This window comes from Hirundo rustica, chromosome 6 (assembly GCF_015227805.2).
Source record: "Hirundo rustica isolate bHirRus1 chromosome 6, bHirRus1.pri.v3, whole genome shotgun sequence".
Classification (NCBI taxonomy): domain Eukaryota; kingdom Metazoa; phylum Chordata; class Aves; order Passeriformes; family Hirundinidae; genus Hirundo; species Hirundo rustica.
The window spans coordinates 11,143,028-11,287,206 of NC_053455.1; the positions used below are offsets into that span (position 1 = coordinate 11,143,028).

The 144,179-nt window shown below is 40.2% G+C and overlaps 2 long non-coding RNA genes across 4 annotated transcripts; one reads left to right on the top strand and one right to left on the bottom strand.

Moving 5' to 3' along the window:
* The first annotated feature begins 8,777 nt into the window (after positions 1 to 8,777).
* LOC120754641 (uncharacterized) lies at positions 8,778 to 15,385 on the top strand. 2 transcript variants are annotated; one of them, XR_005701507.2, is made up of 6 exons: positions 8,778 to 8,918; positions 10,330 to 10,409; positions 11,381 to 11,437; positions 12,235 to 12,291; positions 12,384 to 12,506; positions 15,026 to 15,385. It is a non-coding gene; the product is annotated as an uncharacterized LOC120754641 (long non-coding RNA). The 2 variants fall into 2 exon arrangements; XR_005701506.2 differs by lacking the exon at positions 15,026 to 15,385 and having other exon boundaries at positions 12,384 to 14,799.
* On the bottom strand, positions 11,984 to 54,520 carry LOC120754642 (uncharacterized). 2 transcript variants are annotated; one of them, XR_005701508.1, is made up of 5 exons: positions 54,450 to 54,520; positions 15,637 to 15,804; positions 15,006 to 15,131; positions 14,444 to 14,567; positions 11,984 to 12,479 (listed from the first exon to the last, which is right to left on the bottom strand). It is a non-coding gene; the product is annotated as an uncharacterized LOC120754642 (long non-coding RNA). The 2 variants fall into 2 exon arrangements; XR_005701509.1 differs by lacking the exons at positions 15,006 to 15,131; positions 15,637 to 15,804; positions 54,450 to 54,520 and adding an exon at positions 14,768 to 14,829.
* Positions 54,521 to 144,179: the final 89,659 nt, after the last annotated feature.

A 144,179-nucleotide genomic window follows, 5' to 3' on the forward strand; every position in this document is an offset into this window, starting at 1 on the left:
TATATCTGATACTCATTAGCAGGAAAACAGAAATAAAAGGAGAAACATAAGTTATCACTGCCAATCATTTTGAATTCACTGAGATCAGGATCTGACCTGAAAAGTTTAGGTTAGCTCAACAGCTCAAGTTGATTTGAAGGGTCTCAATGTTTATGCCTAACAGTGTGTCCTCCTATGACTTTTTATTTTTAACTGCTCAACAGCTCTCACTTTCTGTGAATTTTAAAGTTATTCTTAGGCTAAGCAATATAGTCTCTTCACAGGGAAAAACTGTGACAAGCATATCTATGTGATACAGCTCATCATTTCTGAGGGCACATCACATCTACCTGAAGCTCTAGCAGGAAAAAACCAAAGACTAAACAGTTTTAAACTTAGATATGAAACTTTGGATTCCAATTAATTGTTTTCAATGTGTGAATTATTCTATGTACCTGGAACGGTCCACCCTTCCCTGTGGAACTTAATTCAATGACCACAATACTAATCCTTTCCTACTCTGTCTTGAACCCAAATTTGAATTTCTTAGAACAAGAAAATGCTGCATTTTTAGAAAAGTATCAATGACACCTTTTTAAAAATGGGAATCATATACTTACATATGCAAATAAAACAGATCAAAGTGATCTAGGTTCAGTTGTATAAATGGGAAAGATCTCTGAAATGGACATTTATTGCAAACAAACCCTGGATTTGCTAGGTAATGAGGGAATATTTTTTTAAGAACAATTATGTTGTATTTGGAAAACCTGACATTTTCTCTCTTAACTAATTTTAATTGGCATAATGATCCCACTGAGCCAAAAAATTCCCAAAAATCAAGGAAGACAACAGCAAAATATAAATATAAATTAGGAGTAAAGTATCTTAGCTGATGAAATCATAGACCGAAGCCTCTGAAGCCTTTTTACAAATGCCTTCTTCAAAGTGAGGTGATCCTTGAGCAGTTGTGGCCCATGCTTATTCCTTGGCCTCTTCTACAGTTGTTGACATTGCACTGCCAATGAAGCAGCTGTCACTTTTTACCAGCATAATGCCTGCCAGCAGCTGGCTCAGAAGTGCTGCTTTTAATTAAATTTCTGATTTCAATTGGATTTTGCTTTGCTGTTCACAGCTAACAGAGATTTTCAGGATGGGGTCTTATGGGCCATCTGTGGGTGTTTCAGACACCTCTGTGGCACAGAGATGTTTTCAGAAAAATCAAGCATCACCTTAAAATTTGTTACAGTTTTCCTCCATTACTTGTGAGAGCTCTTCCAGGATCTCACTGCTGTAATGGATAGAATTATTCATATTTTCAGCTTAACCGTATCTATGGCATATTTACAGTGCTTGTTGGTGTGCCAACATTGTCTCTTTGCTGAGGCAGTTATCCTGTCTCCCCTTTCTCTGTGAATTGTAGAATCATTAGATTGGAAAAGACCTTTAAAATCATAGAGGGTAGTCCTACCCCCTTGGGCACTGCTCCACTGGGACAAACCAGCCAAACACTTTGGGGTGCATTGACATTGATGGGGGCAGGCAGACCCAGTCTCTCTGCTAACAATCTCAGTGAGCTGGGATATGAATGGAGCCTCTCCCACTGCCTGTAGGGCTATGGCAGTGTAATGCTAAGCCTGAGCTGGTGAGTTCTGCTGGAGACTTCATTAGCACTGATTTAATTCAGGCCATGTGGATTTTGGGACAGTATGAGGCCAACCAAGGCTCACGTTGGTCTGCACCTGTTTGTTCAGATGTGCGCACAGTCTATTCTCATGAGATGGATTTTCCATTTCTCTGATCCTTCTAGAAGCAATTTTCTGCACCTGTTTCATGACAAGTCCATTTTCCTGCATCATATAGGAAGGAATTAATTGGAGAACAAAAGATGGCTCTACCCTCTTCTCCATTTCCTTGCATTAGCAGTGCTTGGCAGAGCATATGGTCACTGGTTCAGCACAATCATTCTCATCAGTCAAGTTGACATCTGGAAGTCACAGACAAACGCAGATGCAGCTTGACAGCTGAACACCTGGGCAAGGAGCGTGGCATGACAGGGACATGCTGGGTGTATCCTACATGTGCTGTGATATTTGAGCACCACTGTGCAATATGGCTTGGACCTACTGGAAACCCAAAGGACAAATTTCCCAAAGGAAAAATTTGGGTATGTTTTGTTCGGAAGCCTCTCTTGTTGTATTAGCCAACACACAGTAGAGTCAACCCATCCTGGTGAGCCTGGTGTGACCGAAGAGGCTCGGGCGGATTGTGCACTCGCTGGCCATCTGCGTTGTTCACGTTTTCCACAGGCTGGGTTTCCTGTCCATGCGGTGCATGGCATGGGATTTCCCAGGCACAAACATGGGAGCCCAGGCACATGCTCGGGGGGGCCGTGTGACAGGGCCATGGCTGTGGAACTTCCCCATATGGACCACAGCTGTGTCTGTCCTTGAAAAGAGTGACCTAAATTTTACACAGTATTCCAGTGACGTATGACCAGCACATCCCTCACTGCTGGAAATACCTCATGTGTTTTTGAATTGTACTTGTTTACCATTGCTGCCTCTCTTTAGGGGCTTATACTAGCTCTGACTTTGATTGAACCATCTAGAGTTTTCTCCTCCACGTGCAGCTGGCAAGTACCCAGTTTATTGTGATATTTTTTGCTGCCAGCTTCATGAATTTGAGTTAGGCAGTTCTGGATTTCATCCTGTTCATACTGCTTCAGTCCTTGAAGTTGTTTAGTTCTTCCAGTGAAATATTCCAGTCCTGCTCTGTATACTCACAGATTTCCTAAGGTTGTTCCCAATTTTTGCAACCCAGTGTTCTATGTCATATATATGGTCTACTGACCATATTCTTGTATTTTAATTTGATCATGATAATAAACAGACAACAGATAACCTTAGCTGATGTAACTGTCACAGCTTTTGCTATCAAAATAGTGCTGGTAGTGTTCCCAGCTAAGGTTCTGCCAGAATGTAATTAGAAATGTACCTTTAAAATGTGATCTTTCTTTAACTACTGTAAACATCTTTTAACAGAATTCCAAAGGCTTTACTTAAAAATAAAACCGTGCTCATGAAACACTTAATTTTATACCAAATTAACACTAAGGATGTAACGTAATATTAAAGGTACTACAATATCAAATGTTTAGATTTCCCTTATGAGGAATATTTGCCCTTGTTTGATTTAGCTGCAATTTTTTTCTATATACAGAATGATTTAGGTAGGAAAAGAACTGCAAGATCATGGAGTCCAACCTTTGACCAACTACCCCCTTGTCAAATAAACCATAGCACTAAGTGACACGTCCAGTCATTTCTTGAACATCTCCACGAATGATGACTCCACCACTTCTCTGGGGAGTCCATTTCAATTCTTGACAACCCTTTTATTCAATGCTTGACAGCCCTTTCAGAGAAGGAATTATTCCTCATGTTCCACCTGAACCTCCCCTGGTTCAGCTTGAGGCCATTTCCTCTTCTTGTCACTGGTTGCTATGAGAAGAGGCTGATTCCCAGCTGGCTACAACCTCCTTTCAGGTAGTTGTAGAGAGCAACTCTAAAGGTTTCCCCTGAGCCTCCCTTTCTCCAGGTTAAACAACGCAGCTCCCTCAGCTACTCCTTACATGACGTACAGCGACCCCAGCCACTGTGACAAGCACACACCTCTTTTTGAGTCAGATGCCAAAGAGATATTGCAACAAGCAGTCCTGTCATCAGTCCCTTCCAACAGTGGTGTTGAAGTTGGCCTTTAAAGCAGTTTTAAGTTCTGTTAACTTAAGAATTGTGCATTATGTTGCTATTTTCTCTATGCCACAAGGGCTGTCTGGTTCCCATCGCCTTTCTCCAGCTTTCTGACTGTGCAGAAAACTGAAGAAATACAAAACAAATGCAGTAGTGCATATGAAAGCAGTCTAGGTAACGACTCCAAGAGACAAGCTAGGCCACATCTCGCATATGTTCAGCACTGAAGATTGAAGTGTTGACATTGTCATGGTGACAATTAAGAAGCAAGAAGGGGAGGATCCTAGATCTGGCTGATTTAATGGGAATATTTTGGGTCTAATGTCTATCTATTGCTAAGAACCACCAAAATTTAGTCCTAGCAGGCTCCATGAATATGAAACTTTTTAGGGGGAACAAAGATGGAAAATTGTGTCCACTGAGAAAACAGGAAGGGGTCCTGTGCTGAGCAGCCCTGTTTTTTGAGAGCAGCTGGTCATCTGGGTAATCAGAAGCTGCTTGGTTGGTGGGTGCCACCATCACTTTGGCCTGTTGGTCTCTGACTGGAGATGATGTAATTTGAGCATGTGGCAATAGGAGGCAGTGACATTGCCTCCAGCATTTAATTAATCACTTTTAAAGGTGTTTGGAACTTTTTCTCATTTCTGGGTTCTAATTAGCCAGAGAAGGATTTAATAAAACATTTATCCTCCATTTAATGCTTAAAAATGATTTACTTTATTTGGTGCTTGATGCATTTTTTTTTTTTCCAATTAAGACATCAAGCCATAATCTGTTAAACACCTGCATGGATGTTTCCCAAAATGACCTGATATGATGAATACAGCTATAGTTGAAGAGGTGCTTATTTTCACAGCTATGGGAACTGTAGAAACAGAAAATAATTTTTCTGAAAAGTTCTAGCGTCAACTTTTTCCTCTTATAGAGAGTTTTTAGTGTAGAATTAAAGTTGCGTAAGTATATTTCCTAGCACTAAACATTCTAAAAATAATACACGATGATAAATAAGGTGACATTTAAATTCAGTACAGTGCTCACTGCCATCAAACTCTGTAACCGCAGCCTTCTTGTATAGCTATTTAATTTAACAATACATCACCTTAGATTCACAGCTCTGAATAGCTGAAAAACCCTCCTGTAATGCTTGCCCCTGACCTGCAATAACTTGCCATTTGTTTGAATGGCATTCAGTGAGTAAGTACTCGAAGCAAGGTACTTCTGCACATGTCAATAATGTTTGTACGAGATTTAATTTAACACTGTATATTATGTCTCGCATTTCTGGGAAAGGTGATGTGAGGAAATTGCTTTACTAAGTAAGGACTGCAAAACTCATTATTTACGGCGTGTTAATTTGATGTATAATTTTTTAATTCTAGATGGATTTTTGTCATTCTGCTGCTGAACAATGTAATTTTGGAGTTCAGCCCAGGTCTTTGTGTCCTGAGGTACGTGAGGATGGCAGTACTAAAGAGGTTGTTAGCAGCTTTCTAATAGTTCAGATATCTTGTGTGTTGGAGATGAAGTCACTCCTTTCCACATAAGACAGCTGTTCAAATGCAGACTTCCTCTCCTCATATGCATTTGAAATGTGGGGTGCAAGTTTTCACTTTCTTTTCTGCTGTAATTGAACTGTATAAAATAGCCCCAGAACTTGGTGTATTTGTAACTGGATAGTATTATAAATGCCCCAAATACAACTCTCCTGGTAAAAACGTATCTGGTAGGTGTGGTGGGTGGCTTTTTTTTTTTTTCTTTTTTTTTTTCCCCCTCCTTATTTTTTTTAGTGGAAAAATGAAGTGCATTAAGTTTTTTCAGCTGGCCTGTTTGATCTTTCCCAGCTTGAACATAAAAATGTCAGAAGAACCTGTGAGTAAGCTGAAACACAAGGTGTGACTAAGGCAAATTTTCAAGGCCTTACTGAAACATACATACTTTGAAAAAAAAACTGCTGGAAGTCCTGGTCCAAGCTGTCATGCCTTAGTTATGGTGGTGTTTTGAATGGTACATCAGAAACTGCAGAGATGAATATAAAGCATTATGTCCCTTTTCATCTCTGTTGCTATGCTTCATTAAAAGGTTAATCAACATCAGTTCTAATTTAGCAGCATCTCAGTCTCCATCTCTGAGGACTGTTACACTTTCTTCCCCGGATTTAATGTCATTTCTCCAAAGTGGCTCTTCTCCAAGCTGTACCACAGTAAGCATGGGTAGATGTACATCTACTCGTGGACCACTGGAGACCAGCCTTCACCCAAATGTAGCTGCTGACCTACTCAAAGACAATGCTAATAACAGCCACAGATCCACAGTACTGAGCGTCTTATGTGCTTGTTCTAGAGGAATTCATGGACCTATCAATGCACTTCACTCAATAACCATAAATTCTTAACGATTTTTTACTATTACTAAAACAGTACAATACAAATGAATGTGTTAACAGTGCTGTTGTTTGGAAGCAGCAGTATTGCTTATGAGACAACAGTTTCTATTTTCCTACCACAATTATCACATACTATTAATTTAATTTGAAATAGAAATGAAAAGTCACTCAGGCTTTGGAATAAGGATGTTTAATATGTCTCCTATACATCTATTTTTTCTTATTTTAACTTATTCACCCTGTGTGTTTTCTTCTCTTACTCTGTACCCATTAACATAATTCAAAAATGATTGGTTTTTTTGAAATATAACTTCAAAAGAGAAATGTGATTTTCTCAGAGTGCTGAAATCTTGGGTGGTACACAGTGTTGTCACTAGCCATATAATTTAAAATTAACACCATTGACAAATGCTGCTTTAAAGCTTCTATTGAAAAATCATAACATGTGAGTGCGGTAGGGCTTTTTTGCTGATCTGGATTTACATTTGTGTAATTTACAGTTAATAACTGGAGAGATCTTGTTATAGCTTGATTATTCTTCTTCAGTATACCCCTTGTTTTGTATCCCATTATTCACTCAAAGAACTTAATTAAATGAATCAGAGTATAAGCTCACATTTGCTGCAACAATCACAATTCCCCATAGATAATTTTCTTTGGCTGGTCTTGCTGGGATTTCCAGGAAAGTTCCCAGAAACTGTTTCACAGAATAGAGGGATTTCTCTTTTTAAAAACCCTTTTTTGGTGGTACACAAATCTAGCCCAGAAGAGTTTAATTTTTGAGAAATAACCATGAATTCTACATGCATGTGTGACTCTATAACAACAAAATCTTCAGAATAAATTGTGTTTAAGTTGAATCTTATTTGATTTTTGTGGTTGGCTTTGGAAACATTTGGTAGTTATTTTCCATTGAAATTCTCATTCTCTTGGGGCAGAAATGTGTTTAAGTTCTTCTCCTGTTATTTCTGCTCTGTAATCTTAATTTTAAAACTTGTTTTCAAAATTTTTTTTTTCTGTTTGCTCTGTGGTGTGTACTTATCTTTCACATAGCAATAAATAATTCTGCATTTGGTATTGGTGGTCTTGGTCTTAGTGTGTATGTATTTGTGTTGAAGGGCTGCAATAAATGCCCAGTAAATAGCATTGTTCTTTATTTTGAGAAAGAGAGAAGGAAGGGTTCTAATTTATATCCATACTGGTGAAATAAAAATGTGGCCTCTCCATTCAAGAATGTGGTTGTAATTTTTCAAAATTACTTATAAGGCTTAGATGACCCATTTATAGCTGGCTAAACTGGGATATTTTTAAGAAATAAATTTTTAGAGAAGAAGGTTCAACACTACAGAAATTTTGACAGGACAAGCTGGTCCCAAAGAACCAGTAACTCTCTCAACTGCTGTCTGTGAGTACAGTGTGGTTCCCTTGGTTTCTGGAATCAAGATGCTTAATTGCTTGATTCTTATTAGACATTAAATAACACTGATTCATGCCTCAGTGTACTGACACTCTGATGACAGGCATTGAAGAGATGAGGCACCATGGCATGAATCAAAAGGGAGAAGCTGTTTTGGGATTTTGGGATTTTAGTTTTGCTTATTAACAATTAATTGATGACATTTCTATGAGAGCAGGTGAAAGCTTCCTCTGAGCACGTAGCAGGCTGACAAGGTACAAGTCAGCTTGAATCCAGAAGCTGTGTCACTGTGTCAGTGTTCCATTGTTTTGCAGGAAATAGTAGCTCGGGCAAAGTCACCCATTCACAGTGCTGCAATGTTTCTGCTAATGCTGGATTGCTTCTTGCCAGCCTAAAGGGGTGAGTGACTCTGACTTCTCACACATTCAAAGATATGCATCCATCTCTCTGAGTATCAAAGGCTTGTTCTGAGGGTCCCTACAGAAGTAGAAGTCCAGTCATCTCTAAGTAGGTTTGTATCATATCTCAAGAGCTCTAACCAGAATTTATTAAGGCTAAGTGTCATATCTATGAGCTCCAAATGGTAAATACAAAGTAAGAAAGTAAGATTCTCTTCCAACACTAGAGCCTGAACTGGGAGGAAACTTGGATGGAAATGATCATCCAGCCCAATCTCTTGCCAAAGCAAGATTACATCCTGTAGGCTGTTTTCTAGCATTTGCCAATCTGGCTATAAAAGCACCAAACAAATAGGCTCCATTACTGGGAAGAGTCTGGGAGACTGTTCCTTTGTTTAAGAAACGTCATGCCAGTTCATTGTTTTCTGAAATTAAATATTTATTTTTTTTCTTATCTTAGTTACATCTTATCCTTGGTTATGTTCTGAGATACCAAATTAAAATCTGACATTATTAAAGGCAATATAGTTCTTGGCTCTTACAATCTACCTTTGTGTCCTCAAACTCAGGGTGTTGATCAACTCAAGGCAAAGGGCTGCCTGCACAGTCATAATTATTCTATGTTACAGGGGCCAGGGCAAATGATGTCTATAAAATGTCTTTTTCTGCCTTTTTGTATCTGACCTCCTCTTACCTAATTAATAGCTTTCTACATCCCATCACAGCTTTTGATGTTCTTCAGTGAGTGTTTGCCAGCAGCTGTATCTACTTTAGTAAGTAATGTGGCCTTGTAAGGGTGTGGGGGGAGGCAAAACAGGACCTATAGAGTAAAATGGTTGGTGCTGAGGGCTTAACGTCCATACCCATGCATGCTTTAAGGTTTTGGAATGGTTCTGGGCTGGTCCCTCACACTGCATATATGAACTGGCTGGAGATCATTATGTGGACTTCCAGAATGGATTTTCTGATGTAGTTTTGTCTGAAAGTCTGTGAGTATGAGTTTGTTTTGTTATGGGAATCAGAGCGTAATATGTGAGGATGAGCTAAAATGCTGGTGGCAGATACAACCCAGATATTTTTGAGTGTGTGTTGTTCAGAGCTGAATGCAACATTATATACCAACAAGAGAGATTTGAGCCAGACATCAGGAAAATGTTTGTAATGATTAGGGCAATGAAACACTATGGAAGTTGAATGAAATCTATGCTGAAATGTTTCTAAGAAAAGGACAAACAGAAAATAATTTGCTATTAAGAAAGATACAGTTGTTCCTACATAGAGAAACAGAAATGGATTTGGTGAGTTTATGGCATTGCTTCAGGCCAAATTTCCCCTGGAGAAAAGGAGGCTTGTGGAGGGGACCTTATTGTTCTCTACAATTACCCAAAAGAACGTTGTAGCAAGGTAGGAGTCAGGCTTTTCCCCCAAGTAACAAGCAGTAGGAAAAATAGTGCCTCAATTTGCACCAGGTAAAATTTAGATTGGGTATTAGGAATTTTTTTTTTCATGGAAAGGGTTGTCAAGCATTGGAAGAGACTGTCCAGGAAAGTGGTGACATCACCTACCCTAGGAGTATTTAAAAGACATGTAGATTTAGCACTCAGGGACATGGTTTAGTGCTGGACCCAATGAGTTTTAAGGCTTTTTCCAACATAAACCATTATATGATTCTATAATGTGTGTCTCTTTTTCTTATGTGTATCAGCTTAATTTTTTCCAGTTTTTTAATTTTATGTCCTTCCTTTATGTCCTTCCTCCTGCTATTCATTATAACATTTTCTTTTCCTTGCCTGTTATTTATAACTTGTGCTAGTTTAGCTACATCATGGAGTCTCATTGAAGGCAATTTACTCTCCCAGATCCCAGAAGTTTTTAACAAAGTTGACTCAAAAATCTTGTCTACTGAATAATATACATCATAGGTGATAATCTACCGTGAGCCAGACTTCAAAACACGTCATGTTCTCTTCAAGTCAGTTGAAATTCAGGTTCTGATGAGAAATAATTACAAATGCTTTACTAAACTGATGGCATATAATTGTTTCCCAACGTTAATTTGTAATTCAGTCAAGCAGAAAACATTGCATTAATAAAATTGCCACCGTTCTCTTCCTCTCTACTGTATAGTTTTGGGATTTATGTTCAATATTGTGTGTATCAATATGCTCAATGTTCAGAAAGAAGTGTCTTGAAAGAGAGCCGCACCCCACAAAATGCACTTTTCAGGGCCAAATACCAAACAAATCCTAATCCTAAGCCTCAGATCCCTCAAAGAGACTCAATAAATTTTGGGTTCTCTACCATTGAATTTAAATAGATATTAAGACCTTAAGTGACTAAAGTTTCTTTTAAATGCCTCCCTTCTGTATAATAATTTTTTGTTTTATTCATTTTCTGCAGTGGCTTGTGAAGATTCTAGTGTCCCAAGAGGATGGGCCTTTTAAGTGAATGATACAGGTCTTCAGTTTCGACATAGAGAAGTAATCTAGACTTGCCTCTTGGGTCTTAATGCAATCCCCAGAAAAAAAGGAAAATGTGGACTTAAACCTACCCTACTAAAATGTCTTTAAAACCAGGTCACTCATTTCCCAATAATTTATTGTAAAGCAGATTTATGCTCTAAAAATAACAAAGATTTAGACTACTTCTTTTGAGCTGACAATATCTTATTTTAAAAAATACATACTTTCCTTTCTCAGGTATTTCCATTTTTCTGGGATAAATAATATTCAAAAATAATTTTTTTTATTTTCTAAAATTATATGTATACCCTCATCCATTTCTGATACTGAATTTAGTAATATTAAAAAAGAACAATGAAGGGGGAAGGTTTTACTGCAAACATCAGTTTTGAAATGAAAACATTTTCATCTATGAGGCTCCATTTGTTCTGCAGTTAGCAAATACTTCAATTGACACTGTTGTCAAACCAAGGACATAAAACTGAGAGTGTGATATGTTATCTGCTGCCAATTACGTAAGTTCGTGATGCATAAGTTATTGCAAAAAATGGGGTCATGACCCTTAAACCAACTCCTTTTGAAGTTGTAGTTCTTCATAAAACCTCCTGCATATTTGTATATTTTAGTTGGTTAACTCTTAACTGATTTTATGCAAGTGCTTATGAGAACGATTATGAGACATTAAAGAAAAAACAGACTCTTATGTCTACAGAAATACCAGTTTGTTGATATGCTTATAGAGAGGTGAATCTGACTAAAACATGGGTTTTAGATTCTAATCAAAGAACTTAATCCAAGTTCCTTGTCAAAGAGATGCTTGAAAATAAATATTTTTGACCATCAAATGTAAGTATTAAAGATATTACAGTATATTATCTAGCAATGAGGTAAGAAGATTAGGATTCTACCTTTCCAGTCCTTGTCTTACCTTTTATATGATCTTTAATGGCAATGTTACACTAATCACTGAATTTTCCTATTGCTTTCAGTTATCTTTCTGTATGACTAAATTTGACAAACTCGTATCCGTCATGTGAAAATAGTGTGTAAGTAATAAACTAAAACCTTCATTTGAAAAATGCCAGCAAAGCTGGGAAGAATGTTAGGTGAATAAATCACTTGAAACTGGAACAGTGAGGTCCTTTTGCATGTCTGGGGCAGAGATTCCAGAAACTTTAAGACTCAAGTTATTGTGATGCTAAAGATACACATCCCCTTCATTCTAATGCAAGGGGTTTGTTAGAGGATCGTTTAGCTAAAGGTTTTTTTTCCTTACTTCAGAAAGGAAAAAAGTATGACTTTTAAATATTAGTTCTTTCCAAAATTTGGTGTAATTATGACCTTTCAGATGATTGGACAAAGCCTCTCCTAGAACAGCTACTGGTCCTTCTTCTTCATTCAGGTCAAGGACTGAAAACCCAGGTGTTTCATACTCTACTAAATGACTTTACCAAGTGGTTTTCTTTTTTTTCCCTTGTGTTTTTGGGACCCCTCAGCTACCTCTGTTGTTCTGCTACTTGCTAACTTCATACAAGCAGTTACCTATACTGACCTGGGGAAAGACCAACGCAATAGTTCAATGGGCAGCCTGAGTTCAAGCCCTTGTTCAATTAGTGGTTATTTATTTATACAAAGTGAAACAGGTCCAACAGGAGAGACAGAATACAAGAATAGCTTGATATTTTGGTGGCCAGAAAGCTTGCCTGGAAATACAGGATTCTGACACCTTGCAGAACAGAAACTTGAAATCTGGACTCCCATGCTACTAGTCGATGTCTTGATCATAGAATGATTGTTTAGGAGGGGTGGAAATTTTCTTACTCTTTGATGTATTTCATCCTAGGCATGAGAATCTTCCCCAGGTGACAACTTCATAAGAACTGATAAGTACCTGCAAAAGGTTTGCTCTCAAAAGAATATAATTTCTCAGTGAAAGAATATATCGCTGTAAACTCCAACGGGGACATGACTTGAATTTCTATGACAATGTAGGTCCAGAGTAGTTTGTCCATTGTGATGATCCATCAATGTCCTGAGTTTGAAGGGGAGGTCAACAAGAAGTGCTGGAAGGCATGAGTCTCAGGAAGCCTGCAGAATGCCAAAGCACATGTCTGTGTAAGTGTCAGACTTGTAAATCAGCTTTGGTACAAAAGTTTAACAATGGGGAAATGGTCACATACAAACATTCGTTTGGGGATTAGGCTTATGAGTCTGGCTGCTTTTAAACACTTCAGCTGACACTGATATGAAACCAGGGCATAAAACCAGGAGCCTGACATTGCCAGTTGCCTTCAAATTACCATGTCTGATGAGAGAAAAAAGAGATGAAGTTAATGGAGAAATGGGACAGGTCATCTGGACTCTGATAATTAATGTTCCCTAGAAAATAAAAGTTTTGAAACTTTCCTGGAAATGAAGTTTTATGATCTGCTACAACAGCCCACAGGGGGAATGCTGCAACCTACACATATTGACAATTGTGGTATTACCAGACAATTAATTTTTATGAGTAATTTCCAGAGCAACCCTCAACCATGCAGTCACGCATACAGTGCAAGAGTGTGCCATGGAATCGAGACTCAGCTAAAGGCCAAAGATTATACAGATTTATTAATATTTGCAAAAAAGTTCCCAACAGTGGAGAGCAAATTGAGCAACAGAATGGGGAAGAAGGAATGGACTTGACAATAAAACGAGTTTTGTAAGGATATGATCCAGAGCATAGTGAACTCAACAGAAAGATTTCCACTGATTTTTTTTTTTTAAGGTCTTGGATAGATCTTGAGAAATGAGACACTCTATCTTATACCTTTCCCCCTACTTTCTCCATCTGAATGGAAAATACATTGTTCACAACTGGCATATACCCTTTAGTGACCAAGAATTACAAGCAAAATGTTGAACCCATTTGAGATGCAGAGCCAAGAATCCCAACCTAAGCAGTCCCAGAAATGGTTCTGCAAGGGCTAAGCAACTGACAAATTCTCTCTAACAGTACCTTCATATTTGTATTAGAATAGTCTTACCTTGTACTTAACTTTGCAAACACATTCTGCTTTCTCACTTAAAACTCAGAGGATAATGGAGTAACTGGATTTATAATTTAATTTCTCTTAAATTCTTCTCCATACACACCTTGCAAAGGTAATGACTTGTTTAGTTTTCCTCTATTCACGTCTAGTCTAAGTGGTAATAGCTGTTACTTTTAAACAGCTTTAAGTACTTCAGTAGTTCTTAAACCATGCAAAGGAATACTTGTGATAAAAGAACAATGAACAGAGATTACTGGAGATGAAGTTGTAGAACTGAATTTGTCTATATATCATTCAGAAAAAAACAATAGCTCTGTCAAAGTCCCTGTTAAATGCTGTTAGACAAAATTATATACTTTGCACTAGGTGAGTCTATGTAGATCACAGATTACGGCCCCAAGTGATAGATCTCCAAGATAAGCTTGGTTACCTGTTTTCAAAATTTTTCCTTCTGTGGGAACAAAAGATTTCTGTCTAATGTAAGTAATATTTGAGAAACTCATCCTGCTGTGATAGCAACTCTTATTTCATCCTACACACTGAAGAACATAATTTATCTTAACACTAGGCATTGAGCAAAGCTAGCTATGGGGAAGTAGTACTAATAGGGTTTCCTTTTACTGCTGAACTCAATTGAAATCTTCAGTCAAGCCAAGCCTGGTTTAAGTACTCTGCTGGTTATTTTCTTTAGCATGGTGTGAAAGACCAAGGCTGCTTTATTGCAAGGGAAGGAGAAGTTACCAACATGCTGAGTTGAGGAGCTGGTGACAACACACAGAAAGAGAAATTGGCATTACTTCCCATCACTTTGGAGATACAAGAATAGACTTCTTTACAGAGAAAATCAAAACATTTTCAGTGGAGAATGCTCAACAGAAAGTGCTGCTGCTGCTGAAGAGAGTGCTGAAGGATTGCAGCCTTCTCAGTATCCAGCAGATCAGGACTAAACGCTTCCAGGTCCCTAAGAACAAGCCCCTCTCCTTGCCCAGGCTGTACATGATTGGAGTGCCTGCTTCTCACCTTCTCATCAGCCTGGATTCCATCTGTATCAGAAAGCCCAAATTCCATGGTCTGAGGAATCACAATCATTGTAGGTGCTGGCTTTCCCTCTGTGGAATCACTCTGTGCTGCTTCCTCCAGGATCCTGTAAGGTAGCATCAGTGGTGACAGTTGTCCTTCACCTGACCTCAACACATACACAAACCCCTTAACAACAGGCATTGGCATCTCCTTCTGCAAGGTGATTCTGACCTAGGCGTCAGAACACCAGCAGTGCCTAAAGCTTTGCAACACAATACAAAATACACGGTAGAATTGGGTTAAAAGATCAGAAATGAAAAAGACCTGCATTTTTTTGCTGTTACAGCACTGGACATAGAGCAGCATTTCCAGTTTAAAGTCTGTCAAATGATGAAGCACAAATAGTGTATTTGGAGTTATCAGTTTAACTTTTGTCCCAGACCTTGCTGAGGACACTGGGAATTCCTCTGTGTTTGATAAGCCACAATAGAGGCTCTTTCCTCAAGGACAGGTAAACACCATAGCCATTAACAGTCAGGTTGTAAAGGATAACTGAGCTTACCCAAGGACTTGTTTTCACAGGTTCATCTGCACTATCAGCTTGAGCACATCTGTGAAGATTGCCTGGGGATCATGCAGGTTGCCCTCTTTGCTTTGTCTTGTTCTCAGGATTTTTTTTACAAGTTCCCTGTCCACAAAGAGGAGTGGCAGAATGATGCTTGAAAACCTGGCTCTGTTTACTCTATCAGTGTCACAGCAAATCTAGTTTTCTACAAAGATGCCCCAATGCTATGGCTAGAAGAATGAGGGTAATACAGACTTTATTTGTAAAAAATGTATTTAAAATCTGGTATGTTGCCACAAATAATGTCAAGATAGAAAACCTTGATTCAAAAATCAGGATTCAAAGGTCAATATGAGTTTGTTGGGCCAAAACAACTATTTAATCCATGTTGTGGAGCAACAAACCCTTTAGTATCCTGATCTTGGTTTTATCTGGAAAGTGATGATAATGGTAAAGATGATATAGTTCTATATCTATGACAAAATTAACAGATTTTTCTCTGGAGCCCATCCAAATACTACTGAAGCCTTGAGAAAACCCCCACACAAAACCACACAAAAACAAAGGGTGCTTTTCTGTGCTTGCATACCAAAGGAGATGTGTATCGGTTTTGCTTTTAAACACAAACCTTAGGATGCATCCAGACCCATCCAGCACATGATTACACAGCTGATGTGTACATTTCTCCTTTTTCCACTCTCATCAAAAGGTTCATCAAAGCTGTGGAGATGTTTGATATTCCTGGTGAGATGAGGTCAGTGCCCCTCTCTTGGAGCCGATTCATATGAAGTGAAGGCTGAAAGGGGACAGAGGGCATGGGAGAGAATAGGTACTATTTTTAGCACAGAGACATTTATCAGTAGCCTTGGCATCACTGGAAATCAGCAAAGAGAAGTCTCTGTTGGGGGTATGATTCATGAAATAATATACAGAAGACATGTGGCTACCTGCAAATAACAGACTTCCCTACGGTCATGCCATTGACACCTGTTGGCATTTGGATTCTATCATACTTGTGTGCCAATATTTCAGACTTATTATTTTTTTCCCTTGGCCTTTTAGGAGTTAGCGCAGATGGCGACTTCTCTTGTGTGTTTTGCCCTTTACACTTGTTTCCAGTGGCCACCTGACTGCCTTCATTGTGGATGTGTTCTTTTCAGAGCGCTATTGATTATATACAGCACTTTGTGGGAATCTGGTATAAAGGGACGGCTTTATAAGACATCATGGGCTCTAGGTATCTATTTTTATCAACCTAAGCAATTGTTGCTTTGAAAAAGAGACCCCTACTTCCCAGGCTGTGTGTTGCTGACCTCGGTTAGTCCGAACTCCTTTGACCTCAGTGCAGCTTAAGCGATGTGACAGCCGAGTCATCCCCTTTAATTCCAGTCTTTGTGAGGCTCATGTGATAATCATGCACTTGCTCTGTCAGAGGAACCGGCAAAGAGCGATTCTGTCTGTACTTGCTCCCTGCAGCAGACCTCCTTCTTGCATTCTCTCTTCCACCAGATTCCTTTCATTTTGTTGGTTCTATTCAGGAACAGAGAGGACTTTGTTGAATTGTCTTTGTGGTTTATTTTCCTGAACCTTGTAAGATAGCAGACTTTTGACACTATTTTATCCAATCCTTTATCACATGCACAATACCCTGAATGCTTAACGGAGGCTAGTGTGTGTTAATCTAACTATCTTCTTTTTTTTTTTTTCTTTTTTTTTTTTTTTTTTTCTTTTCAGGTTGGAGGCCAAGGCTGACTTCTGAATGCCAAGTCAGGAATAATGGCTGGAGTAAAATCTCAGGGAGGGGTATGTCCATGCAGCTGCAATAAAGGATTCAGTCAGAGGAACTGTAGTCATCAGTAGATTTCATCTTGTTTTTCATGTTCTCTGGTCTTGCTAGGCCGCGTGTGTCTATGTAGAAATCTATTCCTTTACAAGTGTAGAACACATCTTCATCAAATCGTCTTTGGGCAAATGTTCAAGAAGAGATAAAAACGCATTGGCTGGCCACTACAGCTGTTAATATTTTGCAGCTTTTATCTGAGCCTGTGAAAGTGTTTTGATGTGTTAAACTACTGTGGTCTGCACAGATACAGAAAGGCAGTTCAGAAGAGTGAGGTGAAGGACTCTAGTTTACAGATTTTACCATAAGTCTTCTCCAAGTCTCGAGACTAGTCAGTAGTGTGGTGAAGTCTAAAAAGAGCAGCTGACTCTAATCCTCTGTCCTGGCTGCTTTTCTCATGACCTGCCTCTCTACCTATTCCCAACACATAGCTGTGAATGTGTTTTCTTTATTTAATGCATCAAAACATGTTTTTTAAACCCATGGAAAATGTAGCCATTACTCAAGGCTGTCCTTGAGTGATAACTTTGTCTGTTTTGTCTATTGCCAGAAGGACGCAGTATGGTCCTGGAGTCTCTGGACAAGGTAATATCTGAGAGTTGCTTCATCAAACCTCTTCCCATGAGGGAAGGGATCTATAACTTTTGTTTTTAGTGGAACAGACTAATATCTCTGAAACTGTAGTAGGCACCAAAATACAGTGCTTCTGGACTTGGTATATAAAAAAAGGTCAGGCAGTGTTTAATCCTGAGAGTGACCTCATGGACCTTGAGAGAATTTCATCAAGGATGTAGTTAGTCTGTATTTTGCAATAATCTGAAGGAAATAGGCTTGACATTTCAGAGATAAAGCTCACAAGCAGCACTATTCCAGTCACCCAATGTTCTTTGTAAATGGGATTTCTGTGCTGTTTATTTCTAAAAAAGTCTCGTGTTCAAAACCTGGAACTTTCAGCCCTTACTTGAGCAAAAATTGCACAGAAACCAGTATGAATAGTGCCTAGAGCAAAGTGAAATAAAAGCTGGAGGATCTGGTGCTGTGTTATTTGGCTCATGCTGCAAAACTTCAGCAAATTTGTCTCTAGCGAGCAAAGTGAGCAGTTTTGACAGCTTTTATTATATTGAATTACAGTGACAAATAGGGGCATTGGTTTGCAGAACATTTGAAAACGTGATAAACACAGTAGTAATGAGAAAGATGTTTCTTTTTATTTGACAGAACACCACTGTTTTTCCTCATGCATGCAATTGCACAAAAAAGAAAAAAAAAGAAAAAAAGAAAAAAAAAAAAAAAAAAAAAAAAAAAAGACCTGGTTATTTGAGGCAAAATTCCTGAAATACTATTCTCTAAATCTCTAGGCTTTCATTTATTACTTTTTATTCACAGAAGTATTTGATGATTATATTGTCCACAAAAATTGTCGCAGTGATAAAATAAAATAAAATAGAATAAAATAGTTCAAACCTAGAGTGCCACAGTGTTTTCCTATGAACTTAAGTATGAATTTAAAATCAAACATGCTTTTCAACATTAAAAATCTTATTGCCCAGAGGATAAATGCTTGCAAGGAGAAAATTGCTCTTATATCCCTCAAGAAATTATAGACTTTGGGTTGTTTAACTCCAGTTTCACCCACCATGGAGCTCTTTGAACTTTGAAGCCTACAGAGAGCAACTTGTACTACAGAAGAAAATAATTTAACATCCACGTGCACACAACAGTTGTAGCAAGCTCACTGGAGTGTAATCTCTTTGGAAAGCGGCTAGTGTTATGAGTGCTGCTAAAAATAGCAATAATAGCGAGATAATTTTGCTTATCCACCAGTAAACACTTGCAAATGAAGGCATTTTGCCGCAGCTGTTAGGGATTCAATCACTTCTAACAAAGGTGCTTAGTCCAAGATGCTGGAATTTTACATGAGTGTAGATTTCACTGAAAACTGTTTAGTGCTGCCGTCTGGTGTGTTCCTAAACTTGCATCCCTCTCCATCTTCTTTAAACATGGAGTTGCTGTCGCCTGTGCAGGTTCATTCTGTTATGCTGGTCCCAGACCCATATATTCCAGCACCTCTTTTATTTTCGGTGTGGCAGTAAAATGGAACCAGGAGGTTGCTGCTGTTCAGACAAATGCTCGCCCGTTTGAGCCCTCCCCACAGGTTCATCTTTGTGTGCATGCCCTTCACACATGCATGTTCCTGCCAGCATATGTGCTTATCTTGCTGGTTTTCTAATTTTCCGAGCAATTTTCAGGAGGCTTAGCTGAGCTGTGTCTCTGCTGGCTGAGTTATTTCCTTACTTCTTCCTTCCTTTTCACTTGCCCGTTCCACTCTCCTCCCTGCAGCCTGCGGAGATGCCGCCGTGAGCCGCCCCGGGCAGGGACGCTTCTCCCGGAGCCTCCTGCCAGCGGGGCCGGCTCTCTGCGAGTTCATCCGCCCCGGAGCTCGCTCTGCGTGTGCTGATGCAGTGGGGTGCGGTACCAGCTGAGAGCAAGCCGCCAAGAAAGCCACAGGAGTACAATGAGGATGGAAATGAAGCAAGATGTGACAAACCTGCCGCTAGGGCAGCCTCAGCTCACCCAGACCGTGCTGAGCAGAGGAACCGCTGAAGGAATTTTTCATGCAGCGTCACATCCTCGAAGGTTGTTTTTCAGAGCACAGAAATGCCTTTTGTTGTCTCAGAAGCCACCTCGTGCACATTTACAACTTTTAAATCAGTCTTACTTGGATTCGGCAGAACTGGGGGTAGGGAAATCCTATTAAGTCTTACTATCATTTGAACTACCAGAGCAGTATTGTTCTATATGTTAATTTGCCAAGCACTCTGTTCCTGTTTAAATAACTCAGTGTAAACATCATGTAATTATTGTCTGTGACTCTTAATACATATTAATATGGTCGAATAATGATTTTTAATATTTCCCCTAGAGTTCAAACACCTTCCTGCCTCTTTTTAAAGATTTAGCCATTCCTGCTCATCCAGAAGGTTATGTTAATTTTGATGAGGCAGTGAAGGAAAGGTGAAACTATACTGACAGCTTATGCCATATGTTCCTTAGTCAAATTGCTTTTGGACTCCCTGTTGCATGAACTGATTCCCTTAAAACAAGATGCAAAAGGAGCATTGTCTCTTGAAACCTCTTCAGAAACACAGTGAGGAAGGAAGTGTCTAGTATAGCTTCTTACACCCAATGCAGATTATTCCCACTGGCTGCTGAAAGTGATGTGTGAAACAGTACATATTCTCCCATGTGCTCCAGCCCCTGGAGAGGCAGGAGAGGTAGGAATAAGCTACCATCACAGGCAGAGAGTGAGTTTATTTGACTGAGATTATTTTAGCCCAATGCACCTACTCCCTGTCCAGCAGTCTTGTCTCTCAGCTCACACCCTTGTATCCCCAGCTTACTGGGAGACACCATTCCCTCTCTCCCTCTTCCAGTCATTCCCATCCAGTCTCACCCTGGCAGCCTCCTTACTCCATGGCTAGGGTTTCTGCAGAGCTGTGTGCTCTGGCCTTGCACGGAGCTCCTCTGGGATCTTGGGGCTGTGGTAAGAGCTGCTGCAGTCCCAGAGCAATGAGGTGGCACCTTCCCTCTGTGCAAGGGTTGCTGCCCTGGCCATGCTGAAACCTTCACCAATGACAGACCTAAAGTAAACAGGTGAGTGCCCAAAAGTAAGGAGACTTCACACCGGGACTTTTGCCTGTAGGAAAAATACTTGAGTCCAGTAAACATGCGGGCCTGATTCATGGAGACATCCAGGTGGAGACCTCTTAATACCAGGAGAGAAGTAAGATGCAGCCCTGGAAATATGTTCCTAGAAGGAAGGCGGACAGCTCTCACTGACACTGCGGTGATACTGCCATGTTGTTAACAGTGTCCCCACCACTCCAGCAAGTTGCCCAGTGAAAAAGGACCTGATGCTGCTGGTTGACAACAGCTGAACATGAGCCAGCATGTGCCTAGGTGGCCAAGAAGGTCAGTGGCATCCTGGCTTCTATCAGGAATAGTGTGGCCAGCAGGACCAGAGCAGGGATCCTCTCCCTGTACTCTGCTCTGGTGAGGCCACACCTTGTGTCCTGTGTCCAGGTCTGGACCCCTCAATTCAGGAAGACCATTGAGGGGCATGTCCAGAGAAGGGCAATGGAGCAGGTGAGGGGTCTGGAACACAAGTCTGCTGAGGAGTGCCTGAGGGATATGGGGGTGTTTAGCCTGGAGAAAAGGAGGCCTGGGAGACCTTATTGCTCTTCACAACTAACTGCCTGCAAGGAGGTTGTGGTGAGATGGGGGTCAGTCTCTTCTTAAGCAAGCAATAGGACGAGGGGAAATGGCCTCAAGTTATACCAGGGGAGGTTTAGATTTGCCCACCAAAAACATTGTCAGACATTAGCAGGGTGTGCCCAGGGGTGAGGTTGAGTCACTACACCTTGAGCTATTTAGAAAACATGTAGCACTCAGGGACGTGCTTTAATGGTGGACTTGGCAGTACTGAATTAATGGTGGGACTTGATGATCTAAAAGTTCTTTTCCAACCTAAACAGTTCTATGATTCTATGATTTTTTCGCTGTAGCTGTTGTGCAACAGCATCAAGCTGGAGAGACACCCACAGGGGGTTGTGAGTTGGACCTCTCTGCAGGGTGGTGGGTCATCAGGTCTCTTTACAGTGGCAGTCAAAAAAAGAGAGGGAGAACATGGAGACACTTCAAAGAAGGACATGAGTAGGCAGAAAAGGAATGAGAGAGCAATAGCTGTGGTGTTGGCTTAGGAATCTGGAGATATACAAGTATATTTGGTAGCCTTAGGGCTACCTCTTTGGTCTGGACAGACACTGAAGCTCCTGGTGGCTGGAACAGAAGTAGAAAGAAATCTCTATACATTCTGTGTGACTGGCAGTGGAGCTGGAAAGGGACACTGTCTCTGAAGGGCATGTGGGGAGGAAAGACAGAGGAGCTAAAGACAGACACTGCCAGAATGATTTCTTGGTGACCTGGCTTATGGGTGGCTTACTGGTGGCCTGGAATGGGTTATGCAAGAGGCTGCAATGACCTGTCCAGCCTGTCGCCCCAGATTTGTCAGGTTGAGGTCAAGTAGCTGATCACATGCTCTGCTGGGAGCTCGTAGGCAGCCAGACCCATACTTGTATTGATACAGTGCCTGAATCTCTGTAGGAGATTGTCAGTAGAGTTTGCCCAGGTGCTGAAAAGTGTTCTGTTGCCAATATCTGAGGTAGGATGAAAGCCTTAGTTCCCATGGCACAGAGCAGTATTTCAAATAGCTGCTCTTTTGCAGGTGGCTGGTGTACTTGCCAGTTGTCCCTGAGCCTTCTGTTTAGGGCTTAGAAAGGGGAAGAGAGGAAAGCTCTTTGCTGAGGTATTTTTGGAGGGTACTAAGGAGTTTTTTTAGTTTGTTTGGATATTTGGAGAGTGCACATAGGCTAAGAACCTGCACCAGCTTTCAATGTATTTTCAGTGGACATGCTGCACGAGCAGACCAAATAGCTAATCTTAGTGACCTCTATCTCAATTGCACCCATGACTGGTAATATTGGTGAGAACTTTGAATGGCAAAACTCTCTAAGGCAACTGCAGAAGATTTCTCTCTCACTACAGGTTTCTAGAAGGGGAACTAGAGGAAGACCTGAAGTTGGTCTGATGAAAACAGAAGTGTTGCCTCCATCAAGTGCAATCCTAGATGCACAGCACAAACTCTTCCAAGGGAGAATGAACATCTCCTGTAAGCACGAAGAGACTGACATGAAGAGAGGATAACATGTCTGCCATCAGTCTGGGTTAGCTGCCCTTATCTTTGGCATCAGGCTTGTCTATGCCTTGGAGGTCCACCTGAACAAGTCTGTCCACCTGACACAAAGGACTGTTTTTAAGAAGGCAGATCTTATGATAGATGGGAAATAGTAGCAAGGGCTGTATGGATGAGCACAAGCAGCTTGTTCCGGAGAAGTGAGGCAAGGGGGAGCAGTGGTGATGCTGCTGCTGCCTGCACATTGGACAATGGTTGTCAGAAAGCCTGGAGCACAGCCCACCTTCAATGTGCTTGCTGTGCTGTGGAACACACAAGGGATGGGTGTGCTGTGTGGGTCAAGCTGGAGCGGTGTGTGGGGTGGTTCAGAGGCTGGGGCTCACTGGTTCCTGCTTGGTGGAACTAACCCTGGCCAGTGAGACATGGGCTCTCTGACACTGGGAGAGGAAGATCTGTCCTGTTACATTAACAGGGAATGGATCTGGACTTCCTAAGTCTCTGCTAGATTCTACTGCGACTCCAGCACTTGAATCTGTTTCTCTTATTGTACATTACTCTCCTCTGGGGAATCCCTCTTTCTCTGTAAAATAAACACAAAGAATAAGGTACAACTGACTTTATTAAGTTATCCAAGAGATGTTGTGCAGGACAGTATCCCTGGAAGTCATCCCCTTGCTCCAAGGAAAGATCACACTTAACTAGATGGTCCCTGAGAGAAATTTCCTGTAACTCCTCCCTGCCACCTCCAGTAATGCAGCATCAACTACACACTGAGGCTTCAAATCTTCACTCCCCTTGCACTTCATTTATTTTTGCTGTCCTGACCTCAGTGTATCTTTGCTGCAAGTCAAGACTAAAATTTCTTGTCCAACTCTTGCTGCATATGGCAACGCTTTCTTTTGGTAACAGCTTTTCCTTCATATTGGACAACTCTTTGGAGGCCTCTTTTCCTCTATCAAGGCCTCTCTTTTCTATAGCACTTAATCTTCTTGTTGTGCTCCTCTGGCCTCTCTCTGGCTGCCCTGCACTGCTCTTCTGGTGTGAGTCTCGTGTCCCTGTCGACCTTGTTAGCAATTTAGGTCTAATATTTGATGCTGAACACAAACCTAGGACTGAGGCAACTTGCTCCAAAGACCAGGATCCTGGCAGAGTTCTAGCATGTGGTGCTCCTAAAGAGTAATAACTCCACAAGGATTTGGTGACCCCTCTGTAAGACCTGAGGAAGAGAGTGCTGGCCAAGGCCTGGGGAGTTCTGTGGCATGTTGGCCCTCCCTGCTCCATCTGCTTTCTATTGCATTTGAAAAGGAAATGAACTGAGCTAAATGATTTCAAAGTGACATTCTCCACACTGCACTCTAATTCCATAATTGCCATCTTCATGCAGCTCCCAGTACTATATGTTTAAAATAACAGCCTTCAAAAAGAGCCAAAGCTTCGAAAGGCCATGCACCACCTCTGCTGGAGCAGTAAAATGATGGCAGAATAATTTCCACATGCAGTGGATAGCTGTTTGGTTATTTGGGGGTTGAGCATAGTTACTTCCTTTGCCAGGAATTTCTCTAAGTCAGGAATCAAAATTACTTTTTTCCTTTGTGAACTCTTTTAAATGCTGTATTGACTGATGTATCAGCCATAGTTTGGCCTACAGTTGATATCTCAAACTTTCTGGTGCATCTCCATATGGAGAGAGGGGTGAGATAAATATTTACTTTCTGCCCTTTGATCTGATTAATTTCTCATGTGCAGTTATGTAAATGCCTCTGTAGCAATGATAGCACTGGCTTGGTTTAGTCTGACATCCATTAACAGCATCTTCAGTGTGATGTAACATCTGGGACAAGAAAGCTAATGCTCAGACAGTTGACAGTGGGCTGCCACCAAAGATATGTTAGCCAGTGGTGGTTTGTACATCGTGGCTCAGGAACTGCAGGCTAAGATACTTCAGCATGCAAGACTAATTGTGATTTTTCCTAACCCATTAGTTGGTTTGTGTTGCATTCTTTTTCTAATCTCCATTTGCTCCACGCACACATTGTGTTTTCTCTTCCCTTGTGTTTTTGGTGAGATTTTTTTTAGTTCTTGAAATCTTCCTCTGAATCAGTTCTGCATTTTTAGATTAATATATCTACCAGCATGATTGACTTTGCTGTGTAGTATTGAGTCCATTCCTGGAATTCATCAAGTTATTGTAAAGACTCTTGTATGTATTCCATTAAGTGAATGTGTATCTTGCCATAGTTTTAAACAACCCTTCTGTTGATTTTGACAGAGAGAATTCAACTTTTTTCTTAAAGTAAAAAACAACCAGAATAAAAATAGCAAGCAATCTTTTCAGCAACGAGCAGTCAGAATTTATGTTCTCATTGGGCACGGCTCTGAAGATGTGATGATTCCATTCAGCTGAGCATCAACAAGATCAAAAGACTTTGTTGAAGTGTAACTGTCACTTTGATCAGAGCCGTACTGGAAACTTAATTAAATGAGTGGCTTTTTTTTGACAGTTGCTTCTTTTGACTATTTCTAGTTGTGGTTTTGATACTATGGGAAAATAACCTGACTCTGTTGACTCCAGACACTGTGGTTGGATTTTGGGTGAGAGATTAGGTCAGGCTTTCCTTTTTTTCTCCAGTAAATACAGTTGTCTTGAATTTCACCTTGAATTTTGGATCCATCCAGCTGATTTCTGAAGTTAGACTTTTTTTTTCTTTTTGCCTTGATTACAAGTTATTGCATTAATTTCAGATTTTCCAACATTCTCAATAATTCTGAAACGGATGCCGTTTCCTATTCTGGGCAGGAGAAATGATCTGATGGCCGATGCCCTGGCCTGAGGCTTGAAAAATTTTGATAGAATTATGTGGAAAAACATGTCCATATTTTGTGTGGGGGTTCAATGACTTGAAGTTTGGTTTTGTTGCACTTCCATTGTGCTTGACTTTGTGAAATCACTGTGAAGGCTAGAGAAGACTGTAGAATGGAGCTGGTTTGGGAGGCTGGTGTCAGGAACGAGCAATGCAGGTCTCTCGACAGGAAGATTTTTGACTGACCCTTCCTTTGCATTCTCTCACTCAGGTGGTGACTGAATTCATCTTTGAAATGATTTACCCCCAGCTAAATATAAATGGCTGGGAACAAATCAACCAGTTATTTCAGCTTAGTTCTGAAGTTATCTATAAAATTCTTGGTTCAGGGTATTCTGCAATTCTTTCTTGGACATGTAGTGATAATAGTTTATCTGGAAAAGCCAATTTTTCTTCTTTTGCAATTGGGTTTTGACTCCTTTGAATACTTCTAAAAGTCTCAAATTTAAAGCTGGGACATCAATTTCTTCAAGTCTTGTCTTTTACCTCGTGGTATAGTAGTTAGAGCACTACCACATTACACACAACCAGATGGTGATTTCAATTTTTAAAAATTATGGACAACCAATGAGTGCCTGCAGATGAGGTACTCTAAAGGCTCTTTTCTCTTTTCCTAACAATCCTCTACAAGCAGCAGCTGTGGTCATGTTCAGAGGTTCAAATGACTAGATTTGGGGCAAATGAACATCCTGAATTTGGATGCTCAGCTCTGAACTTCATGGCATTCAAAATATTTATTGCATGCTAGACTTGAAGCCACAGCTTCCCATCACTGTAATTTTGCTGCTCCTGACAGGAGGACCACTTTCAGAGCTGGTGGTGAAAATGTTACACACTTGTCCTCACTCTTAGAAGACACGGCAGTAGCACTCATCTTCAATTTCTGCTTTTTACATGAGAAATCACCTGGCAATTTTTCTGATATTGACTCTCTGATGATACAGATAAAATGTCTGCTTTGTCCAGAGCTTGGGCTGTCCCGAGGTCCCCTGCAGAACTAGCTTTGTGTGGGAATGTCCATCCATTTTTTCCCCCTAAACTGACACTTTTCAACAAGGGTTGGTTACCAGGTTCCTCAAAAAAATTAATCAGATGGCTAAAGATTACTTGTGGCCTGAGGGCTATGGCCTTTTGAGAGAATCTTGTTAAAAAAAAAACAAACAGGAAAGGCCCAAACAGGAAGAGCAGTTTAGAGCTGTCTTCAGTAAAAGGAGTGCTTGGTAGCAGAACGGCATGACACCTTGTATCCCTCACAATGAATATATCTAAATTCTAATTTCCTGAACTCTGGAGAGGAGTCAAATGTCTGAAGAGAGTTTCTTTGCTCATGGGTCCAAAACTTCTGCATTCAGAGAGCTGGGCAGACAGCTTGTCTCCACTTTTTTTGGAAGTGTGTTGCCAGATCTTGCCTGGCTGCTTCTGACAGCCAGTATTTCCCACTGCAGGGCCGGCTGCTGCCTCCTCCTGTTGTGTCTCAGCTGCCTTTGAAGACCAGCAGACAGCTTGGACCTTGCCATTCACAAGTCACATTCCCAACCCATGTCCAGTGTGTGCCATAATCCCAGCATTTGCTAAACAGGGGAAAATATGGATATTCCTGTATTTCTGCTGAGCAGATGTGCTCCCCACAGTCCTGGTGAGGCAGTGTGACTGCCTGGCCTCCTCTATCACAGCCGTGGGGATAAGCCATGAAATTTCCTTCTGATTCCTAGGTTACTTTATGCTCTGAAGCTTGAAAGCGTAAAGCTTTCCAAAGCACTTGGCTTTATCAAATGCTTGTAATCCTTGTGTATTTTTTATTGCCCATGTGAAGGTTACCAATGTAACTTCATGGATTTCTAGCAGAATAGTCTTGATTTCTAGCCATGTGAGAAGAGGATCATATTCCAGGACTTTTCAGCCTGGGACATATTTTCAATTGGAAGAAACAGCATTTTGTCTGTAGACATTTTCAAACCTAAATTATCCTTCTATTTGTGCTCCACCAATTAATTTCATTGATATTTTGATTTCTTGGCCTGGTTTTGGTTGGAAATGAAAGTTGAAATTCTGCCTTTTGATTAGGTCTTATGCAGCATGGGATTCTTTTATTGCCTAATTTAACATACACACACACACACACACACACACACACACACACACATATATATATATATATATATGCATCTCTCTGTAATGAGCACCTTAGGACCCTAAATAAAAGTTTATTACAATTGAGTGTTACTTGTAACAGCATTTGGCAATTTACTGACAAATGGAAAAATGTCCAATTTTAATCCTGTAGGAATTGTATAGTAACTTCATGGGTAAGTTTCATATTGATCAACTCTCAAAAATATCTTGTAAGGAATGCCATAAATACTCGAGAATAGAACACTCATGTATTTACAAGCTAAACACAGCTTGCAGTGAAGAAAGCAAGAGAAGTAAAACCATGATACTGGGGTCAGCCTTACGTCCCTGAGATTTTTCTGTGTGGGAATTTGGCACAAGCAGATCTACTATGGCAAAATTAGAGTGTTTTGAGCATGCTGAACATCCCTTTTAAGCTCCCCCAGGCAGCTGTTTAACACTCCCCTCTTGTTGCTGCATTCCTCCTCCTCATCTCTGATGTTTGGAGCTGTTGCTCTGCTGACCTTCATCTTTCCAAATCAACTTCTCTGCCTTGCAGACCGTTTTTTCCTTTTTTTTCTTTCTTTTAAACAAAGGTTGACCTGCGTATCTTTAAGCATTTAGTTCAAAACCTTTGTTTCACATTTTACTTTCCTTACTTCTCTTTCCCCCTCTATCCCCAAGCTTTTCAAGACTGGCACTTGCTTTTAGGAGAAGCCCTTGAAGAGAGACAGGGCAAGCAAGGGGGCACCTTCATGGTTAGGAAAACACAGGGGAAAGTATTTTCACTTTGTTTCCCTCCCTCCAGCTAATACCGGAAGCTCTTTGTTGAGACTGGTTGCGTGATAGCTTCAGTGCCCCTCTTCTCTGCGGGTCAGTGGGGACAATGGGCTGTTGAGCACCTCTGAAAATCCTTCTCCTTAGGAAGCCCTGCCTAGAAAGGCTGGGCTAGGTCAGGCTTAGCCCCACATTGCTACAGGTCATTTCTGATTTGGGCCTGGTCTCACCTGACATATGCCAACCCAATGGCTCAGCTAGTCTTTGGCTATTTTTGTCTTTTCTTTAGGGAGACAGCTTGACTGCTTAATGCAGTGCTTAATTCTCAGGTCATGATCTGCAGGTCTTCAGGTCATAGGGGAATTTTGGCTTGCCAAGTGTTAAACCTTCTGTGTTTATAAGCATTAAACCTTAATGTGGTTACTGCTCGCTGCTCTCTGTGTTTTGTTTCAGTCTTGTGAAGACTATGACATTTAGCTTAAGGGCACTGCAGACAGTAACTCAAGCTTTGTTTAAGACATGGCAGATAAAAATTTTTCATGCTACGAACATATTACGGTAATGTGGGACACTTTATGCTGTGTAAATACAAAACTAGCATGTTACAAGGAAGAGGTATTTGATATTTTCTTGCCAAGGAAAATATTTACTTATTTTTATAATATCGATTCGTACATCATTAAAAAACCACCTTATTTAGTTGGCTTTTGTGTGAATTAGGAGACGGAATCTTAAATTTATTTTAAAAATACAAACTCACATCATGGATTCAATTCTACGCAATGTGGGAGTGCTGACCTCTGTAGTCACTTCCAAAGAACATTTCTGGTTGGCTTTTCCAGCCACTGCAGACCTAGCAGCCTGCAGGTGAATAACATGTGGGGAGGACTCACTCTCTTCAGTCTTCCCCCCGTCTTACTTCTCTGATAGCTTTGGATCAGCACAAAGTTCTTTTCCCACTGAACATCTGCTGACCTCAGTGATCTGCTGAAGTCAGTCAGCCTCTGCTGACCTCAGTGATTTCCCTAAGAGCTGTAGTGTACATGGAGGCTTTCCTGACCTCAAGACCCATACGTTAAGGGCCTGTCTCAAACCTCTCTGAGTGGAAGGCAAACCTTTAACCAGCCTAAATAGTCTCTAAATTGAGCCTTATTCCAGAATTTACTAGTGAAATACAATAGGGATTCTGTGTCCTGGCATGTTTTAAGCAAGAGTGCTTTTCTGCTTCTGGACAAAGAGGGTAAAGCTTTATTTGTATGGGATGGGATCAGTTCCTGATGTGGATCCAGGGGCTTGTGTGTAAAAGGCCATGAACAACTCCTTTGAAAGCACTGAGGATTGTTTAAAAGACCACTTGGCAGTTTTTAGTCTTGCTACAAAAATGTGTGCAAATCTTATTTCAAGGTAAGTGGAAAAACCCCAAATACTGAGCTATTAAATTTAATCTCTTATCCAGAACACTGTAATAAACAAAGAAGGATGAAAATACCTATATACCAAAGAACCATGCAAACATACAAGAGCTTTTAAATTCTTGTTTGCCAGGACTCCAAATAATGCCTGGTTGTACACTATATATTTGTAGATGGTATTTCTGTTTGATTTCATTCAGACCTCCAAAGCTGTCTCTTCTCCAGGTGGAAATGTGTGGAGGCATTACTTTACTTAGCTATATGAGAGGGTCTTACACAAGTGCTTGGATGAAGTCTAGCTATAAAAAGCAGTGATTATTTTGTCTAGTATGTACTGTTAAGGGAAAAGACCTATACAACAAGGTACTTCGCTCTTTTCCACGTTATGGAGGAATTGCTGGCATGGTACAATGTGTTATTGGAAGCCAAATTCTGACCTCATTTGTAAATGTACAGATTTTATAGAATATGAGAGGCTTGGATGTGTGTAAATGAGATCAGGAGTTTACTTCAGTTTTTAGAAATTTAAAGGGAAATACAACCATAGAAAAAAAGAGGTGAAATGGTCCTCAAAAGAACCTCCATCATCTGTGTGTAACAAAATAGGACCAATTATACCTGGGTCATTCCTGTCAGCTGTTCATTTAACTTGTACTAGAAAATAACACATTACAGGAAAATCAAGATGGTCTATTCCAATGCCCAGATGATATATTCCAATGATTCACAGTTGTGTTTTTCTTAAGTCAAATCTGAACCTTCCCTACTGCAATCTTAGCCCTATTCCTTTTTGTCCTATCTACCATGCAATATCACACTACTGATTTTTATATTGCTAGGAATATATATTCCTGTGTTGTCTATCTGGAGGTGTTCACAGACATGTTGTCCAACAGAACAATTGTAATTTAATTAAGGTGCTATGAGACAACAAGAATAGAAACTATTACGTCTACTAACAACAGTCGTATCTCTGCTTATCAGCATAATAGCAAACCAATTTAATTAAATGCGTTGGCTCAGTCAAGAGAGTTTGCAGTCTGAATTTGCCATTCCTGTTAATGGAGCCAAATTTGTTTATTTTTAGGGATTCCAGAAATTCATGTAACCATTTTCCAAGAATGGCTGTTGTCAGCAGACTGACAGTAGTGTTGAATCTTTTGTGCTGGTTATAACAAGGATTTTTATTCCTGAAGAGGTATCCACTGAAAGGCAGGAGCACATGCAGTTACAGACTGTGATGGGCATGTATGATGTTGATGATGTGAAGATGACAGAAGGACCTTTAAAAGAAAACCAGACAGACCACAGAGAGAAGGGGATTCAAGGTAGGGCACCATGGACTTGGCAAAGGAGATGAATATTTTGTCCTTGTAAAGGAAGTGTTCTAAAAATGCCTCACTGTTGGCTCTGCTCCACTGACATTAGTGAAGCTGGAAGACATAGTAATAGCCTAAAAGATCAAAAGCATGAGTTCTCTGCTGTGCCATACTGGTGGAGCTGGAAAAGGTCTCAAAACAGTGGGAAATCCTTAGCAAACATCCCTGCTATAGACAGGACCCCATGGAGCTTCTAGGAGTTAAATCTGCAGGAAATAAAAAGATGATGAGGGAGTGTGAGAGATGCAGTGCAGACCATTCTTAATAGGAGTAAAACTGAACATAGCTCAAAATATAATATACAGAATATAATTGAAAAAGATGGGTTTTGAATGAACAATAACCTTTAAATTCTTTAGTGTGTGTTCTCTGAGCTGTAGAATGTTCTGATTGTTAAGGCAATTAGCTTTTAAAAATAGTTATTTTTTTAGATTTTAATTACATGCTGCATTTTGCCTTTGTTATTAGATGGGGTCAGTAAGGTTACTGAAGTAATTATTGCGCTCTGCTTGGCACTGGTTAAAGCATAACTGGAGTAACAGCATTCAATTCTGTATGAAAAAATGTGGACAAATTGAAGAATTTAGAGTGGAAGAAAGATGGTAAGAAGTCTGGCATTCAGATCTAAGAGGAAAGGTTAAGATAACTTCGCACCTTTAGCCTAAAGGCAAAAGTAGAGTGTGGGGAACATAATAACGGGAGACATAAAGGAATGTTATAAAGAGGACAAGGATCAATTATTCTCATTAGTCAACAAAGATGGGACAAATAATAATTGGCTGAAGCAGAAGGGAAGTTTTAGGTTAAATATTAGGCAAAACTGTAGAAGAACTGTTTGTCAGCTGGAGAAGCTGCCAAGAGCCTTTGGACAATCACTGTTGTTGGAGTTATTTGAGGCCAGACACCCATCTGCAGGAACAGTTATAGAATAATTAGATCAATCCTGCCACAGACAGAAGGGTAGGCAAGGGGTCCTTCTGGCCTCAGTGACCAAGATTTTGTTATGGATCTATTTTTTCAGGATTCATGCCCACCTACTATTTTGTAAACTATGGTGTCTGCCTCAACCTCCATTAAAATAAAGAAGGAGAACAAAAATTTAAAGCTCCTCTTCATAGGGGCAGAAAACATGTTAGAAATAAAATTATCCCCTGATCTGTGGCCATGCATTTCTTTTTATGGCTTCTTAGAATGAGACTTCCTCTCCTCTGGGCGTCTCTGCTTTGTCCCTTTGAACATATGAGCTCTGGGAGCATAAAGTAGTAACCAAAACAGAGTAGAATGGCTTTGGACTTATTCATTGCTATTCACTACTTTATGGCAGCTTTTAGAAGTTGAATTGTAAATAAAGTCTGTGTTTTATTGACAATATGCTCCTTGTCTTCTCTACTAATATGGAAGAAACCAATCATGCCTTTGTGGTATCAGCTGATCTCTTCCCATGGATGTGTTGAGATGCTGAAAACAAAGCAAACCAGGAGTAACCCTACAAAAATTCGCTGTGCTACAAAATGTTTGCCAGCTGAAGTGGACCCAAAGATTGGCCTGGACAGGTTCTTCTTCCAATTACATAGCAAATGTGTCAAGGCATCGCTCCAAATACTGGTCACTGTGTTTGCAAGCAGAGCAGATCCTTTTTAGAGGTACATCACACTGTTTTCGGCACATCGAGATTGGAATCTGGCTGCATGATGGACAAAAAGAGAGATGGTTTACGTTTGTTCAGAGAGGCACTGCAGAGATGATACAAAGGGCAGTGAGCTAATTTGTATTGCAAAGAGTGGTCTTAAAATGGTAATTACATATGCAATTATAAACCATGAGCCCAGCTTGTTTATTTTTCCCCTCTAGTGCTAATGAAAAACAAAATAGTCTTAGTGTTTTGTGAGATCCTGGTGCAATGCAAGCAATCATTTGGCTGGCTGACTGGGAGGCAGAGGCATGGTATGACACTGGTTGTGTTAATAATAATAATAATAATAATAAAAAGAATAAAAGAGAGCCAGTGACAAAGATTTTAAATCCTCAGAATAATGGCAAAGTCATACAAAATCCTTGTATTTGCTAAGCCTCATAACACTGAGCAACCCCTAGTGTCTGGAATGCCTTCGCTGGCCGTGCTCTGTCCACTTGTAGCTGCTAATGTTATCTCAGAGATACGGGCATATGACTGCAGTGGAGATAACCCCTCTGCTGAGTCAGGGACCAGAAAGTGGTCAGAGAGCAGGGGATGCCACTGCAATGTGATGCACCACCCAATGCCTTCACTAAGCTCCATTGTTCTTTTTTCATTCCACACTCCCATTTCCTGTGACATAAAGCAAAAAGTGCTGAGGTGCTTTGAGGGGAGCTGCATAGGAGGGCTCCTTGGTGACTTGAGAACCCTAGGAAATCTAATCAGGCAAAAGCCCTCTTGGGGAACCAGCAATGGCCCTGTGTGATGATGGGTTAATTCCAGCCAAGAGGCGGGAAAGAAGGGGTGATGGTCCTGCAATTTGCTCCCCATCATGGCACTTGTATGCCCAGGGGCTCTGTGAGGAACCACGGCAGCCTCATCTCCTGGCTTCACTTTCCCTCAGTCTGAGCACACTCAGATCATCTGCAAAGTGTGTAAAGGGACAGGGAGGATGCTTTACACAGGCCGGGTTTTCTGCCCTAGTAGTGTTGAAGAAGACCATTTCATAGCATTAACTCTGTATTTCTTTTCTGAAAGCAGATAGTACACTCGATGAAAAACTAATATTTCAGCAGACAATGGCCTTTGAATTCAGTTATCCTTGCAAGATATTATAGCTATATTTATACATGTCTAACAGGTCACGCATCTAACAGAGGAGGAATGAACCTTTTCTTCTGTAACATCTATTAATGAGTCTACGTGCAAAACTTCATCGAATAGTTTTTGGAACTATAAACCTTTCCTTTCTTGGCTTAGTTCTTCAGGCTTTGCTAACCCACTTTTTTTTTTGATGCTGTGTCATCCTGGACTAATTCACATGTGAGTGTGAGGGGGAAGAGTACCTTCACCACCCCTTCAGTGCTGAACTGAAGCAGCCTGGAGGGCTGAGGGGCGAGGTATTTCTACCTACAAAAGGCTGGTATCTTAGTGTGGAAGGCAATGCAGTCCTAACACCACACGGACTTAATAACTCAGAGCTGCTTGGTGTGGCCATCTCTTTTGTGCTTGTGAGTCTCCTTGCCCGCTAGAACCCCTTTGTAACCTCAGGCACCCTCGAGACCCAACCCTCTTCACTGGGGAACTTGTGACATAACAGCGTTAAGCCTCTGCCTGCTCTGGCTTTTTCTGTGAAGAGGGTTTTTTAAACAAGACTTCTGCTACAAAGTTGAAAGACTAGAGGAAGAAAATCTGACATGACTTAGGGGTAGCACAAACGAGTCATAGGAAACTCACTCTAGAGATATCTCCAGAGACTAGTCAAGACAAAAGTTACAGCACAAGCATTTGGAAGGGGGCCACTGCAAACAATTTGTCCTCATTCCAGTTGAGCAACTGTAAGCAGGGACATTTTCAACACAGGCCATTTCGGGACAGAAGGAAAGATTGGATGGCACTAAAAGAAACTACACAAATACGTGGTGATAGGATGACTCGGCCACCCGCCACACATACTCTGCTCTTTCGTTTTTCTTTCTCCTGTCATCCCGACATCTGAAAAGGTTCCACCCCAGCACAGCAGCACAGCACAGCAGAGACTGGAATAAATTAACTCCAGGTGACAAAACCACCTTCCTCATGTGGCCTCCGTTTGCAAGGAAGGAGGACAGGGTTCATATATGTGTCAGGAGCTGAGGGCAACGGGGTGAAAAAGGAGCTGAGGACAATGGGGTAAAAAAGGATTTTGCTCGTCTAAGTGAGCAATATAACAAACATAAGGAGAAAAGATGCCTTGCTCTGTATTTTTCTCCCAGAGTTTTTGGGTTTAAAGGACTGCAGTCATCCTGTTTTTTGAGGAAATACTTGAATACCGTTATTTCAATTTCTTTAATCCTTCTCTTCCCCCCTCATTTGCAAGCTGTTCCTGCTCTACTATTTTCCTCAGCATGCCAAGGCACCATACCTTTCTGTGGAAAGTTTCTGCCACCCTCTATGATTTTGTATTCATGCCGCATAAATAAGAACAAGACCTCCCTCCAGCACCTTGGCATGATGTGGAGAGTTGGGTGGGAGGATGGTGCGTGATAGAAATATTATGTAAGCAAGGTTTGAATGTCTGTAGCCCTAGCTCTAGACAGCCGTTATCCACAGATATGTTAAAACTGCTTCTCTTTTCTTTCTTTTCCCCTTCTGAGCATCACATCACAATACAGTTTCATTCACTGAAGAGCTGGCATTCAGGGGCTGGATGGCTTAACTGGCCCAGATGGGGTGCCTTTCATCTGTAGGTCATTGCTTTGAATTCTGCCCACATTTTTGGCTACTAGGAGTTCTTCTCTTCTGACAGCAGTGCAGCAGCATATGCAAAATTGCTAGGAAGTCTCTGATCCTAGACACCATGTCTAGATCATAAAAGCTACCATAACAATGAGTCTAAATGGCACCCCTCTTGGCAGCTGAGGCAGAGGCCAAGCAATAAAAGGACTATGGAGAATGGGCTACTGTCTAGCATCTATAAGCTGAGAGTGAGGAACACCAGTGAGGGAGTGTGAGAAAGTATGCACAGCTCATGAAGGCTCTTTTGGGTGAAGAAAGAGGATTTCAGTCTCCTGGGCTGAAAGGCCAACACCTTTCAATAGCAGACGAATCATTCACAAATGCGAGAACAAAACCATTGTTAGTCCTCGTGCCTTTAACAATGCTGCTTCCTGTTGGCATCTTTTGCTTACTAATAACACAGTCCCACGATTTGTATCTTCACAGTGCTACACGAGCACTAACTAATTAATCCTTTTTCACCCCTTTGAGGCAAGTGATTTTTTATTTTTTAATGATCTGTAGTGGAGACATCTTCCTTATAACAGATTGCAGATATGTTTATAAAGGCTACATTATGCTGATTACACAGTGGATGCTAACATTAGCATTTATGCTTTTGATACAGCTATTCCAGTTCAGGTAGGCTACACCCAGTTATACGTTCTGCTGAACTGAGGTCTTAATTAAAATAAATGAGTACTAAAACTTGGGAAAAAAAGCCCAAAACAAGTCAGAGTAGGCCAGGTTTACAGTATAATGATACGAAACAAACAAACAGCCCCTCCTTTCTGCCCCCCAAACAAATCAACTCCCCTTCACTGGAATAATCTCTGGCTGCCTGACCTTATTTATTCAGATGCTGACATGAATCATCATCTGAGCAAGCAACTCCCTCCTACACCTGCAGTACTTGGGGTTATAGTTCTCCTTGGTTTTCTGCAGCAATAAGAGCTCAGTGTTACTTGGAGCCGTCTCCATCTGGCAGGCCATGAAGTCCACAAAAGCACAGAGGTCTTTCTGTAAAAAATGGAGACAGCCCAGATTGCTTTCCATTTACACAACATCTCAAGAGGACTCCAGACTTCTCTCTTTTGCAGTTACAGTCAAGTGTGCAGTCTTTCCTCTCCTATCTACTTTTTGTGTGATGACCTCTTCTTGGGGTAAAGAACTGCGTGGGTGAGTTTAGGGGGAGGGGTTGTTCTTCTCTGGAAAGCCAAATTGCAGGATGCAGCACATCTTGAGCTTGGCAGCCTTTCACGCTTCCCCAAGAGGCAGCTGAAGGGCCCGAGCAGGGGTAAGACGTTATCAGCTCACTTCTGCCCTGCCAGAGCATATCTTTACAGACACATAGTGACACACTGCCTGCTCCACAGTTGACCTTCATGGGCCAAAGGAGATCCTTGGCTAGCTCAGGGAATATCTCGTGTCATCTGAACTCTGTTACAAGGTTGAGTACTTAACGAACGATTTAGCCATAAAGTGCGTACAAAAGTGAAGGCAGAAGTTAAACATTATGTTATTTGCCAGTCATTCATTGTTTGGAGAGAATATCCCAAGAGCATGGCTGAACATTGGTGTCATAAAGATCTATATGTTGCTGTTGAAATGAGGTCATTTGTCACCATCTGGGATTATACCCCTAGCAGTATATGAGTGTATTCAGCTCCATGTTTCAGCCATATGGAAAAAGTGTAATATAGTGAGATATTCAATCCTTTAATGGAATCCAGAGCACCTTCCAGAAGGTTTTCCTTAGTTTTATTTCTTTGCAATGCAGGCTTAATAACCACTGATGTAACATTTAAATTGGAAGAGATGCAACATCTAGATAAGCTGGGAGATCTGCTGATACCAACTGCCTTCTGATAGGAAAATCCCTTGCTGTTTCAGTGGAAAAACCCACCAGGCTAACTAGACCCAGAGGAAGGGCATGGCACAGCTGTGGCATGCATTAACCTCTTTTGACTTTTGTCTTTGTAGACACCCTGAAGGGCTCCCTTATCACAACAGCAATATTATCAAGTAATTATCACTCTGGAAATTGTCACCCCTTTCATGCATTGAACATGCAAAATTCTAAAAGTATTAAAAAATTGTGATTTGTGATAAAATCCTGATGGTGCACAAGAAAGCAGACATCCTTGTCTCCTTCCCTATCACCAACCCCTCTTTATAGACTACATTTGTTGCAGAGAATTCATGTTGATATGACCTCACGGCTAGTAGGAGACTACGTTGGCCTTTGCAAATCCATTTACAGCTGTAATACATCAAAATAGTAATAAATATGAACTCAAAAGCAAAAATTTTTTTTTCTATAGTCTATAGTCTTTCCTAGTGGTGCCAGGCTTGCTTCCCCATTGCTGAACAGAGTATATGAAACTGGAGGTTATGGTAAGGATCTGGAATGATGCTGGTGAAGCTGGGAGGAGTTCCTGTAAGAAATTAGCTCCATTGATTGAGAAGCAATGATGTCTGGAGCAAACTCTGCTTCTGGCTGGGTGTTGTCAGGACTGCCTGAAGAAATTTGGTGTAATTCTGAGTTTGGCATCTCCAAAAAGGCTATTACTAAGACGTACCTGACATGGCATTATTGCCTAATGCCAGAAAAATGGAACTAAACCCTGACAGAGATGGTGGAGTATTCTGAGGTCAGGAGCAAATAATACATCATGCTGTCTGGGAAAGGTACAAATAGCTGCATCTCAGTGCAAAAAAACTACATTATGGCTATATCTGGCTTAAGTGCTACATAGCTCTGTGGGCTGTTAACAGATGTTGCCAGAGCAACATGTTATGACAAGCTGTGTTGTATTTCTGAATCCAGTAATGTTACTGGCACCACCTCCTCCATCTGCCAGTGAATGGGAGTTACCTTTGATTAAGTTCACAACCCATCCCAAACAAATACCCTTGAAGCTTCATATGTGGATCTAATGAGTCTCTGAGCTAAGTTCAGTGTGTGTTACAAATAGTCCTCTGATAGCCAAATTTTCCTTGTTGCTGTACAGGTCCATAGAGCTTGTCAGGGTATTTTAAGGGCTAAATTTTTAGAGGTAGATCAGGGGAGCATTTGACAGCAGGGAGAAAGTACAGATTGGCGGAAAATGGGGAAAGGGGGATGGAACGAGGCAGATGAACTCTGCAATAAAGTAGTCATGTGGCAATCCCATGCTTATATCTATATTCTCAATCAGACAAAGTAGGAATCTGTATCCAGGTAGGTAGATAATTTGCAATGATAATTTGGTTGGGTAGACCCCTTTGTGTCTCATCTGTTGTAGAAAAGTTTAAACACATTGCAATTAGTTTCAGAAAATTTTTTAAGAAAACACATATATATATTTAAAACAATCCATTTACAATTGTGTTAGTCAGGTTATTTTCTCTCCTTATGAAAACCCTGCAAATAAGCTCTTCGGGAGAGAGTATGAATTGCGCAGTACACAATATCTCAGCTATTCAGCCTAGTAGAGGATGAACTTTTCACACAGTCAAACAGATAAATCAATGGCAATGATGTAGGGAGGTAGTAAAGTCTGTGGGAAAAAAAAACCCACTTAGCATTCTGTAAGTCAGAATTCTATATTGTGTTGCTTAGTTTCTTTTTTTTCCTACTAACGCAGAAGAGACAACAATGCAGAAGATCACCAAAGAAGATTCACTCCTTATTGGCCCTTCCTGATGAGTAGCCAGAAGTGAGGAAAAATGAACAAAGGCTCTTTCCAAAGGACAACAGTGGTAATGGGTGCAGCTCGTGACAACCATCTCTGACCCATCTTTTTTGGTTTGTGTGAGTCAAAGCAAAGAGTAATTGTGATGTAGTTCTTAATGGTTTTGTTTCTTGACAGAACAATAACACCGAAAGGATAAACGAACTGATAAAATAAGCAAATCCTCTAACACTTTTATTATCTAATTGATTCTTTTCTCCCAAGCACAGTCTGCTCAGTAGCAAGATGGTGACTTGTAGTTTGTCAAAAGCAGCAGTTTGCTGGACCTGGAGACAGAAAAGCTTTGAATCAGATGAAACAGGCATTTCAACAATTTTGCAAAAACTGGGCATTGAGTATCTCTGTGAATTTGATATGCTAAAAATAATTGTGCCACATGGTCTGTGATCAGGAGCCATGCTGGTCACAGCTGGCCAAAGCCAACAAGGAATGGCGTGGGCCACCACTGCCAAGAGAAAAAGCTGATGCAGACCACAACTGGCTTATTCCAAAAAGCAATAACCTTGAGGATCTGATCTACAAAAGTGCTGAAGCAAATGGGAGTTGTGGTTGCTCAACACTTTCAGAGGTCAGGCTGCTCTGTCCTCATTAGCCATGCTGCTGCTAAATCCTAGAGACCCTGACACTCCTTTTTGTGCAGATAAGCTATCGTGCGGGAGTATCCCAAGTCCCTCCACCCCGCCAAGTACCACAGTCCTTCACCAAATGAAAGCCCCTAAAATACAGCGCTGGTATTCATTTTTGGTAGCCTAACATCTGCAGATGCCTGATTTTACTAATCCTGCCTGTGACTAGCTCAGGCAGGCTGGCTGATGCATTCGCAGAAAGATGGGGCTCACATGTGCAAGATCAGGAAAACAGCCAAACCCGCAAAAGACCTATGAAATAAAATAAGAAGGTTTCTGGGATTTGGACATGACACGTCTGCCATCTAGTAACTAGTCAGGGCTTGTTTCAAGTAGAAAATGAAGAGTAAATAATCCATTACCACATAAAAGGGGAATAAATTTACTGGGGCTTTTGACAAATGAGAAAAAGACTTTCAATGGTATTTTAAATGAGGTTCTTGGAAAACAATATAATTAATAATTAAAATAAAAATATGTGAATTCCTAAATTTGTTTTGTTTGGCTGTAAAAACTGTTGTATATGCTAAACGAATAGACAGGAATACAAGTGATGAAGTGTTACTGCCAATAATGGATTTGAAAATTCTGGGTCCCACTCTCGCATACAAAGAGGTAGTTAGCATGAGGTCCTGTTGGCCTGAGATGTGATCTGGTAAAAAGTTTGACCAGTGAAGTGGAAGCCAGGACTTCAGAATTTCTATGCTAGTTTGTTCGATTGATTGGGTAAGGCACTAATTGGCACAAAGGACCACTTTCAGTCTCAGTTTACCCATTTGTAAATGAAGTTATATATCACAGTGATGTTATCAGACAGACTTAATTATTGTTATCTAATTAAAACTCCTCAGGTGTAAGTTATAATAGAAAACTGCAAAGCTTTTTGTTCCTAATCTAAAGTACTTTTACGATTTTCAGAATTCCTAATCTTCTGCATTTGTATTTCATGGGTAGCTTTAGCTGTGAATAATGTTTTCTTTTACACACACACACATGTTCTGTTGAAAAATAACATTCTCTTTGCTTTCTAACAAAGTTTTCTGTAGTGTGGCTTGGCATCCAAAAATAAGGCTACAATTTTGCTGAGCATTGATTTAGTTTGTCTTCAATTTAGTTAATTTCTCTGAGCCATGCAAGATGCTGACTTGCAGATAGTTATAAAATAGCTAAAATACTGCTTAAAGATATAATGCTGGTGAACTGTTTATTTGTTATATAAAAGATCCCTTAACTTTACAAGCCAGAGTTGTTCATTATAATGAGTGCTGATTTTCTGCACAGGAACTATTAGTCTTAATTTTAGCTTTTTGTGCACAAAAGAGGATGCTCACAGCTGTAGAAGTACAAGCGTTTGCTGTGCATGAGGGGAAGAATGAGTTAAAGGTCTCCTGATGAACACACTTCTGGTTTGGAAATGCTGCGGCTCCCTCTGTTAGAACATGATACTGGGTTTGTGTAGAAAGAGGTAAGGGGCTGCTTGGTGATACTCTCAGTGTCCCTCTGACTTCAGAATGTAGAAACACTCATTGAATAGGGAAGGGCATGGCTCTGTCAGCCTCAGAGTCCTGCTCAAAGGTTGGTTTTTTGTTCTTGGTGTTATAATAATGCTCCCTGACTTACTGACAAACAGGATCTTGTATGACCACCTGGATCCTTACTGTGTGTCCTGCTGCTACTCACAGCAGGATGTTTTGAGGGGCTGTGATCTCCACTGGGCAATCCAGGGACTTGTGGTTAGCATCCTGCAACTGGGGGCAAGATCTTGGTGATCAGTAAGGGGGACGTGGCAGGACAGTGCACAGAGCACATCACTGTCTTGTAGTGGGGAATGTGACATGGCTAAGAAGGAGTGGAGCTGAATACTGGACCTCAGTGAAATTTGCGTTTTCACTGAGGGTTGAATAACATATGTAAGCTGCATTAAAACTGGAGAAAAACTTAAATTAATATCTTGCACTGAATGTGGGAAATTAGGAGCCAATGGCAGAAGCAGCAAATCCTCTCTGCGGGGGGCAGCTGTGTTTGTCAGGGAGATAGGGCAAGTGTCAAAAAGTGAGCATATCTCCAGGATATTCACTGCAAACTGTGTGCCAGCTCTTTGGCCAGGCAAACTGGCTCAGAGCAGCCCTGTTCTTTGGCCTGAGTCTGACTGAGACATGTTGGTGTCACAATAAAATCCAAGTTTCTGATCTTTCCCGTGGCTTCCTTTGGGGTGGCCCCAAAGTCGCTTTTTCTCTGGTCTCAAACCTGTTTTTTTCCCCAAGAGAAGGTACCACAGACTGTGACAGGAGGGCTGCTGCAGTCCCTGCTGGGGCTTAGCCCCCCACAAGCACAGCAGGCTCGGGTGGTCCTTGACTCAGATGGACAGTGCTGGGGGCAAGTGACACCTTCCCTTTCACAGCTTGGAGAGGTCCTCTTCAGGTCTAACTCTCCTCTCAATAATTTTAGTCTTATGTGATTCAATTACTTCAGTGAGGTTGCCTCCTGATTTATGTCAGTGAGAGTGAACAGAGTATCAGCCCACAAGCCTTTTCCTGAACATTGTATGATGTTACACTATTCCTGGACATCATCATGTGCTGGTTGTGCAACAGATAAGAATAATGTCTGGTAAGTCATTAGTACTTCAGTTCAATTTGTGCTAAAATAATCAGCTACATCTCATTTAGTTTCTAAAGCCTCCTCATTACTGCTTCAAACATCAGACCCATGACCTGCTTTTCACTCTGCGAGAGAAGGTAAGTGAATTTAATGTGATCTCTACATTACAAAAAGTCTGCTGCTGCTCCCTTGAAATCAGGTGGTGCCTTATCATTGAGTTCAGTGAAGGTAGGATCAAGTCCAAATTTCAAACACTTAATTTTTCCAGCAGAAGAGAGTCAGGCTTAAATTGCTGCACTTCTTTGGCAAATAATGAATGGGACCTCATTATCTCTATTGAGACGTGACTTTACAGACGATTACATGCTGAAAGTATGCCACCGGTAGACTGTCCTGAACTATGAAATTTGCACAGAGAATCAGACTGCTAACTTTCAAGACGTCATTCAATCTCTTATCATGAATGGTTTTGTCAATGAATGAGACTACTGACCTTGATGATCTTATATTGGCATTTCCTGCTAGGTACAAGCACAGTGGTGCTATGACTACTGAGCAATATTCCCACATCCTTTTAAGATGAAAAGTCATCCAAAGTAGCATTTACCAGAATTTCGCTCCTTGTAAGGCATTACTGTGATCTTTTCGATTTCTAAAGAATTTGATATCTCTTATGAAAACAGTACACAGATTAAGAATCAAAGGATTTTCTCCACAAGTTTTGTGTAGAAAATCTTGGTCTGAGTTTCTGAACACATAAAATGTTGTGAATCAAGAAGTGACAAAATGAATTTGATTAACTTTATTCTTATTGCATATTAGAGGTGAAATGCAAATAGCACAGGAATAGAAAGGTTTTGACCATGGTAGATCTATTTGCTCCTGCCACATATTCCCTGAACTCTACTTTTTAGAGGCATTGTAGGGCTAAAACCAGTAGTTCATGTGTGCTTCTCGAGGGTCTATAATGGGTGCTGTGTAGAAAGCATGTTGAAAGTGCGTAAGAGACTTAATGATTTATGAATTTATTCTTACAAAACATTTCTGAGTCAGATAAATGCTGTTATTGCTGTTCTGCACATGGGTAAATTGAGGGGTGGAAAGCTTAAGTAGCACGCACAAGATCACCCAGCAAGTCTAGAGAAAATAGGCTGGAAGCAGAACGTTTCATTTCTATTTTCATGTTCTGTAAGTGTTAGATCATCTTGCTCCCATGATTAGCTGCTATTCTGGCACCAACTCAGGACCATTATGATAGAGCTATTTTTCATACAATGGGATGAGACTGCCATGGCTTTAATTACAAGCATGTGTTCACTCCTTTATGGCATTATGATTGTTATGTAAGGTGATGTGTAAAATTAATGAATTTTAAATTAGGAGTTTACATTACAAACCCTTTGGGGCAGGGAAAATTTGCTTTCTCCCTGTTCATACAGCACTTATTAACTTGGAGTCCTAGTTAGTGACTGGGCTTTGGAACTGGTACACCAATGCAAGAATAAAAGTAATGATCAGATTATTTTTATTCAAGAAGAAAATGTTTTACGTAAATAAGGAAGAAATCTCACCTTCAGAAATTTGCAGAAATGTTTGTACTTCTGACTGAATATACTTTTCATAGAATTCACAACTGGGATGGGACACACACTCTTAAATTTGAGCTTAGGAGCAGAAGCATCCTAAACACGTCCCACAACATATGTTTCTAAATTTTGTAAATTTAACACAACTCTTTTGGAGAACAATATGATGATTTCAGAAATGAATAAATGATGATACATTTATAGCTTCTTTTCAAAGAAAAGAAAGGTAGCCAATCCTTATGACTAATAACTATTATTTAAACTACAATCTGAGACACTTGTAAAATTTCAGCCTGGGTCTTGGCATGACTTGGTGCCCAAGAAAAGGATATCTATATTGGGAATCAGCTGCTCTTACACAATCCTTTTGATGATTTGGAGCCACTTTAAAAACAAGGAGTTGATGATATAATACATTCTTTGGATTTGGAGATGTTCATCCTATTCCTGCTTTGAATTAAGAGAATATATTGGTGGTTTAGTTAAATATTTCTTAAGTCAAAATTATACATCTTTCTTTATCCTGCATTTGAAGCCTGATCCAGCTCTCACTGTCAAAAGAAACATACAGGTGCAACGAGCTTTCAACTGCTCAAAGAGTGAGATTTCAAACACTGCAGTGGATTTGAAGCTGTGGTCTATAGACCACCAAAAACCTGAGGAGTGTCTGTAGGAGAGCTGTCTCATCAGATAGGATTGACTGGATTTTTTTGTTGTTGTTTGTTTTGTTTTTTTCCTAACAGTTTAATGGTGCTAAAAACGCATTGAATATTTCCTAGCGAGCACTTTCAAATGTTAACAGTTGCTCTTGCCTCAGGGCTGTTATTCAGCCACCAAAACCAGAAGGTTTCAGTGTGATCAGAAAGCAAGGGTGTCTCAATGACAAAACTTAGGAAGATGCTGCCTGTAGTCTGAAACTCCGAAGGAATCTCTATGTCCTGCTTAAAACCTGTTGGTAAATGCAAACCTCTGACTTCACTTAGCAACTGAGGTGTATTTATATCGTTGTGAGAATGCAGACAGGGTGCTACTGAATTGTAATGATTGTTTCTGATGTGATACTGTCAGTACAAGTTATTTGGAGGACTTGCCGCTGGTAATATGCTCTACAGCAGCTAATGATCACCAACTAATAAAATAAAGATTATCTGTTATTCAATCACCTAATGGAACATAAAACCTATATATTTAATCTGAAAAGTTCATAAAGGATTCAAGATTAAAAGTGGCAGTCATTGAAGTAGAATATATACCGTGCATTTGATTAATAATGATAAAAACATGATGAACCAAAAGTCTAGGCTATATTTTTCTCCTTTCTATGTCATTCAAGTTATTTCTCTGCCTTAGGTGGCAGAGAAATAAGCCTTGGTAAAATTTGGCCCCCCTAGGTGTGGCATCTCCAGATGTGGTGTTCGGCTCTTGAAGGCGCTATTTTCCCACTAAATCTAGAAGGCAGAAAAGAGTTTCACTCATATTTTTCTGCAACCAGAGAGCTGGACATAGCAGGGAAAAGCATGAGTTATCAATTTTTGCTATGCAATATGCTCATAAATCAGAGATTTCACTTTTACAGAGTTTATGATGGCAGTTGTCTGTTCATTACAACTGGGACTACTAAAAGGATTTGTCATTGAAATTCTTGAGGCCAGAATAATCTTTGACCCTTTTTAGACAGGTGCAATACAAAATTAAAACTGAAAATAAAATGTAGATAAACCCTGTGCAAAGAAATAGGCACAATAGGGGGAGTCCACTCTAGGTGACTTGTCTAAAAGAAGAAATTGATTTCAACAGCCATAGTACATCAATTGTGAATTGCTAAAACTATTAATTAAAGCCATTACTAGGGAATCAATAGAAAAGAAACTGTATCCATTTGCTCAATCCAGCAATTTAAATGTCTCAGGATGCCATGAATAAACTGTGAAATGTATCTTTAAAATAAAGTTTTTAATTAGAACTGGCAGTTCTGAACCTGCTGTTGGCACGAGCCAACCTACTGAAAAAGAGTGTGATGCAATAGACTGTTAAGTGTATTTGCTTCATACTTTAGCACTTAACAATTAAAAAAGAACTATCAACCTGTAGTAATTTAAGTTCTGTTTCAGCATCAACATTAGAAGATTTTTTCTCTATAGTTAAAGCAGTTTGAAATTTTCAGCTGTCATTCTTTTACAATAGGTAAAAATGTGCCAAATACAGATGGTTTCCTGAAGAGTGAAACCTGTTTTGCAGGAACACATACAAAAAAAACCCCCCACAAAACAAAAAAAACCCCAACCAACAAACAACAAAACAAAACCAAAAAACAAACCAAAAAAACACACCAAAAAACCAACAACAATAACAAAAAGAAATAATAATGAGTGAAAGGAAAAAAACCCACTTGCTATATAACAGATTCAGCAATTCAAGTGCAACCCTATAATCCATGGCTGGACTGCTGGTGCTGGTAATCCTTCACTGGTTGTGACCTGAATCAAGTACTCAGCCAAGCACACGCTGAATTACACTTTACTCGAATTGCATTGTCTCTTATCAGGACTTAAGCATGTGCTAAAAGTTCAATGTCTGAATTTTAAATAGGGTTTAGGCATGACACCTGCTTGGCAGTAATTACTCAGTTATTTCCAAATATGCCTCACTGCTTCTTCCCCAGAATATGTGGCGCTAACATTTTTAAAAATCCCATCCTAGGCTGAGTAAAATACGTGAATTTGTTGTTTTGGTGAACATGCATGGTGAGGAAATAAAAGTTTATGTTAAGGGCCAAAAGATCAGGTGCACAAAAGGGCACAATGTCTAATGCCACCCCTCTCTGCTCATTCTTTTGAGAAACATGGGTCCATCTGTGCTTCCCTTTCACGTGTGTTTGAGGCCTTGGTGGCTTCTGCATTCCTCTTCTTCTTTCATGTCACTCTGACTGTGATGCCTTTTAGAAAAATCCATTTTTTCTGTAGTTGAAGCCCAGTAACCCTTGTCTCTGACCTCACCAGCCGTGTGCTCAATGTGAGCATGACTCACAGCAGCGATGAGGAATCCTTATTCTCTCTAATTTGGCTTTCCCAAGGAAGAAAGGGGGAGTGGAGGTGGGGGGGTGTGGGTGGTGGTGGTGAGGGGATGGGGGAGATTCTGGTATTTCCAAACTCACTTGCTGGAAGCCTTGTGTCAGTTACGATAATTTGGTCTAGCACATAAATCCTTAGGCTGACTAGCGATTCCCAGCACACCCCTTGTAGTCTAATTGAGGAATTGCTTTTCTGTCAGTCACATACTGTGGTGGAAATGCAAGAATGTGAGAAACAATAGGAGCAGGCTTGTACTGAGTCAAAACAGATAAAGCCAAATTGCTTGTTGGACTGAAAGATGGGAGCTAGTAAGTTGTTTAGAAAGGCGTCACTGGTGCCTGTGCAGAGGGTTCTTGCCCAGGGTGGGAACAGGGGGGACAGACAGGCAAGCCAGCAAGAATGAACCTTTTCTTTAAGAAAGAGGGAGGATAAGGGCATCAAAATAACACAGTAGGCTAGAGCCTGCAGGGTGAGGAGAGAACTCTGCAGATTGATCTGAAGGTAAAAGATATCTGGGGTAAAATAAGCCATGAACAATCTGGGTGTGTAGCGAGTGGTGCAGGGACTGTGCAGGAGTGAGGGATCTGTGTCGGGTTCTGGGGTCTGGCTGGGCTGCTCCCAGGCTGCCAAAGCTCTGGATCGGTTCAAGATGGCTGACCAAGGGAGCACGTGGCGGGCTTCTTTTCTCTCTGGAGACTCTTGTTTGTCATTCCTTTTCTGGTTATTTCCTCTAATCTGAGGAACAAGATGTCCTTAATGAAAACAGATGTTTCGCTCCCTTGCATATGATAAAAAAATATTTCCCCCAAAATAGAATAAACCAAAAGAATGCTGAAACTGGTGGTGAGTTTCCATAAACCTCCTCATCGATGCCCTGACCTGGCTGCTCATTTGCCCCGACACACTGTGGAAGCTGTTGATGCAAAGGTCCGCGGTGAGACCTGGGTGTAGGAGTGAGTGAGCTGTGTGCCTCTGTAAAGTGTAAACACCACACTGAGCTGGCTCACAGCTTTCCTCATCCATGGTCTCCCACTGTGAGATCCTGGTCAATGGCAGCTTTTGTCATTGGCTTCAGTGTAACTCGGAATTGGTCCCAGTATTTAATTTAAAGCACAGCACACAAAACACCAAAATCATAACATCCCTTCTACATTTATAGAGCTGCATAAGCCACCGATTAACAAATGGATGAGATACTGAACTTTGCTTTACCATCTGTCTTTAATTACATAAAATAACTTGAAGCAATTAACAAGAAAGAAACACTGTGACACAAATAAATAAACCCTATTGATAGAAACAGATGAGGGAATACTTGAATATATGGATGAAAGTCATCAAAGCTGCATAATATGAACTCAATAATATGACAAGCAGTATCTGAAAGGTTTACACTGACATTGCCAATTATTTTTGAAAAAAGAATAGTTACCTGTGGAGATGCAGAGAAACAAAAGGAAAGCTCTGTGTGTGTGACTACAAAAGACAACGTGTGGTCTATCCAACAGTCTAAGTTCTTCTTTCACAGATAAGAGAAATGAATATCAACAGAAAAATATACAAAGCATGAGGTTTCATAACTGTGGACCTACAATGAGTCACGTAAGTCTGTGTGCTTATAAGTGTTTAGGCACCAGTCGGGATTAGGCTTTTTAACACTTTCCAGGCTTTAATTTCTAAGCCCATTTTTTCAGCATTCAAATACACTTTGCCTTTTCTGTCTAAGCATTTAATACAAATGAGTACTGTACAACGGGTATTGAGTGACTGCTGAGTGGATTAAGAACTGACTAACTGATAGGTGTCGAAAAGCAGCTGTCAGCTCTGAAGGAAAGCTCTGGAGTCAGTCAGCAGAAATGGGTGTTACGCTTGGCAGACCCCAGGACTGTCCTTAATGGCTGAGAGACAAGTACATCCCTAGTTAAAACAACGCTTAGTAAATTAGGGAGGAAATTAAAATTGGTGGAATGATAAATAAATTGTGAAGATGGAACAGCCCAAATTTGGTAAGCAGGACCTCTGCAGAAAAGAAGAATTTTAAATCATGCACAAATGGTGTCTGTATTGATGCGATAGAAAATCATGCACAAATGGTGTCTGTATTGATGCGATAGAAATCATATCCCAAAGTTGGTGCTTGAAAATTCTGTGGTACCATTGCAGGGAAGCAATTGGATACAGGACTCAGTCTCATGGTGTGGAAGAGGAATAACAACCTCTTTGAACAAGTTAGCAGGGATATATGAGTTGACTTATATGGCTGGGGTGTGTTGCAGCACAGTGGGTGCTAGAAATCTGAAAAATGGTGGGAGAAGAAGCACAAGAACTGCTTGCAGATTGGAAAGTACGTTTTGTTTCCCTTACCAAAATGAGATGACTGGATAACAGTGTATAATTACCTTCACAACAAGAAAAAAGTGTCTTGCATCAGATGAATATATTACAAGAATCAGTGGGTGGAAATAAAAGCCAAGTAAATTTAAGCGAGCATCGAGGTTTGGATACGTAGCAGTGTGATGAACTGCTGAAACAAACTGCCCAAGAAAGCAATAGTCTACATATCAAAATTGAATCCCTTTCTGGAAAACACATGTCAGCCAAGCAGAAATTTTGGGCTCCCTATATAGGGAATGGGGTAATGTCTGTGACAGAAAAGGTTAGACAGGATAATTAATGGCTGTTTCTGACCTCAATGGTCATAAATCAAGGACAATGTCTTTAATATTTTAGGCCAGCTTCTGTTTATTTCTTACAGCTAAATCATCCAACTAATCCCAAGGAAACACTGAGGCAAATAGTATCAGGAACAGCAAGTAGTACAGTCTTGTAAAATGTTAAACATATTAAATCTGCTTTTCATGTTAATATGCAACATATTAATTGTGTATATTACAGATTTAGGGACCGAGGCTGTAGGCTGCGTCCTGGATGCTCCAAGCTGTCGCTTAGCAAGCGAGGCATTACACTCAGTGAGTGAACTAAGAGAGACACAGCAGGATGGGGATGTGGGTGAGTGCATACATGGAGCACTGAAAAAGTCATTTGACTGTTTCAGGTATTTGTGTTGAGAGAAAGAACTTCAATAGTTTTGGCGGAGAACACGGCTGTGTAGAGTAAAATGGGAGAAAGAATGTAAACAAAGAGCAATGATCAATTGTAACTTGTGGGAATGTCTTATATGTCATGTCAGGGACTTTTGACAGACGTTGTTCTATTTGGTATCTGTACGGTAATCTCAAAGTAGAGCTAACCAGCAAAATACTGAAACATGGTGATGATACTAAACCAGGAAAGAATGCAAACTGAAGAAAGCAGATAATGATATCAAAGGAATGTGAGGTAATAGAAAGCTAAGCACAAATCGCCCAAACAATTCACAAAAAAAAAAAGAAAAAGAAAAAAGAAAAAAGAAAAAAGAGAAAAGGAAAAAGAAAAAAGAAAAAAAAAGAAAGAAAAAGAAAAAGAAAAAGAAAAGAAAAAGAAAAAGAAAAAAGAAAAAGAAAAAGAAAAAGAAAAAGAAAAAGAAAAAAGAAAAAGAAAAAGAAAAGAAAAAGAAAAAGAAAAGAAAAAGAAAAGAAAAAGAAAAGGAAAAAGAAAAAGAAAAGAAAAAGAAAAGAAGAAAAAAAGAAAAGAGAAAAAGGAAAAAGGAAAAGGAAAAGGAAAAGAAAAAGGAAAAAGAAAAAGAAAAAGTAAAAGGAAAAGGAAAAGGAAAAGGAAAAGGAAAAGAAAAAGGAAAAAGAAAAAGAAAAAAGGAAAAGAAAAAGAAAAGAAAACGAAAAGAAAAAGAAAAGGAAAGGGAAAAGGAAAAGGAAAAGGAAAAGGAAAAAGAAAATTAAAAAAGAAAAAAGAAAAAAGAAAAAGGAAAAGAAAAAAAAAGAAAAAGAAAAAAGAAAAAGAAAAAAGAAAAAAGAAACCCCAGGATTTATTGGAATGTACAATGGCCATCAGTATTTCTGATAGAATTTCAAGGTATAGCAGAGAGAAGAACAGATGGGAGAGAGATATGAATTGGCACACTTGTAAAAGCTGTGCACGTACAGATATGTACCATGAAGCAGGGAGGTAAGAGTAAAAGATCTGTGTAAAAGATCTATGCTATTACATTCAACTCTGTGTTCAATATTGCCAGCCACTGACTGACTGGAAGGAGTTGGAAGAAATCCCACAACGATTCAAAAGCTGGAAAAAAAACTTGGGGGAAAGACTCAGGCTCAAACCAAACATCTCATTAAACATAAACCTAACTTAAAGTGTATGAGCTGTGCTGCAGATTTACAGCTCCCTTTACAGCCCTGCTAGGTGGCTTTAACAAAGGAACTACATATCAGGTTAAACTGCACATGTAAAAGCACTTCATTAGCCTGGAGCAGGAAGGGGCTTGGTTAGATCTGTGAGGAAATGTGATCTAGGTCTATGAGCCCTTGGCCACCAAAAGGTGCATACTGGCTGCATCAAAATCACCAGGCAGTCATTTATTACCATAAAGCTGGGCTCCTGCATTCTTAGGCATGGAACAAAGGTCTGTGGAGCCTTAAACCAGCCAACACTATATAACAGAGAGAGGATGGCAGTGAAATGATGCCTTTTGGGTGTATCTTTTTTAAGGTGAAAATTGCAAGGCTGTCAGATGGTCTTTCAAGAGGAGTTCATATTGCTTGGGGTTTTAGGATAGGTTTGAATAAAGCACTACAGAATGTATGTCTTTACATTGGAAGTCTCGGAGTTCTTCCCTATCCCCAAAATTCCTATAGTTACCACAGAACCTTCACAATTCAAGGTGGGAGGAACAGTTCCCTTCTGAGCTCTGAAATCATCTCTGTGACTGTTCATAAAACAGTTCCTGTGAGGCTGAATTCCTGATGCTGGTTTTTCAAACCAAAGAATATTAATCTTTGAAGAATAGGGCTGTGGAATGCTGAACTGGAATCACAGATAAGGTGGGAATATCTCTTCTGTGTAACCATTTATTGTGCTTATAACTGAGAATTATCTGAAGTAGAGAGCAGTTTGTTCTCAAAGAATGGTATTTTGGGGGAGTTAGCACTCAGTTCTTTTGGAAAGTCAAGAGGAGGTGAATACCCGTCTCTTTAAACTCTTAATCATTGGCACTGACTGAGAAGGGGATTTTAAAAAGATTTTAGTCACAAATAGTAGGGACAAAAAATCTCTCTTCTGGAAAAAATTAACACTTCAGTGTTTTGGTTAAATAATTATTCTAGACTTATAATGCCATAACTATCACATGATTTTATAGCTAGTATTAGCAACTCACTGCAGATTTAATTTCATCATTCAGAAATAAATTAGTGAAGAAAGTGTTGACTTTGGTAGGGATTTAGTCCTGGAAAATTAGCAGGCACTTTTCTGGGCTTTACTAGTCAATACCCATAAGAATTTAATAAAACCCTTGCATAGATTATGAAATAAGTAACAGGGAAAGACCAAATGAGTGATGATCCGGGCAGAGCTTCCCTTTACCAATCTTGATTAAACAAATTTTTCAAAGTCAGGTTTCTCATCAGAGGATTGAAGTCAGGATATAGGGTTAAATTATTCACATGAGTGAGTACAGATCTTTCTCCTTTTTCTTCTTTTTCACTAACCTTTACAGTCCAGCTTTATGTTGTCCTTCTTTATTAATACCCTAGTGCTTTGCCTCTCCCAACAGGATGTCTCTATAAGATCTTTACATGCCAAACTCACAACCCGCTGCTCTCTTCAAGCATTTACTTTGTTTTAACATTCAGCACTCAGTCCCCTTTGGAGACTGAGTTGCTGCAGCAGTTGTTAAATATTTTATGCGTAGTACAATACAAAAGCTACCAAAAGAGGGCAACATATGAGCCAACAATAAGAAATGCATCCTGACAAGTTTACAGTTGTGTGTTTGTGACGACCTCCAACACCCCCCCCTTTTTTTTTTTTTTTTTTTTTTTTTTTTTTTTTTTTTTTTTTTTTTTTTTGATAGAGAAAGAAATTTTAGCAGAACTGGTCAGTAAATAGAATTTCCATCCTATGGGAAATTCCAGCACATGGGGAAAAAGAGAAGGTGGTGGAGTTTTCAGGGACTGAAAATTCCAAGAAAATATATTTGGCATGGTGGAAGTGTTCCATAAGTGTCAAATCATTCTCACACTAGAAAGCCCAAAAGTTATAATGACATTAAAATATTCAATTTAGTAGGAGAAATGTTAAATATATGAATGCTATATAAAGTTCAAAACTAGATTAAACAAAACAAGGAACTACTTCTACATTTTCACGTTATGGAAAACAAAAATTTAAATATAATTTACTGTAAATAATATTTTGTCTCCATTAAAAATGTTGTCAAAATGAGTATGCTCTCAAAAAAGTAAGCTAATGAAGTTGTATTTCCTTGAAGAACGTTTCCTCTGAATATGGTTTATCTATCTTTTCATGAAATGCTTGAGAGATTTTCAAAATACTCTTAATAACCCTGCAAAAGACTAAGGTAAATTGGCTGCATCCCAGAACTGCCCCCAGTGCTCTGTTTGTGAAGTGAGACAACGCCAAGTGCCCAAACACCAGGCGTGTGAGCTCTGGAGCTACTATACCCTGGACAGCACTGAATGTGCACTCATTGCCAAACAGTTTATTATAAACAAAGGGGTTTTTAAACTATTCAATAGCACTCCAAGGAATTAGACAGTCTTGAACACATGCCAGCATGGCAATGGGTACAATAAGCAAATATAATCTACCTCACTTAGGGTAAATATTTGGCTACAAATGTATTGAGAGCTCTTTAATTCTTTGGACACTTCTGTGATGAGAACCAGAGGAAAGACAGTGGCGATGCGAGGACTGGAGGGTGATTTTTTTTTCTTCCCTTATCAGCTGCCCAGATAGGCTAGCTGCCAGTCAAATTAAAAACCTCACTGGAGGAAATGAATGGAGACCTGTAGGTGTAGAAATCTGCTGTTTATACAGCTGCCTCAAGGTCTGCTAATGATCAACCAGAATCAGCTACATCTTCATGGAGATGTACAAAATTCTGTGGCAGTGTCCAGGAGGTTGACTACAGAAATCAGGGTAGGGCTTTCCCCTTCCCCCCGCTTTTTTTTTTTTTTTTTTTTTTTTTTTTTAATCTCTTTATTCAAAATGAACTTCTGCTTTCTGCCTGCCTCTATTATGGCTTAGAATGCTGGAATGTGTCTGGAAAGGAAAGAGAGGCACATCTATGGTCTACTTGGAGGGCAATGAAATATTTGGGAAGTCTGAAAGTACTCACCCATTTTGAAGATGGGATGTTCTGCTTGCAGGAGCAATACCTTATGTTCTCTCATTTACCCACGTCCCGCTTTTGCATCTGTATTTCTGTGGATCCCAAAAGAAAAGATTTATTCTTTCTAGTCAGAAACAAGCAGAAGTTTCTGTCTGGAGGGTTTCTGTACTGTCTATCTATCTCATGAACAATGACTTCACATCGTTCACCAGATGAGGGGCTGCAGAATCACAGGGTACCCACTGCGATGTTCAGCAGAGGAATGACAGCAGTGCACACTGTCTGTGTGACTGGATCAAGTGTATTGACTCTAATCACAAGGTTTCCAGACAGCTTTTGTATTCTGGATATGCAGGAAGATATTTATACTCCTCTGCTTGTCCTTCATTTCTTGTACTGCTCATCTATTTTTGATTAATGTCTTGATACTCTCTGGCAGGCAATGATGCTACTTTTGGGATGCAAACGAGGAACAGCATGGAAGGTAACACAAATATTTTAATGGCATGGAGAGGTGTGCTTCATTATCTGGTTGTGTTTATTTGTAGGGAGAAAAGGTAATTTGCATCCCTAAATAGCCTTGCCTCATGGGAATGAGCCTACATGTCTGACTGCCATCTTGTAGCGACACTTCACCCAGGAGCCCAGGGACTGGTGTTTATTCAGAAAAGAATTGGCCCATGCACACAGACACACTGATTCTCACAAATGGTTCTGTATATGCCTTGGCTTCTCGACTTCTGCCAAATTCTAGCCTAAATTCTAGGAAGAAACAATAACACTAACAGGAATCACGTCAGACTTGAAAGTGATTGCTTTAGCTCTGTGAACGCAAAATGGATTTCTTTTTCTTCCTTAGAAGTGATTTTTAAACATGCCTTGACTTCTCTGAGCCAGCATAGTTTCACCCTGCTGGTCAGGTTACGAAGATGAATCTGTTACAGCCTTTTGCAGATGTGGTATGTGAGCCTAGTTACATCACATTTTGAGGCAGATGGATCTCTGAAGGAAGCTCCAGTATCCAATCATGTGCTTGCTATTGATTCTTGTGGTTAGTCTGTTTCTGATTTTATTTTTCTCTGTAGTTTAAGGGCAAGTCTGTGGTTTGCCCCATGTGCCCAAACGAGGGAGCAAGGGTGCAGAAGACTGCCTGAGAATAAATAAATCAGAAACAGATAGACTAATTACAAGGATAAATGCCAAGGGATGGAGAACACACAGCATCCTCATGATCAGATACGCCTGGCCTGTTGGAGGAGGGATGGATGTTTCACTGTGTGATGTAACCCTGCACCACATTGGAGAAGAGAGCCAGAGCGTCCTGTTCCTTGCCTGGCTGAGCAAAACCCTCTCGTGTGGCTTGCCCACATGGCATGCCCCAGCATGGGGAGAAACAGCTTCCCTGAGGTAAGGGTGGGGAGCAGCAAGCCTGGGAAATCAGAGGCTGCTCTTGCCCCCCCAATGCCTGCCCCAACAGCCAGCAGGCTAAGCTGACACGAGGAAGGATGTAATCTGCTTCTGGTTGTTTCATGCTCAGGGCACATTACTTCCTTCCACGGAATAAGGGGATAGTCATGGATGTCATCGTGACTCACGGTCTCCTGGGGCAGCATGGCTCTGTGCCATGCCTATAATCAGATGACCCGGGGGGTGAATTAGGAAGGCTTTTGATGTCATTCTCTGAGCGCTGCACCACAGGAGACAAAGACTTCTTAACGTAACATCAGGCTATATCTTAAACATAACCATGAAACTAACTTTGACTTGCCAGCAGCTGGTACAGACAGTGGCCTCCCTACACCGCTCTGGCACTTAGCATAAGAAATGTCATTATGGGGGTGGATTAGGCAGAACCTGTCAAAGTTGTGTGCTTGTTCTTTGGCTGTGTTTCCCTCCCCAGGCTAATAATGCTGAAGAGATGTGGAGTGGGTTGACACATTTTCTGGCATGTGTCATGTCACCCAGTGAAATGGAGGACATGCCAATCACAAGACTTTTGCGCTTTAGTAAGGCACAGGCAGCAGGGACACACTGCAGTGGCTATAGCAGTCTTAATCGTCCCTGGACTCACACCCTTAGCCTCTTCATCTTGGTTACAGCCTCCCCAGGGTTCTCTGACAGACCCACAGGTACATTTGGAGGAAAATGTAAGGAGATGTATCCAGGCAGACATTGTTTAAACTCATGTTATCTACAGACCTTGAAGCTCTTTGCAACTTGACTGAGTGATTTCCGTAAGAACCACTGAATTTAGCACTGGGGGAAATATTCAATGCCTGTTTTGCAGTGTGCAGAAATGCTCTATACCAGTTCAGCAGAGGATACAAATAGTAACCTTGCCTGATAAGAAGAGATTTTTAGGACAGAAGATTCTGAAGCAAGATAACCTGAGACTGATGAAATTTAGGACAGAGTCACTGTTTCTGGTTCCCTAAACAAGAGTGAGGCATGTTGATATAAATATTGGGGTGAGAGAACTCCCACGGTCTAGCACAATCTCAAGGTAAATCATCCTCAGGAGAATACAGAAGAACAGCGCATTCAGTCCACAGAGAGTCTGTTTTTGCACAGCTGTTTGCTTAACACCCGTGCCGAGGAGATGAAGTTTACTCCCTGGGCTGAGGCAATATGCCAGCTTGGTTCCTCACAAATCACCATCAGAGAAACAGAAGATGGAATGAGCATGTATGCCCTGTATGACAGAAATGCCATCTTCTGTCTCTGCCTGTGTGTTGCAAGCTACGTTTGGTTGTTGGGAAAAGATGTATCAGCTTAGGTAAGGACTGCACACCCCAAAGTACACAGGCTATAGGTCTGATGTGACCTGTAGCAGGCACAGCACCCAATTCACAGGTAAGAGTTACTGTACTATTTTCCTCGAAGCTCATAATATATTAAAAAAAAAAGGCAAAAAAAAAAAAAAAAGGGAAAAAAAAAAAAAAAAAAAAAGGCAGAGCCAGTAGCTTCTGCAAGCAGCTACAGGTGAACAACAACTGCTACTCTATTGAAGCATCTGTAGTATCTCAGGTCCAGAAGTGCCATGCTCAGGTGCCATGTTCTCATTCCATGTGAAAGCCAAGAGTAGCAGCTGCATAAGTGGTAGAAATATAACTTGGCAGCACGGAGGCAACGTGTGAAGGGGAACTGCATGAGAACCCCACAGGATGGGGGATTCCTCCTCCCTTCACTTGCTGGTCTGAGTCACAGTGGGGGATTGTATTAAGAGGGAAACAGAAAGCGCCCCTTGGCTGTACCCCCTGCAAACACATCATTGGTGTGACACGGGTGTCAGACACAGCTTGTCATCGGCTTGTCACCTGGAGACAGGAACCTGAGGGACTGCAAGGGCATGCTCTGGGGATGTCCTGTGCTGGTTATGCCATGGGGAGGAAGACACAGAGGATAGTGATGAGATGGGAGGTGACTCTGACAATTTATTCTTGCTTGTCCTGCCGGAACTCTTATGTGAAGTTGAGAAAACCTATATCAATGCAATGCCTGACACAGAATTTGTATTGTCCCATGACCAGTGTGACCCTGCTCAGATTGCCAGATAACGTCACATCTCCAGTTGTGTAACACAACCATGCTCTCTAGATCTCAGGTCTTTAAACATTATTGAACTGACTGTTTGTACCCTGTGGTGGGAATTCAAATATTGTTTATCAGTGGAAATGTTAACCATGTGTTCTTTGTTGGGAGTAAAACAATCTGATTTCTCATACGTCTGCATATTGAAAGTAGAAACTCAGTGAAGAGAGAAAATGTGTGCCAGCAGGGAAAAAAGGAAGAGCTTTCATCTGTGAGTGAGTACACAAGGTGCAGGGTACAAAACAGTGTTTTGGTAGATAACCAGTGTTTTGCAATTCAAGGATCACATGACTGAAAAAAAATTTCCACTTCTGCCATGGTATTTTTCATTTACAAACAAATAAAAATTAAGTTAAACTCTGTTCATTTATTGCTTTTATTTCTTCCCACCTTTTTTGTTTCCCTATTTTCTTGTATGGTAATGTGTATGATGTTTGGTTCCTTGTTTGCTTTCATTTGAAACAATTTTGCATGTCATTTTCTGAACTCTTGCAGAGCAGAGAGACTAGTAAATGCGTATGTTTATGCACCTTTGTGCATGTACAAAGAATTATGGATACTTAATGAAATGCATATCACAGCAATCCTTTCATGCTTAAGATCCCCAAACAGAAATTGTGAGTATTCAAATAAAATAGAACTGATCCAAAATGTACATATTTAACTTAGATAATAGCAGTCCCCAAATATGTGCCTCTTTCTGCAGTTGGAAATCTGTCAGCTGAACAAAGAGCAAGATATAGTTTGAATCAGGCTGTCCTAAAAGCTTAATGTGATAGACACACTTTATGGAGTTAGTTCCATTTCTCTCACATTTCAAAAGCAGATTCAGAGCCTAGTTATCATGAGGACAAACTCCACAAAATCATTTTTTTGTAGTCAAGGACTGCAATACTTTTTAAAAGTCAGAATACATATTAAAAGAATAGTTTGTCCCAAGGCTTATGGTTCAGCTGTAGAAAGTTTCTTCTTGATCTATCTATCTGAAAAAATATTCCTGAAAAGTCATTCCGCATAAGGGTGTTTTTGCTATTTTTTCAGAGAGAAAAAATATATATGAGCTGTAAAGCTCTTGTTGTTCCGAACTCTTTCTCTCCTCTTTCACAAATGAGTTCATCAAGCAAAATTCCACAATAAACAAATGTTATTATGATATTGGCAGAATGAACGCCAGAGTTCAGATACTAAACATTTTTTTTAAAAAACAGTGAGCTTAATGACATGAAGGAAGTTGTAGTTTAAACATCAAGGTCAATTATTTCGTTAAATATTATTTAAAAGTTCCTTGCCTTGAAACAAAACCAGAGCTATCCTTTTTCCCAAAAATGCAAACAGATTATACTACCCTGCTTGTCAGCTTCACTAGATAACTTCTATTTGATCTTCAAATGAAAACAGTTTCTATTTCAGATTTATACAACAGGCTGCCTCTAAAAAGAAAAAAAAGATCTTAAGGTTGGACTGCTGTTTACTTTCCCTTCTAATCCTGTGAGAAGATTTGCATAAGAAAAGCAAGTAGATTTGAGTCTAGCTTTTGCTGTCTACATCGAAAGCATGAGCATCAGTCAGTCCTCTCTTTTTATTCAGACAGAAAATGATTGTTTTGTAAGTCAGGTGATTAGAAAATATTTCAGTAAGTTCAGCTGGCTTCTTCTAAAAGTAACAAGGACTACTTATCAAGAATAAGTGGTGTTTAAATAAATAATTATAATAATCAAACACCAAGAGGTTAAAACCTAAACACCCCCAGCTGCATGTGTGTTTCCTCATACCGTATACTTGGTTTAAAACAACATCCAGAATTGGTATTTCCTGGATCTTGCAAAGCAGCCCCTTGTATTTGCAGATACCCTTCTCTCAATTCCTAACAGTATCAGTGTCATGAGGGACTTTGGTGAGCAGAGCAGTGCTGGGTGCTGGTGGGAGCTCTAGGTCTCAGCATTGAGCAAGTGCCCCCAGCTCCAAGCGTGACCCCTGGAGCAAACCAGTTCACTCCTCTGTAGAACGGGAATAGGGACTCATACCTACCAGAGTGCGGTGAAGCAGAGTAGTTTAATGTCTACAATGTAGTTGATTTTTTTTTTTTTTTTGTATAGAAATGCAAATTATTATTTTTTAGGAAGAATGTTAGAAGGGGTGTTTTGGATCATGAAGTCAAGTTCCCTGCTGTGGGTGGTAACCACATCTCACAAGCTGGTTCTCAAACCAGTCAAATTCCATCTTCCAGGTGCTTTGATTCCTTCCTGACTGCAGAAGGCCTTTCTGGTCCTCACCACTTTGGTGGAGTGAAGGTGATTTTCTTTTTCCATCTTGAATCCCTTCCTGGACATTTTGTTCCAATTCTTTCTCATATTTTATTTGGGAGAAGGGGAGGGAAACTGTCTCACAATTTTCAAATTCATTTGAATTTTTCTCTGAGCCCCAGACACCTGGTGGAAAGACGCCAGCAATGCTGTAGGCTGGTTCGATGTACCAATAAAAATAAAATTAAATTAAAAAAAGGCCAACCCTCGTGTAAGAAAAGCGCCATTCTTAGAAAGCCTCCAGCGTTCCAGCTAGAGCACAAACAGCTGCTTATTTAGGACTCTTCTCGGGTAAATCGACAGTCCCGGGCCAAAGGGGCCGCAGCTCTTGTGGTCTCGCACTAGCCCAGACCCCCCCCGGTGGGAGAACACACAGGGGAGAGGGGAAGGAACGAGCAGGGAGAGGGAACCATCCTCAGACCGCGGCTGAAACTTCTCTTGAGGAGGGCCGACGCTCCGCTGGGTCGAACTGAGGCGGAGAAACCTCAGCGGGAGTCAGGTCCCCGCCCGGGCGCGGCCCCGAGCCCCCCGCCCGTCCCGCCGGGCTCAGCCCCGCGGCCCCGGGCTCCGCCGCCCGGAGGAGGCAGCGGGGCTCGGCGGGGAGGGACACCGCTGTTTTGCACCTTGGCTCGGGTTTTCCCCTGCCCAGGGAACAAGCGCCTTTGTTGGAGCTGCGCTTCCCAGGGCCGGGGGTGATTTTTCGTTTTCTGGTTTTGACCTTTCTCCTCCGCTGCCTCCCGCAGGCCCGTCCCCGCGGCGGCGGCCCCGAGGGCGGACGGGCAGCGCGCTGCCGCCCGTGCCCGGGATAGCCTCGGCCGCGAAGAGAAGCTGCCTGTGGGGCTGAAACGGTGGCGAGAGGGAGGGATTCGGGAGCACTTCGCCAGGGAGTGGGACAGAGGCAGCGGTCCGCGTCCCTCGGCGACCCCTGTCCTGCTTCCCACTGGCGAAGGCATCGGTGCCCCCCGTGGAAATGGGAAACGCTGTGTGGCAGCTGCTCTCTGCCGGCACGCGGGGCACGGGCTGCTGCGGGGGGGCGCGGCTGGAGCCAGGGCCAGGTGTGCCATCGGGAAATGCCACCTCCAGCCGCGGATCGAAGAGCTTCGAGGCCGTGGCTACACGGCTCGACAGGGGAGCAAACAGCCCGTCCCCATCCCCCCCCTTGAGAACTACAGACCCCGCAGCCTCCCAGCCCAGTAAGGGCTGAAGCAGCATACGCCCTCGAAAAGACCCTGCCGGACCTCTGAAACCCCAAAGAAAACTGAACACCAGAAGTGGGAGCGAACCAACAGGCCCACCAACGAGCCCCCCCGAAACGGGGAGGGAGCCGGCCCTCGCCGCCAGCACGGGCGCAGCGCTGCCAGCCCCTGGCTGGCCGCAGGGGGCCCGGCGCCCGGGGGACCACCCTCACCCTCCAACGCCGACTGCCGGTTCCTAATTCCTACGAATTCAACCGCATCCCCCCAGGGATAACGGGGGCGGGATGGGATTTAACCCCCGGGTGGAATTGCAGTGAAACCACAAGGAAACAGACGCAGGTGAAGGGCAGAGCGCGCCCGCTGCCGCAAAACTTGCGGGGCATCGGGCGCCTCTCACAACGACGGGCAGGAAAGGGAGAGCCTCTCCCGAGGATTCCGAGCGCTGGGAGAGGAGCCGAAGAAAAGGGGCTTTTCCCGGGGGCGGCCGGCCGTGTGGGACCAGCCCCCGGTGCGCACCTTCCGCCCCTGCGCAGCCCCGCTGGGACCTGCGCGGCTTTTACACGGGCGATCCCGCCCGGCCGGCTCGCATCGAGCAAGAGCCTTTCCGGGAACAGGCTACGAGGAGAAGCGAGAGCAGGAGGGGGAGGGTGGGTATGAAATCAAAGGCTAAAGAAACAGTGCGATTTTGGGACCGGGACCAAATCCTAACGTGTTACATAAAAGCCACGGGCGGTTCTTATCAGCAAGCCCGGCCTGAAGAGGAACAATCCCCAGGACCGGCTCCAAAACAACCCTGTTAAAGGAACAATTGTGAAATGCCAACTTCCCACCAGAGTATGAACAGCAGGAGCCGGGCATGTCCTGTCTATAACCGGGCTTCTGACAACCGACAGAGAGAGGAGGGGACGGAGGGGGATCCTCTCTTGACAAGATTTATCAAGAAACATTTAACTGGGCTTTAATCATATTAGCAAGAGCCCAATTAGGGCTGAGAGCGAAGCGAGGCTGGGGAGAGGAGGAGGAGCAAGCGATGGAGTCACTCGAGGATAAAGTCCTTTCATCAGACTGCGCTCTCGGCAAACAGAGGAGTGCGAATAATCAGTGCCCTTCACTGGGGGGACGGGGGAGGGAGCGGCTGGGGAATGTGTGTAAAGGATCATTAAGGCCAGGCAGAAGGGGGTTTTTGTTGTTGTTGTTGTTTTTAATTATTACGGCTATTAAGGTGGTGTCTGTGGGCTCCCTCGGGCGCTGTTCTCAGAGACGGAGCGGGGAAGAAGCGGAGGGGTTCGGAGGCACCTGCTGCACTGCGACGACCTGATCTGCGAGTGCGGATAGGTCTCTCCCTCCCGGAGCAAAGAGGGGCTACGTCCCTCCCACTCCACCTCCCATCACCGAGGGAGAATTTCCTTAAAAGCCCTTTTCCCGGGTCTCGCCTCCCTGATGTCGAGCTCTTTCCCGGCGTATCCCACCTCCCAGCGCGGCTCCTCGGGGGTTAGCGCGGTGCCCCACCGCCCCCGGCGGAGCCCAACCCGGTGCCCAGCGCTGGGAACGCCCGGGTCAGGGGCAGAGGGCAGAAGATGTCCTCCCAGGGTTCAAACTCTCCGTGCTTTCGCGTGGGCAACCTGCCCTGTCCTTAGGGACTCGGTCGCTCCAGCTGTAGGGGATGGGGTGGGCGGGCAGCAAACAAATAAAGAAAAACTGAAGATGACAGGTGGGAGCGCAGGAAGAGGCTGTGGATAAGCCCATGAACCCCCTCCCCGGGTTACGCCATCTCGGGAACACGGCGGTGGGAGCGCGGCAGCGGCCGTGACCCTGCCTGCGGCTTTCGAGACATCGCCAACAGCTGCCGGCAGCCGCCCCGATTTCCTGCCGCTCCCAGCGGCCGGGAGAAGGGAGATAAGGCTGCTGGGCAACGAGGCACCTTTCGCCCAAGAGGAGCCGGATCTTTGCGCCGCGGGGCAGAGGATGCTGTCTTTTTTTTTTTTTTTTTTTTTTTTTTTTTTTTTTTTTTTTTTTTTAAATCAGGACAGGGCTCGGGCGAGGTTTGCCGTTCGCACCGACGAGCATCCCCGCTGTCGGAAGCCATCTGCCCTGAGCCTGGAGCGGAGGGGCTTTCGCCCCCCACGGCCCCCTCCGCCTCCTCCCCCCCGCCCTGGGCCGCCACAGCCACGTCCTCGGGGACTCGCGGCCCTGGGGGCAGCGCCTCCCCCCCGCACCCTGCCCCTTGCTTGACCGTGCCCCCACCGCACCTTCCCTGTCCCACGCTTACCTTTCCGGCCCGGCCGCCGAGGGGCTGCCCCCCCCGCTCCCGCCCCCCGCCCCGTCTCCGCCATCCCCGCCGCAGGGGTGTCGCACGCCGCCGCGCCGGCACAGCCTCGGCTCTCGCCTTGCGCGCACTCGGCTGGCGCTGGCAGCCCCGCCGGGTTCATCCGAGGACAGCGGCGGCTCCGCGCCGCGGCTCGTCTGGCTGCCAACGCCGCGGCGAGGCTGACGCTGCCGCGGCCGGGGGTGACTCACGGCGGCCCGCGGCAGCCGCCGGGTAGCGGATCCGACAGTCGAGCGGGCGCATCGCGGGCCCGCTCCTCGTCCCCTTCCCCGGGCACCGCGTGCCGCCCGTCGCACCCGTGCCCCCTCCCCGACCCCCTCCGCTTTCTGCCAAGTGGAATAAACGCCCGGGTTCCCGGCAAACGTTCACCCTTCCGACACGGAACGGGAGACCGCCCCCCCCATCCCGGCCGGCACCCCCGTGGGAGGCCGGCCGGGGTCCGTCCCCGCGGCCGGCAGCGCTCCCGGCGGCTCCCGCCCCCAACGTAAGTGACCGTCGGGGCCGGGAGGGGGTGGCCGTCCCTAGCGCCCCGTGCCCGGCGGGGCCGCGCTCCGCCGCCGGGGCTGGAGCGGGCGGGGGGGCCGGGGCCGGGCAGACCCCCGAGCGAGCCCCGGCCGTGAGCCCCGCGCTGCCCCCGAGCTGCGTCCGGCGTGCGCCCGGGGACGGCCGCCCGTCCGCAGACGGACAAAGCCGACACAGGACACGGACGCGGGGCGGGGAGGGGACGCGGGGCACAGACGGCGACGGGGACTCGGGGTCCGAGGGACGGGCAGCGTCGGTGTCACCACCGCTGTGCTCTGGCCTGCTCGGCAAACACGCAGCGGGGTTTTAGCTGCCCGCGGTTTCCATGGAGCCGTCCCCGCACGTCCCAGCAAAAGCCTGTGGCCGATGTCTTCGTGGGGAGCCTGCAGCGCGTCTCCCACTTTTTCTCAAGAGCTCCCAGGTGGAGCGTTTTCAGGTCCTTTACACTGCGTAGCTCAGCACCAGCGGTGCTTTTGGGAAACATGCTTCGTGCGTGACATCCCTGTTTTGAAACAGAATTTCGAAGCAACACACATCCGAGCTGTCAGCTGGATGCACAGTTTTAAAAGCAGTGGCTCCCCGAAAAGAAGAGATTATTAAAAGCTCATTTATTAAGAAGCTCAAGCCGCAGAGGTAATGGTAACGAGTGCTACATACTCTGCATACACACTCAAGTTTTGCATGTAGGCTGAAGGCATGAAGTCGGGCCTGTACTTAAAAATACTCTAAAGCTACTTGTCAGAAATGTGCTAAAATGATAAGCCATGGATTTAGTGACATGGATTATGCTGTCAGTCCTTCAACCTTAAGTTCATTTTTAAGTCCAAATTTCAGTCCTTCAAGAAAAGATAGGTGGAGGAGGAGGAAGAGACTATTATAATTGAAATGCTGACATTGCTAACCATGGCAATGTGAATTCACTACTATAACAAGACCTCAGCTAGCAGCCTAATTCCAGAGAGCTGATGTTATCCAGTAATAATGTAATCAGTTTGTTGGCTGTAACATAGGAATCTGGGAATGACTTTATTTTATTGATATTTTTGGCCAAAATTTAAAAAAAAAATCTATAAGATGCCAGGATTGAGGCATGAGAGCTACCTTTGCTATTTAAAATAATAAACCAAAGTTCTTCATGAACATTTTTCACTTCAGTGCAGTTTTACAAAAGCATACTTAAAAAGGGACAGCTAGTGAGAACACAAGCTTTCAAGCTAGGAATTGGAAGGCAGAAAGGCCCAAGGGTGTAACATTGTTAAAAGTTTTCAGAGAGGTCCTGAAAGCACAATGTTCACTTTACAAAATAGTTTTCTCCTGGGTAATCGCTGAATGAATTTGCATTGATTTGCAGCTGCGAATTTAAGGGGGGGAAAAAAAAAAGGGACAGAAAATAAATGAAGAAGACAAATGCCCTGTTAGTAAATTATGATGCAACCATTAGGGAAATTGTTTCAGATATATGAAAAATTGGAATTGACTGCTTAAGTCTTTATGTTCAGGATTCTCCATCCCTCATATCTGTCTTTAATACTTATTTTTAAGGAGTAAACATTTTGTTAATTTTCTAGGCATCTGGTTCTCAAATTACAAATGGCAGCAGAAGTGAATGAATTTGTAAGGTGCATGTACCAGTGGAACCTTAGTGAAATGTTCCAGAGAGGGTTAGCCAGTGTTCTTAGTGAGGTCAGAATTTCAGCCACTGTGAAGGTTTTGCTGTTGCAGAAAATTACAAGGATAGACCATATTATCCCTCTAATTCAGATTTAGATTTTGCTCTTGGCTCTTGATGGTGGTCTGCCTGTTTAATCTTAATCAAAATTCACTGTGGTCAGTGAATGATTGGGGCCATGAATTCTTTGAAGGAGCAATTCTTAAGTTTGTCCATGTTGCTAGGAAGCCTGGTAGTATCAAGACAAAGACATGTGAAAGTATGTGTAGACAACGAAAACAAAGTAATGAGTATAGCCAAATCATAACTACCATTTTAACTGAGTGGCTTGTAAATAGCAGAGCCCTCAAGCATACTTGGGTGTGTCTGAGTCAATCCATCTTGAAAACCCTATGATATGCAGCTGCAGAAACGACACAAATTCTTGAAAATCTGTCAACAAAACTTGAAATTTCATGAAAATCATGTTTCCAAATACAAGAACTATTCTGCATATAGATATATCACATGTTGCCCAATAACTCTTGAAAAGTAGGCTAAAACTGCTACGTTGACTACCTTGTCCATCTGATCTTCTTAAGGCAACATTAACCCTCTTTTAAGACCGGCCATTTAGCAAAGCATTATTATATATATTACAAGGATTTGTGAATGTGTGTAGTTTGGGCTGTGGAAAATCAGTGGTTGGCATTCACTGTCAGGCTTACATCCAAAAACATACAAGTTAATTTGCACTACATGACCATTGGCACTTCAGAGTAATGAATTGGAAAAGGTATTTTGAGAATAGTGTCCAAAGCTGCCCTTATACCCTTGCCTGGAGCTGGAAAATAGATGTGATATAATGGTAGTTGTTTTGGCTTTTTTTTTGTGGATGATAATACCAACTTGTGACTACTGAGTGGATGTGAAACAAAACTTTATGGCTGTATGGACTGGATGTGGTATGTCAGCAGTCATACAGGGTACTAGTGGAAGCATTGTCTATTAGTTCTGTAAAAGGATTCAAACGACAATTAATTACTGTTTCTCACAAATACAAAATGAGAGGGCAATGAAAAATTAATTGAGGAAATTTATGTATGGATATGAGGCATGGTAGTCTGGATGCCAGCTGCCACACAGGAAATCCCCAAACCACTAATTGATGGAAATTTTGAGAACTTAACAGGTTAGGTTCCAAACAATGTTTTCAATTTGTCTTTTTTTTTTGTCATTAGGCCATGACAGAGAGATTACACTGGCCCAGTATAGACATTTTTGCTTCCTTTGTGCATTGTTCTTGAAGTCTTATACCTCCTCCATCATTACTCACAATTGCTTAGTTTTTTATTTTTGGTACAAAACGTCACCTTTTAAATCGAGAGATTGAGTATTAAAGTGTGGAGGTTGGTCCTCATGTATACAGGAGAAAAAGAAGCAAGTGGAAGAGGAAAAGGGAAAGAAGAAGGTGTTTGGAGAGCACAGGGGATAGGAAATGGGGGGCTGACATTGGAATGGCTGGTGATGGGACAGGACAGGCAGAAGGAGACCGGAGCACTTACTGTGGAGACAGCTGTGTCCAGAGTTTGCTGTTTGATCAAACTGCTCCTTGTTTAACGTGCCCTGCATTTCTCAGTGGGGATACAGCTTGGAATCTGTGTGAAATGGTGAAAGATTGAGAAAGTAACGACAGAATGAAAAAGCAAAATGCAGTTTCCTAATTTGTTTCTTTTCCATTTCTAAAGCCTGCCTAGCCCACACATCGGGTAGGGTATGCTTAGAATCTTGGAAAAAACCCCAAAAAACTAAGCTGCAGCTGGAACAAAGTTGGAAATAAATTCCAGTAATTTTAAAGATGATAAAAAATATCTGACCACTCCTTCTCCCTCCTCCCTCCAGAAGGTCCAACAAAATCATCTACCCCATGGCAAATGCCTGACAACAGCATGGTATGTGCATCTACTCTGAAATCAGAGTTCAGGGTATATATATATGCAACTGCAACTCATATTTTGCCCTTCTAATATTTTTTACCTGGAACTTCCACCAAGTAATTTTTTTTTTTTTTTATACTTTCTTTTTCATTCAATTTTCTTCTTTGCTTTTGGGACAGAAAATCCCTCATGCAGTGTGGTCCAGGTTATACTGAACCATGGATGCCTCATGCAGAGCAGTATCTTATTCCACACATGACTTACTCATGTTGCAAATGTAGGGTGAGTAATGGGTGCTGGAATTTAGCTCTATACTGCATTTTGCATCTGTGGTTTCTGTAATAGGTTCATGAAGTTCACAGACTACTGCTAGTAATTTACTAATTTTTCTACCTCCAATTCCTGCCTTTTCTCCACATTTCTCCAGAGGTTTTATGCAGTCCTGGAGGACTTTACAACTTTGCAAAGTGATGTAGAACTATATCAAAATGCTCCAAGCATGGTATAAGCACACAGGGTGTATTTGTGCTGCAGAAATACCAGGTTTTGACTGGGCATGATCCCATATAGCTGTAGGACTGTGGGTCAACATTTCATCTTTACCAGCAGGCAGGCTTGCAGGGACTGTCTTAGGGATGTACTCAATGTGCATAGAGGGCAAGTAGTGCTGCACTATTTATATTGCAAGTGGGATGGTTTAGGTGGTACCCTGCAACATCATCCTTGGATACACGGGGAGAAAAACTGATATGCCTGTGATGCTCTCAAGTACGCGCTACACACCTCCAGGTACAAGGGCAATTTGGAATTTAGAGAGAAGCTCTCCAATGTGCTAAGCTGCTGAGGTAGCACTTGCAGTGAGAAATACACTGGTCTAGAGATAAATCTTGGGAGTACACTCAGGTCAGAAAAAGAGGATCTCACAAAGAGATGCAAAACAAACAAACAGAAGTGTTTGAACACACAAACAACTTATTATTTGATCTGGAAACAGAACAGAGGGGTTGCCTGTAGCTGCACTTTGTTCAAACTTCATTTGGGCTGGTGATGTAACTTTGTGTTAGTCTACATGGCTCATGTCAGACTCTGGACTGTGGGTTTTCTTACTGATGATTCTGCAGCCTCTCAGGCTCCTGGGGCTACTGTGCAAGGGTCTTTTTGCTCAGAGATATCTATTCAGTGCAAAGAGGTGGTGACAGAAGTTGCTGTTAATTGCTGCCGTGTGGTTGAAAGTTGGGGCTTGCTGTGCAAGCAAGTCTCCTCTGCTCTGTTCCAGTTCAAATTTAGGCCACCTAAATGAAGCTAGGGAAAAGTGTTAATACAGCCAGATCTCAAAAGAATAGAGACAGGGAGGAAGGTATCCAAAGTTCAGACTGAGAGGGTGCATACAGTTTAGATATGCTGAGTCCAGTCTTGTGTCCCAATAAACAGACCACAGTCTGTTTGAAAAGTGTGAAAAAGGTTCTCATGCTTTCCAGGTTAAGCTGGCTGTTTAGTTTTTCTTTCTAACTAGTCAATAAAGCTCAAACAGTGTTCTAGGAATTATCTTTATATTAAAATTACCTTATTCCTTATGTGTCTACATCTGTATTTGGATGTGAATTGTAGGACCTTGGGTCCTAAAATATTTAGAGTCCAGTTAAATTTTGACATGAGAGCAACAGCATTATTTTTCTTGCAGATTCTTTTTTTGCATTATTACAGATTTTCCAAATCTGTAAACAAGCTTTTGTGCAAGACTACTGGCACTGAAAGTCTGTTTGAAATGGACTTGTGGAAGTGCAAGAGTTCATAACCCTTCTGTTGCAGCAACTGGGAGTGCAGTCTGAACACTGAGTGCCTGCTGTAGTGAGAGGTGGTGAGATCTTCCTTAGCTAACCCTGCAGAGCCCTAGGAAAGTCCAACATTGCTGCCAGCTGCACGGCAAAGGACACAGATAGTGCATACAACATCCTCCTCTAATCTGCCAGGAAGAATTAATAGGACACTTTGTTATTAAATTAAATTTGAAATAAAACCCTTCCTGAGGCTGAGCTTCAAACTCTTTAACCTGAGAATGAATTCAGCAGCATCTTGTGAGCTTTGGAGCTCACTTGGTTCCCCTTATACAGCAGCGGAGAAGTTTTCCATTGTAACCTTTACTTTCTTGCTTATTTAATATGTATGAATTACTGCTGCTGGCTCAGTATGTTAACAGTTATTTAAAGAATGGTCTGGTAAATTTTTTAGTTCATGTATGGATTATAAAGTATAATATCTGTCACTATATTTTCTGGTCACTCACTTTATGTTAAGATTTCATTAATATGCTTTTTCTTAAATAACAAACAGATCCTGCAGAACTAGTTAGCCATGTGAGGACCATGTGGTGTAAGCGGTTATAAATATACCAGTAAAAAAAATTCCAGAGAATTATAAATCACTATAATGTTCAACTCCAGTGGGCTGATGAATAGTATCTTTATAAACTTATTAACCACTTATCAAAATGATTTATCTTCTACTTAGACTTAGGTTTATGTTCAGTGTAAATTTTACATAAAGCCTGATTTGTTTTCTTTTGCCAGACATATTTATTTCTGAGTCAAAACTCAGTCTCTTTTGCAAAAAGGAGGAGAATCAAAGAGGCATAATAATCAGCCTAAACTCATCCAAAGCACTTTAAAAATAGCCAACCCACCTACTGCACTGGGAGATTTTATAGTGCAGTGTACAGAAGCACAGTGTGGAGAAGCTAAGGAACTGTGCAATATGTAATCTTTTCAAAATGTACTAGAGGCTGTGGCTCTCTAACCAGTACCAGATCTGTCCTTGCTTGGGAATCTGCCTCTCAGACTCCCACTGCCTTACAGATTGGTACCCAGGGTGTTTAACTCCGCTCTCCATGAGAAATGGCCCTGGATGGAATTTTGTTTCCAAACCAGCAGCTCATAGTGGAGAGCTCTGTGGCAGAAGGTGGTTGAAAAGAGCGAGACGGCGTTGCTGCTCAGTCGCTGGTGCCGTGGGTGGCGGTGCCCTGGCATTGTCACTTGGGCTGTTACACAGATGGCCTTCGTAAACTTGAGTAAAATTCTAGCAGATAGGTCTGCAGAGGGATGCAGGCACCCAACTGCACTGTGTGGGCCTTGCTAGGCTTCATAAAACCATGCCCAGCTGTCATCACATTTTGTGAGTGTCTGAGCTCTGCCAGGGAGCAGGTTACAAACTGCTTGCAGGTTCTGGTAGAAGTCTTGGGAAAGACCTTTGCTGAACAAGTTTTCCCAGCAGAGTCCTGTACAAAACTGCTGGGGCCTCTTCTCTTACAATGGTACTGTTGGTGGATCCTGTTGTTATCATGGTAAAATGCAAATACATGATATATACAGACACAAATGAAATTGTTCTAATTTTCAAAGATCATTTCTATCTTTTCCCCTTCTCTTTCCTCTCCAGCAGGCTTCCTCTCTCTTATTATAAACTCCTGCTTGTGTGTTCCCCTAGCCAGTTTTTATCAGTTTTACCTTTAATTGGTACACATAGTTGGCCAGTTTACCTAATGTCCCAATAAAGAGTTTATCGGTGAAAGAGTGTTTGGCGTGTGAACAGCACACATTGCAAAAGATGCAGCAGGAGGAAGGGCAGGATAGATGTATATTACCACACTCCAGCTTAGGTCAGGTGGTCACAATGCTGTAGCTGAGGGGAATCTTCCACCAAAATAAACTTTGAAGTTGACAAAAAAAAAAAAAAAAAAAAAAGAAGGGGATTTTCCCATTGTAGAATAAACAGATTGTACTACGCAGGGAAATGAGGTAAGTCAGACTCATGGTTTTCAGTGTCACTCATATCTTGAAAAAAGAAGGATCTGGGGGGATCTTTAGATACCTTCAGTACCTAAAGGGACTGAAAAGGGAGCTGGAGGGGGACATTTTACCAGGGCATGGAGTGATAGGACAAGGGGTAATTGCTTTAAACTGAGAGAGGGCAGGTTTACATTAGATATTGGGGACAATTTCTTCACTGTCAGCGTAAAAACACACTGGTTGCTCAAGGAAGTTGTGGGTGCCTCATCCCTGGAAAGGTTCAAGGCCAGGTTGGATAGGGTCCCGAGTACCCTGGTCTAGTGGTGTGTGTCCCTGCCCATAGCAGGAGGTTTGGGACTGGGCTTTAGGGTACTGTCTAACCTAACCCATCCTATGATTCTGTGATTTTAAAGGGTAAACTACCTAAAGATGCATAAACTCCATCTTATTAATGTAAGGCATCTTGGCATTTCCTTTTTGTATCTCTGCTAGAGAATTTGATGAAACAGCTTTTGTTTTTGTTCATACTTTTCTTTCTTAATATTTGTATATCATCAGTATATATAATTTTTCTGCAAAAAGAAAAACAGCTTGCACTTTCTATGAAGACAGAAGTCGAGTTGTCCTATTGCTTTAGATTATAATTTTCATCTTGATTAAACATGTAAACATATAGACTTTTACTGCTCCCGACAGCAAGGATTGTAGTAGTTTACGTGCTGATATTTGATAATTTATGTGTCTGTAGAAATTGATCACTATAGGAATGGAGTATGATATTAGGCTCTTAATAATTTTTGTGGAGGGAAAAGCAATTGTTAGGGCGAGTCCAAGCTAACACATGCAGTGGACTTCAGTCTTTCCAAAGGGAAGGAGATTCCCTGCTTCTTAACAATTTTTTGAAGACTTTTGGTGCCCTGTGGTAGCAAATATGTTCTCAGGATGAAGGTTGTCTAGACTGTGCTCTCCAGATTATTGTAAGCATTTTATTCAGCTGAGAGCTGGAGCTCTCTGAATGGTTGGTGGGATTTGAAAGGACCTCAATGTGCAAGGGGAAAGAGGAACCTGCTGTAGATCTTTTGGGTCCTCAGCTGCCAAGCATATAAATATGGATAAGCATGTCCCACTGACTGCAGCAGAATTTCAAATTAAGTTTTTTCAGAAGCTTTTCCAGAGTTGGGATTTTAAGCAGTTTCTGTGTTTAGCTACAGTGTACCAAAGAGTGTGTGCTCATACAGTGAGCTTCCTTGAGCCAATGCAAAAAATCAGGGAGGCTGTTATGCAATTATTGCTGTATATCTTCCTGTTTGTAAGCCTTAATTCCACTCTGATTTTTTTGGTGTGCTTTGTTTAAATCCCTGAAAAGATGTCATTCTCTCCCTGAATGTGTTTTTACCCCTAAACATAAGTTGTAAATACATACACAGATAAAATTGTGATGCTTAGAGTCATCTGCTTGAAGTTATATGTTTTATACTAGGCAAATATAGAAAATTATCAAACCTCATAAGCTCAGACACAAAAGCTCCTTGAATCATCTTTGCCATGGAAATTGCAAGTTTTAACAAGTGTATATGTAAAATAAAAGCCCCAGAGGTAACAGACAAGTAGAATTTTGTGGGGTTGTTACAGACACAGTGACATCTGGTTTGTATTGCAGTTAATGATTCCTAATATTTTGTGCCATTTTGTGTTATATAACCATTTACTATTAATCTGAATCTCCCCTTACAAATCAGTTTTCAATGCTTTTTTCCCCTCCGTTATACATTGAGGGAACATCTGGGTATACATTTATGCCTACTAAAATAAAACTAAAGGTGTTCTTCTACATTAAGAATTTTTGAAGTACTTAGAGATGGATTCTGTGTTCCCTGTGAAGTAATTGTTGTCCTAATCATTACCAGGAATTGAACCTGGAACTACAAGAGTTAGAGAATAGCTTGACAATTTGAGCTCAAAAAGGCTAAATCTTCTGGCTAACAGTTGTAGGAGAGTCATGCCTTTTGTGGCTCTGGCAGTAGTTACTACTTGGAGAGGGAATTATGCTTGTGCAACTCAAAATTGTTAGTGAAATCCAAGGGAATTTGGGGGTTTGCAGGGAATGCAGAATTGGGCTCTTCCAGGAGCTTCCCAGTAAGCATGAAAGAGGTATTTTTTTGTTTGTGTGTGTGTGATGAGTAGTGAGAAATCCTGATGTCTGACAGTGTTCTGGCTAAGTGTGCTCTTCAGTTTTCCATTAGTGGTGGCGTAGTCCATCAGTAAATCCTTTCAGGAGTAACCATCTGGCATTTCCTAAACCCTTGTCTGTGTATCATGTAAAACTCAGTGTTACCACTCTAAAGAAAGACCTTGAAAAGTTAAATGCCATTGGAATTTAGTAATGTAGGCCACACTGTAAACTGTGGTTAAGTTGAGCTGAGGCCTTCTTTAGAGAAAGAACCTGTAATTGATTAAACCCTGCCTCTAGCTAGATAAAAATGCGTTGAAGTAGATTAATATAAAAACAGTTAAAAGCTTCCTTGTTATTGTCAGTTTTCAAAATTAAACTTGTCAAGAGTTTGGCAGAAAGAGCTCAAAGGCAGAGCTGATCTAAACTGAAGAAAACAAACCCAAAGGAGCAAAGAGCAATGTGGACTGTCTAATTTTTGGTTGATTTAAATGAATTTTCTAACTGAAGGCTGTGAGCTTTAAGGTCCTTCCAACCCAAATGATTCTATAATTCTATGACTTTATGGCCTTCATTTCAACTTGCCAAGCCATTTTTTTCTCCAGACTACCATCTTCCATGACTTAGGTCTCATAGCTTTGTCTAAAGCAGAAATTTCTTCCATACTGCTTGGCCTATCTTCTTGTGGCCTTCATGAATCTTCTCTGACATTAAATGAGTGTAATTAAGATGAGAACATAAACCAATGGCAAAACTCAAAAGGTAGTCTTGGATTCAGTAAGAAACTGTCTGAGAGAGAATTGAAACGGAGACAGTACAGCCTAACAGCTAGAATGATGTCAGCTGGAATCTGCTTCCATCCGTAACTCTGCATAGCATATGACCTCTGTGTCACGCAGTTTGTCCTACTGCAGGCTCACCTGCATCTTGGTGGCAAGATGGTGCAACTTTCTGTAATCGATATGGACATAAATTCTGCAGTCCCGGTGATGAGTGAAAAGTGAGACTATCTCCAACAAATGTTACCAAAGTATTTATCAAAAAACAATGTTGATTTTACTTAGTGTCACACTGGAAAGTCATTTTAGAACATGTTTGGACTTTGATACCCTTTCTTAATATTTTTCCCCATATCCTTTTGTATATACAACTGGGCCACGTTAGTGACCACAGGTATGAGTCTCCATTCCATTGCATTGGTTTTATGCCAGAGTAACCCCACTGTTTTTCACAGCATAAAAATCTGATGAAATGTGGTGAAAAATTGATCCCATACATATTCTAATCTCTGAGTGACTTAATATTTAGTGCTAAAACATTTTCAACCTTTAAAAACAACACTTCTATCAGTCATGTTACAGATTTAAAGTCTGCTGTCTCACGACTTGCCAAACTGCAGCAAATGCTGGGAAGTGAGTATGTCCTTAGTCACAGCAAACCATGGGATATTTGATCCTTACATTTGACAGTCCTGTTGGAGGGTCAGCTAGTGGTCTTGTGTATTTACCTCAGTATTGAAACATGCCTTTCCCCCATCTCTATTTTAAGGTAAAGTAATAGAATAATTTCCATAGATACAGGCTATTTTTTCCTTTTAAATCATTGCAGTTACCTTTAAATGGTAGCAGTTCAAAATCTCTGTCAGACTTGGAATCTTATGGACTGAGAGATAAGTTAACAGAGGCCTTGAGAAAATAAACAAGGCAGAAGTCAGATGCAGGATGTTTCATGGGTCTGCAGGGTGTTTCTGGCTACAGAAGTAAAACTTAAGTCTGTTGTTGGTACAACAGCAAACATATTCTAAATGTACATATTTCTATTATGATGTACATACACATATATATATATATATATAGTCCCTCTACTGTTAACTGATATGCTGCTCTATTTGCAATATAGGGGAAGCATTGTTGTATTTTTAGATTTCTGCATTCAATGAGCCTGTTCCTGATAAAATTAGTTGCAAAGCTCCTGCTGATAGCAATAGGAGCAATCTCCTTATTTTCAATGATTCTAAGCTAGCACTCCTGACAACTAACTTGAGGAACTGAGACAGACTGTAGTCTCAAAGGAGAGATCATTGAGGAAATATTGGTGTGTAAAAGGGATGTACAATTCAGTTGGATTTGAGGCTTTGCTACACCACAAATTTCCTGCATGACTTTTAGATTACTTAATATGGTTGCCCTTTGACTCTATAAACTGGGCATAGCAGCACATCCTTATATAAAAGAGAGTGTTGTGCTCAAATAGTGATCTGTAGCACATTTTGTGATTGGGAGAGATTTCTTATAGAACTCAGATATAAGTTTGATCTGAAACAGTTGGGTAAATAGGACCAGTAATTAATTAATTAATTAATAGTTAATTAGCTCAGTTAATCAATAACTGATAAAGTAACAGCTGTTGCTCCTGTTTAATGTGTAAGGGAATTGTAATATCACAGAATGGCTTGGAAAGAAACCTTAGAGTTAGGAGGCTTGGTCTCATGTGGTGCTCCTAAGGGCACTGTAGTACCACAGTTAAAGTAATGACGTGGCAAATAAATTATGCTTCTTTTTTCATATATATATATATTCAAATTGTTGCAGATTAATGAGAGGTCAGTCCCTTCCAACTTGAGACATTCTTCAGGTAAAATAAAATATAGGTAAGATAGAAGTGTTTAAACATTTAGGCTGAGGCATATTCAAGGCAATGAAGCTTGGTTTAGCCAGTAACAAAAATGGTTATGTTAAACCACATTGTTTTGTGCTCCTTAAGAGCTGAGGATATACAAATACTGCTTGATTCAACTGACGTGTGGTAACTTGTTAAGCCTTGGTAAATTCAGCTCTTGTAAAGGTGGAGATAAGAAATTGCTGTTGTTCCTTCTGGTATCAACATCTCTGACTACAGGAAAACAAGTCTGGCAGTATAAAGGTCTCAAGAAGTTTTATACTGGTTAACAGTACTCCTCCCTCCTCTTCCCCCTTTCACTTCTTACTGATTTAAATTGGCTGAAGAAGAGAAATTCTGGTTCATGGGAAATCTTGTTTTCCTTAATTTATTTTTGGTATGGGGCTGGGGGAGAGGATTTTGGTCCAAATTGATCTGGGAAGTGAAAAGAAATTTTTCTGCCAACCCAAAATTTTGTGAAAATTTCCTGCTGGAAACAACAAACATTTTATTTCTGAAATAAATATGCTCTCTGGTTCCTGCAGCTTCTCAGTTAAAATGGCATTTGACAGGTGACTCCGACTATCAGCTCTGTAGAGTAGTTGCAGAGCTACACACTATCAATGGTGCTCTGGCAGCCCTGCTCTGTGGGCTGACTGGAAGTCTGTTGCAGGGTTTCCAAGCTCCCAGCTGGCAATCTGTTCTTACTGTTCAGCAATCAAAAAGTCTAGAAAATACTGGGATTTCCATGTTTTCTGTACCCTTAGTAGGAAGTTACTCCTTTTACGCTTGGAGTTTCCAGAACTTCCAGTCTGGGTGGCTGAAAACATGAAAGCTTGGTGCTTTCTCTCTTTGGGACATTGTCTTGAGCAGATCTGCCTCCTACTACTAAACTCACCTTTACTTCAAGAGAGCCACTTTACACCTTGTTCTTCAGTGCAGGGTGATGTGCTGTGCTGTAGGATGCCGAAAGAAAGGCCTCCTGTTTGAATATTTCACCCATCTCCTCTCTCTGGAGATGTGCCTACTCTCTGGAGATGTACCTTTCAACTAACTTGCTGGAGTAGGGGTAGCAATCCAGCTGTGGAAGTGTGGAATTTAGCGTGGGCTAATTCCTGCATGCAGTTTACCCAGCTTCTTTGGGTGTGTCCTGCATGGCTGCTAGACCACAATGGAAACTACCCACGCAGCTTCAAACAATGCTAATGTGGCGACCTCGCACCCACCACACCCAGCGACTGGAAGATTCTGGCCCATCTTGCAGAATAGCACTGTGCAGAGTTACAGCATCTGGCTCTGGCAAGGCTGCAGGCACAGACCGTCTTTGAAACAAAAACAAAACCATGCAATATTTCTTCCCATATTTACATGACTAAATGCTGCAATGCACACATGTGGGCAAGAGCAGGAAGAATGCACTCCACCAGTGATTGTGAAGGGACTTTAGTGGCTCAACACCCTGCAGGATCTGCTGCTTGAGCAGAATATTTTCTAGTCACATCAAGGATTTCACACATCTTAAGCAGAGTTGGCACTTGCAATGTGAAAGCTACCTAAAAGGTGTCAGATTTGGCATTCCAAATTGAAGTTTATCAGACATTCTTACAGGCAGATTGCAATTACACCTATGATTAAACCCTGAATATCTATACATTTCACCAGAGATGCAACTCTTTTCCAAGTCTCCTTACAAGAGTGACACAGATCTCCTGTGACTGACACACAGGTACAGAAAAAATGGATTTCTTGCAATCTTGCCTGTGTTGCTACAAATGTACTTCTCATACTGAAGAACTAAGCACCTTCAACTTCTTTTATTGCCTTCATTACTCTTGGTCTGTGGATAGCTGGATGTGGCAGTAGACAGCAAATATTTTAGATGAAAGATGATGGAAGAAAGCAAGAATTGTTTTCAGTCTTCATTGGCACAGCAGGCCATTTCTGCATTTCACTTCCAGAAAGGCTTATTCTGACAATGTGAACACTGAATGTACCTGATCTTTCATGGTTTAAGTGATCTTTGCATGAATGCATTGAGTTCTGCTTTTGCAAGTACCTGTGTGGGTGAACAGATTTGAGCCCATAAAGACTGTTTTGGCTCTTCGGCTTGTCCTTGAAGATGTGTGCCAGCCTTAGACTTTTACAGCAGTAATCTTGCATAAGACCACATGTGCAAGAAAATCATCCATGCAACATTTAAAACCCATTGTTTCTTCCATTAGTTAAGAAGAAACACAGACTAATTTCTTACTGAAAGTGTTTTTATGGCCTTCTCACAGCTTTGATGATCTTGTGGGAGCATGTAATCATAAATTATTAAAAGGAAAGCTAAGCTGCTCAAAGCTAAACACATCAGCTATCTTGTTAAGAAGAAAAATGTATGTGAATGGATCAGTATGATTAAATCGCTGCAAGACATCACAACCTTCTGTTGTGTTTACATGTAGGGAACCTGATAATTTTAGTTGTCTCTGTCATAAGGGAGCATAAGGATATTTTTACAAATGCATTTTATTACATATTGGAGCATGGTGCTCTAGGCATGAAATGGGGCAAGAGAGTGTGTACAAACACATATGTACATACTTGTGGATACACACATGTTCTTTTGGTACACTTCCTTCCAGATGCACTTGGAGCCCTGGCTGCTGTGAGGGTTTGGCAGCTTTCTTGTGCAGTGTGGGTGTTTATCATTCTACTGTGATTGTTCATGTTGTGATGAGTTTCCCCTTGGGTGCATTTTTCAGGCACATGTTCCTGTCAACCAAGGTCAATGCTGAGCCAAAGAAGCAGTGCACAGGTGCTGTGTCAGACTTAGCTTCTTTCTTTTGGCTGCAGACAGTGACACTTCTTAATTTAACTTATGATTAAACCATTGCCCTGATACAAATCCAAATAGAGTTCTTCTGCATGGATTTAGGAAAAAAAGGCTCTTTACATAAACAAGGGAAGAAATGAGTGATTTCATAAAAATAGACTCTCAAGACCTTACCAAGAGCTTGTTAAAATTGATGGAAAGACTCCTTGGATTTTAGCAGACCTTTAATGCATACTCTGGTGTTTATAATCCCAGGTGGGAGTAGCTCTTAGTTAAATAGGATGTGGTTTCTTACTTTACTCTCACTAGGTATAGTGGCAGTGGAGAAAGCTCAGGGTGGTGGGAGAGTTCATGACAAAGAATGATCTTTTTCTTCGTGGGCGGCAACCAGCTTCTAAACAAAAAAGCCCTAAGGAGAGAAATGCATTCAGGGTCATTACAACTGTCATTTGGCACTTACTGACATGTATTCTTGAAAGAAACTGTTAACACAATTTTGCTGTTTCTTGCCAAGCAGCGAGGGCAAACTGGCAATGTTTTGAAGCTGGAATTGGACTGCAGACTTTAGAGCTCCTCTCTAGGATCAGCTGATCAAGAAATATGGGAAACTGAACATGCTTAACTCTTTTACCTGCAGAAATCCATGCTTGTCCACTCACAAACATGTATGGTGTTTTCTGTCCAGTTTCAAATGGGTAGTAGAAATCATGGAAAGGTCCATTTGGAATTAAATCTGGCAAGGGAGGTCAAGGACAGCCAGAAGGGCTTCTTCAAGTACATCAGTAGCAAAAAGAACACTAGGGAAAATGAGGGCCTGCTGCTGAATGGGGTGGGTGCTGTGGTGATGAAGGATACAGAGTATGTGGTGTTACTGGATGTCTTCTTTGTTTCAGTCTGAGGCCAGGTCTCAGGTCTCAGGTCTCAGGTCTCAGGTCTCAGGAATCGCAGACCATGGAGGCAAGAGAGAAAGCCTGGAGCAAGGAAGACTTTCCTCTGGTTGAACAGGATGGAGTTAGAGATCATTTAGGCAAATGTGACACCTGCAAATCCAGGGACCCCAATGGGGATGCACCCACCAATGCTGAGGGAGCCACCAGATGTTATTGCTAAGGCACTCTCCATGGTGATGGAGAACAGAAAAGGTGCCTGAGATGAAGCCACTCTCCAAGGTCATGGAGCACAGGAGAAACATGTGAGGACTGGAAGAAAGCCAGTGTCACTCCAGTCTTCAAAAAGGCCAAGTAAATGGATCCAGGAAACTAAAGGGCAGTCAGCCTCACCTCCATCTCTGGAAAAGGGATGGAACAATTCATTCTAGATGTCATCTCTAAGCCTGTGGGAGTAAGGAAAGTTATCAGGTGTAGTCAGCAGGGATTCACCAAGGGGAAATCATGCTTGATCAATCTGATAGGCTTCTAGAATGGATTAACTGGCTGGGCAGGTGAGAGGAAAATGGTGGATGTTGTCTCCTTTGACTTCAACAAAGCTTTTAACATTGTTTTGCCTGACATCTTTATGGACAAGCTCAGGAAGTTGGGTAGACTGAGAACTGAATGTGTGTCAGAGCTGAGGGTTTTGTGATCAGCAGTGCAGAGTCAAGTTTGAGGCCTGCAGCCTGTGGTGTTACCCAGGGATCCCCAGGGATCAGCGCTGGGCCCTGTCTTGTTCCTGTTATTCATCAGTGCCCTGGATGAAGGGACAGAGTGCAGCCTCAGCAAGTTTGCTGGTACTACAAGGCTGTGGGGAGTGGCTGGTACCCCAGAGAGCTGTGCTGCCATCCAGCAAAACCTGGACAGGCTGGAGAGTTGTGTGGAGAGGAACCCGGTGAAGTTTAACAAAGGCAAATGCAGGGTCTGCTGCTGGAGGGAAATAACCTGCTGTACCAGCACAGGCTGGGGACTGACCTGCTGGGAAGCAGCTCGGAGGAGAAGGACCTGAGGGTCCTGGTGGACAACAAGCTGTCCGTGAGCCAGCAGTGTGCCCTGGGGACCAAGAAGGACAATGGAATCCTGGGGTACTTTAGGGAAAGCATTGCAAGCAGGCTGAAGGAGGTGATCCTGCCCCTCTACTCAGCCCTGGTGAGGGTGCACGTGGAGTTCTGTGTCCAGTTGTGGGCTCCTCTGTTCAAGAAAGACAAGCAACTTCTGGCATGGATCCAGAGGGGACTCTGGAGCATCTCTGTGAGGAAAGACTGAGGGAGCTGGGCCTTGAGAAGAGATGAAGGGATCTTAGTGCATACAAATATCTTAAGTGTGGATGCCAAGAGGATGGGGCCAGACTTTTTCACTGGTGCCCAGTGACAGGACAAGAGACAATTGGCAAAAACTGAAATCCAGGGAGTTCCATCTGAATATGAGGAAAGCTTCTTTGCTGTCTGGATGACAGATCACTGAAACAGGCTGCCTGGAGTGGCTGAGTTTCCTTCATTGGAGGTATTGAAAATTTGCCTGGACATGGTTCTGTGCAACCTCCCATAGGTGCTTTAGCAGTGGGGATGGACTAGATGATCTCTAGCGGTCCCTCCCAACTCCAACCATTCTGTAAGAGTTATCAGATTTTTGCCTTTCTTTGAATAACAGTAATAATAGCCCATGATGTGGCAATGCTTTAAGATCAAGCATGTTAATATTAAATGACTTGAAAGAAATTTATTCATCTGTTTAGACTTCATAATTTTTTTGCTTTCATTAGGAGTGGGTAAAAGGCAGATTTCAATCTTGTCGGTCAGATTTTTCCTGTTAGGCCAGCACATACTGTCCAGAGTAAAGGAGGAGTTGATTAATCCTCCCAGGACCTCGTACTTTCTCTGTTTGTCCTGGTTTTCCTGGCATGAAAAGGATGGAACTCGCCTCTCACTCTCTGTCTTGTCTAAATTGACAAGATCCATGATGTGTGAGCAATTCAAGGTCTGAGAGGAGACACCTGGATCAAGAGTCTGTCACAACTTAGGATTTGCTGTGACTCCAATACTGCTGTTGTGCCATGGCTGCATCAGCCTTTTTAGAAAGGCTGGTAGGTAAGCAATGGTAGACTGGAGTACAAAATCAACAATTTAATTTGAAAAGGGAAAAACCCTTTTTTGTGGTTCTTGTGGTTTAATCCCAGCTGGCAACTAAATATCGTGGACCTGACTTTCACCTCACTCATTTCCCCCTCGTTAATTTCCCCCTCACTGTGGTGAGATGGAGAAATTAGAAAAAGGCGGAGAAAAGAACACTCCAATAACTGGGGAAAAAAAAAAAAAAAAAAAAAAAAAAAAAAAAAAAAAAAAAAAAGATAGTAATGATAATATTGACAATGAGAGGGAGGGGAATAAAATCCAAAAGAAACAAGTGATGCACAATACAGTTACTCACCACCTGCTGACTGATGCCCAGTGCACCCTGCAGCAGTGCCCAGCCCTTCCTGGCCAGCTCTCCTGGTTTATATACTGGGCATAGCATGCTATGGAATATCCCTTTGGCCAGTTTGCTTCATCTGTCCTGGCCATGCCCCTCCCGGCTTCTTGTGCACCTCCTCACTGGCAGAGCATGGGAAACTGAGAAGTCCTTGACTTCAGGTGGGCCCTGCTCAGCAACAGCTACAACATCTGTGTTATCAACATAATTCTCATACTAAACCTAAACAGAACTGCACCAGCTACCAGGAAGAAAATTAACTCTATCCCAGCTGAATCCAGGACAGTAGTGGCAGGAGTGATTTCAATGTTTCACTGAAGTTGGACACAGATATAAAATTGTATATTTATGTCATATATATAAAAGGATGTATCAATGGTGGGCTGGAATCTAACTTGCTGTTTTCCCATTGCTGCCTTCATTCATTTGGGAAGTTTAATTCCGATTCTTTATCACTAGGTTATGTAAACTACATATTGCTTAAGTGCTTGACTTCAGCAAGTTCAGTGCAACCCACTCCAATACATTAAGCAACCTCCTCGAAAGATCACAGAACAGTTTTCTTATTGATCTGAGGGACTTGTTTTTGTTGATATTAAGTTGGTACTTTTTACTGTGCTTTTGAATTTATTTGGATCATTTGACTGGGTCAAGCTTTCAAAACTGTAAGAAATGTAATTTAGTAACTGTGCAGTACAGAATTTCTTGTATGTACTGTGAACATTGGCACAGATGGAAACTGGATTAGGTGAACAGTGCTGAACTCAGGGTATTTTGGACTTTTTTCTTACTCACATAAAGAAAATTATAATGAACTCATTTACTTGAGGTCATTCTGGAATAAATCCACTTTAATCAATGATGTTATATATGGAGGTATGTTACTGATACAGCTGCATTTTATAACCTGCTTCGTAAACCACAAATAGCAGAGAGAACCAGGTAAAGGTTTTTATTTTCAGATGCAGGATGTGTGATGCAATCCATTACAGGGTTTATGAACATATGCACAGAGCATTTTTTTGAGCTACTGTACTTTGAAATCTGTGCCAGATATCTATGCAGCCACACAGTAAACAAAGAAAAAGATACCTTAAGCCAGGAAACTTCAATAGCACAGAGGGTTTTCCTCAGAGACTGGAAGTGGAAGTGTAGCACGTGTAAAGTCACAAAGGTTAGTAGGCCAACCAAGAGCAGTACTGTGCCTGTGAGCTACCTGTATGGGATCTGAAGTAACTGGGAGTTTTGCAACTAATTTCAAAAGAGGTAGGACTGCCCCAAGTGTTTTGACAGCAGTTTCATTCCATTGGTATCGACTGATTTACTTCAGATTTAGTCAAGAATGCACAAGGTGAATTTCATCTGCTGTCAAAGAAGGTTGTGAAATTTTATATGTATTGCTTAATTGAAATATCGTTTTCCTTTGACTATCAAATACTTCATGAAAGCTTTGCCTTAGTCTATGTAAAAATGCTTTCTAACTAAACCATGTTCTGATGCCATTGAACACAAATTCCACTGCACAATAAAGAATTCTAATTGCAGTGAATATTAACAGCAGACTCTTCCAGATCCTGAGATGGAACTTTGTAGTGTAAAGTTTCAATATGAGGCTTGCATATTTTTAAAATTCTGTGAAATTATTGAAAAGATTGAAGAAAACTCTGTGGTATTTTGATTATTTTTCCTCCAAAGCTAGATATAAAGTTAAAAGTAAGGCTGCACAATTGGTTTTAGACTTTAAGAAGGCTTGAAGGATTATTTCCCATTCTTCAGCTGCAAGTGAATATAGCAACTAAATAAAAAATAATTCTGTAAATGGAATATTAAGCATAAAATGTATTCATTTCAAGGCTGCCGGAATATGGTAATATTTCTGCTGATTTTGTTTTGACTTTTGAGGTGTGAAGGTTTTTTATTTAGTTAGTTTTCAGGTGATTTATTTTTGATCCCCTTATAATAATGATTATTATGATGTGAGTACAATACTGTCATGGCCAGCTAATGACAGTCTTCTGCACCATCAAAATCAATTTGTCATGCCCGTTGGGAAATGTAGTTTCAGGTCTTTTCTTCCCATCATAATGAAAAACACCCATAGTGTCAAAAGTTGTTTTCCTTGTCTGTCAAACACTACAATAGAGAAATTTGGAGAGGTTTTAGAACTCTTAACTTCTTTCTTTGGAACATCTGAACACTGGCTTTACTGAAGCAAGAAAACTCATGTTCTGCTGGAGGTGGAGAAGAGAATAAGCAGTAGAAGATATTTAATTGCAGAGAAGACAAATAGGAGGAAAACTGCAAAATGGGATTTCTTCCTGTGGATATTTGTGATCCAGAGAGTTCAATCCTTGAACATCATTCAAAATCTGAGGGGACTGGAAGGAAGTCTGACAGAGTTTTTACCAGTGATATGCTGTCTGGGAAAACAACAAGTATTACCAAGAATCGGTCCTTGTATTTTGGTGGCAGTTTTGCAGAAAGAATACTCAGAACTGTAACTGTCTATTTAAAGATCTTAGTCATGCTGACATTGTCCTGTCTTATTTTCTTTTCTCCCTGTATATTATCATTGCCTGAAAAGTAAAGAAAACAATAATCATGTTTCTATCTTCCTGCTTCACTGGGTAGGGGTGTGCTATAGTTGAAGGACTGGTGCAGTGCTGTGCAAGGTAGGGAGAGTCCAAGTTTACCATATAATATTGATCTGCCAGCTCTTTTGTAATATAGAAACAGGAAAGAATTTTTGCTTTAGAGTGATGCCCCTACATGAAAGGGATCTTCTTAACAGAGTTTTGTGTTTGGGATTCTGTGTTTTCCTTAGGGTTTGTCATAGGGGTCACACATCTACCTTCAGCAGTAAATAGCTGGATGAGACCTGTTAAAGCCAAGAACTGTGTTTTTTTCAGAAATTCAGTAGATCACAACATGCTCAGGACAAGAGAGGTGATTAACCATCCCAAGATTTTGACAGCTGCATGGGAACAACTGACCCTGATTATGTGAATTAGACACTTTCATGCCAAGGGCTGTATTTGCTCCCTCCCCTGCAAGCTAGTGGCCAAAATTAATTTGCTAGTTTGAGAGCAGAGTTAGTCCTGAATCTGCAGTGTCCCTGCTCTTTATATGCTTGGAGTTGTATGGTGGTTGTAGGTCTGGGTTGTAAAAAGATGATTTGGGTTCTTTAAGCACAGTATTAATAACAGAAAATTATGGGCCCATTGACTCTTAACAAGAAGCCTATTGAGCTAATACCAAAAAAGCTTTTTTTTTTCCATTTTAACTAACATGGTTTTGTTAGTTTATTTTAGCTTCTTTTGTTGTAATTCACTCTGGCTTTTTCTCAACCCTTGCACTTTGCCTTTGTGATCTCTGTTTTCTTTCCATCCAGAATTTCCTTTTCTGTGCTTCTCAGGCAGATTCCTTCCATCCACTACAAGAATAAGTCTCAAATCAATTGTTGATTGAAATCTTGGTTCCCTGGGTGTTTCTCTCTGCTGCTTTTAGTAGTGTCAGGACTCAAGATACATTTGTTTTTCTTTCTTGCCGTTACACAAATAATGCTCCCCAGTAGGACTTTGAAGTTCATATTGTATTCATTAATAAGATTTTAAATCTTCTTGAGACAGACTCTCCTAACCCTTCTTCACCAGCAGGATATGTAGCACATTGCATATGACTTGGTTCTGGGAGTGGGGCCAGGGAGTAAGGGAATGGGGCTGGGCCTGGAAGCAGGAATAACTGCTTCCCAAAGTGTAGGAAAAGGGATTTCTGGGTCCAAGCTTGTGAGGGTTGAGGAGGTGAGAAGTGCTGTTGTCTGTGTAGAGCATGGCAAGGAGTGGGGTCTGCTAGGACCCCAGGAAGGTCACGTTTTTTAAACCAGCTGTGATTTCAAAAGTTGGTTTGACCAAACTGGGATGAACTGTTTCCAGCACAGTTCTGGCTACCCACAACCTCTGTTGGCTTAGTCCTGTATTCATGATGCCAATGCATTGCCCAATGATGTCAGTTGGTGTTTTTGGGTTTGCAAGGAATGCAGGAATGGGGTCTCTGAAAACAGAATCTGTATGGTAGAAATGTTCTGAAACAGAAAGATGTTTTGCAGAAGCTTGCCCTGAAACATTTTAGCAAGAAAAATGGGCTCCTTCGGGCCCTTGCTATTGTTTTTCTGAATTATCCTTGCAGGTAGCTTGCATTCTTCCATGCTGTCATCAGACACTTTTGTGAAATGCTTCTGAAAGGAAATAATTCAGGAGACTCTTTCTGACCAAGACAGCATACACCAATTGCCTGGATACCATTGAAGTTTGCGACATTTCAGAAGTACTTTTCTGAATTATGCCTTGCCAGATCATCATGGACATTCCAGTGGATCTTTTGTGGAGCTGATAACATCTCTCAAGTGTTGAAGATTTTAGCTTTAATTGACTTTTGTCCTATAATTTAACAGTATGCTATTGTGCCTTCATTGGCCTTTGCTAATGTTTTCATTAGTTGTTCAAGTGGAGTCATCACACTTCTTCCAAGAGTATTTTCTGCCAGAGCCAGTAGTATGGCTGTCTTTAACATTTCTTCTCATTCTTGGCAAAGGAGTAGACTCCTTTTCCTTTCTTTGGTTTTACTCAGTGGCATGTAAGGTTTGAGACAGGAATTTGGTTCTTTGTAGTAGAGATGTCACACATGGTATGAAGAAATTCCTTTGTCAGGAGGTCTGTAATGGACTCATTGCTGGGTCTTACAGTCTGCAAGTACTTTCCACTCCCTTCTGCAAAGAACTGATTATAGTTTGATGCAAAGAATAGTGTTACCTTTTCTAATACAATGTTCTAAATATTCAGGGATTCCTTATTAAGTGTCTGACATGCTTAATAAATTCACCAGGTTTATCCCCAGGTACCTTTAGGATGAAAGCTTCTGAAATGTGTCAGCTAGTTAGATGTTTGTTTTTATACTCAAGATGTCCTGGACACCAGAGTGTTCCTGCTGTAGTAGTATGTTGAATCAATTTCCATGTAGCCTTCAGCCACTGCTGTGTGTTGGCTTTTGTCAGACTGCGACAACCCCAACTGTGTTGGGGTTTCCTTACCTTCTAAGACAAATGTCATTGGCCTTTTCTGACCTTGCCTTGTTGTCACACATGAGATTTTGAAAGGTCTTTTGGAATTACTTGGTTTCTCCCTTGTTACGATAATATTGCAGAGTACTACTTCCTGGATTTTCCTTCTAGAGCATAACAGTTTTTACAGTGGTAAAGTTTTAAATAGAATTTGAAATACTTGGCATCAGGATAGAGGTTTTTCCATGCAATATATCAATCAATGTGACTTACTAAACCCCTAAAAAAAGTGGCTTGTGCAAGAAACTGCATATTCCCTAGTAAATCACAGAAGTGTAGGAATGGGAGGGAGCTCAGGCAACCAGTCCATCTCTCTGTTTTGTGGCTGAGCCAAGGACTATTTTTGACAGTGATGTGTCTAACTTTTCCATAATGGGCTCCAGTGATGAGGATTCCATGACTAGCCTTGGTGAGCTGTTCCAGTGTATGGCTGTTTTTGTTAGTTATTTTGTCCTAATAGCCAACAAATCTTCTTTTACCGCACGGTAAGCGGAACTATTCTTCTAACCTTGCTGAACCTGAAGAACAGTTGATCACTGTCATATTTATTACAGCATCTCGCATATTTGAGGACTTATGTCTTCCCTCAGTCTCTTTTCTAGACTAAACAAATCCAAATCTTTCAGCTTTTCTTCCTAGATTGAATATTCCAACTCTTTTTTTTTTTTTTTTTTTTTTTTTGATACTTCTTTATTTTTGATTTGAAGTATCAAGTGCCAAAAAGTGTGGATTTGTTACCTCTCATAGAACACCATATTTACAAGAGAATTATACTTCTAACATAGTTTTCAAATGGTTGTGTTAAAGATTTTGCTACAACTCTGTAGCTAACTTGCTTTTTTCTGCTTTGTAGCTGTTAATCTGATTTTCCTGCTGAAGTGCAGAACTTGTCTTTTTTGTTTCATCACATCAGTTTCGCAGCCAATGGTTAATTGACAACCCTTTCAACCTGTCCTGTCAAGGATTGTCTACTTTTTACAGAGGGATGATCTGCAAATTTGAAGTGTATCTTAATATTCCACCATTCTGCTTCTAGCTGGGCTTTCGTCAGTCTTTTCAAAACAAAGCTATAATAATACAGTTTTCATCCAGGAATCATATGGTAATGTATTTCGAAGAACTTTCTTCTACTGATTTCCTGATGAAAATGCTGAGGGCATGTTGTGCACTTGTGTCACCATTTTTCTAAACTTGAAATCCTATTTTCTTTTTCTCCCTTAACCTGTGGGCCATAAACATGGAGCAAAATAAAATGGTCTGAGATGATTTATTTTTCATCTCTGTTAGGAAGGTTGTCCAGAATACTTCCTGTGTCCTTGTTTCCCCAGCCCTTCCCTAGAGCCAGTAGTCACTTCTGGTTGGTCTGGTCTGAGTCACACCTGACAGTTTTATTAGTGCTCATGAACAGCATTGGGCAATGGCTGGATCACTGGCTGAAACTTGGCAGAATGTCTGTAATATCACGGATTTGGGCTTCTGGCAGGAAGGCAGCTGACACCCTGGGACATTGGTTTGACAATGGACGTCTCTGTTCATTTCAGAAATAATTGTAACAGAAAAAAAGTAATCTTGCTGTGATAGTCATCTACAAAGTAGGGAAAAAAAAAAAAAAAAAAGAAAACACAACAATTTACCTAGTGTCTGGTCTATTCACTAACAGGTTTCTCAACACTGAAATGGTTCCTCTTTTCTTCCCAAATTATTTAAGAGCAATAAACATACTCATCATCTGACTTGTCCTCCGGAGACTTTGAGAGTTTTTAAAGGGCTGCTTTATTTCCTCCCCTTCATTCCTGGCAAAATCACAAACATCTAACTGAACTCACATTACTTAAATAGAAACTAATAGAAGAGATGGTTGTACAAGTAGTTCAGGGTCTGGTCACAAATATGCACTAAGCTGCTGATTCTCCTGGGTGAATTTCACCTTGAACTGAGAAAACAATTACACCTTGTTAGCTCAAAAAAGGTAACCATCCTTCTTGTATTTTAGTCAATCCAGCTATAGAGTGAAATGGAAAGACTAAAGAGGAACCCAGAGAGTGTTGGCCTGATAGTTTGGTGGTTATTTATAGCAAAAGGGAATAATCATAAAATAAGATGAAAATATTTTCATTTTAGACTGTTATCCTAAAACAAATCATATCCAATCTGAACCAATAAATAATGGAGAGAAGTGTTTAAAAAGAAAAAAACCCAACTAATGAAAATATGATTTTTTAAAAGATATTTCTTCTGGAAGTGTGCTGTGCCAGGTGCAATAGTAAACATACTTGAGCTTAGGTGGTTCCTATGGGTTTATAACTGTTTTGTCTTTTGAACATTCAGGAAAATACAGCACACAGATTTTTAAACTATGAGTCTGGCTACAGAGGCACAACACATTCTTTTCTGTTTTTAATAAGTCTCTCTCTTTGTGCAACAAATCCTTCTAAAAAAATGGTACCAGCAGCGCTAACCAATGGGTAGCAGCTAGAGGCTGAGGGGAAAGGAATTGCTTTGGCTGGACAGAGACTAAGGGATTTGTACACCCAAATTTCTATTGTCTTTAATAAGAATTTGGCTTCAAAAATCATAGCCCTCATATGTATTCAGTCTCTGAGAACTGGAGGTCTCTAACCATGCATTCCGGTCTTGCTGGATCCAATCCCCCACTGGCTGGTGCACCAGCTGGGGGAGGCAGGTGTGGAATTGCACACATCCCCTGGCAAGACTCCTCCCTTGTCAGGTGTACATGGCTGCTTTTCTGGTTGACAGCATCCACCATCTGCTCGCTGGAGCTCACAGCTGGGGGAAGGAGGAACCCATATCCCACCAGGAGTGCAGAGGTTACTTAACAATCTTAAGATTGTTATAATATGAATTGGTTTTTCTTATTCTGTCAGTGGCTTTTCAGGAAATTAAGAGAGACTTTATGAAAATACTGGGTAGTTGTGCACTCTTCCATATGCTCTGGTAAACTGTCATTCTGATTCTCCCATGCAAATAACTGAAGGAAAAGGAAAAATGTACTTAAAAAAATCCTTTTAATAAGATTGATTTCCTCATTCCAGTTCCGATGGGAAACCTGAGTAAAAGTGTGTGAATATTAAGTATATAGCAAGGGGATGCTGATTTATTTTCTGAAGACCTCTGTGATTAAGGATTATTTACAGGAGGGCTAAGTGTTACTGATATTTTCTTGTAGTCCGTTCATCAGTGGCTGATAAGTAAAGAATGCAACTTGGTAAGGTGTTGTAGGCAAAGGGAATTTTTGCAAAAATGTTTGCATTTTCACTACCTTTTCAAGGGACTCTTTAATTTGTACAGAAGAGAACTATGAGAATATGTATACGTAGCGTTCACTACTACATATGCTGATTAAAAAATTTCAAAGTAGATTCTTGAGCAAAACTTCAGTGGTGGTGCATTTAGTTTAACGTATGTTCACTGTAAGTTTGTTAGTGTGGAAGATGTGAGAAAAAATGAGAAACTTAGAAACCTTGATCAAGGCATCAAGACAATGGGACACATCATTTTGACACAGGAATTTTTATGGATTGCATGAGTCTGGCTGTACTCCAGAATTAGTTCCAGGCTGAATTATGTTTCCATTCGGTATCTTCCTTCATGGTAGAAACCTGAGTAGCGAGTGGTTGCTACACTGAACTGTATTACGTGCACTGTTTAGGCACACTGAGTACTGTACATGATTATGACTATTTTTAAGTACACTTCTCTTTGATGTGTTTTTACTTAGAATGATTCTGTAGGCTGGTGCTGGACACAACCTGTAGACACAGTGTGTGTGGTTCTAGAAGGGAAGTCACATTATCCACCGGTGTTAAGCATAAAGGGGAAGTGTTCTTTAAACTGTATGAAAAGAATGTATGAACAAGCATAATATTTTTACTTTTTTGACATTACATCTCCTGCTTTTATCCCGGGAAAAGAAATGAGCAGTACAGATAAGGTGATGGCTGAAATTCTCCATGTTTCCATAGATATGCAGCTTTCTGGCAGAATAGCACAATTCTTTGTGCAGGCAACTGAATCACCAGAATTAGTGGGCTAGATTAATGTGAGGAATTATATTTATCAATGTGAGGAATTATATTTAAATGTCTCTTTAGTGCTTAGGATAACTCTAGGTGTCACTGGCATTTGCCTGCCTTCCCACCTACCTTTTCTCCCTCTATGCCAATCCTTTCTGGGCTAATTTCTGCTAGTGAAATGCCCACTGAATCTATAAGTCTGTTTCTGAGTTTGTGTTACCTGCCTGTGTCCTGAGCACATCAATCCCTGTGGAGTTCAGCCCACATCTTAAAACTGAGGGAAATGTGTTTTCATCTTCTTTTTTTTCTGTCTTGCTTGTGGTTACAGAAAAAAAAAATAAAATGTGGTGAATATGTATAATTTCATCCGAAAAAGGCCTGTTTGTGGTGTTGAATCAAGCATTCCTTAGGGTTCTTACTTTTCACTCAGTAGATGTTAAGATTTTTTTGCCAGTTTTGGTGAATTAAAACATTTTTTTGCCAGGACAATGATGTATCCAGGGCTGGGGGTTTTGTACTTGATGCTCTTCTAATGTTCCTGCTGAATTTTCCCTATGCAGTTTCTGGAGGGATATGAAAAAGAAAGATTTCTAGAAAATCTATCTCAGGATACTTACTACAGTGGAAGGAGAGGTAGATCTATTAATTGAGACTAATAGGCATCTAGAAAGTAAATAGTATTTTTTTGAAAAGGAAGAAAATAAAAAAGTGTGTATGTGTATGGATGGTGGGCAGGACAGTGGGAACCTGCTCTGGCATCTTGGTGGCTGACTTTCTTCTGGCAGATGTAGGTTAAAAGTCTCTCAGCAGAGGAAGAACAGAAAACCAAGGCTGAGCCATTTGTGTGTATCTGTGTGTGCGTGTGTGTGTGCAATTTTATAATACACTTGTCTTTGTGTTTTGCAACAGCTGGTTTAAGCAGCTTCCTGCTTAGTTTGCTGGTGTCTGTGGATTCCATTTCAATGTGCCTAGAGGCCTCTGATTGATTTATGCGTTGCTGCCAGCTTGAGACAGCTAATGTGGTTATCACCTCTAGCTGTTTACCCCACCCTTAAAGAGCTAAATAGCTCCAGTGGTTCAGCAGCTGGTTTGTGACCAGCTCAAATATCAGCTCAGGGAGAGTGAGGGGGACACTTGGGCACAGTAACCTTACCAGCTGTCTGAGGCTGAGCCATCTCTTCTTGTTCATGTGAGCCATTGTCCCCTCACATGGCACAGAGCAGGTACAAAGCAGTTCTGTGCCCAGGTGCCCTCTTGAACATAGCTTAGTGTTCAAGAAATAAATGTTATAGCGCTGAAAGCAGCCATTCTAGTATAGTTCATCTCAATTAAAGTGCCTAAACTCTGTGTTTAATGAGGAGCCTCATTTGCAGATGTTAGATTGGGAAGCATTGATAAGGCTAGGAAAACCTGTTTGGAATATACCTGGAAACAGGCTCAGGAATGTCACTTGGAAAAGAAGACATCACAGACTGGGATTCCATTACTTATGTCTCTGCTTCTGGACTTGTTTTTTAGGTTCTTTTCATAACTCTAAGTAGAGAAATGGATAATCTTTTACAGTATTATATGCTCTTTTATAGAGCTTTTCTAATTACTCAAACAGGCCAAGTAATGGGGCATCCTAACCTGTTCATTCCTGCCCCATTTTTGCAGCTGCCTCCAGCTCATGTAGAAAAGGGCAAAGTTCCTCTTAGTTACCCAAATAAAATATAATTTCTCAAAGTGCTCACCTACTGCCTAGTGGGTTTTTTGCAGTGTGTCTAGACTTGTCACTTGTCACTAAGTCACTTGACTTAGGGTTCTCATCTTAGCATTGTGATTTAGAGAGAGAAGAGAAACTTCTGGGTAGAGATGTCGATAGTATAAACTGCTCTGGGTTTTTCTGGGAAATGTCTAGCTGATACAAACTGTGTAAACAAATCTCTATGAAAAGCTATTTTAAATTAGAATTTATACAGTTGAGGAAAAAAAAAAAGATGTTTCCTTTTTCTGTCCGGGTTAGAATTACAAAGGTAGATGCATATAAACAATGTTTTTCCTTGAAATTTTTATGTAGTTATTTTCCATTTCTCTCTCTTTTTCTTGTTTACAGTCTCCATGCTTATATAACAGCTTTCAAGAGGATGCTGCTAACAAGCCCATCTGATTGTGCCAGCTGTTTTAGTGGAGGCATGCTGAATGAGTCTGAGCTCCACCTTCTTTGTTGAGGTATATGAGAGTCACCATGATATATGGTTCAGTCAGAATGATAGCTGCTTAACCTCTTGGTACTCTTTTCATTAATTCTTTCTTGGATCAGTTATTGTGTTTTGTCTGTCACAAAACTGGGTTGAAAACTGCTCCGGGCATGGAATGTGTCATTCATTTAAACAACATCAAGGCACACTGTTCATGTTTAATTATTACTTTAATGCAAGTGCTAAACTGTTTTCAGTTACATCTAACAGACATGTTTTCTGGGACTGGTTGCTGGCTGACCTCAAGTAAGGGCATGTTAGGCTAAGCCTTGAAATGCTGCATCAAGCTGTCATCTCAAATAGAAGTGAGCTCATTCATCCTCCCGTGAACTATCATATAGATGAACTGATGGAAGCAGGATATATTAACTGCCCACCACAAAGGACATTGCAGTGTGCTGACTTATGATGAGCAAATTCTAGAGTAATCCTATTGATGATGCTTAAAAACATCTGTTCACAGTGTTCAGTAGCTAAGCTAGGCATACTGTGTAGTAGATGAAAGCCACCTGTTGATGAAATCTTTAAAAACGATGTATAAATATTTCTGTTGGTACTGTTGCATCAGTTCTTTTTCAAGATATCCATTATGGCATGACACATACATTTGGAAATGGTCAGAATATTTATAGGCCCAGTTCCAGTAGAACATGAGCGTGTGGCCAATGCTCTTACTTTCAGTTTCTCAAAAAAACAGTTTGATGCAATGTTAGAAGTGAATGTCATGCTAAGTTAACTTTAATGACAGAGAAAAAAAATATCTAAGTAGAGGTTTTTTTTCAGAATAAGGTACATGTAGAAAGCAAGGTCTAAGCTGTGTCTATTTGAGAAATCATTCTAAAAGATTAAGAAGAAACTACCACAATACCTAATGCCTTGGTAATGGTAGGATTTTCTGGGTTTTGACATGCTCCAATTAAATTACTTCTGAGCAATGGATTTTGGGACATTTACAATCACTTCATAGGGCTGATGCATTCCGATCTGAAACTAAGTCAGAGGGCATATCCACTTCAATTGACCTAACATTCACCCTGATACCATCATTACTCTATCTCAGCGGTTGACTAATACAATGAAAGCACTTCTATAAAGATGCAGACCTGACTTAAAACTTCCTACAGGCATGATCCTAAGGCTTGAGAGACTTGTTTGTTTCTAAGTAACATCTGTTGGGAAAATCCATTATATCTGTCAGTGGATTTGTTTTGACATCTAAGACCAAACTTTCCAGGGTTCTCATTTTGTTCCTTCCTGCCTATCTTTCCCATTTCTCCACTGAAATGATGCTCATCACTACCCTTTCTTCCTGCCAGTGGCAGTGGGAGCAGCCAGCAGGGCTTGGCTTGACAGGTACCAAATGAGGGTTGTATGTGCCAGGAATGTCTGCCTGTGTTAGTGAAAGCCACTAGCTTACCAGTTATTGTACCAGAGTCTTTTGAAAGAGAATTTGTAAGTGGGAATGACTGTGAAACCAGTTGTCTTTTGCTGCCCTTAATGTAGAACCATTAAGAGCTTTAAAATTTCAACTCAACTTTTGAGTTTGAAGAAAGCTCTCTTTGTAAATTTCCTGGCCCAGAGTGCTCTTACTTCATGTTCTTGCCACGGTACTCTGTTGGTTTGTCGTGGTTCTAAGGAATAAATCCTGTTTTAAATTTCCTTGGTTTCTTATAACAAAGGGCTCTGGAGGAAAGAAAATCTTTTAATCCTCCCAGCAATAACCTGACATGACCTTCTAAATGCACTATTAACTCAAAAATATTAGCAATATTTTGTAGCTGTCTTAAGAAGAGCTTACAATAGAGATGGACCAGATATTTAGAAGAATAATTATACTTCTTTCTGAGGAAATTAGTATCCATAACACAATTACACATTTAAAAAGGGCTAAATGTTAAAAACTATTTAAAAAGCCAGGCAGTAGGGTATTGTTCAGTAGCACTGGCAAAACACAGAGAGTTTTTTGCATAGTCTTTCTAGGCTTGTGATTTCCTGACTGCCTTAGCACAAATTACTTGCCTTCTCTGTCTTCTTTAGTTACTCCAGTCTGTTTTTCCTTTCCTTCATAACTGCTTAGCTTTCAAAAGATGTTCAGAACTTTTTTTAATATGCTCAATATGAGATACTTCTTAGAAGATCTGCGGGAGGAGACAGTTTTCTGCAAACCTGGCCTCTCTGCTATGTCAGTAGGCTGCCAAGAGTTGCACACAGCTTAAATATCAAATAGGTGTTCTGTAAAAATTGAACACCATTGTACTAGTATAAGTACATTAACCTAACTAATCTGGAAAGAAAATTATGACAGTAAAAAATCACAAAGGTAACAACTTAAAATTAGGTATCCAACACTACACTCTGACTGGGGGCAGAGAGATGAACCTCAGCATGGGATGCAGAGTAGAAAAATTCAGAAAAAAGTTAGTAGGAGAAGCTAGAGAAAATAAATTCAAGTTTGTTTTCTGTCTCTTTGGTTAAAATTCCTGAATTCAGAGATAAAATAAGGGTTTGGAGCCTGAAGATTTTTTGTTATTTTTATGCTTGTCAGGTATGTATTTTGGTATGCAGCAAGTAGCACTTGTGCATTCCCTCATAAAAATACTTGCTAAATCCTGAAGCCTATAGTCAGTCATTCTCCACAATGAATTTTTATTAAATATCTGATCTAAACCTACTGAAGTCAGTGAGAATCTTTCAATTGCTTCAAGCACAAATTGCAAAATAATGGCTAGATCCACAGAGGGACATGGGGGATATGATGCCCCAAAGTAGGATGTGCACAGGTATCCCCTGCTGCTATGTGCCAGCTGGTTGCCTTGGAGCTGATAATAACCATGCTGTCTCTGTTGAGAGGAGAGTATTCCAAGGGTGGAATTCCCACTTTGAATTCAGTTTTGAACCCAGAGGAGCAGTTCCAGTGGGAGCATATGCTTAATGCCAGCTCCTCCTCCTAGTGTGAGAACATTTTTGGGCTAAGAAGTATAACACGGAATCAGTAAGGTGGAAAAGGACCACTGGAGGTCATCTAGTCCAACCTCCCTGATCAAGCAGGGTGGCCAGCGTCACGTTATTCAGGATTGTGTCCAGACAGCTTTTGATTATCTCCAGAGAAGGAAACTCCACACCCTCTCTGGTTAATCTGTCCAACACAGTAAAGAAGTTCTACCTTGTGTTTGGGTGGAACCCCTTCTACCTCAGTTTCTGCTCAGTGCCTTTGTCCTATTTCTTGGCACCACTTGTCTTGTGTAGTACAGGGCAGGATCATGGGAGGAGAAGTGTGGCAGGAACAGTCAGGTGTGGATTACCTGGGTCTTTGGTGTCCCACTTTTGCAGCCCATGCCCTCTCTCATGGCTGAAGAGAATGGTTGGCACTGTGGAGGCAGGAGCAGCATCTCCACTGGCTATTGTAGTGCTGGCTCTAACACAGCATGTCCCTGTTATGACCAGCATAATGGCTGTACTGTCCCTGGTCTGAACCATGATCAATCCTCAAACAGCTATCACTTTTCCCCAAAAGCTTTCTGCTTTTCTTTGAGGGTTTGTACTACTGTGTTTACTAGCCTCTGCAAACCCCTCTCTACACTGTCTTGTTCTCCTGCATGTTATGTTCTTCTGACAAGAAGTAGTTATAACAAGCAACGTCCAACTCCTGTTTCTGTGTTTGACTCTGGAGGAGATCCCTCAGGCTGCACTGGCCAGTTCCTTCTCCAACCTTGTCATGCTGATTCGTGTTTTAGCCTGTAGCTTCTATTGTTATATTTATTGCTAAACAAAAGGAGTATTTTCTTGTTCCCTCACTTAGACTGAGAAGGAGATAGTTATGTCCACCAGCTTCCATGAGCTTTGTGGCTGCTGGCTGCTTAGAAACTTGCTTGCTGAGCACCACCTCATCTCCAGCAAGGCAGGGTGCAAAAAGCCTGATGGCCTGGCAAATTCAGTAATTTTATCCAAGCCCATATGGATCTTATATTATTCAAGGCTTCTGATGGGCTGCATATTCCTCACTGATTTAGTGGTTGATTTGTGATGTTTTTCGATGAGTCAAATCTCTGTAATAGTGACACTACATCCATGTATGTGGTAAATGTAAAAGAAAACAGATGTCTATAAAAATCACTGAGTTTGATTTGGAACGATATAATACTGTTGTATTGTGATTAAGCATAGCTGTACAGCTCATGTGTAGTATTTTCACAAGATGGGATGGAAATTTCTTGTTTCACACCTATATGATTTCTATCTTAATATTTGGACTCAGTCAAATAAAGTTAAGCTTTGGACTATTTAATTGAGGAGAAATGGCACAATTACTACTGCATTTTGAAACTTCTAGTACAGTCATGCAATCTTGAATTCACTTCAACATTGATTTTTTTTTTTTTCCTGGAAATATTTGCACTATGCTCATATGTAAAAGGAAATAAACAGTAGCCAATGAGTGTCATCTACAAATGTGGAAAGAGAGTGTAGCAGTTGCTCCCCAATAGATTTCTCCCAATAAAACGTAAATGTTTTTAGATTTGTTCTTACAAGTTGCCTCAGACCGAAGCTAAAACATTTGCTGAACTCTAGATTAAGGACAGAATCCTAATGCAGATTTAATCAGACACTCTAAAGCACAGTTACAAAATTCCTGAGATCGGAAGGCAAAAAATTTCGCAAAAAATAAGTAGCAGCCAAGTCCTATTCCTGTAAGACTGGAGGTTGGATAATGGGAGAGCAGTGGCAGAAAGTAATAGCTGAACACAGAAAAATGAAAGGTCTGACCCTATGAACTAGCTTTAAGGTCATGGACAGGATCTTACAAAATCAACACAAATTCATTACTGGAAGAAGCTAGAATAAAATCTTAAACACAGGGCAAGAGTGATGAGTCAGATCTGGTCAAGTGGTGTATACGTGCAAAATTCTGAATAAAAATAATCAAATTAACATGCAGTGAAGAGAGAATTTCCATAATGAAGCCTGTAGTTTCCTGAAGAGACTTCTCTAGATTGCTAAGCATGGTTTGGACAAGTCACAAGACAAAAGAACTGGTTTTTTTGCAAGGCTCTGTGTACTCTGTAACAGGATTGTGGGAGAGGGAGACACTGTTTGCAGTGCAGACATATTCTTTTGTTGGATTACTTTCTTTGGTTTCAGGATTGAGGAACTCATATTCTGTCGTACCCTCTTAAAATCTTGTCCTCTGGCTTAAATAAAGACAATTGACTGTTCTAAACGCAGTAATGAAGATCTGGCTTTTGTTTTACAGAAGTACATGAGGTGTATGTTGGTAAATGGACACTTAGAGTAGGTGTTAGATATTTTTCATTTTTTTGTACTACTTTTTAAAAGATGATATTTCTCAGAACAATGTGAGAAGGCTTGGAACACTGATTTATTCCTGTTGGAAAAATCATTCTGCAAATGACTCCAAATTGCAGTAATTTAGAAATCTTGAGGTTCCTTCTATATTTGGATTTGTACGTTCTGCAAGCTTTTAGTACAAATATATGAATCTTTGGTAATTACTTTAATTCTTGAATAGAACTTTAACTGAACTAAATACATGAATGTACCTTACAGAGCTCAGGCTTTGTGAGACATTTCTGTTAAATCGGCTTATGAATTTCCTTTTGATGAGCTTAATTGTTGACAGATTTTTCAAAAGCTAACAACAGCTTGCTTTGCTAGCTAGCATTCACATGAACTGGATAGTCTTGTGGAGTCTTTTATGCAATTTGCATAATATTTTTCTTTTACTCTAAGATGAAGTGAAATCCTTTGTAGTGAACCTAACAATGTTAGACATTGTAAAGACATCAATCCAAATAAAATTTAAAAACAAGAAAAATTACCTCCCAGCCTGTTCTTGAACATCTCAGAATATGTAGAGCTAGAAAAAATAGGCTTTGTTCTTAAAAAATATTTTTCTCTCAGAGGACTACTTAGAAAAATGTCCTAAATATTGGTATGTGATCTCCCAATGAAGATATTATGAAGATACTTTGCTAGTTTCTTCAGGCATCCTGTAAATTGAATTTTCATTTGAGATCCCTCAAGTCAGAATGTATTACATATGCAAATTTATTCATTAAATCAACAGAATAAATAAGCTGTTTTGTCCATCCATGTGAAACAGATAGATAAATTTTGCATCCTACCAACCCAGAAATTTTTGTTGTTGGTGGTAATAGTCTGGAATTTCTGTCTTTGAATTCTACTGTCTGGAAGCATAGGTAGGAAGAGAGCAAAATGTGAGCTAAGCAGTAGAATCTCTATCCATAATGATGTTTGTGGATGTCTGAGTGAAGTGGAGCATGTAGAAGCCTCAAAAATAACTGACCCTGTTTTTCTCCAAACATTTCTGAAGAATTCTGTTCCGTTAATAATGCCTTAAAAGTAATAAAGACTGGGATCTTTGGGTTCTGGCCAAATGAGGCCACATCCTACAGTCCTTGCTTTGTCTTACTAGAGTAAATTTCCCATGTATTTGTGATAAGATGGGAATGGAGGATTGAGTAAAAATGGCAGGGATGGGAAATGGTTTGTCACCTCCGAGACTGCATTTGCAAACTGCTGGAACCACAAATGAGCTCAGTGTTTAGCAAGATGGTGGATGCCAGCATGAAGCTTGGAAGTGCCAATTTTAATTAAAAACTGCATTTTCAAATCAAGTTCCTAGTTAACAATGGGTGGGAAATTCTTCCCACCATGTAGGCTTTCTGAATGCTGTATTGACTGTCAAGATGGGTACAACTTCTCCTTCCACAAAAGTCCTGCTACCATCATCTTCCCCGTCACCTCCCCCTGCCAGAAGAAAAAGACTACATTGTTTATGGAATGTCTCCTCGTTCGTGTCCTGCATTTAGGCCAGAATAGACAGATTTTACTTTGTCCTCCCCATCCCCCTTCCTTCATTGTTAACAATGGAGTGAACACATGAGATTAACATGGCTCTTGACATGGCTCAGTTGTTCGCCATTTGGAAACTACCGGTTTTTGGTTGTATAACTGTTAGAGGAAAAAAAAGTATTTAAAGATTCAGTCATTTTCTGTTTATTCCAAAGACAGGGAGAACAGAATACTAGGGAGGGAGAACAGAATACTAGTGGAGAGATGGGGGAAGCCAACAACAAAAAACAAATTAGTTTAAGAACCAGCATGTTCCCCTTACTTTAAGGAACACAGTAAACATTTCAAAAGTGCATGCCAGCTCATTATCTAACCCAGTCTTCATTGACTTCATGAAAAACAGCAGCAGTTAAGCAATGTTTGCCAAAAGCAAATTTGGGTACATGCATTGCTAAAAAAAATGTGACATCCGCTCTGTACAGGTTCCTTAATCTGCCATGCAGGGACAAATCAACATTTCGTCATTATCCTTTCTCTCTGTTGTTTAGTCCTTTCATGATTGCTCTTCCAGTCTGTTTTGATCATTGTTTATCCAAAACTGTGGTATGACGTATGATTTGAATAGTTAGCCAGAAACAAACCTCTGCAAGCATTTAAATATGCAGAGATAGCTTTGGTTAACATAATCTCAAGTGTAATATCTGTTTGCAAGTATCTTTCTTGCAAATCTTATTGTTTAAAAAAATCTTAAATGGATGTGGAGTATTTATGAATTCCTTTTTCAAGACTGAAGATTTAATTTGCTATTAATTTAATGTATTTTTAAAAACTAGCTCTGTTTTCTAGTTCAGGAATAATGCAGGTATCTTTCTTTTTTGGTCAGTTTGGTGTGGCATATGCAGTTTACAGTTACATTATTAGAAATGCTGTGACAATACATTTGAATATGCTTTATATTCAAGTATTGTCATTTTTTGTGGTATGGGAATTGATACAGCATATTTCATTTAGATTATAGATAAGCTTATAGATAAGCTCTGATAACATTCCTCTATTTGTTCAAAGTATATACGTTTACAAGTATTTTGAATCATACTGAATTTTGTTTCCTTTGGGAACAACTCTTGCTGAAGAGAAAGGCTACCATCTATTGAACTATTGTTTTATTAAATAGCTTAAAGAAAAGTTCCCCTCAGAAACTATACAGGATTTCCCCCAGAGTCCTCACATTTTCTGGTGTGCATGTTTGGGTCCTGTAGGCATTGATTTCTTTCATCTTAAGTCTCTGCCTTCAAAATTATCAGGTCATTTTAGTAAGCTTTATTTTGCTTTGGAATCCATGTACTCTTCTGCCCTATCTTTAATATTCAGGGTTGCTGTGCAGCTCTGATCATTAGTTTTTCTATTCCACATACAGTATATCATACTCTTACATTTCTATGAACAAACGCTTGTTTTCTTGTTTCTTAAATATAAAGATTCTTATTTTTAATTTTTTATTTTTAAAAACCAGAAACCCTCTGATTCAGAATTTCTTGATGAAATGGGGAATTCTGTTGGTAGAAAACAATGCCACTTACTTAGGTTTTTGAAACATTTATCTCTTTTTCCCATGGGGAGAAAGAATACAGCTGGTAAAATTACAATTTCAAAATGGGAGAAAAAAGTTAAATAAATACCCACCTGACATTTTATCCAAAGCTGGAAAATGCTGTTGAAATTTATCTTTGCTAATTTTCCCTGTCCTAAAAAATCCCTCTTGTTATTGTTGAATTTGTAAATCCTCATGAGGACCAGGTGACAGAATGCAGATTGGATTTTCTTTTCATGGGGGGATATGTTTGATTTTTTTGGTAATTATGTCCAAACCAGATTATATCAATATGTTCCAATATTTATTTGAGGCTTTTCTTTATGAAGCAAAGATTGCTTCACTTCCATGGTGTGATTACTTCAGTCAATGCAGTGCAATCTGGGAAGGATGCTGACATGAAAAATCAAGTGGTTACACTTTGAAAGCAGTTTTTAAACAACAGGAGAAAGAGCATTAACACAGTCAGTCAAAATAACTGAACCTTAGCTATTAGTGTTGATGGGGGAAATGTCAGAGGGAGAGTATAGGAGGAGCAGTACGTCTTTGTATCAAAGGTCTCAGCACATTTTTCCTGATAACAGCCAGCAGAAGGTGCTCAGGGAGAAACATAAGAAGCAGGGCAAGTACAGAGTGATTCTTCCAGCTTCTGACACTCAGCAGTTTTGGGACTCCCTGTGCTGAAGTTGCATCTTAAGCATTGTTTTTATGAACCACTGAGTGAGGAAGCAACAATAGGAACAATGGATCACTGTTCAGCATCAGTGGCAACTGCGCTTAGAAATAAGTAACAGTGCCACTTCAAAACGCTTGACATGGACAACTGAGACAGAAGAGCCAGGAAATTATGGTAGTACTAAAGCCACACCCATGGCCAGAGGCAACATCTCACAGCTCCTCCAAGCTGTGAACTCCTTGGGAGCTGAGGATCCCTGCCATGCAGAGAGGTAGGAGCCAAGCTCATAATTATATAATGGAGCAGCTTCTGCCCATGTGGTATCTTAATAGGATATGGTGTCCTGTTCTTCAGTGTAGGGTTTCCTGCCTGTGTGTTCCTGCTGAGATTTTTGGTGAGAGCTGGCTGACTTTGCCTCATACCAGTACATGATGCCACCAGTCACCTGATCTCTTGAGGATGACTTTTGCATTCTCTCAGAGTTACTGTCTCATTCTCTAGTTCAAGGATCTGCCTCATGTAGGATGAAAGCAATCCCATGTCTTTTCCTCTGGCAGGGCTCTTTGTGGCCTCCCCAGTAAGCCTCTGCATAAGACTTCCAGCGCAATGCTAGCCCTAATATGTGATCAGCTGTGTGTTTCCACAGAAAATCATTTGGAAAATGACACAGTCTGAGGAATAATGGGAATTCAGAATCTGGCTCCAAATTTCCTCATGAACCAGTCTGCTCCTCTGCAGCTGCAGAAAGGGACAGGTGGGTTCCTGCAAAGAGCCTGGGAAGCCCCTCCTTTAGTGAGCCCCACTGTTAGCCAGTCTCTTGACTCTGAATGAGACAGTGGCTCCTGTTGAGTTCCTGCAAGTGTTTTGCGTGCAGCACTTCTCCCTGCAGAGTGGCAACATGCTGGGCCACAAAATAGAAGGTCCTGTCCTGGTGTGAGCCCTGCACAGAACGGGAGGGCAGTTGTGATGGATAGGAACTGAGCGGTATTGGTCTTGCGGGTAGTTCCTGCTGTGTTTTGGAGACAGCATGTGTGTGTTTGAAGTTTGCTTGGGGATGCAGGGTAACGTGCCAACACAGGTTTTTGAATAGTTCCTTGGGGCACAAATAGCCCCATTCATTGCAGCAGATGGCTCTGCGTATAACCCAGCTGCTGGACCATCGTCATCTGTGTGTGCAGCTCTTCTGTGTTTTACTTGATTTTGGTCTCACAAGAATATTACTGTCAGGAGTTGATACTAGATAAGAGTGAAAATTCTAATAGTATTACATAGCAATAGTATACTATACCACAGTAATAACAAATGAAATGGGTTTTTTCCTGTCACCTGTCTCCCTTTTCCTGAAACTGAGATTTTGTGAATGGCAGGCCTTGTTTCCTTTTGCAGTACGATTATTTTTTCTACATCTTTTATCTTTGTCTTTTGGAAAGGGCAAATAAAAACAAAGCTTTGCTTCACATTTTTTGCTTGAAGATAAACTGGGACATTTTAACAGAGTAACTTTAAATAACCATTTACTTTTATGTTGACTGTGGCCAGTTGTCAGGGCTACAGCTACATGGCTAAACTCCCATACTTTTTAATAAGAATTTAAGGGTCAACATTTTTGAAAGTGTGAGGAGGATGGCATTGGTGCAAAGCAGTGGGTATGCTGCCGACTTTGCCTGAGAGGACTGCAAGACAAAATCCAGCTGATGTAGGTCAGTCCCAGGGAAGTGGCAGGGCACATTCTGTGAATAATACTGATGCACACAGTTACGTGAAGAAAGTTTTTCTGTATTTTTTTTTTCATGGATAAACTTTTACTACCTGCTAAATTTAGACTCTTAGACACATTTCTGCAAAGCCAGAGCTGAACCACACCCTTCAAATGTGAAGAGCTGCTGCATTAAATCATTGTGCTTCTCAGAGGGCTCAGTCAAATGAGGACAAGATTGCAGGCAGGTGCAATTTCCTTTTAGAAAATTGATAGATGGTGCTTCTGCATTCTGTAATGTGTTGGTTTTAGTCTTTACAAAATACAGCTTGCATTCTGTTATAACTAGTAACAAATCACACATCTGGAACAAAGAGGAATGTAGCTGAGCAATATATTATATTTATCTGCAATCTGGTTCAGATCCCCTGGTTCCTTTTAATTTTAACTGTGCAACAAATGTACTCCCAGTCTTCATTTTATCACTTGTTATAATGTTTAACAAAGGTCATTGTGACCCAGAGGAACCTTAAGAGGAAAGTGTTATGGTGGATCTTGGAAATGGAATTTAACTGTGATGACGGTGGGCATGAAGCCAAGCCCAGCTCTCCTGCGTGTATTTAATTTGTGCTCTTTATTTTCCTTATGCCGGGCTGGATTCAATCATGGAGCCACATATAGGGATGAGGCAGAAATGTTCAGTAATTAGTACATCTTTCTCTCTGATTCCTTTTTTCAAAGGAATACTTCAAATTGTTTACTTTTTCTGTGGTTGGATTGTTGAATTAATAACAAAAATGCAGCCACTGTTGAAAAGAAGTCTTCCAGTGAATGCCTAAAATATTTAATCCTCTGCTTAGTAACCACCATCTTGTCAAATCTGGTGACAAACTTTCTTTTAATGGGGATTTACTTGCTCAGGTTACTAAATTCAACACCATAATGTCTTTGGTTTTTTTTAATTTGTGGTTTTATCAGTTTAGATTTTGCATGCTTAGAGTCTGCCTGATTAGGCTGGTGCAAAGGAAATTATTTTTTGTGGTGTAGAAATGCCAAAGCTATCTTGATTTCCAAGATATTCAGATATAAATAATTGCTCATAATACTAAAATTTGTTGTGACTCTGTAAGACACCTCAGTGCTGTGTTTATCAAGTTGTTTGTGCTCAGATTTTACTAATTTATGGATTACTGTATCATTGTGTTGATTTTGATTTCTCTTTCCTCTGAGGAAGAAATATCCTGCAGTGCCTCAAAGGTGTGTGTTCAAGAACATGGCATACATAAATTATATTGTGTCCAGTGAAAAACGTTCATGTCTTTGAAATGTAATCAAATTTCTGCTTTTTCTCCAACTGCACTCAGAGCACTTTCTCTGTTCTTCTGGTATTGATCCTGTAGTGAAGTAATGTTTGGGAGAGGGAGGGGCACACAGATGTATTTAATACATTCAGTTTTTTATCCTGTGCCCATTTGGTGTAAATAACCTGAACTTCTGTGTTCTTTCATATTTCCATATATATACACACACATATATATACACACATATACATACACGTACATACATACATACATACATGCATACATACATATATATATATATGGATTACTGATTTTTCCATGAGTTCTTTAGTGCTATAAATAATACCTGAGGCTTTACATCTATGCAAAGTCAAAAGACAAGATCTAAAAAGCCAAACATACAAACTCAGATGAGCTTAGCTGTTAATATGGGAGTTTCAACTTTTTTTTTTTTTTTTTTTTTTTTTTGGTGAAGATAGGAGTTACTTTTGCAAAGAAAAGTCTTTCACTGATTATGTAGCTCAAAGTATGTAAATTTTGTTCTAAATATAAATAATCTTGTTTTGCTTCTAAATGCATCATATACATCTTCTTGCAAATTGTAGATTTCCATGTCTTTCTGTGATGATATTCTTCCTGTTCATGCACTCATTATTGTATATTCTGTCGATGTAAGGCCGAAATCCCTTTAAAAAGACATTAATAGTATTAAAATTTGTTACCAGGCTGTTCACAACAGCTACAGGACGTGTATCAAATCACAGTATATTAGTAGTACGTTTTCAGTATGCTTTCATTTCCTACGTCTCTCCTACCTTTGAGTATTCGGCTACAAAGACAATTGTTGTCTCTAATCAAAATAAGAAAATGTAGTATTCATAGTTTCAGAATGCCATGAGCAATGAACAGTACATTTCCTGTGGTTCTGTGATTAGTTTGTACCAAAGTATATTACAAATGTAGCTCTAACATTGTCTCCAGTTAAGACAAAATAGGAAAATGTATCAGGCCCTTTATTTGCCAGAATCACACTGAGTAAAAGTTTAACTATTGTGTCAAGGCTATCTTCTCAACTACACAACAGGCAAACTGAAGTGAATTAGAGAACAAAGTACAAATGTGTTTGCAACCAACATTTCCATGAGACAATTCACATTCCACTGTGTACTTATGAGAGGCCATTATGACACTTGGTTGAGGTATACATGCTGATTAGGGAAGGGAGGTGGAATCATGTTGTAGCTATACCTCCCTCATGGACTCATGGCCCTTTCCTCACATGTTGCAAAATCCAAATCCAGCTAATTTCTGCTTGTTTTAAACACAATTAAAACCGTTAGAATTTCACTTACCTGTGAGTGACCTGCCTAGTGTGTTGGCCATTCTGACCATGGTAGTCAAGGTGGCCATCTCATAGAAGGCACCTCTGGTCAACCAGCAGATTTGCTGTGTAGTGAAGAGGCTTTGAAGACAAATCTAGGCCCTGTTAAAGTTAATGATGGTTTTGCTGTTTACTCTGATGGCTTCAGAATTTGTAAAAATTATTTCAATATGTCCAAAGATCTGTTTTCTCAGAGCATTATGTACAGATGGGTCTCTTCTGCAGAGGCACTGTGACCTGGGACTCAGGAAGAGGGAGTTTGCAAAGGGCCAAGAGCAGCTCATTGAAAATTTCCTTTCTGGACCATAGAAACCAAAAAGCATTTCTGAAAATACCAGTAAGAAGATGAATCATGTTATCTGGTATGTCTTAGAACTTCTGATTAAGTATGTAAGAATTTATCCCTAAATATGCCAATTCTTTTAACTGACATATCACCAATGTGGTTTAGTAGTACAGTCACACTTTGTTATCTTGCGTGATTCTGTGGAACAAAACCCTTAAAAAACTTGTAGGATGATCTAAATACCTTTTTAAAAAAATTGCTGTTATATTTTAAATCCAGAAGAATCACAGAAAAATTTTAAACTTATTAAGAAAATATATATTTAAAAATATTAATACTTGGCTTCTGCTTGTTAAAACAATATTAAAACAAGGTGTAAACATGTTTGTAGTTAACTCCCAGAGGACTTGGTGTCAGAAGAAATGTCGTCTTGTCTTGTCCTTTTTAGGAAAGTGGCCTCTACCAGATGTAAGCTCAGAAATGGCAATTGCCATTCACATAAATGACTAGCAGGTTTTATCCTGGCTTTCTCTGGGGCCATCTTGACTTTTGGCAAGAGGCAAAGAGCAGGACTATAAGAAAATAGTAGTTCTCATGGGAACAGTAAAAAATATGTTGGTATTGTTTAATTCTTTCATAACATGCTAAATTAATTTATTTGTTGAATCTTTTAAAGTATTATGCCATTGGGGAATGTGTTTTTCATATAGCAGTCTTAAAAATATATTAAAGTTTTAGGGAGAACAGTCACAGGGTAAACATCACTGGCTATCCATGTTGGGTGACTGGGAGATACAAGGCTTGAGTTTTTGCTGCTTTACATATGGTAATCAGCATCAGTGCAAAGTGATCTTATCTCTATGTTTTGCAATCTTTTTGCACGGATGTAGACAACTGTAAAACATTCAGGATTGTGAAGTAGCAGATTCATGTGGTTCATAAATTCTTGCAAAGTACCCTGTTACAACAGTTATCATTTAGTAGATGCTTTCGATTAGGCAGATACTTTTGACAGTTTTCATATTTGATTCAAAAATGTGTGGTTCAACTCTGTTTCTTCCAAGCCACTGTTGGATATGCTTGTGACTAGGCTGTAGAATTCCTTACAGGTTTTTGGGGTGAATAGGCTAGCTCAGCGCCCCGGTGTTTCCACAGGAGTGGGGAACCGTGCTTCAGCAGCAAAGTCTTAGCTAGACGCACGGAACCTGTAGGAGCAGAAGCACACTCATTGAGCCTTTGGAATCCACAAGGATCAGGACAAAGGATTCGAGGAGACCTTCTTTTCTTGGGTAAATCCACGTGTTTATTTTGAACGGGTCCATGAGGGAAGAAAAGACCGGAGCACTTCTGTGCACAGTGTTTTATACAGGGGGTGTAACAGGGGTTGATATAAACCATTAACCAATGGGAGGTAACTGGGGAGGAGGAGAGGGGAGGATAGTATAATTTGGGAAACCAATAGGGTTATTCTGTGGGAGGGACTGTGTTACAGAGTCCAGTGGGGTTTCAAAGGATACATAAGAGACATAGAACTTTCTGGGTAAAAGGGGTAGGTTTTACAGTAACTGACAGGCAGTTTAGGCAGGGTTTAGATGATGGACAAGGAAAGTGCTGGAACAAAGGGAGTGGAATAACTATATAGGGAGCAAAAGGGTGTATACAAAGTCTGGGGTAAACCATTAACACATGAAATATAGGGGCAGCAAGAATAAACCATTCCAGCAGAATACAACACTAGGCCATTAATTTTGAGAGACAAATGAAAATTAATCTTCAGTTAACTAATTTTTCAGTTGGATTATTTTAGTAGGGGGACCTTATTTAAGTTGAAGGAAAGCACATTCTCTGCACAATATGCCATGAGTGAAAAAGAATATCTCAATTTTGTTCTCCATTGTTCTATTGATCATTCATAAGGCAATATCTTCAGGATGCCAATACTGCAAGAAAAGCTAGCTTTACAACTGTTTGGAGAGATACAACACCTGAACCATGTATACTATAAATGGTTCTCTTCTGTTTATGTGGAGCACTTTTTGATCTCTAGATCTGTACATGTTAAAGAGGAAGAAAAAAGCCAAGTCAGATTTTTCCAGATGGTTCACTATCTTTGCCCATTACCAGGAGCATCTTCTGTTTTCTACCATACATCCTGACAGGTATTTTGAAGACAGAAAAAGAACAGGAACAATGGAAAGCCTTTAGAGCTCTCCAGTTTTTCCAGTTACCCTTCATCTGTCCATTTATCATCTGTAAGATAATTCTGTGACTTGCCTACATATCTAGGCGTAGAGAAATCCAGGATATCAGACATTTTTATGAATACTGCAAATATTAGAATTAACCTGTGGGTCAGAAACACTTCATTTATTTGGAAACAGGAAGAAGCTGATGCTTGGACACAGATTGGCAGGTTTCCTTAGAATTAATGGATCTCTGCCAATAGATGCCATGCTTCTCATTTGCAAAATCCTCTTACTGAATCTACTGATGATCCTTTACAGCAGATATATTTTTTATTTCTTTTTGGTATTGTCATGAGTTGAATGTAGAAATGGTGAGAGTCATAGAAAAGAAGTTATATGCTTTACAATGAAGGCAAAAGAATTTTATAAACTAACAGGCTGAAATTAGAAGGACCTATTCCTTATGCAGGGTTGAATTTAACTTCTGATTTTTTTTCCCCAGACAATTAACATACTTATTTTCCTCTACCAGAGCTAATAAAAAACATGTTAGCCTGCATCTAGAAATACCTGAGTGTAATCACCATGAGCACAAGTCCACCATGGCCAAACTTGGGCTTTTTAATTTTTTACCCAAGTCTTTTCTTATATAGCCTTACTTGGTCACCACCTTTCCTACTGTTCAGGCTTTTGACATGGAAAGTAATATCCAACAGAAAATTTCTTCCAAGTCATCACTTTCAGATCTTCATGCCTGCCTTTATAGAATTATCTAAGATCAGCTATTGTCCTTTATACGTAATCATCCAGATGTCTCCTAACAAATGTGAACTATTTTGCTTTGGTTTTGTGGTCTTTTGTATTTTCAGCTTCACCTTCAGATGTTATCGCCAAGGTCGCCTTCCATTTAGCAACTTCATTTCTAGTTTTTTATTTCAAGTAGTACCTTTGTGCTTTTCTTTCTACTGCTCCTAATGCTTGAAAAGAATTTCCTGCTACCAGCCACTAAATAAATACATAGTCTTACTATACACTCTAAAACTTTCCTTTTTAGTTTTTGGGATGGCTAAAGGAAACCTTGGCGAAAACTAGGTCTGTGGTGATTGTTCCTTACAGGTTGGACTACCTGGTGCTGTGATGTTGCCTTTGGTATTTGTTTCTCAACTGTTCTATGCCCATAATGTAATTTCATTGGAACAGAGTACGTATGTTTTGCTTATGTTACCACAGTGCCCAGCACAAAGGAATCATCATCCCTAAATAGTGTTACTAATCATGAAGCAAGGTTAGATAACCACAGCATTTTAGGAACTTTCGGAGTGTCAGTCCTCACTGATTCTGGGCATGTGTTCTGCTGGAGACCTCAGCCTAGAGAAAACTCCAGTGAACATCTGCTGCTTCAGCTTCTTTCTGTTGGAGGGACAAGGGATAAGTATCTCTCAGAGCACTTGTATTATGTTGTCTATCTTCAGCACTAGGGTTTTAGGTCATATATAAAAAGAAGTTCAAAAGGACTGTGGGAGCACACTTACAAAATCTCTGACAATAGAGCTGTGGGTCCTCTGAGAGACAGGCATCTGAACATCTGGGAAAGGACTGTCGTGGGATTATTTGCAACTTCATGAGGAGAAATCCTGAAAAAATGTAGGTAAGTATCCAAAATATAAGAAAAAATGAGTACAATTTGGATTAGATAATCCTTAGCATGATTGGGGATCACTAGTGTTCAGCTGGTGAAAAATATGTGTTCTAAAAATAACAAAGCTAAGCTCAAGATCACACTATGCTGCAGGGAACCCAGAAAAATGTCCCCATTTTAAAGATGTGAGATGACAAATTTCACTCCATGTTTTCTCATTCCTTGCTTTGGAACCAAACCCCAGGTCTTCATAACAGGAATATTACCTGAAGATGAACTTTGTGGTTTTTGTAAATAATAGATGTTTTTTATGCCCAGGTTTAGTGGTTTTTTGCTAAATGTGGAGGTGAAATACTGAGAAGAGAAGCAATGGGCAAAGGATGTCGAGGGGAAGAAAGAAAATATAGGAGATATAAGTTAGAAACATGGATAAATTGAGAAGTTGATTTTCTGAAGAAAGGGGCTAAACAGGAACTTGAATACAGAGTGCAAGATGTTACAGAAAATGGGAACGAGGGATAATGGGAGAGAAAAATGGGAAGAGTTTGGTGCTTATTTTTCTTTTCTAAAATGTCTATTTCTAGTCTTTCAATAGCTATGGTAATGAACTTCTGTTTTGGGTAAGCTACTGCAAGTCAACCCCTTTCACTCATAGTAAATCCTCATCTTTAGAGGAAAATGTCACTGTTTCCACAAACAGTCATAAAGTGTGTAATCAAGCTCTCAAGCAGTAGCATACTTAAGATCATAACAACATGTATGCTTCTTCAGGAACATGAATCCTAAATTCACTGCTGGTATTTTCCTGTGGTCTGGAAAAAGCAATGGCTAAAAGGAGAATTTGTTTTTTCAAACTGTGGAACAAAGCTTATGGTGTTGCAGAGTAAAACACATTGCTTATATTCAAGAAATTTTAAAAATACTGTAAAATACTAAAGAAAACCACCCTTTCCTCAGGACTTGTAACGTCTTTGCATTTGTTCTGGTTTATAATGGAATCATAAAATTTTTTAGCTTGGAAAAAAGTTTAAGATCATTGAGCCATCTATTCACCTAGCACTGCCAAGCTGGTTGTCCCTATGTAGCACACCTACATGTCTTTTAAATACCTCCAGGGATGGTGACTCCACTGCTTCCCTGAACTGCCTGTTTCAATGCTTGACAACCCTTTCTGTGAAGAGATTTTTCCTAGTATCCAATCTCATTCCCCACTAGTACAACTTGAGGCTATTTCGTCTCGTCCTGTCTCTTGTTTCCTGGGAGGAGAGACCCATCCCACACCTGGTTACACCCTCCTTTCAGATAGTTGTAGACAGCAAAAAGTTCCCTCCTGAACCTCCTTTTCTCCGCCTCACAACCTCACATCCCTCAACTTCTCCTCATTAGTCTTGAGCTCCAGACCCTTCCACAACTCCATTGCCTTTCTCTGGACGTGCTCCAGCTCCTCAATGTCTTTCTAGAAATGAAGGATCCAAAACTGAGCATGGAGTTTGAGGTGTGGTTGCGTCAGTGATGATTATGGGGGCATGGTTACTGCACTGGTCCTGCTGGCCGCACTGCTGCTCATATAGGCCTGGATACCATTCTCCTTCTTGGACACATGGGCACACACTGGCTCATGTTCAGCTTCTGTTAACCAGGACCCCCAGGTCCTTTTCTTTTTGGCTAATTTCCAGCCACTCTGTCCCCAGCCTGCAGCACTGCACAGGGTTGTGACCGTCGTGTAGGACCCAGAACTTGGTTTTGTTGACCCTCATACCATTGAGCTTGGGCCATCAGTTCCAGATCCCTCTGCAGAATTCTCCTGCCCTCCATCAGATCATACCCCTGCTTGGTGTCATCTGCAAACTGACAGTGCCTTTGGGCCCCTCATTGGTAAAGTTATTAAACAGTACTGGCACCAACACTGATCCCTGAGGAGCACCACTGGTGACGGGCTGCACTGGATGTAAATCCAGTCACCACAAATCTTTGGGCTCAGCCATACAGTCAGTTTATTACCCACTAAAGAGCATGCCAGTCCAAGCCATAAGTGGGCAGTTTCTCCAGGACAACCCAGTGGGAAATGATATCAAAGGCTTTACTGAGTCTGGGTAGACAACATCCACAAGTGGGTCACCTTGTCATAGAAAAGATCAGGTTAGTCAAGCTTGTCAACTTAATTGCTTTTAATTTAATACTCCTTTTATTTATTTTTACTCAGTTTTTATTAGAGCAATAAATTTTTCATGGGCTTAAGAATTAAACAACAAGTCTTAAACCAACTGATTCTTTCTAAACGGTTCTTCTGAGAGCCCCGCCTTGACTTAGCTATGAAAAGAATGAGCAGTCCTTAGAATGCAGAGAGAAACTAACACCCCTGTGGCTTATCAGTTTGTGATGTAGTGAACATCAGTTAAATTGGCCTGAATGACTTCTGTGGTGGTGTTATAATTTAAACAGAAAATAGTCAAATGCTTTGGAAAGAAACTCCAAGAAACTGTAAAATGCTTTATTAATGTTGTCAAAAATTAGCCACTAGGAGCCATCAACAACTCAGTTTTTGCCTTGTGGTATACTGCTTGTGAGAACAGTGCAGACTATCTCAAACAAGTCTGAATCACAGGCAATCCGCACAACGTGATATGGAATTGACTGTCCCTATACTGGCCTTTGAGAAGGGTGGATGCCTTAAAGGTCCTTTGTCTGCAAAGATATTGCAGGCAATTTGTCTGGGTAGGTCCTGTGACTGAAGCAGGGTACCTGTAAAGCTCTGTTTTTTGTCTTCCCTTTTATCTGGGGAGAACTTTGGGATCATTGTGATAATCTGGAAATACAAGGGAGCAATCTCTGTAACCTTGGGGATGTTGAAAGGTAAGACTAGATTTTCTAGCAATGTGCAAGAATAAAATGGCAGAGGGAAACATCTTGCTCTCATCTCCCTCCCCTTGCCAAAGCCCACCACCTAAATCAAGAAATACTGTACACAGGCCATGGACAATGCCACCGTTTATTTCAAGCTACTGTAAAGAAGCTTTTGTTTATTTAAAACATCAAATATGATTGCAAAATCGTAGCATCACAATAACAAAAGGATGCTCTCATTCCCTTTCCATAACATAAACCACAGTATGATAAATTAGCAGAAGCCCGCAGCAATCAGAAAAACCCAAACCTTTGCTCTTTCTTCACAGAGGTTTTTAAGATAAAGCACATAAATATTGAAGCTACCCAGGACAGTGGATGAAGGAGCTCGCAGTGTCAGTGTCAGAACCTGGCTTTCCCTTGAGTGCCCTCATAACCGTTTTTAAGTTGGGTGCAGAGAAGACTTGTGCATGCAGAAGATTCTGTCGTTTTATTTGGTGCCAGCCAATAGTGGGCAAAGTACTTATAATATGACAATGATAGTTTACACATTCTCCTTCATAGTAGACATAGTGCCTGTAATAGTAACCTAATTGCAAGTATAAGGAAAGGAGGAATGAAAAAGTACTCCATTTTGTACCCTCATCCTGTTTGTCTTGTACATTCATATGCATTTTTAGTAGAATTTCATATTGGAAGTGATGCCTCTGTAAAAGGCTAGAAAAGAAACTGGTGGAGAAGTTGAGGTCCTGTTGGATTTCAGTAACAGTTTGGGAAGAGAGGTGAAATGTCATTCTCACTTTAAGAGTCCTGCTAGTTAGAGCTTTTAGACTTTGGTGATGAAGGGAAAATGCCATTTGGTTTAAATAGGCAGTTTCTCTGTGTGCCCTTTGGTGTTGGTTTCCCTTGTTTAGTGTGTGGGTATCATACATGACAATGGGAAAGAGAGAAATACTTTAGAAAAACAAACAAACAACTCCTCCCTCTCTCTCTCTCTCTGTCAAAAAGAAAAAAAAAAAGAAAAAAAAAAGAAAAAAAAGGAAAGAAAAAAACAAAGAAAAATAAGAAACTGTTGTAAAACCACAAATATTGTCATTGAGGCTCCAAGGCAAGTGTAAGCCTTGGAATTTCTTTTAGCTCTTAAAAAAAATAGTTCAAACCAAAAAAACCCCTAAGCACAACAACTCTCTTTCCATGGAATCCAGCTTAATGATGCTCCCCCTAGCCCCCCTTTCTTTTATGAAGATTTGAAAGAATTTATTTTAAGCTTTGGCATAAGTCTTCACTGCTGCTTTATGTTCTATAAAGCATGTTGATATTTTTGCTGTTTGATTTTTCTTTAGAAATTTAAGAAATACCAAATCTGCTCTGTTATGGTTTTCCCGGTGATTAGGTGCATATCTCAGAGGATAGGTATTAATTTCTTTCTCAAAAGAGCAGCAGGGGTGAAAATATGGATTCTTTAAAAAAGAAAATCTTTATCAAAGCCTGTGTTATTTGCCGAAAAAAAAAAAGTAATTTCAAACAAAAAGAAGAAACAAAGACACCAGAATAGTCTCACTTTCAAAAGAAACAAATAATTTCAGCAGTTGTTTAGTTTTCACTCTCTTGAGTTTGCAATATGATGTGGTCAATCATGACAGTCATTGACAGAAGAATTTCTAATACAAAGGGAGGAAAATAAGGAGAAAGAAAAACGTATACAGAGGGCTAATTTTTAGAGGAGCTGTTCTTTGTGCTTCCAGCTCTGCACAAAACACACCTGGTGACCCTTTTGCACTTCAGGTCCTTGTCAGATGAAGCATGCCTGAGAACACTTACGCTATTTTCTGTCAAAGTGCACTGAGATACAAAGTTGTAAAATTCTTCACAAGTTATTCTTCCTTTGTGCTGGAGAAGTGGTGTTTGATTCTGATTTTGTTTGACACAACCCTGTTAGCCCTTGTTGGTACTTGAAGTATACATAGTAAACAAGTTATTATTTATAATATATTACATATATTAATGGGAAACAACAAAACTGATGGTTTAAAATGATGTTCATTAGATAATCTTGCTTGATTGTAGTGACTAAATTAAATAATAAAAAATTAGATTCCTTGTATCTTGTCCCTTTGAAGCATCTGATTCTTGCAGGTTATCTAAGGGGTGGAATATAAAATTTAGTGTTTTCAGTTGCACCTCTGGGGAAGAGGACGTCAATGATCAGTTTTGGAAATCTTGGCCGATAATCAGTTGTGGATGAGAGTGGGCATGGTAGGAGGGGTAATGCTGGGAAAAGTGCATTTCTGACTATTGTCCATACTGGTTTTTCAGTGTGAGCTGATGAGAATCTGCAAACATTGAATGGGGCAACAGTCACCACTGGAGGCCAAACAATAAAATGATCCCTCATAAAATGTGATGATTCAACTGCATGGATGCTCTCTAATGACATGGCTCTTTAGTACAAGTGTCTCAAAGAGACTGATTTCAAACTAATTACAGGATAACTACCATGTAATTAATGCCTCAGGAATCCAGAATTCACTGTCCAATGTCTGAGACCAAAGGTTAATTATAAATACAGCAGACATTAAGGCAACTGCTGCTATATGGTTTTATGATCTTTATTAAGATTAAAAAAGTCAAATCTATTTTAATTAAAAATGTCCAAAGACATCTTGAACCTTTTTTTCCCTTTTGTCCCCATCTGAAACTGGAATGTCCTACATTTCATGGGCACTGATTTATGAACACAGATGGATTAAACTGAATGGCAAAATGATAGGCATTCCAGCTGATGCCTGTGCTCTACTTTTCTCATGGAATTTGTTGTCCATCTGGATGTTAGAAATGGCTAAAGTGCGTAGATAGTTTCTGTTGAGGAGCCAAAGGTCATTGGTAAAGCAAGGAGTCAGAAATTTCCAGGTGTAAGTAACTACAGTTGAGGAGCTCCTTCATGGAAAATTTGAGTATCTCTGCCACTATGGGTAGCCATTGATGTAAAAACAAGGTGGGTAGAAATGAGCAGTAATAACAGAAGATTTCTGACATTCAGCTATGACTCACCATCATCCAGGGATCAGCAGTCATGGACTGTCTTGTCTACATATTCCTCAGGAGTCTGACTGTTGGCTTTTGTACACACACCTGGGTAAGACAAAGCATCTCACTATGTAAATCGCATACTAACCTGAAAGGGATCTAGCAGTAGAGTATTTCTCTGCTTAAGTCTTCACATATTAGTATAGAAAATAAAAAAGTAGAACAGTTCTGAATGTGGATGGGAACATAATATCTGGTAACTGTAAACAGCAAACAAATGTGTTTTGTATGGGCTTGCTGAGGTGCTCTTTTTCATTCCAAGCTGAAGCGCAGCAAGCCCATTAGTCCAACTTTCCCCGTGTCTCTTTGGTATTCTTAACAGTGAAATCTTGACATGGTTGAAATGAATATAGGTTTTGTTGACCACTTTTTTTGGGACAGGGAAGAATGTTTTGCTAGTTTCAAGAGATAAAAACCAAACATGTTGAAGCAACATATTTTGGAATAAATTAGTTGGTGTTTGAACAAGACATGTAAGAAGAAGTTTAAATTAAAGTGGTAGATGATATATCAGTGTGGGAAAGGCAGAGCTAGCAGGTTTGTGAATTTCAGATGGGCTTAATCTATAAGGGGTAATCAGCCATTTCACAAAAAAGAAAAAAAAATAAAAAGGGTAGCAGCTGCTGACTATTTCTAAAGGTCACCATGAGGGGTTTCACCAAGCCTGAAGATTGAGATACTTGAGCAGAATGAGTGAGAATGCTCCAGTTTCCTTTTGTCTAATAGGATGAAATCCTACATCTTCCACTGAATGAGTTATACCCAGACTCTAGGCTGTCATTTAGTCTTGGTTTGTGTGGCAGAGCATTCTCCATCTTACTCCCTGAAGACTTACCACTGGGTCGGCAGTAGTTGACTGCTCACTCTGCATTGTTTCACCGTTCACTTGAGCATGCAAGTGAAGAAGGGTTCAGATTACACAGAGATGCATTTCTTCTCCCTGCTCCCTGGATATACTGTGCATTTTCCATGGAGCTGCTGCTTGATAAAGTCCTGGTTGAAGAGGAAAAAGGATGCCTCCTTAAAGTAAAGCTACTGATCTGTTGTGCTTCATGTTTTGATCTCTTTATTGGGCCCAGAGCTTCTTGACTGTGCTTTAGGGATTGTGAATACTTACAAGAGGAGCATTTCTTTGGACATGTGATTTTGTGTTCCCCTGAGCTAAGAGAAGATCCTTTACTGCCTGGGCAATTACTGGGTGATTATATGAAGACAGGAGCCCATATGCTTTCCTAACCTGTTTTTAATGGGAAAGCATTAACCATAGATTTTTTGATTGTTCGGTTGTTGTTGTTGTAATTCCCACCTCCCCTTGCCCCTCCCCCTCCCCCCCCCCCCCTTTTTTTTTTTTCTTTTTCCCACAAAGATAAATATGTAATGTGAGTTGAGACTTCTGGGCTCCAGAGACTCTGTAAATGAACTTAATAACCTGAATTATCAGGATTTACAACATAGCACTCATCTAGGCCACTTCTAGGGTGTTGCCTCCTGAATATGTTGCCATCAGCTGCTTGCATGGTATGTTCACTACTTCAGATTAAATTCTGAGGCATGAATTTATCCTGTGAATTGAATAGAGAGCCCAAGACTCCATTTCCTTTTTGAATTTTCCTGTGAGATCTGAGGTACTGAAAGATAGGTGTTATATTGCCTAGCGCTGAATTGGCTGACTCCCTTACTAGATCTTGCCTGATTTAGCTACAACGTAAATTAACATACTTTACTTTTGAAGCATGGCTGATAATTTTATGCATATTTTTAAAAAAGAAAAGGGTCTTAGTAATGAATATGCCAGCAAGGGGCTTATTCTATATGAGATTCTTGAAGGATTATGCTGCAGAGAGAGCAAGAGAACCCCATTAAACTGTCAAAATGATCATACCATGAGACATTACCATGCAAATATATAAAAGCAAAAAACTCAGAGGAGAATCAATGAAGCACAACTGTTATTGGCAATATTCCTGGGATTTTCCTCATAAAAACAAGCATGATAGAAGGACAAGTAACTTACCAGATTCAGTGGTATGGTTTGGGAAATCTTTATGCTAAGCCTTATAGTCTCAGGGGAGTGTAAGTGAATCCTCTTCACACACACATGCATGCTGTATGAATTGCTATCTGGAGATCTGTTTTATCTTGTTTTGCACCTCATATCTTCCTCCCTACCCCTAGAAAAAGCAGGTAAATAGCAAGCATTAGCAATTCACGTACCAATGTAAATGACTTCACGGAATGAACAGGGTAATTTTGCAGTTGTGATACCCCTAGTGGAAATAATTATCTCCAGTTTAAACACCATAAATCAGTGTTTAAAGAGGTGAATGTTAAAATAGACTTTTCTGTTTAGGGCCAAGCCTGCTTTCTCTCAGGAGTTAGTGCCTGAATGATAAGTTTTCTTGCTACTGCTTTTTTTTCATTGGTCATGTATTATTTCTTCCCAGCTCGCCTCCTGCTGAAATAATTGTGGTGCTAATAACAATGTGTGGGGAAATGACCAGATGTGCTAGTTTTTTTAGACAATTATACCAGTTTTTCCAATTTTCCAGACATTTTTTCATTTCTTTATTAACTCACCGGTGCCAGGAATTGGATTTTTCCAGTACATAAATCCTAATTAACAAGCCAGAGAATTGAGTGCTCCATTTTACTCCTGATGTGTCATTTCCCCTCTGTTCTTGGTTAATTGGCATTTTAAAACGCCTGCTCTTGTTTTTTTAAGGGTAAAAAAAGAAATCCAGGAGCATTTTGGGACAGAAATGAAAATCTGATAAAGGGCTAAAAGTCAAAATAAGTTGTAGTTGGGATCAGGGCCTTCTGGTAGCTCTGGGATTGTAGAACATGAAGACCTGCAGAGTGGCTAAGCTGCTTGAGGTTCAGCTATGTCTTTCTGGCACTAAGGGTGACTGAACCCTGCCCTGCTGTGCCCATGCTGCTCTCTGCTTGCTGTGGGCATGGAGTGCTTTTATTAAATGGTGAGAGCCCTAAGGAGCATCTAGAGACTGATTTGGTAGAGCAAAGTCAGTGTTTGGTGCACTGCTGATGTGAGTTGCTCTTACAGGCTTTCCTTGCAGCCTCATTTTCTTCTTACCAAGGACCAGAAATAGAACGGAGTAGGAGGAGGAGGCAGAGGCTTGTCAGGAGTGAGGGTATCCTCAGATTTTGAGTTTAAGGACTCTTTCAGCCTTAGTATGTGCTTAGGGATGCCCTGAGCCTGTGGGAGGGGTTGGTGGAGGGTTGTCAGGGCAGGAAGAGCTGTTGTGAGTCTCAGGGAGGATGAAGCACTACGTCAGGAGAAGGGAATTGTACTAAAAGGTGCCTTTCTGGATAGATGGGATTACAGGATATTGGAGAGGTTTATGAGGTTCTGAGATTCACCTCATAAAAAGAAAGAAGTTATTCCATCTATGAGTGAGGTAAAAAAGGTTGTGTGTTCCTGTTGGCATTGGTATATTGCAGTTTGAGGCTAAAAGTGGTTCACTCCAAAAGACATGATTACAAAGTAGAGGTTCTTGCCACCTTGTACTGAACAGTTTGAATCCTGGGAGGAAAAAAGGAAGAGTGTGAGTAGAAGGCTTGTGCCATTTTTTATCTGCTACCAGGGTTCTATAAAGGACAGAGGGAAGGGAAGCAAGCCTGATAAATGCAGTTCCACAACTTACATTGCAGTTGGTAAGAAGGGAAATAAATAGCAAAATTTTTGTCAGCTAGGAAGGGCTAACACAGTTCAGCCCCATCTCCATAAAGGCCTGGCCAAAACTTGAATCTTTTGAGGTTCAAAAAAGGATGATTAATTTTTTTTTTTTTTTCCTTTGCTAATGCATTAATTGGTTCCAGGCAGACAGGGACCAGCAGAGCCAAGATATTGCAAGCAAGGCTGCAGTCCAGGTAATTTGAGGGCTGTCAGGAGACTGAGAAGCACCAGAGGTCATGGTAAAACCTGGAGTCTTTCATTTTCCAAAATGTTTCATAGGTCCAAGAGGTCTGAACAGTGTCATGTTTTTGGGTGCTCAAATAAAAAGGAAGAAAGGAAGAAAGGAAAGAAAGAAAAAAAAAAAAGAAGGAAGGAAGGGAGGGAAATGTTGGAGTGCTTTGGAGTTATTCCAGCACTGTTGTGCTGCTCTGAAAGGGAACCTCAGGAAATTGTCTCCTAACCCTGGGGACCGTATATCTGTCTCCTGGGATCATCTTCCCAGCTGGACAAGTCCTTAGCACTGCACACTGCACTCCCTGACCTGAGACACAGGCGTTACCTTTGCTTATGGTGCTGGTGTTCCTGGCTGTGGATGCCTTTCTCCACTAGGCAAAGCCCAGGCCTGTTATTTATTTACTACTCACTTGGGTTGGTGTTGTTTTAAAAGATGCCATCGCAGAATTCATGCCTAACAGGTGCTTTTCCATTTTAGCTGCCCAACTCAGTGTATTGTCTTAGTGTGAGTGCTCAGAGAAAAACAGCACAACAACCTTTGGGGGACTGCATCACCAAATCCTGCCAGTCAGCAACAGCACACTATCACCAAACCACAAGAGCTTTCACATGAGGCTTTTATTTAAAGGAAGTAAAAAAACATGCTGGTTTCAGTCATAATTATTTCTCTTTTTTATTAGCTTTTAGGGAATGAGCAACAGTTCAGTGAGTTGTGTTTGTAACAAATACAGGTTATGAAATAAATGTATTTCATTATTGAAATTTCCTCATTTTGCAATGAAAGACTCTCCAAATCTGTCTCCTAAATGGTTTAACTCAGCATTAGAAACAATGCTGCCAAATACCGACTGATTCAATAGAAGATAAGTTTCAAATTCCTCTTTTACATGGGGAATGTGATATAGAACAATGACCTCAATTTTCAGCTGTGTCCTCAGATTCACCTCCTTTTTGGCTGTCTCTTTTTCTTTTTCGGTATCTTATCATGGTTTTTCAAGTCCTGAGGGTCTTATGAGGGCACTAATATTTAATAATTAGACACTATATCTCTGATGGGTCTTCTAGTGACATCTTTTACAACTAACGAGTATTTAATAGAATGTAATTAGAAGCTCTGATCCTTAAACCTTGACCTGTCTAGACCTTGTATACAACTAAGTGACTAGACAGCCCTTAACACTCATTAGGAGTTATCTGCACCCCACTTTACAGAGCTATGTGAGGAAACTGTTTAGATTTAGCCTCAAGCCACCTGCTTCATAATCTGTTGCTGTGCACTCAGTTGATCCCACTGTCCTTACAGTAACTGGAAAGCTACCAATGATTTAATTTTAAAGCAAATATTCTAATTCAGGAAGCATAGGATGGAAACCTGGTTGCTGTATTTGACAGCATGAGATCTTCAGAAAGCATGTAAATAGGAGAAATTGTTTTGATGTTGTGAAGAAACATTTACATTTTAAAATGAAAGAAAAACATCCAAAGGTAGTTAAGGAAGTTAGCAAAATGTGTTGTGATACAGTATATTCATCTGGAATATATTTAATTGGGCTCTTTTTACAGGTAATATATTTGTCTTCACAATTCTGGAAGCCCCTTATATCTTTAAAGTAAATTAACTCTTTTTGTTACTGGCATAAAAAAAAAGAATTAAAAAAATTTCTATATATGTATTTCTGAGAAGCAGCCTATTTGGCATGCCGCCAAGAAACACAGGGAGAAGGCTTCTTTCTTCTCCATTGATTTTTGAATATATATGCACCTATATGGTCAAATATTCTTAAATATCTTTTACCTAGTCCATTTACCTACTCTGCCTATTTGTACTTTTTTCTCACTTCAGTTTCATTCTAATTGTATAGACTAGTTACTGTCTGAGTTTTTACTGAGACTTTGGAGACCATTACCATTCCACATGTCTAGGGGTTTTTTTAAAGATAAATGCGACAAATCAACTAACAAAGGAAAGGAAAAATAAAATACTTAGGATTTCTTTGATAAATTTTCAGTGGCTTAGGAAAAGGATCCAGATACATTCTTAATACATTTGATCTTGATCCTTTCTGGACATGATTATATGTAACCAAATGCATTCATATATAGAAGACAGATTTTTTCAAAGAAAGTGTCCAAAAGATCTTGTTAATGCTGATACAACCTTTCAATTATTTGCCTTTTGAAAAGGGTTCTGTTTTGAGATGTCAGTTGCAAATAAAGGAAATGAACTGTTGATGTAGTAAGGAATAATGTACTATGTCTGGAGAGTTCTAAAGCAAAACATCTGGATCAATTTGTTTACAAAGTCCCTGTAGATAAAAAGCACTATCTCTCCAAAGGATCAGTTTGTGCCCTTTCAGAAGAATCATTAAAAAAAAAAGAGGAAAATTTGCTATCATCATACACAGAAAGCTCCAGGGAATTTGTTAGTAGGGAATCCAAAGATAGTTTGAAATCCTGTTTCATAGGAGATCAGCTAGTTGCAGAAAATTTGGTGTGGTTTTGTGATCTTAATTTAGTCTGGCCTTCCCTGTTTCTCTGCTTCCCGCACACCCTTCATCTTCAAAAATAATATATTTTAGAAGCGGAGACTAAGTTAAAGGTGTCGCAGAACTGGATGTGGAATAGAAATAAAATCTTTGGTTTCATATGGACGTGAACATCCTCACATAATTGAAGTTTTTTGAAGGTCTGTCTCTTGGTGTTATTTAGTGGGAGTTAACCTCTGACTTAGGCATAAATAGTTTGAACTTGTGCTTGAAACATTCTTTAGCAGCACAAAACAAGCACTTTTCATGTGTCTCGACCTGTAAGAGCACAGGTTGCTCTTTGTTGATATTGGTCCTGCTATTCAATACCTACTGGAAAGTATTTTTGGGTCCTCCTTTAACAAATGTAGACACAGCAATTAATATCACCTTAGTGAAGTTTGCAGTGACTTTATCAATAGGTTAAATTACAATAGTGTTTTATTTAGAATGTTGGTATAGTCTCCTTATGGGACTATAAGCGTTCTGCAGGGTCTTTGAAAGTCTTTTGTTATATCTAGTACAAGCAGCAGTTTCGCTGTGTTAGCAGTTAGTTGGTGCTGGAGGTCTGTACCAAATACTTGGTGTTTTCAAGAGCTGCTTCATGCACTTCCCTGATTTATGGTGTGGTGTTTTTTTTTTTTTTTTTTTTTTTTTTTTTTTTTTTTTTTTTAGATATTTTTCTTCTTTTACAGGAATTTTCATGGAAGGTGGAGCTGAGCCATGATAGATAAAGACTGAATGGATATTTTCCCCTAAGACGACACTTTTTATAGAACTTGTATATTACCTTGATTTTTATTCCTCTTCCAAGTTTACCTTTTATGCATGCTTTTAGTTAGACACCAATCCAAAACACTAACATCGAAATTTAATTTTGTGGTTAGAGATTTGGCATGCTCACCTACTTCCGTTACTTTCTTGAAAGGATCAGAAACATGGGCTGATAATGTCTATATAGCCATCCTTTTTCAGCTCCAGGGGGCATGTCTCTCCTAATATTATGCCTTTTCTTCTGTTGAGAGAAGCAAAACCTCCATCCCTCCTGAGGGGTGTTATGCCTGGAGTGTCACGGAAATGAAACAACCATGTAAAAGAAAAATGGCCCTAGGAGAGAACATGGGTCTCATTCCAACCTAAGTTTGGTCATGAATCTGAAGGTTGTGGTTCAGAGCCATTTAAATTCAATTTCAGCTCAGCATTGGCATCCACAAAGCCCAGCTGAGAGTCCTGTTGTTGTTGACAGTATACTGAGCTCATGAAAACAAACAGGATCATTATATAAATCAAAAGAAGATGAAAGTAGAACCCGCATCTCCCAGCCTGAATACTAAAATTCTGCCAGGAGGAATAAAAGATACTTCCTGTAAGGGTGATGAGTTGAAAACCTTTTGAGTTTTCTTATTTTACACGGTAAAGAGAAGGGGAGAATCACCTTATTAAGCCCTATGTACATGGATGCTTCCTCATTCCAACGGGTTTATTTAATATTAGCAACCTGTCCCTATTATTTTAATTCATTTTATGACACCATCCCTGAGAAATGATGCTGGTTATCTCCATCTTGAGGTTTTAAAAGGATGAAAGAGACTATTCTTGTTTCCCAAGAAAACACAGCAAAGTCATTATACTTGCCTGGTCTAGATGTCCTGCTGTTTCTAGATCATGCAGTATTTATTTAATCCTGTGTTGCCTTGCAGGAAGATTTTGCATGTGTTTTCATGCAGATGCTGAATAATCTCTCAGTACTGTGGAGGACATTGCAAAGAGTTTTGTGCAGTGTCTGTGTTTCTTGGTGGACAAGCAAAGTGTGTGCATATAACTAGTTAATTTGGTGTCTTTATACATTTGTTGATAGCAGTTAAGCAATAGATTTTATGATCTAACAGTAGGGTCTCAGAAATTACTACATGGATATTTTATTATAAAGTGGTTTAAGCACTCAAACCACTGTTTTAGGTTTAATTTTCTGATGTGTTTTCTTCCACAGCTCATTTCAAACCAGAAAAACAATTTAATAAATTCTTTATTTTGTTGTTTATTGAAATAATCTCATGTTCTTTTGCTAATTGCCAGACAAATTAATGGAGCTTTTGGAAAAGGTTTTATGATATGTAAGAATTTAGAGTGAGATCCAAAAAAGCACTTAGGTGCACAAAGAAAAACTTAGGCAGAATTTAGATACCCACATCCAAGGGAGTGATTCAAATGCTCTGCGCGGAGACCCAGAGACTGCGCTGCTGAGGCTTCTTATGTTGCTAAGAGCCCAATGCTCTGCTAATGCACGAGCTCCAGAGTTGTGTCTGTAGCACAGAGGATGCAGTGTCATGCAGGGGTGGCAATACAAGAGGTGTTAGAAAATGAGCTGCTGTAGCTAATGAGGTGTGGAAGATCTGATACAACCAGCTTATCATAGTTTTGCTCTTACAGACTGGGGATGCTAGAGGACACGTGCAGTCCACAGAGAGCTAGAATTTCGTGCTGCTACACCTGAATGCAGTCACTGCTTTATTTCAAATTGCAGAGGCTTGTGCTTTTGTTGATGGAAGATTTATATCAGTCTTAATGAAAATGAAAATGTGATAGAAGGAGAATTTTGAAGGAAGAAAAGAGTAAATTTTTAATTTTCTACCTTCCCATAGTCAAGAGTCCACAAATAAACTAAAATCCATTAAGTAGGTTACTTGCAATTTCTAGAGCATACTGTTCTTATGCATTAGCAGTGGGAAGATGCTTAAAAATGGAACATGGAGTTTAGAAACAATCGCAAAAGTGTTTCAAAAACTGCACTGAGATTCAAGTTTTGTCTTTTAATTCTAAATGCTGCTCGTTTAAATTTTTCCTGTCCACTTGGGGAACTAAACTGTCTCAGCCAGGCTCCACTCATATATGGAGTTCCATTCCACCCTGTAATATTTTCCACAAAATTCTAAGTGCTGCGACACTTTATGTTCACATCTTTAGTGTCCCAGACAAGGAACTACTTTTTTTTTTTTTTTTTTTTTTTTTTTTTTTTTTTTTTTTTTTTTTTTTTTAAATTGTGAATTCATTTATAGTTAAAATAAAAATATCTAAATTTATCAATATGTTGGCTGGTAGCAGACATGTAAGAAAAATTGGTGACATTGTTTTCATTAGTTGATTAGCTATTTCCTTCTGCTGTAAAGTGGATAGTTTGGGACATACCTGAATAAGCTGGAAAATCCTACAAGATTTCTAAGTGGAAATGGGCATAATATTAATTGAAGGCTGATTAACTTAAAATAATTTTTTGAGACCCATAAGATGAGCAAGTGGCAAGACTAGAGGAATCATAAGGCAGCTGACAGAAATCAAGCCTGTCAGATTTCATGGGTCCTAAGTACATTTAACTGACTATCAGGTGTTGCTTTCAGAATATGACACAATACGGGTGGTTCACGGCCTTCTGTGAGCAACTTAATACATTGTATTTTCCTCACCCAAATATCTGAAGACCAGATTAAATCTGTTTCTTCCAGAGAGGCCAAGATTTTCTAGGGTTTTCACTGCTTGTGGTGATTTATGGCATGGGCCAAAGTCCATTTTCTGGATGAAAGCAATCCCTGCTCAGTGTTAGAAATTACACAGTTTGTCTCACTGATGTGTTGATCGCATCTCATTCATATGTGAGAAAGTGGTTAATTCTTTTACTCGAGTGTCTTCTAGGAATTGTGTTAACCCACGTGTGTGAAGTTTGGCTGTGAACTGTAAAGAGAGCACTGCTGGGTGAAAATATGTGTGTGACCCTTTGCACAGGGGAGCCTCCATCACCCTTTTGCTTCTTCACTAGTAGAGCTGGGGAGCAGAGTCCAGTGGAGCTGAGCAACTGGTGCAGATGATAGCCCAGTCAGGTGTAGAAAAGGACTTGAATGTACAAACTAATGTCATTTCAACAAGAAGTCCCAGCGATTTTGTTTTAGGAAATTATCCCAGAGAGGCTTCTTCTGATAAATTGCCTCAGATTAATTTTCTGCACAAATTCTCAGGCAAGTCTGTGCAAGACAAATCATACCAGAAGTTGCTATCTCAGGGGTTAATCAGGAAGATTTGCCTTTAAATTCACATTCCACTGTAATCCAAAATAGCTTCTCTGTGTAGGTCAGTCTTCACATCTGTCAAGATGCTGGAATTTCCTTTTCTAGTTATTCTTAAAAAAACCCAAAAATGTATTAGTAAGCATAGTTATTTGCTCCCCCCACCATTCTAGGCAACTTGAAATTGTCACTAGATGGCAATTTCTGCTTTTAATACAGATTTCATGGTACCCAAGGTTTTGAATAAATTACACTGACTGTTAAATTAACTGGCACTGGAAGTCATTGGCAGCATTGTAATGAACTGTTACTAGATCATTTACAGTCAGGGAGCAGCCATATAGCATTTATGTGCATATGCTGGTCTACTGACATGGAAATTGGTCTGATACACTTGACCTATGCTAGCTGTGGAAATTCTAGACTGAAGCCAATTGCTACCTTTCCCAAATGCCACAGGCAAACCTGCTCTAACCGGGGAATCCCATTCCATAACATAGACTTCCATGTACTTTGGAGCACAAAACGAGAATCTGTCATGCTCTGTTAAAATAAAGTTGCTCTTCAATTGATGTCTTCACTGCATTCCAGCTGCAGGAGAGAAGAATCTGAAGATGGTTTACTTGAGACAAATTTTGCATTGAGAAAAATATTCAAAGGGCAGTATAGTTCAGTATCTTTTCTCTTTTCCAGTTAATTTAAAGTGAAGTAATAGGCAGAGCTTTTCCTCTGTCATTTTAACTTGGGGAATAGAACAGCTTTTCTTTCATAAATTTCCTTCCTGTATCTCCAAAACATGTATACCTCCATGGGAATTAGAAGAGAGAACTTCTATGTGCAAGAGAATGTTTAAGATTGACACTGATCTTGTTTTGGAACACTGCTGGGAGTCTAGGGATTGCAAGGAGATACTTGAGGACAGCAGCACATACTCATAGCTTTCTCCCACCTGCCCTCCCACTCCTTGACAAATACCTAAATCTGTCATACTCAGTGCATTTTATTCCTCATCTGTAAATGCTTTTAGGCAGAAAACCATGGATGTTTTTTACCAAACCCTGAAGATTTGGGTCGAATTTTGGGTTCACTAAATGTTTCTTTAAAAAAATTTAGAGAAAACAAAACAATCATTAAACCATCTGCGTTAAGCACTGTTGATAGGTCAGAAAAGAACTGGGAGTAGCAGAGCCTAAAACTTTTCATAAAAATTCTTTATTTATAAAAATAAGCACAGAAAACATTGCAATGATGCTTTTTACAAACCATTGTTTTGAGAATATAATTCCTGTGAATTACTATGGACTGAAAATCTGGTTTAAAATTATTTTGGTCATGTCTAAACCCACACCTCCTCCCTTTGTTCTATTTTCTTCTGACAGACAAGCAGCAAGGTGACTCTATTTTGAAGTAATTATTTCACTGTTATAAAAATAATATTTTACATTACTGTGTCTTATTCTTATCCCCCAGGATCTCAAAGTGTATTAGATACCCTATTGTATCTGTGACAAGTGGTTTGCTTCCTACTGACAAATATCCACTTGTGAGGCAAATGCAGCAACACATCACAGTTTTTTTGAGGGGTCTGTTCTGGTGCCTGAGGAGAACTTCTTTTGGTAGGAAGGGCAGAATTTCCTACACAACAGAATTTGAGCATGAACTTGAGGATACAAGAGAGGCATGGGTCTCATACCCAGCCTCACCCTGTCACACGCAATGTAGAATCTTACCAATATGCCATTTAATATGTAGATGAAATTAGTTATGCTGATTATCTGACGCAGAATTGGAAGGTGTCAGGTGTTGCTTTTTTTTTTTTTAAGAACTAAAATGTGAACTCTTCCTTTACTTTGGCTAAAGTAGGCACAGGGTAGTAGAGTGGAAAACCTCGTAGTTCAGCCAGTTTCTGCTAATCAGCAGGAACCTGATAACAGCACTACTGTCTATCTTAATTGCTGATTAGAATGGTTTAGATAAAATCCCCTATGTCAGGATATGTATCCAGTACTGAGTGAGCTGTTGAGTGTGTACAGCACATCACAGTGTTAAGGAGAGAGCATTTTTTACAATCCAGGTAGAATCATGTCAACACAATGTTGTATTGGGCTCAGTAGTCCTCCTAAAAGATTTGGATGTTAACTCAATCACATATAATGAGTGGAGATCCTGTGTGATGTGAACTTAGGTTCCTCTGAGTGATTGGCAAGGAGGCTATGAGCTGGAAATGTCTTACTCTTGTGGAACGGAGAATTCCATGACTAAAATGCAAGGCTTTAGATTCTGGTAACGGGAGGGCCGAAAATTCCCAGGAAGCAATTTGTTTGTCTTCAGAAGGAGTACATTCTAAGCGTGGTTTCTGGCTCTATTTGTATTGATTATGTAATAACAGGTTGTACCATCTGTTCGGCAGTGGTCTATCATGCTGCTTGCTTCTGTCATATATTTCTTTTGCTAAACTTGCCTTTGGGTTTCACTTTAGATTTGAGGTAATGGATGTTTCAAGAGAAAAATGAGCCCTGATCTTCTTCCGGTCTCTCTTATATTTTCTTGAAGTGTCTTTCTTCTACTTGCTGGGTGGACAGCAGCATTTTCAACAGATGTTTTTCACAGGCTATTGCATAATTATTTTTCAAGTGGCTTCTAAAAGCAGATGTTTCCATGCCTTTGATCTTTCTCCTCCTGACACTTTAACACAAACAGCAGATTCCGCTGCTGCTGCCCTTTAGGTCCAGTGAAAGAAAATACCATAGCAGTGATGTTCATTTTTTTTCAGTCTATTTGGCAATAATAAACATGTACAGGCGTAATTCTCCTTCCTTTTTCCCTTGTCACTAGAATTGCTTACAGATACTATCTCAGGCTTTCTCTTTTAGAAATGTTGCCTTTCTCCATAACCTTTGTCTGTAATTTAGTATTTGATCTTTATTTTCTTATACAACTTTGTTTCACACATATCCTAAGTGTGCAACTCTGACTCTTTTCCTCTCTGGAGCTTTGGTGTATAATTTTACCTCCTACCAAGGTAGATCACAACATCACTGTGGCATCTCCTTCACTGTGAAGACCTTTTGACGTGATTTTTTTTCCCCCACATAACCTCATTTTATTTTCCTCTCTTGTGAATAGACATTCAACAACTGGACTTTTCCATTGTTTGCAGAAATAATCCTGCTTTCTTGTAAACCATTTTGTAAGAGGACTTCCTAATTTCACTACTTGTTCCTCAAAGACTAAGGGAATGCAACTAAGCATGAAATAAAGGGCAGGCCCAGACAAGTTTCATCCAGCCATAATTTATCATTACAGAAGATGAACTCTAGCTGTTAGTCTAAAATTATGATAAATGCTTGAATCAAGAAAACAAAAGCTTTCTAGTAAATCTACTTTGTATCTTAATTTAAACCTGATAGATTTTGCCTTCGGCGTGTAGAACGTCATCTGATGATGTCACATTACAGCTACCTGACAGACTCTGTTCTATTCTCATTCTGGCTTATTTACTAATTAGTGTGAGTGTAGTAAGAAGGATTCTGTTTTCTTCATCTGGACATCCTAGCACTGACTGCAGCCCTTTGAGCCATTCAGCCAGTTGTCAGTCCAACTTCCTCTCCCCTTATTTAGTTCATATTAATTTTCTGTAAGAATGGTATTGGAGATGGTGTCAAAAGCCCTTCCTAAGTCAAAATAAATTACATCCAGTTCTTGTCCACCAGACCAATCTTGTCGTAAAAGAGGATTTGATTTCCTCTTCCTAAATCCATACATGGTGACATCCATGGTGTGTCACTTTTTTGTCATGAGTATGTTTGGAAATGGTTTCCAAGATTGTCTTCAACATCTTCCCATGCACTAAGGTAAAGCTGACTGGTCTGTAGTTCTCCAAAATCTCATTCTTGCTCTTCTTGAAGACAGGAATAAGAATTTTTCTGGTATAGAAACCTGTTCTGAGCACCCTAAATGTTCACAGATAATTGAGAATTATCTCACAATGACATTGACCAACACAAATGTGTCTCATGGTCTCATAGGTGTCCAATTGGGTTGTTTCCTGATATGTGTTATCCTTGCTGGACGAGTAATCCTTGGTCTAGATTTTCCCAGTGGTGTCTAGGGCCTGGGATTCATCAAGGTAAACCTCTTTCTTACTAAAGACTGAGGTTAAAGAGGGTATTGAGTATAAAATCATAGAATCACAGAATCAGAGAACCATAGAATAACACATATTGAGAGAGACATTGAAGGAACATACATGGTCCAACCTTTTTCAGAAAAGGGAGGCTAGAGGAGATTATCTAGCACCCTGTTCACTTGTATCTTGAAAAGCTCCAGTAGACTCCACTGCACCACTTAGGAGGTTGTTCCAGTGACTGATTGTTCTTATGAAAACAAAAAGTGAAAAATGCCATTCCTCTATCAAGATGGGTGAGTTGGCCTTTTTGATGTACCCTGTATCTTTCAGCAGCTAGCCTACTTTCCCCCTGGTTTTCTTTTTGCTGCTGCTGTACTTGTAGAGGCTTTTCTTGTTCACTTTCCCATCCTTTAGCTGCTGGTGGGCTTTGGCTTTCCTAATACAGTCTCTGTGTAATTAGAATTTTGTATTCCTCCTAGGTCCACCTCCCTCTCTTTCTACCTCTTGTATACTTTCTCTTTGTATATAGGTTTTTTATATATAAGGAGCATCCTTTTCATCCATTCAGGCTTCCTGCCACCTTTGCTTGAGTTTCTGCAAGTGGGCATAGACAATTTTGGAGCACAGATGAGGTGATCTTTGAAAATTAACCCTCTGTCCCGGACCTCTGCTCCAGGACTCCCCCACAGGATTCTTCCTGAACTGGGTCTGAATCAGGCCGAATCTGCTCTTCTGAAGTCTAATGTTGTGGTTTTGCTTCTTGCCTGATTCTCGCTCCTCAGGGTCCTGAATTACATCTCATGCTTACTGCAATCAAGTCCCCCAACCTTCAGGACTCTGACCACTCCTTCTGTATTTACTCTTTACATCTGTGGCACCAGGAGGACAGCTTGAGTGAATAATAGGACTTTACTGATACCAGGAATCTTCGAGCCTTCTTATTTCTCTCTTTCCCAATGAAAAGTCTGAAGCTCCATAAATTTTTTCTTTTTTTTTTTTTCTTTTTCTTTTTTTCTTTTTCTTCTGGGTTGGTGATTATCATAGTATTTTAATTTTCTGGCAAAGTTAGTGATCAGTTCTCCAACAAAAACAATTTTTATCAGTTTTATTATGACATAAAATTTTGATGGAGAATGGATTTGCATTTGACTTTTCGTGTTGTTTTTCTTTCCCCTGAACTATTTATCCTGTATCTAGTTGCTTTTCCTGCTGTGTAATAAGTCCTGATGACCACAAAATGGTTGAATATGACAGAACATGTAACAAATAAAAATGTTCTTTGTTTCAATTTTTCTGTTTTCCAGGTATCTGTTGCATTATCTACTCATTAAGATGTTCTACTTTATCTTGTCTTTCTCATCTGTTTTTTCAGGCTCAAATTTCTTTCTAAAGTGCTGCTCAGCATTCTTAAACCAAAAAAAAGAGAAATGTTTACTTCATCAATTAGAGATATAAATGTAGTCTTGCAAAAGGAACCAACTGGTCAGTCTTGTAAAACCATGGGAAACTTTCTTGCAGATTAAAGAAAATGAAAGAAGAAAGTTTGCTAATTGTAGTGTATTTGTTAACTATGTGGAACAGTCTAACCATAATCCCAGTTGTAAAAAAAAAAAAAAAAAAAAAAAAAAGCTGCTGCAGCGTAGTATTTCCTTCTTTTCCAAAGCATAATCCAACTTTTTCTTGAATTAATGTACACAAGTCACTTTAACTGCTGGCTGCAAAACTTTTGGCAGTTTGTTTGATATTTCAAGCAATCTTTGTATAAAAAATTGTCTGAATTGTTTGTAGGTTTGTTCTCCTGCCCAGAGTTTATTCCATAATCTCTTATTTTGAAAACAACTGTACTTACAGGGATGTTATTAAGTAGTTTGGGCCTTGCATTGAAAGGTTGTGGTTAGTGGGCAGGAGATTCATGGAAGCTGGAATCATTAGACACATGTTTTTCAACACTTGAAAAAGAATAAAATAAATGAGGCAATTCTACCTAAATATTCCCACATAGTATTTTTATTATGCAGTATGACAATGATTTAAGTTTTCACAATGAACTCTTTCATGTTTTTTAAAATTCTTGGAAATATAGAGTCACAGAGAAATAAATTACTTGTTAGTTACTCTCTCCACACTGAATGTAAGATGGAAAGGGAGTTAACTGAGTATTAGATGAGGCTGATGATGATTATGACTATTTCTGCTGATTCTTGTTCCTCTTTCAATGTGTGGATTATGTTGCCAAGGTAGGTAGGATTTTTGGACTCTCATAATTGCACAGTCATGGAATTTAGTAGTAAGCTGGTGTCAAGACTGTATACGAGGGTGTAAGCAACACTTTCATTTGCTTAAGAGTATACTCAGATTAACCTTGGCTTTGTATTTGCTTGAGAGGGAAGGCATTGCAGTTTTTGACTCTGACCTGGCTTTGACTGGAGTCAATGATGTTTCACTGTGCAAAAAAAGCCCTCTGAACTGTCTTTGAAGATTTTTATTTGCCACCTAAAAGCATTGGTGCTTAAAGACTGGATATGGCACTTAGTGCCATGGTTTAGTTGATGAGGTGGTGATAGGTCAGAGGTTGGACTTGATGAACTCCAAGGTCTTTTCCAACCTAATTGGTTCTGTAATTCTGTGACATTATTTTGTGTCTGGGATAAATAGCTCCATGGAATAGGTTTAATTACTTCAGATGCAGAATTTCACTGATATTTCTCTATAGTGCTATAGTTTTTGGGAAGGGAAGATGTGAAGTGATTTTTTTTTTTGAGTCATAAGGGAATCCAAACAGGATTTTATCCCTCATAGCCATAAGACTAAATGTGTATGTGAATGATCCAGCTTTGTTCCTAGACAATAAATAACACATGCAATAAATAACCTTGCTAAAAATAACCAGCCATTTCCCCCAATTGTTTAAAAAGGGGAGAAGGGTTTTATTGAAGGGGCAATTAAACAAAACAAAACACTTTAAAAACTCAGGAAATTGCAAAAAGAACCTTCATGCTTCTCTGTGTAGTTTCACTAAGGTTTTAACTACATGATATTTAACTATGTTAATGGTTTCAGATTGCCTGGAATTTATGTAACACCTTTAGAGATTTTTAAAAAAATTGAGGTTCAGAATAATTAGCAATTGATAATTCACTGAAGATAGGTGAGAAAAAGGAAAAAGTTAGTGTCTAGCTTTAGAAAGGAGGGGAAAAAATGTTTGAAAGAACAGACTGATCAATACAAATACAATTTCCCTCCAAATTCTGGAGAAATTGCAAACAACCTAAATTTAAACACATAGAATACACAGAGAACAACACTCAATGTATGAAGAACTATCAGTAAAAAATTATATCAGTTGTCTGTGTGAAGCCAATCCACAACAGAGAAGCAGACCCTGGATACAGAAGAATTAACAAGTCTATGTAGATTTTAGTAACCTCTTTGATATAGCTTTGTATAGCATTCTAATGAGAATCAAGGGAAATATTCTCAATTAACCTTCTGTGGATTGGGTGCAAAAGAGGCTTATTAAGTATATCTGCATAGTACTTTTTAAGGTTCTTTAATGTATTGAATGAGTATCTGTTCAGGCCTCCCAGTATTCAAGGTTTTAAGTAGTGTCCTTTATGATGGTATTGAATAGGGTTATAAAATTTGCAGTTGACACAAACTCTATATGCTCTAAAGAAAATACTTAGAATTCAAAAATGCATTTAGAAATGAATTTCAAAGATTATTTGAAGACAAGTAGAAGTTATTGCACTTAGCCAGGAATAATCAACCGTGTAAATGCAGACTGGACAACCCAAGTATAAACTATAGAAGAGCACTAAGGTAACAGTGGGTCTGAAGCTGAATGTCAGTTGGCAAGATGATTTTAAGGAGAGATTTGAATGTGTTTGTGTTGGTTAACCTAAAGAAGAGAAGACCAAAGAGAGGACACGGTGGGAGAAGAACTAATAGCATCAATTGTAACAAGAAAGGTCTAATTAGAAATAAGGAAAACAGTTCTAATGACACGGGAGGTGAAGTGCTGGAACTGATTGCTTTCTGTTAGCTTGGAGCATCCAACAACAGATGAGACAAACAGCTGTTAGGAATGACATGGTTATAACTGAGCCTGAGGTACTGTGGCGTGGGGGGAAATGGGTAACCTCTGGAGTGATTCTATGTTTCTGTTTGTGACATTTTCTTGCAGAATTCTTATTAAAAACAAGAGTTGCCAGTGGAGCACTTGTGATTTCTGCCTTCTGCACACTAAGTATTTTTACTGCAGTGTATGGAATCTCCATAACTAGAAACACAGTGGCAGTTCACTTTATTTAGCAGGTAAGATTTTTACTACATTCACTCAATTGCCATTCATATTGTGTGGTGTGGGTTTGGCCTAAAATTCATTGGCAGGCAGAATGGGTTAAAAGGAAGGGGAGGCAAGAAGTTTTCCTTGCTTTGCCACTGACTCTTTTTGTACTCTGGTTTAAATCCCTTGGGCTTCCTTTGGATTCTTCTCCCCCCCCCCCCCTTTTTTTTTTTCCTTTCCCCTACATGATTCAAGGTCTTGACTGATGCAAGCACTGGTAAAAAGGGATTATGACATTGTGGGTGTTTGTGTAGCACCTGGTATTACAGTGCTTGAGCTTAATTGAATATTCAGTGTGCTACTGTAACACAAGTAATAAGCCATAATAACAGACATTGAAGACCACAAGTCTTCCTGTTGACTCCAGTGGAAGTAATTGAATCAGGCCCTGAATGAATGAAGAGGGGATCTTAAAAGGATATTCTTGGTCAGTAGTCTCTCCAAATGTCTTCATATCCTTGTGCCATCTTAATCTCCCGTTCCCATTTGCTTATGTGAGCTGTCATCTTACTCTGATTTGATGTGTCCCTGCTGTAGCATTTTGAAATACAGAATACTTGAAATATGACTTTCGTATGCACATGAATTCTAGTTTTGTTCAGACATGTCTGTGGTCAAAATCTGATATTCTCTGTCTAGTCTTATAGTTCAGAGGCCACTCTTTCAATTTATCTAGGAAAGTATATTTTCCTAGAGAACTGGCTTGTACATGAGGTATATAGAGAACGGAATATTTTAAAAATCACGAGTAACTCATACAAAAATGTTGGGCTAATAGCACAAGTCATCGCATGCTACATTTCAGAATCTATTTTTTACTTTTTCTATCATTTAAAGCCAGTATTTCTTTAAGTTTTACATAATGTATTTTTTCATTGGAAAAAAAAATTCAGAGTCTAGCTAATGGTGAGACAGCTTAAAAATAATTGTAACTAGGAACTGTGCCATGATTAAAATTGTTCAGCTGTTCGTTTTATTGTTTGTTCCCAAAACCTTAAATGCACTCTCTGAGAACAATAACAACAGTTAGCATGTAACTCCGTATGGGCCAATTCATGCAGTCCTCTCTCAGCCCTTTCTTCCTGCAGAAAAACTCCTGTTTAGGGGACTTTGTAAGGAATTCAGGGCTGGAACTATCTCTTCTAACTATTTCGTAATAATGACATGGAAACTACCAAGGAGAAAGGAGAAAAAGGCAAAAAGAAGAAACAAAATGAAGTCTACCTTACCAGCAAAATTGGATATGAGGGAGTGAATAGAACAGAACAGAACAGTCTGTGATATCCCCATTGAATAGTATCTACATCTTTTTCAGCCTCTACAAAATGTGTGGGGTATTTACTATTAGGTTTCCTACAAAAATGATGAAACTCTGCAATGAGGGTTATAGTGATAGGAACTGCAAAGAAAAATATACAGGAAAAAGATGATGGCCGCTGGCTACAGTAAAACTGATGCCTTAAGTTCTAGCATTCATGTTTTTCAAATTCTGTGCTGCCTAGGGGTGTAGTTCTGAGCCTCATATCAAGTGTTAGTAAGGTCTCTTCACAGAGTAGATAGACAAAACAAATCCTTTTCCTGCTGAAGACCAAGGACAACTTTCAGGCCCAAAAGCACAAACAACAGTGGAGTGAAGTATAAGAACAAGAAGGATGAGACCTCACAACCCAACGCTGTAATTGGACAATTAAACCCCAGTATGCAAATGCACCAAAACTTATAAAAGTATGAGACCTTGTGTCTGGTGGTCCATTTTGTGAGCATTTTAAGTCCACCTTGGGGATAGCCCTGGTCAGGCTCTTGTCCTGCCCAAGGTGTACCCTTAGAGGCTTTTCAATAAATATCTATTTTATTCTCTAGCTCTGTTCAGTCTCTGTTTCAGGTCAGCTTTCCCAAGGCATCTAAACAAACTGGTTTCATAAGTAAGAAATCATATTTGCTGTCAGGTGACTTTAGCTAAGTTGTGGAAGGTGGCAGCTTCTTCAGGCAGTGGCTGGTTGACCTTCTTGATTGCTTATTTGGCCTCTTTGAATCTACCGTAGCTAGACATTTTTTTGGTTATAAAAAATGGACTTTTCTCCTTCACATCTGAAATCTTGGTCTGTGTTTCCACATGCAGAACAAACTTTTAAAACTGATGGTGAAATGCAGGGAATTGTAAGTTGTTGTGGCTGAGCTCAGAAGTGATGAGCCACATTTAGGGTGGGATTCTCAAAACTCCTTTGCTGTTCAACAACTGCTGGAAAATATAGTCTTGCAAGCACCTGTGAAAGTGGCACCCAAGGTGCCAATTTATAGCCAGCTAGAGTATATACAAAGGCTATATAGTTCACAATGCCTTTTCAGTATAAAACCTCTTATGACATCATTAATATTTTTGATTTCACTGAGTTTCGGCTGGGTTACCAAGTGTGTATGGGATGCACAGTTGGGTCCGTTTATTACTTAATTTAGGAAGAGCTACTGTAAGCATAATTTGAACCTCTTCTCTCAGGAGAAGTATTGAAACCTCATTCACTTTTAGGATGAGTAAGGATGTGGTGCCACTCACAGCAGGAATCTCATTTAGAGCCCATTGATGTCAATGGAAACACTTCCCTTTGCCTCAGTGGGCTATGGACCAGGAATATGCAAGAGTAAGAGAACTAAGGATTCTGCTGACTGTATCATGTAGTATGTACTATACAGTTTTACTAAAATAAACACATTTACTTAGCCAAAATACTTAATGTTTAATTTAAAAAGCATAATATAAAAAAGAATGGGTTTTGCTATACTGATGTTTTAAGCCTTAATTTGATGTAACATAGTGAAAAAGACACCAAATATTCTAGTTTTGTTTCATTAGAACCAGATGGTCCATGAAAGACTTTTGGCTAAATTAGAGTTGGGAAACCTTATAAACTCTGACTAGTCTGAAAATGTGCTCAAAATTGCTATATCAGATGATATGCCTAGATTTATAATGTGAAATTCTTTGGCTATTTTACTAACATCCTGGTAAGGTGTTGTACAATTCAGGCAATTACAAGAAACTCTTTTGGATGCTACTGTCATTATTGTTCTGCTTTGGAATTGGAAAAAAAATAAAATTGCTCTAATGCAAGTGAAGTATCCGAGAAAACATCACAGTGATGTTAGTGAGTAACTAAGGAGGAAAAAGAATTGTTATTACTTATTATTGACTTATTTTTTTATATGATGAGACAAATTTGTTTGTCTCAGCGAATTAAAACCCCCCAACAAAATGCCCCAGACAAAAACCTCATGCTTTTCATCCTAAAAGAGTGATAAATCTTTTCTCTTGATCCTAACAACACTGCTGGTATGGTAAATATACATTCCCAGCTGACAGAGATCAGATAGAATATTAACTCCAGAATGGAATATTAAAGTAATAATGACCATCAGGAATGACACATGCAATTTGAATTTACTTCAGTATTGTTTTACTGCAGTCCTTTGGCAGTCCTTCTGTGTTCTGGAAGATATCTTTTGTGTTCTGATGGGTGGAAGGCACAGGCAGTTTTGATGAGGTGGACAGGTAGGAATTGAAAAACATTGATCAGGGAAATACAGGTAACCTGAAATTTATTTCCTCTTTCTAATAGAAATTGAGAGAAAAACAAATGCCCATAACAGGTCACAAGGGTTCAACTCTGTTTAAGGTCAGAGGTAACTTTTATGGCATTCTGCCCTGGCTTATATAACAGGTTGCCAATTGCAACCAGTAATCTGCAGCTGAATCAAAGCATATCAACTGTCTTTGGTTGCTACTCGTAAAGGTCTTGATTATGTTATACAATAGTTTCATACCTTGGGCATTAGGAATGGATTTTCAAAATTTTTTTTCCTGTGATTTCCTACTAATCCTTCTCAGGTGAGAACTTCTTGCCTCTGCTGTTAGTGGTTTCGTTGTTCCTAAGTAAGCTGTTTTCATGCAGGAGGCAAATGCGATCAGGTTTTCTAGGTAGGTATGACTTAATTTCAGTACTGAACCGTGGTCTTGCTCTAAGTTTTGCAAATACAAATCAAACTGGTTTCAATTGGGCTACTCATCGAGTAAGGCCAGGGATAGAAAGTCCTTTAAGGATGTCAAACTACATTTAAATGAAAACCAATTTTGCAACCAGGGCAATACGAGGGCTTCAGTGGGTAGCACAATCCAGCAGCATTGTATCTCTGAACAAGTCAAAGTTATAATTGCTTTATGACATTTAGTTTCTTTCTAACTTCTTACTCAAATCTGTGATGGCTTCGCTAGCCTGATATTTTCCCCCAAGCAGCTGTATAGGTATACATGTACATTTATACGTAGGTGTGTGTGCAAACACATATTTTCATGCATATGTCTGATAGGGGTTGTGAATTTATATCACTGATTTGCACAACAAAGTCAGGGGGTTATATATATCCCAGCAAATATTGACAAGTCCTTTGGTCTTCTGTAGTTTCACAGTAGGGTGCTGGCATAGGATTTTCTTTGCTTTTAATCTGTCTAGACTTAGGACATTCCTTTTGCTTTGAACATTAAGATCTAGTGAATCAGGCACCCCTGACTTCATACATTGTAATTGACAATTTCCATCTATTAGGGAGTTTAAATGAAAAGTTTTATTGCCTCTACATGCTCAACCAGACCCTTTCAGAATTAAAAATAATGAAAAAAACCTTAATGATTAAAAGGCATGACTTGCACAATTCTCTGTACAAACTCATAGAATTGTTTTGGGTTGGCCTTATTAGGCATTAGCACTTATTTGGAAGATAACTTGTATCTTAGTGCGATTTTTAAAAAAAACTATTCTGTCTGTTAACTTTGTCAGGGAACTTGAAACAAGAAAAACTTAATGTGACTTTGGGTTAATATTTCTCAAGAGTGTCTATGTCATAAAACCCAAGACATTCATTTGCATAATTTGGCCTTAGGGTACAGGGAGGAGTGGGGAATAGGCAGAGGAAAATGTACTGGAGGAGTAGTAGAGATTTTGATCAGAGAGATTGTCAGAAGCTTGTGAATTTGCACAAAGCTGTATGTCTTTAAAAAATTAAGTGGAAAGAATCTTGACTCAGATGTCTATTATCGTTTCTTAATCTGTGACCTCCAATCTGTCCTTTTAGAAAAAACAGACTCTTCAGGTACAGACTTTTATATTAGAAGATACCTGGTTGTTCGTCTACTAAATGAATTATGCATCCAGACAAGTCCTGCAAAAATTGAAATTCTTCCCCTTAGAACTAACGTGTGTCTTTGCATTGTGCCCGAAATATCTGGCACCACTGGTGCCAGAATAGGGACCTAGCAGAGATCCTGACTTCTGCTTTCTGCTCTGGCTCCTACTCTTGCTTTAGAGAGTAAAGAAGGAAATTCTAGTCACAGTCTCTTCTCCCAGCATACCAGCTCTGTGCTGCAGGTCTTTGTGGTTCCAACATAAAACCAGCCACTGCTCAACAAATTTTAAACTTAAGTGCTGTTCCTGGACCATGTGCTGTGAAGTGGCTCATGCACGTGGAGCGGATCTTGGAAGCCTGTCACCCACTAGTTGCTCTGAAGGCATTGACCTATACAAGGAAACTCAGATGCTGTAGAATGCCAAATACTCATTAGTCTTCCTGGTAACAACCTTGGGCAGACACAAATGACAGTATACACTATGCTGAGCTGTGTAGTTACTTGTATTTGTTTTAACGGAGATGTCAGAATAGGCATCTTGTGGCTTCAAAGTATTCTGGTTGTAAATATGAAAGATAATATTAAAAATGTCTTAAAAGACAACTTGTAAAGTGGTTAGTGACCATTTTTTCTTCCTCCCCACTTACCTTATAGCTTCCTCTGCAATGTAAATAAAATTAGAACTGGTGGTCTGGCCACTTTGACAGTTGTAAGAAACAGTTATTGCAAGAGAGAATCAAATAATGTAATGATTTACTTGTGGCCCCATCTTGCAAATTAACATTTTGCCCTTAGGTCAGGAGATAGTTGAAAGCTAATGCTGCAAAAACCTGTGGTTTGGTCCTAGAACTAACAGATAAAACACATGGTAAATATTGAAACCCCAAAAAGAAAAAGCTGTTTTGAGAGTTTAAGAAATACAGACTTTTTAATGATTGCTTTAAATTTATTTTGTTTGTCAGCTCACAATGAGATTCGGTAACTCTGCAAATGAAGAAAGAGTATATTGTAATTTAAAAACAAATTAGAGAAATATCCAATCCAATATCCAGTCCCTCAAACTGTTTGAATCCATTTAGTACCAAGAAGTGAAGAAGCCAGACAAATCCATGGCAGTGTTCTCGACTGTATGACCTGGTTGAAGGCTACCTCATAGGTACTTGGGGCCACACATGAAGTGGTAAATGCAAAGCCCTGTGCAGCCATGTGCACCCTTACAGGCAAAAGAAAAGTGCAATTTATTGAGAAGTTATGACCCAGCATAGTCATACTAACCAGGAATTGTCAGGATAAAGTGCAACAGAAATTCTTTTCTACTTGTCATTAGGTGGCAAGGTGACATCAAGCAGTGTGTACTAGCTTTGGTGTTGACTTTGTGCCTTGGGGAATCTGTTGGAGAAAAGGACAAGGAGGAATTTTTGTACCACTGCATTCATTTGGCATTGGGAAGCTCAGTTCATGTATTCAAGTCGTAACTCCTAAGGGCAGAACAGAGTGCAGTGAGCACTCCCCTGTCCTGGTGTAGCACAAAATTTTGAAGAATCATTGCTGCTCCAGCAATCTGTTATGTGACTCTGCAATAGCTCCTATGCCAATGCTTATCCACAGACAGGATGGTTTTAACATGAATCAAGCCAGCCAGCCAACCAGATGTTTTGAGGCACATAATGTAATTATTGATATGAAAATCAAAACAAGGTACCATATAAAGGTGGCCACTGTTAGATCATTACAGATGAGACCATCAGTCTTGTTGCTGTAACAAACTCTGTATTCATTATTTTAGCTCAGGATATTTTTTTCTTTGCCTGAATTGACCGTTCTCTTAATGAATATTGCAAATCATAACCCAAATTATATGCCTTGAGCTGTCTTGACTTTTGATTTGCAGTGAAGGTTTCAGGAGCTTGATCTGTGCCATTGCAAAACATTTCCTGATGGAGGAAAGGGGGAAACTTGCCATGGAAAGCTGCAGAATTCTGTGTGACCAAGCAGTGAATCAGACCTCTGGTACTGTCCATGCTGTGTTTGGACTTCACCCTGGACTCTCTCTCCTTCACAGGAGGTAAGGCTGATTTTTACTGTGTTTTCATAAAGACTTGAAGTGTTTCAACAAAGAGATTGAAGATTTTACTGCAAGTGATGTATGTCAAGTCTGTTAGTGTCATAAACGGAAAATTTTGGGGGAAGAAGTGAAAGCATCCTGAATTTTTTTTTCCAAGTTGATATAAAAATGGACTAATTTTCTTACTTTCTTCTCTCCAGGTAATGTGTTTTACCTTTGGAAAGATTGTGGATTAATTTCTGGTTGAAAACCA